Source organism: Primulina tabacum, chromosome 11 (assembly GCF_025594145.1).
Source record: "Primulina tabacum isolate GXHZ01 chromosome 11, ASM2559414v2, whole genome shotgun sequence".
In the NCBI taxonomy this organism is placed as follows: domain Eukaryota; kingdom Viridiplantae; phylum Streptophyta; class Magnoliopsida; order Lamiales; family Gesneriaceae; genus Primulina; species Primulina tabacum.
This window is the reverse complement of record NC_134560.1, coordinates 6,582,336-6,726,514: the sequence shown is the minus strand read 5'-3', so window position 1 is coordinate 6,726,514 and position 144,179 is coordinate 6,582,336. Positions and strand designations below refer to the sequence as shown.

The window sequence follows — 144,179 nt, the reverse complement described above, 5'->3', positions numbered from 1 at the left end:
TCAGTACGTAGAGTCTCCATGTTGTCCTGAATCAAAAGACTAATAATGTACAACCAAAATCACAAACTAATAAACTTGATAAGAAATACTCATTTAGAAATTCTAGGAGAGGGTTATTTAGTATAATCATCACATGATCACCCATCTGTATGATTGGACATCTCCATGTCCATATCAATGAAACATGACGTTAACAACATTGATGCTAGTCTCGAGTTCGAGCGATTTTATCCTTGATTTATTAGGTGGCTAAATCTAATAAGAATGAACATGTGACCTATGGACCTCATGATATTTATAATATATTCAGATGCTTTATCTATGCAGCTTGCATATGTATACAGATAAAATAAACGTCATAATTGGATAAAACAATAAAATATTATTAAAATAAATATTGTTTACGTGTAAGAGTAAATAAAACACAAGACACAAATTGACTTACTGGTCATTTACCATAACAAATTAATTAACCTTTTTTGAATAAAAAAAGGCATTAACAAGATAATAATTAAAATTAAACCTTGTTGTATTAACCTAATTACCCATAACTCTAGCAACTCTATTTGCCCATATGTATTTGAATAATGAATTTATTATAGGAACAGCATATGTATAAAATGAGCATATAATTATAAAGAATGGTCATTCAGTATTAGAATCCAATCATAAATAATATATGCAACATATTGACTATGCATGCAATGAAAAGTATTTGATTTGACGTTGAAATGAGATGGTGCATCTAATTCTCTAATACTTTTGGAAAGAGAGGGACATAGTTCCCTTCTTAATTCGGTATGTCCGATGCAATTTTTGTAAGTGGGAACAATGTGTCAAACCTTGAAAGCAAATTCGAAAAGTTTCGATAATGAACTGTGTTTATTTAGAACGTAAATAAAATTAATATTTCATAGAAAAGTATATATTTCGAAATACGAAATTAATTTAATTTGAATAATTACATCATCGTTAGCTAGCTCGAGTGGAACTTTACCGGTATGTATATATGTATATATATAAATATATAATAAATAGAATTTTAATATGAACGGCTTGATCAATCTGACCGGCCTTGATCTGGCTACAAGCTTGTTTAAATCGGCCCGGTAAAGCCCAATTCTAAACGAGCCCAACAGTGGCCCGTTTAAAATGTGAGCTCGGCGGAGTCATAAATATCAGGAGGCAAAACTAATGAGTTCAATATAATATAATACTAATTGTTCTAGTATACAGTCTTTTTTATTATTATTGATGGAATAAAGTGAAATTTGACAAATTATAGAGGGACTAAATTGATATTTGAATTGTTGAAATAAAAAAAATAAAAACAAAAGTGTGTGCTGAAATTTTAAAGAAGCAAAATAAAAAACAAAAGTGTAATATTAGTATCATACAAGTGTAAAATTGGAAGAAAAAGTTGGTGTCCTTCTTAGATGGTTACTGTCATGTTCTCAACTTTAATAAAATAAAATAGATAATTTGAGTGTCGACAATGAGACATTTGTCGGTTCACATGCTAAAATCCCCCTAACTTCAACTAAATTACAAACCAACAGCTCGTATATCTTCGAGTTGATAGAATAAATATATGTTTGAATCCTAATAATGAGTTCGATTTCTTCTTTCAATATTTTTTCAAAAATTATTATGACATAAAATTTTTTAATATGATTTTATATAATTTACAAGTTATTACGTCTATCAAACATATTAACACATAACTAAATCGAAGTAAACATTTTGGCATATAATACAACAACAAAAATAATAATAATTAATTGCACTTTATTTATTTATTTTTACTTATTTAAAAGTTATAATACCGAAGTACCTTGTCCTGTTGACATGGATAATAAAATAGTATATTCATTTAAAAAAAATTAATTGTTATTTAATTTCAAAGATAGTAAATAATAATACAATAATATCCAAACTTTGGAGTTTGGTTACAGAAGCGTTCATTTATAGTTCCACCCAACTTCTGTATGTTCATTTGACGGTAAATTCGAAACTTGTGGATGAAATCTTTATGTTTGATAACAACGCATGAGTAGATTCGACAGTTATAGCAGGTTCCTTCCGTGATGGTAATTATTTTTCAACTGCGAGGTTATGTAACTTTCGAGAGAGTGCGTGATACTTCCGTTTCTTTTGTGTTTTTAAGGGGAGTTTTGAAGATTTTAGGGATTGGGTTTTTGGGGAAGAAGAAGCAAACGTGAGAGTTCGATGGGTTTAATATCGGGAATGTTTATGGGGATCCTGTCCGGGATCGTGTTGATGGCGGGTTGGCAGTACATGATGCGCTACCGTAGCGACAAGCGTATTGCGAAGGTTCTTTGCATTTCTTGTTTTTAATTTTTTTTTTAAGTGATTTCTTTGTGAAATTTACATGCTTTTTAGTGTTTAATGGTGATGATTTTATTCATCTATGATCTCTGTGGCATTCTTTTTATGCCTTTATTTCCGAATTTATGAGTTGAAGATGAATAGTTTCTGATTATTTGGATTTTACTTGTTAATTTTCCATTGAGTGCATTTGTTATAGGCTGTTGTCCATTCCTGTGATTTAAAGATTATATTGTTAGTTTTTCTGTGTATTTCTGGTTTGGTGATGTTTAAGCTTTTGATTGAATGTCTGATGGGGTTGACAATTGTTCGACTTTTTGTGTTGACAGGCAGTTGATATTAAATTGCTTAGCTCGCTTGACAGGGATGATCTGAAGAAAATTTGCGGTGACAACTTTCCAGAATGGATATCTTTCCCTGTTTTTGAGCAAGTTATAATCTTTCTTTCTTTTTACATATGGGTCATGAAACATGGAAGTAATGTGTTCCAGATTCAGAATGGGGTGGCGTGAGCAAGGCTTTGTTGCCTGGAGCATCTGTTAGATTGATAAAATGGATAGGACTGGAGAACTTGTATAGTGAAATGCATTGCTAATATATAAATGAATTTATTTGATGAAGCTAGAAATAAATTGCATTTCTGTTATCTGCTGCGCTTTCAAAGTGGGGTGATGGACTGTTGATTATTTACCATAGTTCTTTACTGTCCACGAATGCCATGTATGCTGTTCAAAAGTTTATATCATCAGTATTTTTTTGTCAATGAACGCATCCTTTATTGAGGAGACATGATCAATAAATGAATTTGTACCAAGCATGGTCGCTAATGATGCATTTGATACATTGGGAGTCTTTTAGAAATGACAATGGGAAATAGGATTTTTTTTGGATATTAAGGTCATACACTCTTCTATGCTTCGAGTCACTAACAGCTATGAATATTTGAAGTATGCTTAACATCTATATTTTTGCCATTCTAGTTTTAAATTTCACTTGATAATTAGTGTACATAAACATGCAACGTCTTTATCCACTTTTATATGGGGAATCTGTTATATTTTATCTTGCTCTGCTTACTGTGTTAGGTGAAATGGCTCAACAAACAACTGGGCAAACTGTGGCCATTTGTTGCTGATGTAAGCTCTCTCGTTTATTATATTATAAGTCTTACTTTTGTATGAATGATTACCGATATTAGCTTTCTGATACAGTGATGTGCATGCTAACTTTGATTTCCTGGTAGAGTATGTGTTATTTGTTGACTTTTTATGGGACACAGAGTTGGGGTTTATTGTTTACTCCAATTTCGGGACAATAGATTTCATGTATTTATGAGTACAAATACTACAGTTCTTCGAGTTTCATACGTGGAATCTTTTATGGTAATGTGGCATTTGCCTTCTCTTTTTCTTTGGCAGATTAGTTTTGTTTTTTCTTGTGTTAGATCATTATGAATTTGCATTACTGATTTTCACGAGTGACTACTTCCTCAGGCAGCAGAAGCTGTTATTAAAGAATCTGTTGAGCCATTGTTGGAACAATATCGACCAACGGGGATCACTTCTTTGAAATTCAATAAACTGTCTCTTGGAACTGTGGCACCAAAAATAGAAGGTAATAACAAGGATATTTCTCTAGCCTATGCCCTATGTTGTTGAATATCTCCAATGGTTTAAATCAGATGAATTGTTTCAAGTGTTTTTGATGATTGTCTTGTATCAAAGTTCCAGTCCTGCTTGAATCCCTTGATGTCGTGAATTGATCATCATGATTTCTTTTGAGTTAAAAAGAATTTTTTTTTGCTGCTGAGGGTTTCGACTGGTTTTATGTTATCATGACTGACAATCTTTCATTTTGTGCTGAAAGCTCTGCTGAAGGGGTTCCCAAATAATAATAGTTTGAAAAGTGCATAATTCTTAGAGATTAATTGTATAAGTTTCTTTGTGGATTGAGATTTGCACAATATGAGTGCATTCTTATTATGGAGCGGAAAATTAATGTATTTTTTTTTTGGTTATTGAATATTTCTGGGGTTTTCAGTATTATTTCCTTATGTAATGTGTTTGTCATTTATGTTTCTTACTTGTTTTTATGATGGATTATTTCATGTGCAAGTGCTTCTGCCTCTTTACCTGCATGATTACATGATTATCGCAGGGATTCGTGTTCAGAGCCTTAAGGAAGGTCAAATCACAATGGATATTGACCTTCGGTGGGGTGGTGATCCAAGCATTATTCTAGCTGTTGAAGCTGCTCTTGTTGCTTCCATTCCCATCCAGGTTGGTGCACAAACTGCCTATCCTGCCGAGCGTCATAGTTGTTATGAAATGCTGCTTTCGCGATTCTTTTTCTTCTATGACTTGCATTCATTTTTTCCTTGTCATATGCTGTTTTATTTTGGTATAACTTAGTACCTGAAATTTTCTATTCTATGTCAATTTCAGTTGAAGGATCTTCAAGTTTTTACCATAGTTCGTGCTATATTCCAACTTGCAGATGAAATTCCTTGCATCTCCGCAGTTGTCGTTGCTCTGCTTGCAGAGGTACACCTTCAGAATACCTATCATTAATGTACAATGATCGAGCAAAACTTGCACAGTGAATAATCCCAAAATTTATTTTATAAATGAAAGCTCGATTTAAATATCGCAAGTGCACGATAGTCAAGTTATAATAAACGTAAGTAAATACGAGTATCGTTCCACAAGGACTGCGTTACACTATTTTATTTTCAATTAAAATTTCTTTAGCAACGATAAATTGAGTTGATGATTAAACTAATGTAAAGTAAACAATTAAAATAATTAAAATGCAAAGAAAACGTGTTCAAGAACGCAATGATTAATTTGGATTAAATCAAATGAGAAATGAATTTGTTGGGAATTATCAGTTCATCTACCGCTCGTGTTAATTACACTCGACTTTTACTCGTGCGTTCGACGGAATTCCCTAGACTAATTAATATACTCTGTCGAGCTATATTAATACTAATAAAAAACATGCAGTACTCAAGTGTCCTCAAATATTTAACAGTTCAAGATTGCATTACATTCTATGGAATCCACTAGCTTTCATTCGGGTGAACTATCACTATCGACACGTACCCAATTCCGTATATCTACTAAAATTGTAAATCCGTCGTTTATACTATTTGATCGTATTGTTAACTATTCTATCGAACTCATCAACAACATGAAATAATCAAAGGAAGTTAGCTAGGCTTCGATTGAAACACGAAAGAACAATAGCATAAACAAATCACTAATAAAAACGTCGAGAAATAATGTTCAACACCGAGTACGGGGTAGGATCCCCTCAAATCCCAACAAATCTAGAGTTTAGCTACTGAAATTCATGATAAAAACCAACAATCAATGTAAGAAATAAAATACTGAATAATGAAAATACTAAAGATGACGATGGATGACGGCCACGACGCGTGGAAATCTCGAGGTCTTCGAAATCTCCTTTGCTCCTAGCCTCCTCTCCAAGAAAAATGATGAAAAGTCTGATAAAGATCAAAAAACGGTCGCTGCTCTCGTGTGTTAGGTTATAGTGTAGGATAGAGTCCCTAGAAATTTGGAAACAAATCTTTCTCAACCTCGCTTCTCGCTAGGGCGGTATATTTTGACCGCCCTAGCGAGAGGTCCTCGAATAAGCTTCCTCGAGCATGTCCCTGGTTTCGCTGGGGCGGTCACTTTTGACCGCCCTAGCGAGACACTTGCGCAAAATAATCCTCGGCCAGACCACAATGCTCGCTGGGGCGGTCACTTTTGCCCGCTCTAGCGAGACCTCTTCGATATTATGCCAAAGTTTCTCCCACTTTTTGGTTCAATTCCTACAAAATAACCACAGAATACACGAGATTAGTCAAATGCTCAATAATGCTAAAAAATTGCAAAATTCAACTAAAACAAACTAATATGATGCATGAACGCGACTCAAAACCAACACTAAAAACACGTAAAAACGAGTCCTATCATACAACTACCTTTTTAATAAACTTAAGGTTTTTGAGCGGAAGGGCTAGGGTATGGAAAATGTTACTAGATGGAAGTATATAATGCTCAAGCCAATTTCTTATTATCGAGTTCTCACACCTTCTGAACGATTCCCCCTTTATCTGTGAGACTCTCAAAGGTTATGAATCACTGAATTTTCAACATGAATAATTAAACACGAGATATAAAAGGTCATTCTAGGTGGACTGTGTTTGCTCTGTTAAGATGATGCTTTCAAGTTTATGATGTAAATATTTTTGGGTTTGGACTCATTTCTCGTGGACTTCAATTATGTAAGTTTGTTGTGAAATTTATTTTTTAAATATTCAGCGGAGTTACAGTTGAATGGCTACTTAATCATTTTTCCGTGCTTTGCTTTTGTACGTTGTTTGTGTGCGACATAATTTCTTGGTATCATTGTTCAAGGGTAAAAGTTTTGGGCAATATTACAGAGGTTGTTTGGTAAAATTTTTGTAATTGAATTAATGTGGTGATTTGTGCTTCTTCATGTTACTCAGCCAAAACCACGGATCGATTACACTTTGAAAGCTATTGGTGGAAGTTTAACAGCAATTCCTGGGCTTTCTGATATGATAGATGTAAGCGTGCATATTTTTCCTCGTATGTTATTCTTTTTATTTGGGCTGACCAACAATTCAATGTGTATTTATGTTAGGATACTGTTCATTCCATCGTAACAGATATGCTGCAGTGGCCCCACAGAATTGTTGTTCCTATTGGTGGCATTCCTGTAGATTTAAGGTTGCTTTCTTTGACCTGCATCACATGATTCCAACTCAAATTCATCGCTATGTTTTGTATTTACTCAATCTCATTCTTATGGCCAACTTCCAAAAAATTGTTTAATTTTTTTTATTATCTGACCAAAATACTCATATAAACTTTTTATTAAAAAGAATAAATTCATTTTCGTCTCTTACCTCCAAATGTTATTTATTACCTTATCTGAAAAACAAAAAAAACTTATTACAGAAAGTAAAATCCTGGCAAAATATTCATCCAAGTGTTTCCTAGTAATTAAATAATATATTGTTTTAGCATAGCAGAGAATGCATCATATTGTTAAGATGATTTCAGTATAAATATATTCTTGTTGTAATGTGCTGCTATATTTTTTCTTTATTTCCCATTATTTGAGTTAAGATTGTCTTGTGTGATTTTTAGAATTTTGTTGTTAATCCCTCTATATTATGAAGTTATTATTGTTAAATACATTTTTGTTGGTCACTCTGTATAAGTTAGTTATCGTTGAACAGTGAAATCTTAAAGGTTATTTGTGGTGAAATCTTATACTTCACATGTTCAATCATTATAGTAATTTTGTTTCACCAAATCCAACTTATTAACTATTTTATTAATAAATCGATTTTAACTACCCCTTTCATAAATATGAAATTAAAAAACTGTTGATAGCTAAAATATTTTACATTTTTTTTTACGAAAAGTGTATAATTTTTTGTCAATAACTCTTATATATTTTTTTTGGATGCTTCATTACATTAAAAGTATTTATATAATTTGTATTTTAGTTGCAAGTTAAATTTTTTTTTGAGAACTGTTGTATTACAATCAGTATTTAAAAGTTAAACTAATAATTTTTTGATGTCTTATTTTAGTTTTATTCATCATCTTAAGTTGAGCAAGTTTGATGGATGTTTTCAAGGGAAAAAAGGTGAAAAGATATATATATATCTTGTGTTCGTGTGTGCGCTAAAATTTACATTAATATCCTTCTTGTGCTTTATTATTTCAGTATTTTGTCAAAGACTTCGCTCCATTTTAGTTCATTCGAATGGAGTTCTTAGTTTTATTTATTTATTTTGGTGAACCAACATTCTTCTTCCTCTTCCTGCCGACACACATAGGCCAACTTAGTATCACTAAAATCTGGAATTAAGATATCCATAGGTGTTGCATATAGTTTTCCATATCCAATTTATGTATTTGGATTGACTAAATCTGAGCAAAATCATTGCAGTGAGTTGGAGCTTAAACCAGTGGGAAAGCTTACTGTAACTGTCATAAGGGCAAATGAACTGAAAAATAAGGAGTTGATTGGAAAATCTGATCCGTACGTTGTTGTGTACATCCGTCCATTGGTTAAAGTCAAAACGAAGGTTGTCGACAACAACTTGAATCCTGTGTGGAATCAGACATTTGAGTTAATCGTAGAAGACAAGGAGACTCAGTCTCTCATTCTTGAGGTTTTTTTGTTGCTTCCCTCTGAAATACCTCAATGACGTCTCCCACTTCCCTTAAAATGAGCATGCCTCCTCCATCAAGTTGTTTATCGTCTGGTTTTTGTTACGTCACATTTTTTCTTTTCCTTTTTTTAAGCACTTAATAATTTTAATATTTTATGTTTCCCGCTGATCGTGCTGAAGGAGCTCCTCACACTGTAGCCCCATAAGTACTAAAAAAGGAATAATGTTCAACAGTTATATGTGTAGGATTAGCAAGGAGAACTCCTCGGTCTTGTTGAAAGTTAAATCATAATGAATGATGGATGCAGTGGAACTTATCAAAGTGTCATGTAGTCTTTGGTTGCTTTCATCCTCATGGCTTTGTGTTGCATCAGCAACCCAAATCAATCTATGTGCCATACATGGACGCAAGAATTTGTAACGAAATGTGGCGTAATCAGATAATGGTGTTATATGAACCACATCTAAACCAAAAGTTATAAACTGCTATAGTTTTCTCCGACTTGAACTCAACAGTATTTCATTTATCTACTGTTGCATATCTATGAAAACGCATACCGAACTAAATGAGTTTATGTTATTCCAGAATATTCTGTCTGTTTTGTATATATGTGGAGTCATCTTTGGGCTCTCCCCTGTGAAACTATTGTACTTATGGATCCTTATTTCCGCGAAAGGTGTTTGATCAAGACATTGGGCAAGACAAGCGGCTGGGCGTTGCCAAGTTACCTCTGATCGAGCTGGTTGCCGACACAGCTAAAGAAATTGAATTGAGGTTGCTACCAGCACTTGATATGCTTAAAATTATAGATAAGAAGGACAGAGGAACCATTACAGTTCAGGTACACAGCTTATAATTATGATTTATCTCTGTTTCACCCTGAAAAGTTGGAAATTGCTTAGATTATGTGATAATTCTTAGTGGTGTGAAGTTGTAGCATTTTGTTATCCATATTCTTAGTGAGCTTTGACCTGATTATTCAGGTGTTATATCACGAATTTAACAAGGAAGAGCAGTTGGCTGCCCTTGAAGAAGAGAAGAGGATCATAGAAGAAAGAAAAAAACTTAAAGAAGCTGGAGTAATCGGGAGCACCATGGATGCCCTCGATGGTGCTGCCTCAATAGTCGGTTCTGGTGTCGGTTTACTAGGAACTGGTTTAGGTGCTGGTGCGGGCATCGTAGGGAGTGGCCTCGGAGCTGTGAGCAGCGGTCTGAGTAAAGCAGGAAAGTTCATGGGCAGGACAATTACAGGGCAATCTGGTGCATCTAGGAGGAGTGGATCTTCCACGCCCGTGAACTCTGTCCAAGAAAATGGCGGTGCTAAGCCTTTGTAGAGACCTTCTGTGAGTTAAGGTTTTTTATTTTTGTTATTAATATTTTATTGTGAAATCAATGTGTGTGATTAGGTGGCTTTTTATCTGTTCACGGTCTCTGGTCTAAAAATTTCACGATCCCTCAGCGTTATAGATGCATCTGCATTGTGAAACCTTGGATGGAGGGATGATATCGTGGGTCGTTGTTTGTTAAATCATAGCAATGTAAAGGTTCGTCAAATTGTTTAATTCTGATGAGAGTATTTTCTGAGTTGATATTCACCCGACCCGTGTTTCATCATTTATTTCAACTTCGTTTCTATATAAATAAAATAATTTATATGTCCTAATGTCAAAAGGAGGTGTCATTCATTTATGTTCCTTTGGCAATGGATTGTTATCAATTGTACTAGAGATGAATTTGAAACCTTTGCTTATGGTCTCTTGGAGTATTTGGGTATCTGGAAATCAATTCATCTTTGATGGAAAGGTGTTGTCGGCCAAGGATATCGTCTCTCGGACTGGCAGAGACGAGCAACCTGTGTATTTGCTTGGTCAAAAGATGAAGCTGCGGTTTGGATTTTCTTCCTCCCAAACCCACTCCCACATATGGAACAGTTGAGATTAATGTGGATGTTGCGGTTCATCAATATATCGGCGCGTGGAATTGTTGTGCGGGATAATCATGGGGTTCTGCTTACGGCCCGTGCCACTAGATTACATGGTGTTTTTTATGGTTCACATGGGGGATCGGAGTTGCTTGCAGTTCATGAGGGTCTTAAAGGCGCATCTCTTTTTGATGAGTGGCTTAATGTCATGGTGGAAACGGATGCTTCCAATGACATTCTGGGATGAAAATATTATGATCTTGAATATAAAAAGAAAAGGAAGTGACAAATGAAAAATAACAAGAGAGTCAAAAGTCACCAAAAAAAAAAAGTTTTTTCTTTTAAAAAATTCTCTTTTAGGAGCTCAATTCTTAGGACATCGTAATTTTGTGTTTTTTTTTTTTTGATTGATTAGACGTGCATTATTTTAAATATAAAAATAAGCAAGAGGTGAAACTGAGGAAATGAAACATGCCAATTTGATTATATTAAATAAATGATTTATTCTTAGGAGGTTTTGGTGATTAATTTACGAGGATGGTAATTAGTGGGTAAAGTTTGGTTGTATTAAATATCCATTTGTTTTATACAAAAAATAAGAGTAGGTTTTTTGTGAGATGGTTTCACGAATCTTTAGTTGTGAGACATGTTAATCCTATCGATATTCACAATAAATAAAAAGTGGAGTAGATCTATTGTGATACGGTCTCATGAATCTTTATCTATGAGACGGGTCAATCCTATCGATATAGAGACGGAATTCCCTAGACTAATTAATATACTCATGAATCTTTATACTATGAGACGGAATTCCCTAGACTAAATACGATCCGTGAGCCGCTCCAGGCGGGCCCCGCGTGTTTTGGTTTTAAAATTTGTTTTTAAGCGGGCCCCACACGTATTTTGAAATAATTTTTTTAAATTTTTAAAATTTTTTCATTAATTTTGGATTTTTATATCGTTGTAAATTTTTTTTAAAAAAATATTTAATTAAATTCGAATTTAATTATAAAAAATCCAAAAAGTTTGTAACGACTAGTTTCAATTCTCTTCTATAAATACCCACAAATGTGTACACATATTTTCATCCCTACTCACTACACTATCCAATTCTACTTTCTAATATTCTCCCATCTATTTTTTTTAAGTTCCAAAATTTTATTTTCTATCCAAAATGGATGAAAATAATAAAGCATTTTTTACAAATTTCTTGAATTCTGCAAACAACCCACAAGAATATCCATCTTCCTAAAATCCACAAATTCCACCAATATCAATACCCACGTCCATTTCCAAATATGACGTTTCCTCCCCAAAATCTTCAAAATTTCCAAGGTTTTGGAAATTCTATGAATCATCCGAATTATACCCCTCGAGGTCCATATCAACCGATTCCAGCCGAATATTGACAAAACATGAGTCATCTGTATTTCACGCCGCCGGTTGTTCATGAATATAGTACCCCGCATACAAATGTTATGTCTTTCACATCTCTAATGTCGAATGAACCTGCAACTCCGACTTATGTCCCAGAGACGCAACTTTCCGATCGTGAATCCCCAATTGAGGTGGTCAATTTAGAAAAAGTGGTTTCAAATGCTGAGGGTTCAAGAAAGCGTTCAATTTGGACAAAGATTGAAGACGAGGTCTTAGCGAGAAGTTTTTTCACTATCATCGATGATCCAATAATCGGCAATGATCAAAAGACGGATGCTTTTTGGGGACGTGTTGCAAGCTACTACAATGAGAATCGTCCCTCAGGTTCAAACACCAGAAGTGCAAATGTTATACGGTCACATTGGCACAATACAATCCAAAAGAAGGTATATCGATTCAACGCAAATTATAATAGTGTTTACAGTTCATATTGAAGTGGTCACAATGACGAAGATATATTGAGGTTTGCGTACGAAAAAATATCGATCTGAAAACAATGGTGTTGCATTCAATCTCGAGCATGTGTGGAGAATTGTCAAAGACCATGCGATGTTTACTCCACAGTCCGGTGATCACTATGTGGCAACAAATAAGACGAAGACTTTAGAGTCGTGAGCAAGCAACACCTTCTCTAACCAAGAGGTAAGCATAGACCTGGATGATGAAGATACTCGTCCAATGAGACAAAAACAACTCGAAGTAGAGGAGATTAAGGCAAAAGCTGCCTTGTCCATATCTGAATCTAAGAATCGACGCTTGAAATTGAAGGAGTACGTGAAACGTCTGCTTATTCGTTTTCTTAAAAAGTACTAAAATTTTTTTTTCCTCACATTTTCGGCCTATACATATACATAAAATACTTTTGCACCATTTTTAAAATAAAACATCCAACTAATACTTGAAAATCCAAAGGGAATAGTCAAACATGAAATCGTAAATCGTTTTACCAAACCTAAAAAGCAATAAATATTGAAAAGTGTAGCTCATACTAAACCTCTCAAAATCTCTCAAAAAGCATAACATAAAATGTCGTAAAAATCTTTAACTTAAAATCATAAATTTAAATGTGGAAATAGAAGCGCTGATCATCAGGTTATGTGCACCGACAGTCCAGCAAGTCACTCATCAAGACCTCCAATATCATAGTTATTAGTATCACCTGCATCATACACACCTAGTGAGTCTAAAGACTCAACACGTCCTATCCTTGATAACAAATTATACATAATACAGTTAACATATAACAGTGAAAAATACTTGTACTTAAAATATCATTTTCTTAATAATGCATAAACTTTAAACTTAAACATTTTCAAAAACATAAACATATCACATAAACATATTCATATTCATATCCATATCCGTGTCCATATTCATATTCATATTCATGTTCATGTTCGTGTTTGTTGAATTCAGATCGTGATTGTGACTCGTATTCTTGATCGTATTGGGTGATGAATCCATCTAATGAAAACCACAGTACTGGGCAGCGGGGACACCAGTGACACTCTCACCCGTCAACTGGGCCTTGGCCAACGTATTAACATATTCGTATTCGTATCACGTATTCGTATTCGTATCCGTATCCAAGGAAACACGATCGTCGGGCTCCCACTGGGACCATAACCCTCACGATATCTCCAACATGTAGTAGTCACAATCCTTCACATCCTTCAACATGTCGTATTTCCATCACTTAATAAAAACATGCATATAATATCATTTTATTTTGAAACCAAGCATGCAACATATCTTTTAAATGTCCAATTTAATCCTTAATAATTCATGAACATTTAAAAATCATATTTCCACATATAAAAATTCATAAACATGTTGCATAATCATATTAACATATAAAACAGCAAATAGGGCACTACCATGACGTTTACTAATTTTTCGGTGTAAAAAGATCGTTTTACCCCTAAACGTGACATTTTACATTTTTGACATTTTCTTGATTTTCTTGACTCTAACATGTCCCAAATAATTATTTAAGCTTACAAGAATTTTCTCATATTTTTATTTAGCATAAATCAAGGACTTTTAATTTAATTTTTAAATATAACGTATTAATGCCTTTTAATCACGAATTAAACCAAAACTTAATATAAAATTTTCAAATTAAAAACTTAGACTTTTAATAATTATTTGAGCTTAAATATAATTTTTCATAATTTTATTAAGTTTAAAACTAGGCTTTTTAGTTAATTCATTAATTAGCGTTTCGTGCGGCGATTAAATCCCGAATAAATCCAAAACTCGTTATTTTGATCCCAAATTTTAAACATAGCATTTTTATTATTTATTATACCCTTCCAAGTCGTGAGCCACATCCGTGGACCCATGGATTCAATTTTAGTTCTTTAATTTTCATTTTTGACACCTTATCGAACACACAGAGCCATTTCCTAATTTACTCGAGCCACGCCCGAGCCACGCCCGAGCCACCTTGAGCCAAAACCTAGCCAACCCACCTAGGGACCCTATTGGCCAAGCCCAAGCCCCTGAACCTAGCCTTGACCTTCTCAAACTCACCTGTAACTTGACCATGTACTGCACGTGTGTGTGTGTGGCTTTCATTGAACAAAAGGACTCCTAACTAGTATAGGACTTCTCCCAACCCTAAACCATCGAGCCACCCTAACCCTGGACCACGCCTAGACCATACCTAGACCAACCCAGACCCTATAACCCGCGCACAAGCCTTCTGGATCAGAAGCACAACCCTGCGCGTTCCCTTGCTGCTACAACTCTCTATTCCCACGTTTTTGCTTCTAGGGCCCCAACCACCGAGCCAACCTTGAACCAACCCCTCAAGCACCCTCCTAGGACCCTAACCACTTGACCTAGCCCAGCCCAAGCCCTCAGGCCGAGCCTCTTTCTTCCTGCACAACAGCAACTACATGTGCTGCCCCATAGAAGCTCTCGGGTGGTGTCCTTCTTGGCAAGGACTCCTCCCAGCCCACTTGTCTCGAGTCCTAGTATGGCTAGGACTCTTCCCTTGACTCACCCTTGGTCTTAGCTCGGTCCAGGCCCCAACCAAACCCAAGCCAAGCCATCCTCTCATGAAAGCCGAACCATAAGATCACCTGTGTTCCAGAATTGTTCCATTCGTTTCCAGCTTGTTTCTGTTATCGTGTGCAGCGTTTTTGGTTGAGTTTTATGACCCTAAAACTTGTGTAAATTCATTCTTGATCAAGTCCTAATCATGGCAGCCCTTTTACACACATAAAAACATGATTTTTGGAATTAAAAACACAAGTTTAAAGTATGTATGCACATAGTTACGAAAATAGAACTTGTGTGACTTATTTTCATGAAAATTCATAAACAATTACATAATATGGTGTGATGATGAATAAACAGAGAATATGGCGTGCCTTTGCGTTTTAAACGTACGAAAAACCGTTGACGATTGCGAAGAACAGAACAAGAACCTTGGCTTGAATTCCTTGAGCTTCTTTCGAATTTTCCTCTTCAAATTGTGTGTGTGTGCCATGTGTTTTGAGAGGATTTTGGGTGTGTCAAAATTCTGAAAGTGGCGTGAATAATGTGTGGGTTTAGGGTGAGTTTTGTACATTAAATACTAATTAAACACTAACAAGGCTTTAGGCCTATTAAGCCAACAAATTAGGCCCATTAGTCTTAATTAGGATTTAATTAAAATATTAAAATAATTTTGGTTAAAATAAGTTTGTGAATTTAATAGCCGGGTTGCCAAAAAGTTGGCATTTTTGTTGAAAAACCAACACCGATAAAATTTACGTTCCGGCGTATAAAATCACCTCAAAACCCCATGTTTTTCAAAAATAAGAAAAACCCACAATCATATTTTAAATAATTAAAAACAATTATTTAATAAAAATATTTTACGTTTTTCCGCCATCGGTCTCCGTTCTTCGATCGCAACTCGAATAACTTTTAAAAATACATTTTAATGCAACCATGTAGAAAAATATATTTTAAAAATGCAAATATGCACCACATAATTAATTTATGCAATTAAAACATTTAATTAAAATATACAAAGAATTTAATAATTGTATGCATGTGGTTCGCATGGACCTTTAAATTTTCGGGGCGTTACAATCTCCCCCCTCTTAAATTGAATTTCGTCCTCGAAATTCGCTTATCCTTAATAACCCAAAGTTTAGACTTAGTTGTAGTATCCCAAAAATTCACGTTTCCGCTGCGCTACTCTGATAAAACTTAAATTCTAGAATGTCCTTACGTCTCCTTTATCCCAATAAAATTTTCCTTCTAAATCCTTATTTTGCAATTCGCAACTTAAACAGACCCATAATGACTTAGTGATGTTACTATTATAACCTCGAATTTCAATTTTTCTTACAATTCCCAATATTAAAAGATGGATGACCATACTTATCGTATATTACTTTCCCTATATTATACCTAAAATATTCATCAACTTATCATATTTCAACCTTAAAATTCCAAACGCATCCGCTAACGCTTAAATTTTTCAAGCTTAGTGTTGATTCATCCTTAAAAACTCATGATCAACATTCCTTATAACACTATAACCAAGATATCCCAAGGTTCCAAATATTCTTAAAAGTCTAAATCCTCAAAATTCTTATCAATTAACCCATTCAATTCTCACTTATTGTTAGACTAGTTCCCAAATTCCGTAATAATTGCAAAATTAATTCTGAATTTCCTCAAAAATCATCCCATTTGATCCTTACTTTCAAAAATCCTATGATTAACCCATAAATTTTTGGCATTCTTAATTCTCTTCTACGAGTTTCCCATAACATAAATTTTGATAATTTAAACTTATTTACCCAAATATCAATTATCATAATCAATCTTACCTTTCATCAAAACTTAAAATCCCAATTTATACATTTTTTATACTCCCAAAGTCGTTGCAATCCTCGAAATTCCCAAAAATTAATTCAACTAGTAACCATGAATCATAAATATTTTCTTAGAAAATCTACGCATCCCAAAAACATTCATAATATTCACGATTAACTTATAGCCCAAAAAGTAGAACGTCAATACTAAAATTCAACATAGTCCAATTCCACCACGAAGCCAACTTGCGTTGAAATTAAATAATTTCTTATTTCATATCGTATTACGTATAAAAATTCTAAGGCATATAAATCATATATCACCATAGAGCTATTAAACATGAAACGTAAACATATAATTCATATAATTATGCAAGTAACATCATAAAATCATATAAGGCATGTAAACTTACAATTGAGGCTTGACGACTGATCTTTCCAGCGCTGATGGTGGCACAACCCTTTGCAGGACCTTTGCTTTGATACCAATTGAAACGTCTGCTTATTCATTTTCTTAAAAAGTACTAAAAAAATTTTTTCCTCACATTTTCGGCATATACATATACATATACATAAAATACTTTTGCGCCATTTTTAAAATAAAACATCCAACTAATACTTGAAAATCCAAAGGGAATAGTCAAACATGAAATCGTAAATCGTTTTATCAAACCTAAAAAGCAATAAATATTGAAAAGTGTAGCCCATATTAAACCTCTCAAAATCTCTCAAAAAACATAACATAAAATGTCGTAAAAATCTTTAACTTAAAATCATAAACTTAAATGCGGAAATAGAAGCGCTGGTCCTCGGGTTATGTGCACCGACAGTCCAGCAAGTCACTCATCAAGACCTCCAATATCATAGTTATTAGTATCATCTGCATCATACACACCTAGTGAGTCTAAAGACTCAACACGTCATATCCTTGATAACAAGTAATACGTAATACATTTAACATATAACAGTGAAAAATACTTGTACTTAAAATATCATTTTTGTTGTGAAAAAGTAAAAATTTATGGTAAAAAGTAAAAATCTCAAACTCTCAAAATTATCAAACTAAACACTTTATAATATTTTTCTTTCAACTCAATTGTCATCTTCTTCACAAATAAGAGATCTATTTATAGAAAATCTTTACAAATAATCCAAAAATAAATTCATCATTACCTACATCATCACACACTAATTTTCAATATTTACAACTCTTATTTTCAACATTCAAATATTCAACATTCAAATATTCAATACACACATTTTAAATATTATTTTTCAGCACTCCCCCTTGTGATGATGATCATAATGATTGTCTTCATTACGTGTTTTTATACTGCCTCGTTAAAAACCTTACTAGGAAAAACCCATTGGGATAAAAACCATAGTAAGGGAAAAAAGTGCAGTCACGTAAACTCCCCCTCATGTTGACACGAACAATTCTTCACAAATTTCGTAGATTGCGCATCCCAATATTATATATGTGCTTTCTGAATATTGTCGTAGGAAGTGCCTTTGTGAAGAGATCTGATGAGTTTTCACTTGATTGAATGCGACGAACATCAATATATTTATTCTTCTCAAGCTCCTTAATGAATGCGAAGAACTTAGGAGGAATATGTTTAGTTCTGTCGCTTTTTATGTATCATTCTTTTATTTGAGCAACACATGCAGCATTATCTTCATATAGTATCACATGCTTCTCGTCAAATGATAATCCGCATGAGATTTGGATATGTTGGGTCATTGATTTTAACCACACACATTCACGACTTGTTTCATGTAGTGCAATAATCTCGGCATGATTTGATGAAGTTGTTACGAGCGTTTGTTTCTGTGAACGCCAAGAAATTGCAGTGCCTCCACGAGTAAATATATATCCAGTTTGGGAACGTGCCTTGTGTGGATCAGATAAGTATCCAGCATCGGCATAACCAATTATACTTGGATTAGCATCTTTTGAATACAAAAGTCCCAAGTTTGTCGTTCCTCGTAGATAACGGAATATATGTTTAATTCCGTTCCAGTGTCTCTTTGTTGGATATGTGCTAAATCTTGCCAATAAATTTACTGCAAAAGATATATCGGGCCTTGTATAATTTTTAAGATACATAAGGGCACCGATAGCACTTAGATATGGTACTTCTGGACCAAGAATATCTTCATCATTTTCACATGGACGGAATGGATCTTTTTCTATAGTTAATGATCTAACAACCATTGGAGTACTTAAAGGATTTGATTTATTCATATTAAAACGTTTAAGGATCTTTTCTGTCTAATTTGTCTCGTGAACAAATATTTCACATTCTTTTTGTTCAATTTGTAAACCCAAACAATACTTGGTTTTTTCAAGATCCTTCATTTCAAATTCTTCCTTCAAGTATGACACAACTTCTTGAATTTCCTTATTCGTTCCAATGATGTTTAAATCATCATCATATACAGCAATAATTACGCATCCGGATGTTGTTTTCATAATGAAAACACAAGGGCATATTGAATTATTTACATATCCCTTTTTCATCAAGTGATCACTTAGCCGATTATACCACATTCGGCCGGATTGCTTTAACCCATATAATGATTTTTATAATTTCACAGAATAACATTCTCTGGGTTTTGAACTTTGTGCTTCAGGCATCTTAAATCCTTCAAGGATTTTCATATATATATTACTATCAAGTGATCCATATAAGTAAGCTGTAACAACATCCATAAGACGCATTTCTAAATTTTCAGATACCGCCAAGCTAATCAAATACCGAAACGTAATTGCATCCATCACGGGAGAATACGTTTCTTCATAATCAATTCCAGGCCTTTGAGAAAAACCTTGTGCAACAAGTCGAGCTTTATATCTTACTGTTTCATTTTTCTCATTTCGCTTTCGAATAAACACCCATTTGTATCCAACAGGTTTTACACCTTCAGATGTAAGGACTATAGGTCCAAAAACATTACGTTTATTTAGTGAATCCAATTCAACCTGGATGGCTTCTTTCCATTTTATCCAATCATGCAGATTTTTACATTCATCAAAAGATTTTGGTTCATGATCTTCATTATCATTTATGATGTCGATTGCCACATTATAAGAAAATATATCATCAATGTAATTGACAGATATTTCACGATTCTCGTCAGTTTGTGTTTCTGACAGAACATTTTCATCATCATGTGTTTCTTCAGGAACATCATTCTCTATTTTGTGATTATCATGTGTTTTTTCAGGAACATCATTTTCTCTTTTGCGATCATCGTGTTTCTCTATGAATTTTCTTTTTCGATGATTTTTATCCTTGGAACCGACTGGCCTTCCACGCTTCAGGCGTTTAATGACATCATGAGTATCTTCAATTTGTTTCTTCGGAATTTCAATTCGAGCAGGGGTCATGTATGCACATAGTTACGAAAATAGAACTTGTGTGACTTGTTTTCATGCAAATTCATAAACAATTACATAATATGGTGTGATGATGAGTAAAGGGAGAATATGGCGTGCCTTTGCGCTTTAAACGTACGAAAAACCGTTGACGATTGCGAAGAACGGAACAAGAACCTTGGCTTGAATTCCTTGAGCTTCTTTCGAATTTTCCTCTTCAAATTTTGTGTGTGTGCCGTGTGTTTTGAGAGGATTTTGGGTGTGTCAAAATTTTGAAAGTGGCGTGAATAATGTGTGGGTTTAGGGTGAGTTTTGTACATTAAATACTAATTAAACACTAACAAGGCTTTAGGCCTATTAAGCCAACAATTTAGGCTCATTAGTCTTAATTAGGATTTAATTAAAATATTAAAATAATCTTGGTTAAAATAAGTTTGTGAATTTAATAGCCGGGTTTCCAAAAAGTTTGCATTTTTGTTGAAAAACCAACACCGATAAAATTTACGTTCTGGCGTATAAAATCACCTCAAAACCCCATGTTTTTCAAAAATAAGAAAAACCCACAATCATATTTTAAATAATTAAAAACAATTATTTAGTAAAAACATTACGTTTTTCCGCCCTCGGTCTCCGTTCTTCGATCTCAACTCGAATAACTTTTAAAAATATATTTTAATGCAACCATGTAGAAAAATATATTTTAAAAATGAAAATATGCACCACATAATTAATTTATGCAATTAAAACATTTAATTAAAATACACAAAGAATTTAATAATTGTATGCATGTGGTTCGCATGGACCTTTAAATTTTCGGGGCGTTACAGTACGAAATCTTGAACAAAAACACCTCGCAGATGACAGAGGAACAGCTTATCATACATGAATATCTAATGGCCCTCTCAAGAGAGCTATTAGGCGAAATCTCACATCGCTAAACAACGGGAGACATGCTGGGCATTTAAATGAGCGTGTAGCAACCCATTGTGATGCGTTTTAAAGCCCTGAAGCCCACGGGCCAAAGCAGACAATATCACAAGTGGGATGGGCCGTGACATTTGGTATCAGAGCGACTCCGCGTGGGTTTGGGATGGTGGGGCAAACCTCAGCGAGGACGCTGAGTCACGAAAGGGGGGTGAGAGGGCCCTTAGACGAAATCCCACATCGCTAAACAACGAGAGAGATGCTGGGCATTTAAATGAGCGTGTAGCAACCCCTTGTGACGCGTTTTAAAGCCCTGAGGCCCTCGGACCAAAGCGGACAATATCACAAGTGGGCTGGGCCGTAACAATATGCCAAGTCAAAAAGTGTGATTGAGATATGAAACTCCATTTCACATTAATTGGGTTATTTACATTGAAACAAAAGATAATTGACAGCTTCAAAGACTTGATTTCTCAACAATTCGAAGTTACCATTAAGTTTGGTCTATGTTACATCGAGAATTACACTATCGGTGAGTATTGATGAGCTTCACTTTATTTATTTTGAATTCATATGTTCATATGAACTTCTTGTATAAAAACGCATCAGAAGTAACACTCTCGATGTAGTATAAATGATCTCATTATGTTAGGTTTCGTATATTCAATCATGAATTTACGTAAGGAACAAATGAATTTATATTTTTGATATTGTAAATTGCATATTTTTTTTAATTTTTAATCATGTTATCAGTCAATTCACAATCTTAGCATACTAAATTGTAATTTTTTTTCTAGATTTAGTTTGATTTCTTCAAGTGATGTCATAACACTGAATACGTTACTATGTTGACTGATAATAGGATCAAAACGTTTACACGTAGATAAAAAAAGTAACTTTTCCAAAAAAAATATTATAAAACTACGGTATAATTTTGGTAATCATAATTTTATATATACTAGTAAGAAATACGTGCTTCGCATCTGAGAATACTTTATTTGTGATCAATTAGGTATGCAATTGAATTAAAGATGATGTTTATGATGAAAATTTTGAAACACTTACTTACATACATGTTAAGGTATCCGATTGAATTAAAAATGATGTCCATGCTGAATATTTTTAAATATATATGTTGAAACAAATATAGCTAATTTTGCCAATAAATACATATTCCAATTTTTTTAAAAAAATATATTTTTATGAATTGTTAAAAATTTGTATCTTTCTTGTTGTTTATTAAGTATTTCAACCTTATTTGTCAAGAAATCTTTATTATTGTTATTTATTAAGTATTTCAACCTTATTTGTCAAGAAATCTTTAGTATTAATCTTCATCTTAAATAGATAATGATATAAGGGACAACTCCAAAGAAATTCCTAAAGTATATTTCAATTAGAAATCAGTCTTCATGTCAGAGAATTTTTAGTGTCAATCTCCATGTCAATTTTTTTAAGGTTAACTCATTGATATTAAAATATTAAAGAAAACCTGTTACTTTATCACATGCTTTAAACGTGAACTTTTTTTTCCACTTAATTTCATATAACTCTAATATCAATCCAATTATTAAATTTAATTTTTTTGCCACTCATTGAAGTATTATTGAACAATAATTTAGGTTAATGGAAAAAATTGGTATTCTAAAATTTAAATTAAATATTTATAAATAATTATATATTATTATGCAATAATTGAGTTCTCTTAATTAATGACTACACCAAACAATTGTTCTTTATATACCAATTACATCTTCTTAATATAGAATTTGATCTAATTATTGTCCATTATTGCTATTTTTCGTACATTGTACAAAATCCTATATGATTTTGTGAAAACAACAAATCTATTAGTCTAGTCAATCTCGCATCTGTATGTTTACTATGTTGTGCTTGTAAGGGAAAATTAGGATTTTGGTCATGTAAGTTGATATCTTTTAAATTTTAGTCATTTAATTTGTCAAAGTTTGTTTTTCATCCTATAACTTGATTTTTTTTTTTATTTTGGTATTTTTTTTGTCTGAAATCACTTTCAATCTTGGAAATTTTAATTACTTTTATTGACTTTTGTAGAGTTTAAAAATCTAGTATTGAACATAGACTTTTATAAACTCTATAAAAGTTTTGTGGTATCAAAATTAGATTTTTATAAAGTCTTAAAAAGTATAGTAGTATTCAAACTTGACTTTTTAAAAATCTATAAAAATCTATAGTTATCCAATATTTCCATATATTTACAATGATTCTAATATAATTCTCTATGTACAAATCTTAAAACTCTAGGTACAACTATAAAAACTAAAAAATTGTCTTCTACTCACCTTAGAGATTTTGGTAGACTTTTAATCAAATAAAATATCTTTCTCACTCATATATCCCTCTTCCTCGTTCAAATTGTCCTCGAGATTATCACTACACTTATAAATTATAACATAAGAAAACAATAACAAGATAAAAAAATTCTGCGAGGACAATCTAAAAAATCCAGCTCTAAAAATATCATAGAAAACAGGACGGGGCATCCATTGTTACTACTATCTCATTATTATTTATTATCTCATATCTCACCATTTTATAATATTAAATTTTATTGTTTTTATTAACAAAAAAATGATAAAAAATTTGAAGAAGTTAGGCACGGTATGAATATAATTTATTGATAACCTATAATAATAATCAATTGAATTGGAAAATATTATTATACTTAAATAATTATATTTAATTCAAATATAGTAACTTTTTAATGTCCATTATATATATAATTCATCAGTAGTGTATATGAAGGCTTCGGTCTATCAGTTTCTTAAAAAAATAATATGTTTCAATTTCTATATTTCATTCTATTGAATTTAAAAAATTATCAACAGTGGGTCATCATATATTATACCGAGATGAACAAATTGGAGATAATTTAACAAAATGTGTTAAAAAATGTATATGCTTGTTAGCTTCTTATGAAAGTTTTTCACTACAAGAAATTTTGCAATCAACAACACCTCTACGAAAACGGTTTTAACTAAAACTGTTGTAAAAAAACTTTTTAACAACGGTTTTAACTTCGTAGAGCGTTTTTTAAGCAAAATACAACGGTTCTATAAAACGGTTGTCTTTTAGCATTTATGACAACGGTTTTGTGAACTGTTGTCTATTAGCGTGTTTTTGTACAATCGAAAATGGTTTGTGTATGCTATTTCAAAATTGCGACAGTTTGACTTACAATATAGCGACGATTTTACTAAACCGTCGCTACATTTAGCGACGGGAAAAGCCAAACCGTCGAATGTTTTCAATTAGCAACGGTTTTAATAAAACCGTCGCTAATATTAGCGATGGTTATAGCTTTACCGTTGCTAAATATAGCGACGGCCGTAAGTCAAACCGTCGTAAATTTAAATTTAGAAAAAACCGCCATAATTAGCGACGGCGTTGTCATTAACTGTCGCTATTTGCGACGGTTTAAACAAATAAACGTCGCGAAATTTTCTATAAATACCGCATCTTTCAATCCATTTTCTTACACCCATCTCACAACACTTAAATCTCTCTTACACAATTTTACCACTTCACAACACTTAAAATTTTTCTCTTTTATACGATTTTAGTTTCGATTTAATGTAAATTTTTTTTCTTTAATTTTTGGTAGGAATTATGTTTTCATAGTGATATTGTAAGTTTTTTTAGATTTATTAAATTATTAAAAGTAATTTTTTTTTTATTTTATCGAAAATATTAGCGACGGAAATGTAATCGTCGCTAAGGTAGCGACGGAATACATGAACAAATCGTCGGTAATGTTAGCGACGGTTTCTTAATTCCGTTGCTAAATTTGTATGCGACGGTTACTTATAAACCGTCGCAAATTGTAGCTACAACGACGGAAAACGACCATTATCTTTGAGCGCACCCTTTAACAACATGGGCTTTAACAATTGTTTTAAAAGACCTACAACAACGGTTTTTTAGACCTTTTTTCTTGTAGTGTTTGTAGGAGTTTGATCCATATCACTATTCATTGATTTTATTTTGTATCTGAGACTTATTTGTTATTTGCTTCTTTTGGGGCTATTGATGACACTCATATTCCAACAGGGTATGAGCAAAATACTAACAAATATCTATCAAAATCTTGCAAAAAGTCTATCAAAATTTTGCAAAAATTCTACAAAAGTCATGGATTTCTGATTAAAAATCTATGAGATTCTACAAGAGTCAATAAAAATCTACCAAATCCACGAAAATCTATCATTTAAAAAAGTAATTGAAAGTCATTAAATCTCTATATTGAATACACCCCACTAAATCTAGCGAATACTTTGCTTATTTGACATTAATGTTCTACTATGTGGCTCATGTGATGATAATAAAACATAAATTACATATATTAAATTTTACATAATCAAAATGAAAAGGATTTTCGAAATATTGAGTAACATGCTAATTTATTTTTTCTCATTATTTTTGTTTAGATCAATTTTATTGTGTTGTAACATATACTTTATTTACATCATATGAGTCATCTTAAAAAAACATAAATATCAAATAATAAATATTCAATGGATTAGTGGCTTCATGCGAAAAAATAACAAAAAAAAAAAAATTCGAGTTATTGGATGAAATCGAAATTTTGACAAGTTCAATGACTACAATCCAAAACAAGCTAACTTACAAAACCAAAATCCTTGTTTTCCTTCTTGTAATGCTCGATTTCTCCAACATTAATGTTTATCATCCCCTTCAAATTCTATAGTTCATCATTTATTTTTATATCGACCAGTTACATTTAGTGCATGTACTCAATTATTATCTATTAAAGATGAATTATTAATTAATAACATTTAATTAATTATGTCGGATAGTATTTTATTCTTGTATAATATGTAGTACGTACCCAATGATAGTATTTAATTCTTGTATGATATATAGTACCCAATTATGGTCTAGGTTACCCAATTTCTCGTACCATACTTTCTATTTATAATTTATCGTACTCAATTAATGTCTAGTATATGTTATACTAATTATTATCTATTAATGTGCAATTATCGTTTAAAATACTCATTATCATCCACATTAATCACCAAAGAGATTAAATTTAACAATGCACGTGCATGATAATAAAGTAGATTGTTATGAAAATTATGTAGGGTATTTTGAGTATAGCATATTAAGTGGATTGAATTTGTTATATTGTTTTAATATTATCAATATTTATCTGATATCGATTAATCTCCATCTCCACAAAAAATTCTCTAAAATAACAAAATATAAAAAAAGATTTTAATTATATATCTTATGAGAATTATATCTTTGAATGTGCTTGAAATTCTTTTAAAACTCAATTGATATTTTGTCTTAAACGTAAAACTTTCAAGAAATAAGATAAAACAATAGAATTATTAGCGATGATTACACATGGATCTTGAGAGAATTTAGCTCGGTTTGAAAATCGAACTCGATATAATCTCTCGATGTTGGGTTCATTTTTGAACATTTCAATAACGTACTATTGTAGCTCTATAAATTTTAACAATATTTATTCATCATCTCTAAATATATTTTCGATCTTGAAAATTTTTAATCGTTGAAGCAACATGTATATTTCATTTATTATATTAAAATTTCATATTTTATCCCTATTTAATTCATTCAAAAATTAGCTGCATGTTGTAGGACTAAGCGCTTGCTGCTTTACCAAAAGTTATAGCTGGTGGTAATGGTGCAACTCAAATCTTTTAAACTGCATAACAATCAAAGAGTCATGGTTCAATCGCTCTACTCAACATGAACAATTATTGCACCTCAACAATCTCCCTCACAATAATTGCAGTCCTTACAATCAATGAAAATCGAACTCATGACATTTGTTCTGACACCAATTATAGGGCCGAGCGTCTGCCGCTTTACCAAAACTTATTGCTGGTGATAACGGCGTAACTCAAATATTTTAAACTGCATAGCACCCCAAGCGCATGGTTCGATCGTCCTACCTAACATAGATAATTTTTGCACCTCAACATATGTTTTTCAAGACGTAGTTAATATGGGTATATGTAGGACTGAGTGCTTACCGCTTTACCAAAATCTACAGCTGGTGATAATGGTGCAACTCAAATCTTTTAAATCGCACCACAGTTCGATCGCTCTACCAAGCAAGGACAATTATTGCATCCAACGATCTCCCTCCCAATAACTGCACTCCTTGCAATCAATGGGAATCGAACCCGTGACCTTGGCTCTGATACCAATTGTAGGACCGAGTGCTTACCGCTTTACCAAAAACTATAGGTAGTAGTAATGGTGCAACTCAAATCTTTTAAACCGCACAGCAGCTCAAGCACCACGGTTCGATCGTTCTACCAAGCAGGGACAATTATTGCACCCAACAATCTCCCTCCCAATAACTGCACTCCTTGCAATCAATGAGAATCGAACCCGTGACCTTGGCTCTGATACCAATTGTAGGACCGAGTGCTTACCGCTTTACCAAAAGTTATAGTTGGTGGTAATGGTGCAACTCAAATCTTTTAAACCACACAACAGCTCAAGCACCACGGTTCGATCGCTCTACCAAGCAATTAGGACAATTATTGCACACAACACAGTAAATACATGCATTCATTAAAAAAAATCGTCAATGAATGTGTTATCATCCAGTTCTAAAATTGTATATTTTTCTCACCTCAATAATCACATTGTCCACCAAATGGCGTGAATGATAAGAACGATTGTAACTATCGAAAGCAAACCATGTAGTTTCTGCATGTGAAATTTTGGAAATAAGAAAAAACACATAATCTCTCGAACTTGAATCAAACATAATTAATAAAAAAAAGTTTGAGAGCTCAAAACCAATGAACAAATAATAATACTCTCAAACAAATATTTAATTATGAATGAAAATCTTTATTCTTTATTATTTTTTTTATCACTTAAATTCTGATTATTTCTAATTTTTTTAATTGATACTTTCTGTTTTTCTCTTTTCAAATTTGATTTATTTACAAAAATATTTCCTTTCTTTGTAATGCAACTGTGTATATATTTTGTTGAAAATAATAAGCCTTTTTTAAATCAAAATAAAATATCAAGATAATATAATGATCAATAAAATAAATTAATAATATATATATAAATATAAATTATGAATAATATAAATTCAATAATTATATTTAGTGTTAGTAAATAGAACGAAATATTTAAGAGGATTTATAAATGGTGGAAATGATATATGTATTCATGCACAATTAATCGAGGGGAGGAAAAAATAATTATGAGAGTAGAATATTAGACAAAATCAATTTGCTTTTGGTTGAAAAATCGCACGTTACATTGTTCATGGATTTGAAAATGTTTATTTTTATTAGCTAATAAAAAGTGAGTAATATTAGTTTGGTAAGTTTGTTAGGATCGGGAAAGAGTTTAAAGAAGAGGGGGGTTGAATGAATTCTTTCAAAATTTGCTTTCTAAAACTGATTTTTCAACTGTTTTGATGCGGTTGAGAATTCTTCTAAAACTTGTTAGAAATATGAACCAATGCAGAGTGCGGAAGACTGTTCAAGATTTTTAATGATAACTTAAAACTTGTTGGCAAGCTTATCAATGAGATGTAGTGTGAAAGGTAAGTGCTTGCTGGAAGTAAAGACACACGGTTTTTTATGGATGTTCAGAGATAACTCTTACGTCACCCCTTCTTCATCTTCAGGAAGGATTCCACTAAAAGATTTTGGTTTTACAAAAACTCTTTGTAACATCCCACTATAATCAGGACTTATCACACTGCCTATTTTGGAACTCTTAGTGATCACTTTACAGTTCTGGATTTTAAGAACACTCGGTTCACCAGACACCACAACTTAATCTAAATAACCGAAAGGTTACTTGATACAAGTAAATGATTTTGGTAGCACGAAGATGATCCTAGAATGATGATTTTACTCCTGTGAATTTGATAATGTATTGCACACTGTTTCTTGCAAACTTCCTTCTCTGTTAACGTAGGCGATAGTTCCAATGGTCTAAAAGATTGAGTAACGTTAACTTGTAATAAAGAAATGGTGTGTCACCATCATCTGCAACCGCATTTAATGTTCTTCAGATAAGCATTAAATGTTCTCTTTGCTGGCATTTGCCTTGAGTCCCGTTCTGAAGAGTTTGCTACAGAGTTACCTTTTACGGTAACTGCTTTTATCCACAGTACCTTTTAAAGATAAATGATATTTCTTTTCTGGGATAGTGATATAAATGGATATCGTTCTCGGGACTGATGTAGGAATACGTTGATTTTGAAACGATGCAAGCTCTTGAATGTCGGACTCGATAGCCGGCGGGACGTACATGGGCCGTGTCTTCCGGTTGCCTAGGGTTTACATCAAAGGTGATTACGGGGACCCGTTAGTTGACAGGTCCATTCAGTTGGCGCAGTTCTTGATGTCATGCGGCGTTCCAGTAACGTCTCGTTTCAATCCTGGAGGATTCCATGGAATCGAGCTTAATAACAGTACAGCTGCTCAGGAACTATATGGTGATATGAAGATTTTCGTCAATTCGATCTCGGAAATTGAGCCTGCGGATTCTTATGCTTCATCCTGAAACTGGTCATTATTTTACAACAATATATCTGCTGACTGATGCTCAGCTACGTATTCACCATGTTTCTTATCATGGAGTACCCATGATCAGAAACAGCTCAGTACGTAGAAAAATATTCAAAAATAATTGCGAATGATTTTGATCGTGTTCCCTTTTTTCGTCTTCTTGTCTGAAATTAGTTGTATAACCTCCTTGTTGCCATCGAAATGAAATCGCATATGCTCCTTTTTTCGTCAGTTTTACTGAAAAATAAAACAACTCACTCAACTAATTCCCTCAGCTGCATGTATCAATATCGCATAATTGCAATTTCTTTTTCCTTTTTTCAATTTCAGTATCCTAATGTGATGCCGATGTGTAACGTCGCATTAGTACCCTCAATAATAAAATGCTAAAATTGTAATATATATATATATATATATATATATAAATGAGAATAAAATTTGATAATATAAATTGAGTGAGATGTGTATACTCGATGTTACTTTATTATACGGGAGTCACTGGGAGTGACTGATTGTAAACATTAGTTTAGTCATATGACAGATATTTTTATTTATGGGATGAATTAAATAATTAAAATCAATATATTTATTTATAAATGATATCAAACAATACACTTCTCAATTTTAAATTTGCGATACACAAATCTAATGCATAAATCGTAAATGGTAATCACAAGCATTATTGATTTAAAATGTATAAGAACTTTACATCTTATATATATTGAGAGTGGAACACAAAAACTCTAATGAGATCGTCTCACGAGTCAATTTTATTAGACAAATCTCATATCCAACCCGACCCATGGAAAATATTACTTTTTATTACAATAATTATTATTTTTCACTATAGATATAGATCGAATAGATTATTTTTCACTAATATAGATGCATAAAACATGGAGAGTAGCCAAAAAAATTTCCTAGTGGGCGAAATTTTGTTTGAAGCATATGTATAACCGTAGAAAAAATATATAGCATATTATATTGACATTAAGGGTGAAATGAAATCATATAAAATGTACTCTAATAAATTTATAACTTAAAAAATAAATAATAAATTTAAAAATAAATCATATCTTAAAAGCAAAATTGACTAATTTATTCCAAAATATACATATAAAACTTGAACAAACTAACACATGTAGAATAAATACACCTCACTACCTCATATTTTTCATAATAATAAAAATTAAAATAAAAAAGATAATAGAGTAAAAAATTCATGATATCAAAATCATCGAAGTTTTCGCACTAATTAATGGGGTGGGGATTGAGGGCCACTAAGGTTGCAATCGATAATAATAATAATAACAACAACAATAATAATATTAATAATAATAATAATAATAATAATAAATCAGGCTCTTTTCTCATGAGATGTGTAAAAGTTGGTATATATTTATAAAAAAGAATAAAATGAATCGTGATTGAACTAACTTGACCCAAAAATAAAAGTCATGGTAAGTGAAATACTTTTAATTACTTGGGCTCATAAAATAGTCGAGAGTGTTAAAAACAAAAATAAGTTCAAATACTAGAAAAAGTGTAATATTATGAGCATAATATTATATATAGGCTTGGGTACATTAAATGATATGAGGAAGAGTCTGTCGGGCAAGAGCCCCGTTCTTGCCCATATATTTTTTTGTTGGTCTCATGTGCCGTAATTTGAAATAATAAATATAAAAATAAAAAATAAACTGGACACCGAAATTTACGTAGAAAACCCTTAAAAATTATTAGGGTAAAAACCACAGAAAAAATTAAAAAATTACACTATAATATCTTACGGTGTACAACCACTCACTGTATTTTCAAAGAGAACACACAGTCTCTTAAAACAAGAGAACAAACATCTCACAAATATTATATAAATAAGCACTCAAATGCTATAGGATCAGAGAAAACGCGAAGAAGGGATACATGATTATGAAGGAATGCATCTATTTATAGACGCAATTTCTCGTCTAAACGCAGGAACCTTCCGCACAATTTTATTGCATGAACACATGGTTTGAAATTTAATTATTCCGTCTAAATGTGCAGCCGCCCTACTTGACTAAATATTTTACCGACATTTCTCCCACTTGGAGATTTGATTGAGAATCAAACACATCTCTACACATCTTTTCAATCTTGTCATTCCCTGCTTCTTATGTTTCTGCTTGGCCACTTGAGGATCCACACCACTCGAACTTTTCAATGTTAACTAGATTGGTCAAAAAATCATCTATGTTGTCTTTTGTATGGATCTTCTGCATATCCACGCTTCCTTCTTCTACTACTTCCCGCACAAAGTAAAATTGTACTTCAATCGTCCTAGAATGAAATGATGGATTTTTTGCAATGTGCAAGGCACTCTGACTGTCACAAAATAAAGGAACATTGTTTTGTTTGTGTCTGATCTCCTCCAATAACCTTTTAATCCATATTGTCTCATTGTAAGCTTGAGTAGCTGCCATATATTCTGATTCTGTAACGTCTACTCATTCTAAAGTGCGGAAAATTTTTTTTAAAGCTCACATTTTTGAAATAACATTTAAAATAATCGTAATTATTTGATAGTAAAAATAGTGCAGTTTAAGTTAACCGAAATCATCCAAGATCAAACATAAACATAAACGAGTAAAAATCATAAAATCGTATGAATCTGGTAGACTTTGAAGTAGAAGTTCCGCACGTTCATTTTCCTCTATTTTATGCTCCATGGAAGTGAGTTGGGCAAATAGAGTATTTAGTGTGTTGATATGGTCGGTCAATTGATGAGGATTCCACCATTCGAAGATTTTAAAGTCTTCTATTTAGGAAAATCATGTTGTGTAGCGACTTGATCTCGTATATATTTGTCAGAGTATCCAGATAACTTTTCCTGTTTTTATCTCGGAGATATTTGACAATACTTTGTCTGCTATAGCCAAGTGTAAATTGACAACAACATTATCATTCATCTCATTCTACTTTCCATCGTCCGTAATTTTCACTGGTATATCTCCAGTAGCCGCCAATCAATTCTCTTTTCATAAAATTATTTGTATCTTTATTTTCCACAGCATAAAATTGCTTCCATTGAACGTTTTTATCTCGTACCTACCCGCCATTATATTTACAACAATTTAGTAGACTGGACAAATAATATTGCCTTAATAAAAAAATCTAAAAAAACTTTTCTGATGTGGAAGACCAATCTAGGCTGCAACCACAGAGCAAACTCAGAATTTTAAGAAATTTTAAAACAAGGTTCTGATACTACTTGTTGGTCTCACCTGCGGTAATTTGAGATAATAAATATGAAAACAAAGAATAAACTGGACACAGAGATTTACGTGGAAAACCCCTAAAAATTATTAGGGTAAAACCGCGGGCAAGATGAAAAAAATTTCACTATAATATTTTATGGTGTACTACCACTGACTGTGTTTCCAAATAGAACACAAATCATCTTGATACATGAGAACAAACATCTCACAAATATTATATAACTAACCACTCAAATGCTATAAGATGAAAGAAAACTCGAAGAAGGGATACTTGAATTATGAAGGACGTCTGAACGCAAGAACCTTCCGTACAATTTCATTGTCTGAACACATCGTCTGAAATTCAATTATTCAATCTAAATGTGCAGCCGCCTACTTGACTAAATATTTCGTATTATCGTAAATCTTATGTTGATTATCGATAATTCATGAAATTGTTATGTTATTAAGTGTATAAAGTATATAATTGATAATGAAAGTTAGAAAATAGGTGGTGATAATGAAAGAATGTGTTAGAAATTGAATTGTGTTTGAAAAGTATGTTGAACTACAACAGAAAAGTGACATATGTTACGGTTTTCAGTATAATTATCTGAGTATTAGTCCAAATTAAATGAAATCAATTTGATTAGAAAGCTAATATATAGTACTAAAACTTTTATGTTTTGAGTTTTGTTCAAATCCATTTGGAAATAGGGGCAAAATTATCTCGAAGTGTAACGTCTGCAGTGCAGTTTCTGCACTGACACATTTTGGGAGAATGGGCATAACTCTCGCATCGGATATCCAAATTGAGTGAAATCTAAGACATAGAGCTACAATTTTCATGTTGACCACTTTTGCTAATTCGAAATCTAAAATAGAGTTTCAGACAGAACAAGTCGCGCTAGGGCGGGCGTGACCAAGCCAAATGGTGTCCGGCAGTAGTAGGCGTGCTAGGGCTCCCAAGTTTGACCGCCCTAGTGCCGATACAGCTGTTGCACACTGTTTTAAGGTTGATAAGAATGAATTGTGTCTTCATTTTTCATATCTCTTTGCTGAAGCTTCGAGAGAGAAAGAGGGAAATCGATTTCTTTTGTACGAAATTACCTCGAAACGTTATCTAAACTTGGAGCAAAATATATATTCGGAATCCTCGCGTCGAGAGCTTCCTTTTGAGATAAGTTTATTCTAGTTTCAGCACCTTTAATTATTGAAGTGCTGGAATATAATTTATTTGAGTCGAGATTCATATATGTGGTAGAATAACCGACAAGAAACTAAGTTTTTAATTCGGAATTGAATTATGTTCTGATTTTGATTTGATATGAATTTTCAAAGTTTCAAAAGATATTTGAAACTTATATTATTGATTTTAAATGATGTTATTGATTGAAATGAATATGTTATTAATGTAGATAGATTTTTATACTGATATCTTCAAGCTACATCGACTGGAACGAAAAATTGATGTATGTTGCGACCGAGTAACATACGACAAGTATCTGTATCATATGATATGTGTTTGATTGATTTGATTGAGAATTATGTATATATGTCTTATTTGTTGAGTTGATGTGGCATATATGACATACAAGTTGAGCTCTGATCTTTGGATACCTATTATGATTAGATTTGATTCTGACGTTTGTGAACACAATGCTATGTTTAGCATTATATGGCCCCTAAAACATAGTCATTAGTGGCCCCGCTGATTGATTGGGATTTGGGATTTGATAGTGCTTTGTCGACGTTATCATACGAGTATCCCTGATTAAGGCCAGTGTGCCAGCTCGAGCATTGATTTGATAGCGATTCGTTTGTTTTCGACATGTGCTCAGTGGATTGGCATTTGACCTGATACCTCCACGACATACATGCATTGCATATCATATATCATTGTTTAGATATACTTGAGGTATGTATTGTAGTTGTTTCAGACTGAGCTTTGCTCATCCCAGAGGGAGCTGTTGTTGTTATCTTTGTTTGTGCACAATGACATGTACTCCAGGATATCAGGAGGCCGGAGAGGGTGCTTCTGGAGAGAGTTACAGTTTGAGCTGATTTTTTATATTTTCCAAGTGTATATATGTATCTATATACCGGAGCATGTCCCGAGGATAATGAGTTGTTTGTATGTAGTTGGCTTTGATTATGTGTGGGCATATTTTATGATCTGAAATGAAATATTATTTTTAGCATTCAAATAAGATCTTTTGGACTCATTATAAAGAAAATTTTAACTCGTTTTTCGCTGTAATTAATTAATCCTAATCAAATTACATTGTAATCACAATTAGGAGTTAAGGACCCTACATTCTCCATCACTGCATATCTCATAAAAATATTATAAAATTTAATATTATCATCATTTTTTAAAATATTTTTTGGCTAACTTTTAGGCCCTTGGATTGGGAATTTCCCTTGGACCTTAGGCCCACACAAAGAAGTAAGAACTCAATACGAATTGGATGACCGACCCATTGAGATTATCTACTTTATAATCATGGACTGGACTGATCAATATAATTCAAATAATGATTTTAATTTTATGACCTCTCCAGATTCAATTCAATTAACCAAAAATCGGAGCGACAGGGGACGAGTTTGTCACAATTGGACCTCGGATCCAAGACTTCGTCCCAAACATGGATCCTTGGTTGTGCATGTTTTGTTTTTGTTTTTTTTTTGTTTTTCCGTTTTTTTTTTTTTTCTTGACAAATGTATATTTTGTGTTTTAAACAAGTATAGAGTTTATTTCTTAATCCTATATACAAAAGTTCACCTTTTTAACAATATAATTTCATGTTGAGGTGTAAAATGTTGCTGATTACACTATATAAGTTACAAGAATTAGAATATTAAATTTTTAATCATCGAACATAATTGAATACGCGAATTATTAGTCGAACGGGCCGTAGTTAAAGCGCACACAAAAATGTTAGAAAGAAAGACTAAAATTATCATATTGGAATTTGATAATATAGATGACAAAAAAAAAGATTATTAAGATAAAAAAATGTTGTTTGTGCCAAAAAAGAAATTAAATAAAAGTGATTAGACAATAATGTTTTGCGCATGGGAATTGCATTTACTGAAGAAACACTAATTAAAGCAACTCAAAGATGTCAAGAATACGGGGGGGGGTCCCTTCTCTTTTAGCACTAACCAGAATCGTCGAAAGTCGCACTTTTCACAGATCACGATTACAACTTAAATCTGATGCATTGGAACAGTAGATTCGATCAGTTTTTTTGTACGGAAGTCGCCAAAATTATACATGCTCGGTTAAAAAGGCCGTCAGTTGCAAGAAATACTTTCGGCTTTGCTTTCTTGGCTAAAAACTCTCACTCAGTATTTATATTAATAAGTGGACGTGTTCCATCCATTTTCTATCCCGCTTACTCTTTCATTCACGCCGAAAAAAGTAATTTTTTCTCCTATACCATATTACCCTCCTTCATCCATTATTGTTCCTTGCTTAATTTTTTTTCCCCTTATTTGATCATTCTAAGAATTTTTTTTTATAATCTTACTGGATCTCGATATCTCGTTGTGTTTACTTCTATATCACGGTAACTATTATTTTTAGATTATGTTATAATCTCATTATGTCTATTTCTATTTCAAGGTAACCGGTATTTTTAAATTTTGATATAATTATAATCGTGTGATTTCTTATTTATTTTTAGTATGTTCAAATCATAATTTTAGGTAATAATTATTTTCTCAATTTTTATTATATTATCATTATTTGTCATTGTGTTATATTTACGTGAACATACATTTTTCATATGTATTTTTTTAGTATATAACTTGTTAAATTTATAATGCAATGTAATTTTTTAGTATATACATTTTTCATATGGGACTCTATGGAATTATTCGTTGTGGATTTCTCAAATATGATAATTATTTGATCACTAGGTCTCTTGTGAGACGATCTCACGAATCTTTATCTGTGAGACGGGTCAACCCTACCGATATTCACAATAAAAATTGCCCCATATGGATGACCCAAATAAGAGATCCGCCTCACAAAATACGACCCGTGAGACCGTCTCACACAAGTCTTGCCTTATTTGATTACGGATCTCATTGAAAAACTTATTTCACGTAAATAGTTTGATTACATTCTCTTGCAAGGGAGGGGGAGTGGAATAGTTAAACCCCCACTCCCCCGCCTCATGCAAGGGCGGGGGAGGGGAAGTTTTCTTTTCCGACTCTTCCATTGGCGAGGTAGCAACTATCAATTTTTTTTAAAAAAATTTTCAGATTTAATTTACAATAATTTGATAAACAACTCAAAAAATATATTTTGTTAACATAAAAATAAAAGTAAAATACTTTGATAAAACAAACCCCTAGTTAACGTCTTTCTTTTGTAATATAAAATAGAGATAAGGATCCATTTTATCTTAGTAGTACAGAAAAAGATATAAATCTTGATTCTAATTTTCTCGGTTTGGTCCCCTCTAATAAAAAAAAAATCAGAAGGAAACAAAATTGAATTTTTTAATCCTTTATATAGAAGGTATTGACCACCACCACAGCCTAGCAATGCCCCACAATACACTATTCAATATTCACTAGGGCTTACCACCCTTTAACGTTTGTGACCCCATTATAGTACATTTATTTATTTATAAAATATTCATATATATATATATATAGTTACAATTTGCAACTTTTTGATGTCAAATACCTTTTGGTGACTGTTTACTAGACCTGCAATGGTTCGGGTTGGATCCATTCCCGGACCAGAACCGTCTCGTGGTCAACAGGCTAGTTAATCGAGCCGATGGTTTTGCCGGGGATCCATGATCGTAACCAACCATAGGTGAATGTTATGGTTTTTGCTTTTAAGAACCGTCAATCTACTAGGTCGGAAGGATCGAATCCGACGGGGATGTTGGCTGTTTTCTGAATTTTTTAAGGAAAAAATTGTACAGCCACGATCACGTGTACCAGTTGATCAAAGTTTTAGTATAAGAGGAAATACATTAGATGAGAGACGGTCTACCATAAAGACAAAAAATTTGGAAGATTGTTGCTTGTTCAATTATTGGTCAAAAGTCGCTATTCATATACAAGATATTAAAAGTGATGAAGATGATCAAGACGAAATTAAGAGAACATCCGAACAAACGATGGAATGAAATGTGAGTGATTGAGCAACGTTCTTCCTAAAAGTAACTATGTAAAAGTAAACGAACAACGTGGACTTGGATTCACCCACATCAAAAGATGATACATAAGCAATTTATATTATTCTACTATAATGTTATCTTAACTACATAAGTGCACGTCTTTTTTAAATTTATATATTTTTATTTCTTAAATTTAAATATTTATTAAAAATAACAATGTTTTTTATTTAAAAAAATACGGGTTGACCTGTAACCGAACCCGGAGTGCCGGGTTTACAACCCAGACCATAACCGTCTAACCCGGCATGTCTGACCTGGACCAGCCAATGGCCAGGTCTACTCTTTGCTATTTTCCTATTTGCATCTCTTCTTGATAAATTTTGTACGAAGCTTCTATAAAGAATTTCATTCGTCTTAATTATATCAGTATTAAGAATTTCGTAAAATTACTATAACGACGATATAATATACGATTGATATATGGTATATCCTTGGGTACCTATATTTAAAAAATACAAATTATACAATACTACACATATGCATATGTATACCTACATAACATGGCACGAGAGGGGGTTTAAGTATCATCCAAATTACTAAGTTAGTGATATATTCACCATTATTGTATGGAGCATGTGAATGTACTCAAAAATGTAGCCCAAATAAATTTGGCAAGACTCTAGTTATTGCATTTGGGACGTTGGACAGAATAAATGTGTGCAGGTGAAGTTGCATATGGTGTCATTTTTTCCTTTTTGTACCTTTATTGAAAAGTCTTCTATTCATATATATATGTGAGATACATGGTAAGTTTGGTAAAAAAAGGTTCCCTCAGTCATTGATTTCTGGTATTCTAACTCGTTTTCTACATTTTCTTTCCAGTTTTCATCACATTAATTTAGATGTTTCGTTCTTTAATATTCTCGTCAAGATAAGCTATTGTTTTGGGATTTTAGTACGAGACGACGTGCTACATGTTCAAATTTGAGTTTACAAGGGCTTGAATTTCCTTGTCAAAATCGAACTACTATCCTAAAAATTTATTAATAAATGAATGTTTTTCGTTGAAAACATGTTGTTATTGTTATATATATACATTCGCTATATTACAAGTGTACAGTTGACAAAAATAAATAAATAAATATTGATGCCAGATTGAACATGATATACTTTCTTACACCAACATGGCCCGGACACAGGTCGGGAACAATTCGTACAGGTATACGACATGCCAAATAAAATTATACAAAACCCATAAAATATTATTGGACCCTGCGCCTGACCCGATTGGTTAGCAAAAATTATAATAATATCTGAATTTCCCAAGTAAAAGATATACGTATAAATATATATATATATATATATATATTAGTTGATTTACGTGATTATATGAAAGGTTTGGTCGTTTCAAAGAAAAGAAAAAATGGAGGATGAATAGGAGCATTAAAGTGCTGGCCTAGGTGGAGGGAGATGTGACATATGTGCGTGGCCGATATTATCTCTTCTTTCTCAAATTTTCAAAGATATTTATGTGTTTTTATTTTATTTTAAAATATTAATATAGGTTTAAATTTCTGTTTTTCTTAGACACATTTTTTTCACGTCATCTTTGATTTTGTTATATATATATATATATATATATATATATATATGTATGTATGTATGTAATACGGTCGTTTAATATGATGAATTGTTTGTGAATGTTAGATATAAGGGTGATGCACAGTATCATACCGTACCATGCATGCCAAAAAATGTATATCTACATTGTATCGAAAATTACGGTATTAAAAATATTTATATTGATATCATACAGATATATCTAAATGACATCCGAATATGATTGCTCATATACTTGTTAGAACAGTCAATTTTTATGATAGTCTTTATATTTTTTATGACATTAATCCTGACTTTATTTCTGATGTTTAGATTTGATTTAATGAAGAAATGCGATGGTTTTGTTAGAAAAAGTATAGATATCTTTAGATAATCTCCGGGCAAAAATTGTGTTTAGAGGAATATTTTAATCAAAATATTACAATATTTGTGTATTGAACACAATTTAGTCAGCTCCAACTAATAATCTGCGTCAAACTTTAGTACTCTAAACTACTATTCTTCTACAACAAATATTTTGTTCCATGAATTAAATATCTATTGATAAATTTATAAATAAGTTTACATATTGAAATTTAATTTATTTAAACACTTAATTTTACTTTATATTATTTAAAGTATCATAGTAAACTTAATTCCATTTGTTGTTGATACAAAAATATTCCATTTATTGTTGATACAAAAATACGTGTCTGAAAACAAAACAATTTACACTTGCTTACAGCTTTTCAAGTTAATAAAAACGTTATATATCTTACTATTTTTTCCCAAACAAGACAAATTGACAAACATATCTGTTTAATTTAATTTTTTGTTACCCGGCAGTTTTTAGCTTGGATTTTTTTTTTTACTGTTGTGCATATTTATTACACAACCTCCATGAATTATCTTAGAGATTAAATTGCATTTCAGGAATATTACAAATTTTGCCCTTAATTGTCATATTTTTCCTTTAAGTTCTATAATTTGTCAATGTTAACTATCAATTCAATACGTTGATTTTTTTTTTTTCATTTTCACCGGAGTATTGATGTGCTGACGGCAGACATGTCAGCAATATTCAACCCATGTTATCAAAATATGACCACATCACCAATATACGTCGTAATGTCAGCACACATGTAAAAAATGATCAAGTGGGGAAAAAGACCAAATTATTATAACAAGACCAAACTTTTATGAGTTATAGGACCAAAAACAAAAGTAAACCAACTTGTAGGAGGAATCTTGTAAATTTTCCATTTTATTTGCTTGCAAAATTGGGAAGATATTAATTTGAAGTATAGAAAAGTTAAATAAGAGAAATTACAATTTTGGTTCTGTATATTGGCCTCTTTGCAATTTTGATACTTTCTATTTCGAATTTGGATCTTAGTCCGATATCTAATTTGTTTGTTTGTTTTTTGTTATAATTTTGATTTTTTTTCCGACATGACGTTGATGTAACTCAAATTCATCACTACTCCATATGAAAAATGACTATTTGTCAAAATTTAAAAAAATATGACCGAAACTGAAATTTAATTATATATATTATCAAAATCACAAATAAATAAACATGATGTAAAACCAAATTCGCAATTTCTCCAGTTAAATAAGGATGTTTTCGTGAATCAGTAACAACATGGACCGAATTGAGACGAGGACTTGTAGGAGGTACTTTAATAACAATTTCACCCATAATCAAGCTAAATGTTCGAAAAGAAACATCATGAACAATCCTTCCTGATTGAACTTCACTTTATTAAATCATATTATAAAAGATCTCTACTTTGGATGTATACATTAAAAATATATATATAAGTTTAATGAATGATTAATACAATTAACCAAACATACCAAAACTGCCAAGTATTTGTGAAGCTGAAATCATCAAACATTCTTGTTTTTTTATCCAAATGGACGTAAGCATTCACAATTTAAGCCCATTTTCACATGGGGCAGGCCAGTTCTCGTATAATTCTTAAACTTCCCCTTTCTTTTTCTAGTTTGACTCAGTCACATGTACTACGAATTCTGTTCTTCAATCACTGCTGCTAATTTACGACTCAGGAGTAAGGAAACGGCAGTCTTTGTCTTACTTTAAATCTTACTGGCCTTTGGACACCAAAATTTATCGAATGCATGCATCAGTCATTACCCAATAATGCAATAGCTCACACAATAATGTTGAAACTAAACTTTTAGTCCACTATCAATCCCTTTAATATAATGATACTTGTTGGTTTAAAAGGATGAAAGATAGATAACAAAGCTAAAATTGCTCTCCACTTAGTATGATAACCCACGGAATACATAAATATTACCCGAAAGGAATTGATCAGATATGGATACAAGGAATAAGAGATCGCCACTTTCGGATACACACCAAGGAGATATAGAGTTTAAAAGAGAATGATAGAATCTTTAAACAAAATACTGGAGTTCTACTACTCCTTCAAAGAATACATGTGTGCATTGAATTTTCCAAGAATTCTTTATACATTGACATCAAGACTCGATTAAACGAAATATATGGTGACAGTTACGATATAGTTAGATTTCTATTAAATTTGGCCTCAAATTTCTATACTCAGAAATCACAAGACTGATGAAAATTAAGACCTTAGTTCATTTCTCTTGGGATCAAGTGTTATGGTTCAAATTTCAACCCAATGAACATGATTTTTTTTTTTAATTATTTGTGAGGCTTAATTATTATCCTAACACATATTGGCCTTAATTAAGTAGTGCTTGTATAACATTTGCGGTATATTAATGTAATTCTTTTTGTAATTTGGGGTATAATTCTGTATTTAGAATTAGGGTTTTAATCTTAAAGCATAGTATTTCGAATAAAAGAATGACAACGGGTGCACAGAGGCGACTGATTTCTCGAAGCTTTGATCTTCCCATGCCCAAAAAGTACTGTCACACTCGAAAGAGCGAGTCTTTAATTTTATATTTTTGGAAGGATTTAGTTTTAGTTTTTTACAGAAGAAAGGAAAAGATAGTGTTGTGCAGAGGTAAGTTTTCAGCTTACATAATCAGCACATATTGCTAAAAGGAAAAAATAAAAAAAGGGATGAAGAAAGAGAAGAATTATTAGATTACCATTTTCTTGCAAGAGAAAAATCCAAGAACTAAGCGTTCTACATTCACAAAGAGAAGGAATTTCAGTACCCTTTACTTTATTATATACTCACCCCACCTCCATTAATTTCCCTCAAATTCCTTCCACCACGCACACATATATATGCACAGAAAGACGTTTACACTCACACTACACCTAGCACTGTTTGGGAAAAAATGGGGAGAGGGAGAGTGGAGCTGAAGAGGATAGAGAACAAGATCAACAGACAGGTTACATTTTCTAAGAGAAGAAATGGACTGTTGAAGAAAGCTTATGAACTCTCTGTGCTTTGTGATGCTGAGGTTTCCCTTATCATCTTCTCTAGCAGGGGAAAGCTCTATGAATTTAGCAGCACAAGGTCTACATACACATATACAAACAAAACATATATGAGCATACATCTATGAAAACAGACACATCTCACTTTAGTACTCATGATTCCATGTGTACATAAATATCCATTTTCATATTTTTATATCTGATGTATATGTGCTTGACCTTGGTTTTCTGGTAAACTTGTTTTGGGATTTTTTGTCATATGGTGTTTCTGAAACCTACCTAAAAACCAAAAGGTAGCAAAGGTTTTCGTAGAAACTCCTTAGAATTTATATGGACACGATGAAGAAGGATAAAGAAAATAGAATAAAAATTCGTGATTAGTTTTTTTCGATAGACCCCTTTGGTTTTGTGGCTCACAAGAACATCAAGATTCACATGACACTGGAATTCTGTTAAGCCTATGGTTTTAAGTTTCAGGATTGATTTAATTATTTTTTTATCCTGTGTTTGCATTAAAATATTTCTTCTGGTATATATATATATATTTATGGACTCAAGGTTGATGTTTTTTCTGGAAATCTCCCAATGAGGGATCGACACGTTTGTCTGCTTTACTGAGAGCAAAAGATCATAGTGACGAGGTTTGTTGTGAATTGTAAGGTGGTCGTTTAGTTTTACTGTTGATCAATTACATACTTCTTCTTGGACATCTGTGCAAGATCTAGGGTTTCTCTCTCCTTTCCGTGCTCTCTTTCTCTCTCTTTTCACTTTTTTTGCCTTCTCTTAAATTGAATGCTTCAGAATTTTAGTGGGAAAGAGTACCCGAGAAATATATGAAGTACTGTATAGTTTACACCCTTTGGAGAAAAAGCTTCAGATTTTGTCTTTTTCTTCTTTGCATCCTTATATTCAGTGGTTAATTTCTTCACTGGTTTCACCCCTTCAATCATGATATTTATATATATACACACACAAAAAGATTTTCTGGCAACATGAGAATCTTTATGATTCATGAAGAAAAATACTGTGCTTACAAAAGAGACGCATATTTCAAGAAAAGACTGAAATATGTGAGGCTTATGTGTTTTGGGGAAGGCCATGATGCATATTCTGGTGAAATTCTTTATTGTGGAAAAGAAGGTATTATTCTTTTGGGTTATATGGATTTTAGGATTTGAAGCATGAATTTGTGTTGACTATGCATTTTGGTGAAAAGAAAATTTTGGGGACTGTGAGAGGAAATTCTTCATTAACTGCTGTCCACCAAGATTATCTCCTTTTTTTCCTAGATTTCTTTCTGCGAATTTTGGTGAATTTTTTTATCATCTTTAAAGTTAGATTAATTCGACGAGAAAAATCTGCATGTAGTTTCCAAATTTTTTGTTTCTGATTTGTTTCTCAGCGATCTTGTAATAAAATATAAAATTAATTAAGCCTTTTAAAAGAAAAGGACACTTAAATTTTAGAAAATAATTCTTTTTATTTTTGCTAAATGAAATATTTCACTTGTTCTTTTCCTTCGTTCAAGATATAATCATTTTTACATAATCCAGAGTTCAAGAAAATATTTGTCAGATTTTAGATCCAAGAAAATAATGATTTATGTTACTGTCATTATGTCTCTGAAACCTGATTTCTTATTGAAAATGATGTACTTACCTCCTATTTTCATAGCTTTTATTACATATTTTCAACGGAAATTAACATTTTATGTTAGAGATTTTTGTATTCATACTTACCACTGTTGTCAAGTGTCACGGCCCAGCCCACTTGTGATATTGTCCGCTTTGGCCCGAGGGCCTCACGGCTTTAAAACGCGTTACAACGTGCGGCGCCCATACACACTGGCTCTGATACCATACTATGTGGGGCCCTTAGCTCCTAATCGTTATTACAATGCAATCTGATTAGGGTTAACTAATTACAGCGGAAAACGAGTTTAAAATTTCTTTACAATGAGCCCGAAATATTTCTTCTATAATTTAAATACTAAAAATAGTATTTAATCTCACATCATATAGACGTCATAATAAAACAGTTCATGCGTACCCATCGCTTCCTGAAAACTACCCCAGAATTTAGAAATAAACTCAACAATGTCCTTCTTCATACGTTTCCACCAGAATTGAGGTCACAATGTCAAATAACATGCTGTTACTCACCAACTCGCGGACTGAATTCCCAGACTGAGCAGTTTCGGTAAAATGAGCATAACTCCCTCAATTCTTAATGGAATTTAACGGGTCAATTATCGTTTCGAAGACAAGATATATCTCTACAACTTTCATTTAGATCACAAGTCCAGAATCCGAGTGAAAACAGGTCACAAACTCGAATTACAGAATGTCTTCTGCACGCATCAGTACAGAGTTCGGTTTTTGACACATTATGGTAGAAAAATCATAACAAATCCGTTTCTTATTGTAATTACGATTTTCCAGTGGCTGTAGAAAGCTAATGAAATGTGGGATTTTGAGTTAGGATTTCAGCCATATATGATAAGTGTAATTCGGTTAGGTTTTGATTGAGTTATGACCTTAAAATCGATCCTAGGTACAAGCTGGAATTTGTAAATTGTAATTGGATAAGAGTTGAGTATTTAATTGATGAAAATAAATTAATTGCCACAGGTTTTGATAACCAGGAAGCGCCGAGGTCTTCGTAATTATTGTGGTAATTTAATTTGAAGGTTAAGGTACGGATTGATCGATTTCTTACAGCGTCTATGTCGACGTGTAATTTAATTGATGTGAGTTAATTGATTTTATGTGAATTATGTGATTATGTGCTCTTTGTGGAATTTGGATGCAAATTTAAGATTATTCCTCGTTTTCTTAAAATAAAACATGATTTTCAAATATATTGGAATAATCTATGGATTGATATACATTGTTGAGCACACATTCATATTGAGCCCTTCAGTTGATTAGATAACCCGTAGAGTGAATGATATGGAATTGGTGGTATCGAGATTTCAGAATCTGAATCTTCCTATCTTTGATGGCTCCGAAGGTAATGAAAAAGCTGAAAGTTGGTTAAGGGCCATGAATAATTTGTTTGATTTGGTGGAATATGATTCCAACCGAAGAGTAAAATTAGTAGTTCTTCAGCTGAGGGACAATGCTGAACGTTGGTGGGAGGCTACTGCCAGGGCTTTGCGTGATGCTGTCACGGTTATTACTTGGGATGTTTTCAGTACTCAGTTCAGACAAGAGTATTCTCCGTCTTCTTATTATGCTGCCAAATCATCTGCATTTCATAAATTGGTTCAGGGTAATTTACCAGTTGCGGAATATGCTCCGACAATTATCATCTTTATTGACTTACGTGCCGCATATCGCCGGTAATGATGGGGCAAAAAATGGAGAAATTTCTGGAAGGATTGGGTTCTCATTTATATTCCTTGGTTCTGGCTAGTAATCCGGTTAGCTATGCCGATGCAGTCAACAAGGCAATAAGATTAGAAGCAGGATTTCAAAGAAATAATCAGCAGCAGACTTTACAAATACCCAGTGGAGGAATGCAATTAACAATGGGTACATCATCTTATGTACCTCAGCAGCCTTTCCAGTAGCAGCAGTTCTTCCAACACCAAAAACCTCAAAGGTTTAAGCCCAGAGGAAAGAACTTCAAGAAGAAAGGTCAGTCGAGTTCATCTAGCTCAAGTGGATCTAAAAGTGTATCGGGGACGCCAATATCACGGCCCAGCCCACTTGTGATATTGTCCGCTTTGGCCCGAGGGCCTCACGGCTTTAAAACGCGTCACAACGTGCGGCGCCCATACACACTGGCTCTGATACCAAATGTCACGGCCCAGCCCACTTGTGATATTGTCTGCTTTGGCCCGAGGGCCTCACGGCTTTAAAACGCGTCACAAGGGGTTGCTACACGCTCATTTAAATTGTCAAGGTATCCATACCAATGATACAATCAAAGTCATACATCGGTAACACAATCAAATTAGAAATCATAATACTGTCACCGAAATGAAATACACAGTTCAACACAATCTGCCCTGATAAAATCACTTTACCGGCTGGAGTGGACACAGATGCAAACTCATGCAATGATGTAGTCACAAAGTCATATTCATCAACAAAATTGGATGTGAGGAAAGAGTGAGATGCTCCTGTATCAAATAAAACTCGTGCAGTGTAACCATTAATTAAACAAGTACCTGCGATTACACCACCTGGAGCCTCTCTGGCTTGATCCTCTGTCAAAGCATACACTCTAGCCTGTTGTGGACCTGGGAATGATTGAGGTGCATTACCCCGAACCTGTGGATAATTGGACTGTTGAAAAGACTGCGCAGGAGTAAAGGGTCTCTGAGACGAACCACCCGAAAAACCACCTCTGTTCTGAGGAAACGGTTGTGGTCTCATCTGCCCTTGAGTACGGTTTGGACAAGATCTAGCAAAGTGTCCTTTCTGACCGCAATTATGACATGTCCCACGTACACCACCACACTGAGATGTATGATGTCTACCTCCACAACGCTCAAAATGCTAGACTGTGACCCGGTCCAATTTATTTCAACTCCCGTGTGCTATTTAATTCCGACATGTATTTTAATATCGTTTATACTTCCGATATTTTCTAATACACATTTTTAACACACGATTAAATTTATTTAGCTTAATTATTTTAATTTCGCACTTTAAAATAATTAATATCAATTCTTGCCAAATAATTGAGTAATTAATATCAGGTCATCACATTCTCCCCCGCTAACAAATATTTCGCCCTCGAAATCAGAACATTCAATACAAATATGATATATGTTGGATTGGTTTGATTGATTGAAATGAGAATACATGTCTATATGCCTTATTTGTTGATTGATGTGGCATACATGACATTGTGATTGGAATATCGATGTATAAAATAAATGTTTTGTTAACACACATCGTTTGATGCATACATCGATACATGACATGCACGTTGAGCTATGATCCTTGGATACCCTGATATGATTTGATTGGATTCTGGGGTTTGTGAACACAATGCTATGTTTGGTGTTATATGACCCTTAAAAACATAGACATTTGTGGCCCCGATGATTGGATATGAGATTTGGGATTTGATGGCGCTTTGTCGACGCTGTCATACGAGTATCACTTATTGAGGCCGGTGTGCCAGCTCGAGCATTGATTTGATAGCGATTCGTTTGATTCTGACATTTGGTATCAGAGCCAGTGTGTATGGGCGCCGCACGTTGTGACGCGTTTTAAAGCCGTGAGGCCCTCGGGCCAAAGCGGACAATATCACAAGTGGACTGGGCCGTGACATCAAGTGTACAAATCATGGTACATTAATCGCTGAAAAATTAACAATTTGGGTCATTAAGTATTTTTGCGACTTAACCTCATCCCTAAAAATCCATTTCGACTAAAACTCTCTTTCTCCTAGAAGTCTAATTTGAAATTAGCATTATAAGTTCCAAACAAATCAAGAAAATAAATTCATTGACTTTTAACATTCTTAAGTCTATTATCATATATAGTTAATTAATTTCTTAAATATGTCGGTCGTTTTATATTATTATTATTTGATTCTAATACAATGTATCACCACTAGTTAAGATATGATTTAAATAACTATCTTCTTTAAAAATATGCAAACCATCTTACACAACCTTGATATAATCTTCATATGTCTTATTTCGATATGTTCTTGTGCAGCACTCATTGACCTTAATCTTATTACATCAACTTTGTCATTTCTGTTTTACCTAATTTCTCCTTCTTATTCACTTCTTGATCTGTATATTTTTTTTGGGCAGTATGACTACGACCATCGATCGCTACCAGCGTTGCTGCTTTAATCCTCATGATAACAGTGTTGATCAAAATGAAGCACAGGTTAATTTGATTTAGAACAACTTTGTGATGTGAACTAATTTTAATTTTATAAGTCCGGTTTGATATATGTTGTAACTTAATCCATAAAGTTGAAACTTCTTATCTACTTATTTTTGGTGTCTACTCAGAGCTGGTATCAAGAAGTCGCAAAATTAAAGGCCAAGTATGAATCTCTTCAACGGACTCAAAGGTCATTGCCAATATTCTCCAAATTATAATGAGTTTCACCATGGTTTCAAAAGATAGAGATTCAAAGATAGCGATAACCTTAATTTGCTCTTTCTATGTGTAGTCAATAAAAAAATTTTGACACTTGTGTGTAGTCAATTAAAGTTGAAGTTAATTATCCCAGATGGAAATAATTTGGACTGGTGATTCATGAATGTTTAAATTTCGATATAAATATTTACAGGCATTTGCTTGGAGAAGATCTTGGACCTCTGAATCTGAAAGAATTGCAGAATCTTGAAAAGCAACTTGAAGGGGCTCTTTCTCAAGCCAGGCAAAGGAAGGTACTACATTTGCCATGTTTATCTCATATTACTGGAGATATCTTTCATCTTATATTAACACGATCTTTCTTTGATATTGTAATGAGAAACTTTGGTTGCATAATGCATTCACATCACTTCTAAATGCATCTTTGTTATGTTGTTCTCAATAAGACAATGGGCCAAATTTATGATGGATCTCTTTCTCCTGTTTTCGTGACCATTACAGACACAGATTATGATGGAGCAAATGGAAGAGCTTCGCAGAAAGGTATATCCTCTTTCTTCCCTAAGATCTTTCTTAGTGCATGGTTAGTTAATGTTGCCAAAATTGGATGAAACATTAAATGGACTATCATGAATCGGACTCTCGTGTTGGTTCATGCCTCATACTATAACATTATAACCTAAATTTATTGGAAAAAAATCTCTTTTTTCTTGTTTAAAAGACTTTCAAGATCCATATATAAATAAGTAGTGAATGATCGTCTGCTTTTCGAAAGGCTTTTAAATATGTATTCCACTTATTCAAGTGTTACATAAAACAGAAAATATAAAATACAGCTAGTTTGAAGTAAAGATAACTGCAAAAACATCATTCTATTTTTGCCAGGAACGGCAGCTCGGAGACATGAACAAACAACTAAAGATCAAGGTTTCATTAGAAATGTCATCGGTATTTTTGTTTCTACAAGACTCAGATTTGTGTAAATATCCACAACTAGCCAATCCAGAGATGCTTACCTTTGCAATTTGCAGTATGAAGCAGAAGGACAAAGTAGCCTAAGAACCCTTCCTTTCCCTTGGAATGCTGGTGCATTGGCTGGAACCAATAACTATCTTGTCCAACAGGCTTCCCAACCGATGGACATGAAACGAGAACCCGTGCTGGAAATAGGGTACGTTTCAATATTACTACATTAGCTCAAGTTTCTTAGTTTTTTTTCCTAATCTATTAATTGAAGAGGAACCTCGTTCTATCAGTTTTTAAATGCCACATATGTCACCGTTACCTATCAGACAATTGGAATGTTTTCATAGGTATCATCACTACAATCTTGGAGAAGGATCATCTGTTCCAAGAAGCATGGGCGTTGAAAGTAATTTTATCCAAGGGTGGACACTTTAATCTTCGTTTGTTTGTATCTATCGACCCCATTTGACTATTTAAAACTTGTATTTTGGTGATATTTGAATCTCTATGTGCTTTTTAAATGTAAGGACGATTGCATGCATATGTTATATGATGATGTATTGTGAATGGTTTTGAGATCACTTTGTGAGTAAAGCGTATATGAATAATAAAATTTTCGAGAAAAGCGAGTTTAAGGCTGCTTATTTAGAAGCATCGACTTCAATAAAGACCCGGGGCTATAGTGTTGTTAATACAAATGGCTCCGCAGTGTGTTAACGAATTGGTCCGCAGCGAAAACAAGACATCATATATAGGACTGAAAATAGGGAATCCCTAATTTATCCAACCTACATAGGCCGTGAGTATACCTATCAAAATATATTTTCAGTGAGAACCTCGTATTATCTTCTCGATCTCAAAGGGATGCATTCACTCGGGTTTGAAAAACCATGGGGAAGGATTTTGCCACTTCATGATTGAGATGATATGGGATCTAAAAGATTTTGTTTTTGAAAAAAAAGTTTAAAAAGAAAAACTTGAGTTAAATTATGACCAGAAGTTGCATTTTTTGGTTATAAAATAATTATTTTCTAAAAGCAATTTCATATGATTCGAAGTTAAAAGTATGACCATCCTAATGACATGTCACCTCTGAATGAATTATTTAATACAAGAGTACTAATGGATGAAGATGATGTGAATCAAATTTAGGTGTTGTGTCTAGTGTTGTGTCTAGTATTGTAACACGCTAATACAACATGCAGCGGAATAATATAATTTATCACACAATTAATTTATTAATAAAATAAAACATAATTAATCATGCACAAATACACGCTTGTATGTTGTCTCAGGGCTTAGAAAAACTTGTCATTTTACAAAACCAATCACTACAAAAAAAGAAGCTATCGGATCGGTTTATTTGACCTGTAGGCACGGTTTGCCACCGCTCCTACAAATATTGCAACGTCTTAACAAGCGCACTTGTTGCCACCGTTGCTAGGACCAATTAAAGCGGAAGAACAAACCGGTGGTAAATGTTGTCATCACCGCTCTAATAAGTTAGTTGTTGCCCCGGTTCGACACCGCAGTAACATACGTTCTTTTGGCGCGGAGTCTGTTGGGGCATTCATTATCATAATGTCCGAAGTTGAACACTTTCTGAATTGAACCGAGTCTAGTCTTTTGACATCTGAATGAATCTTTCCATCATTCCTTGCCGAAATAGTCCTTGAGTAGGTGCAATCCTTTGAATTTTCTCTGGAGCAATTATGCTAGGAATTTTAAGCTGTTGGCCCGATTTTTTCTTGTCTCTAATCTTCTTTATGTAATCTCCAAATTTCTTTGTAATCAGTGAGATAGAGTCTTCACACAGACCAGACTTGTTGACTTCTCGAGACAGTTGAAATAGTTCATTGTAAGAATCATTTGAGACTTGGAATGCAGTGGTCTTTCTTTTGTCTTTCTTCTGTAAATCCAAATTTAACCCAAAGGTTCTGAGAGAACTTTTCAGATCATCTATACCAAGCTTGGTGGTGTCTTTGGCTTCGTCGATTGCACATATCTTGATGTTAAAAATCGAATTACCAAGACTAAAAGCTTCATTTACAATATCACGCAGTCGAAGATCATGAGCAATAATAAACTATGTTTCTTCCATTTTCAAATTTTCAAATTTGGTTGTTAGAATTCTCCATTTGGCTCTTTGCACACTTCAGATCTTTCACATTGTTTTTGAAGGATTTCTTATGCATCTTTGACAGAGACATAATTAGTGATTAGACTAAAAATATTTATGTCAACAGACGTGAATATAACATCGAGTGCCTTTGAGTTTAAGTTCGAAAGATGAACTTCACCGATTGTCCATGCACTTTCTAGTTTAATCAAACTGTCACCATATTTATCAACAGTCTTTCGTGGATTCCAACCATTTAAACACATTGTCATTCTCTTTCTTCAATAAATTTTATGTAGACCTTCATTTTGACTTTACAAAAGGAGTAGTTTGATCCATCTAAAACTGTTGGTCGAAGTACGGCGATGTTAACAACTGACATGTCCATAGTACTTTTTATGTTCAAACAAAATTAACCAGAATCTCACTTAGTAAACGTCAATTCTCGCTCTTGATACCAATTGAAAGAGTTGTTTGACATAAAAATATTAAATAGATGAAAATTGCGTAAATCATATATAGGTGTTGTGTCCAGTGTTTTAATATTTTAACACAACATGCATCGAAATAATATTATTTATCACACAAGTAATCTTTGATGAATAAAATAAAACATAATTGATCATGCTCAAGTGTACACACTTGTGTGTTGCCTCGGGGCAAACGATTCACTAAAAAAACTTGTCATTTTACAAAATCAATACTAGTTAATAAAGAAAAGCCAACTTCCTTAACAAATTTAGAGAGAAAAGTGCATCCAAAACACTTATCAAACCAAATAATCAAAACTACAGATGCAGTGTTTGTGAAGCTAAAATCCTCTTTGATTAACACTACTCTTATCAATAGTGATTAGATGTTATACATAAATGTCTTCAACGCTCCATGACAATACTTCAATGTGTCTTGGCTGATCTATATTAAATTACCGATATACGTGCTTGATCTCCTGTGGCATCTTAAAATCTCTGCTTCATCGATTGATCTCAACATCTATATTTGATGAGTAGGTATCTTGTGAAACGATCTCACGAATCTTTATCTGTGAGACGGGTCAACCCTACCAATATTCACAATAAAAAATAATACTTTTAGCATAAAAAGTAATATTTTTTCATGGATGACCCAAATAAGATATTCGTCTCACAAAATACGACCCATGAGATCGTCTCATACAAGTTTTTATCATATTTGATTGTTTATAAGTTTTCTTTTTCATAGAGTTTATTCTTTAGTAGAATCTTACAAAATATGAAAATAAGAGTTTCATTATGAAATAAGCTATTTTAAATAAATTTACCATATCTAGAGTTTATCAAATATCTCAAAGGTCTAGAAAGACAAAACTCTATAATTTTATATGCATAACATTATCAAAAATGAAAATGTAATTAAGAAATAAATTATATTCCTTTCAAGCTCTAACAAATAAAACGACTAAAAGTCCAAAATACGAAAAAATATTGCAACAAAACTTGAGTAGATCTCATGTGAGAAAATCTCACAAATTTATATTCGGGAGATCTATTGACCGATCCATACCTAAAATGAAATGTAATAATTTTGATTTAAAAAATAATATTTTTCATTAATCGAATCAGATAAGAGCTCTGACTAACCAAATTAATTCATGAGACGATTTCACATGAGTTTTTTTCGTTAAATCTTATTTTTGCATTGATGAGATGGTCATAGTCCAATTTATACAAATCAATTCAAGTGAGAGAATATATAGAAGAGTGTACATCAACTCGTCAAGATCGTGTAGTGTTGCTTGAAAACACTATGCTTTTGGACGTCGGTTGGTCTCTTCGCTTTAAGCAACACTCCATCATGTATTGCAGATGAGTAAGTATTACTCCATATCGTATGTTACATGAATCATCGACATTTCCCTTATCAAACACATCTGGCAAACATTGGATTTTCCCCCAAAAAAAATTCTTTTAGCTAATCATATGATCCAAACTCAGATATGATTGTTTTCTTATATCTCATATTTGAGATAAATAGAACAAAAAATTGTGTATTTTTAATAATCCACTCTCAAAAGACATAATATATATTTCACTAGATAATCACAGTAGATTTTACTGTGATCAATTTTTTATATATATATATATATATATATATATATATAATTAAATTATTTATTATTTTGTTATTACTAGTCCTCCTGATTTTTTGGGTTGTGGGGCCTTATCTCGGTTTTCATGCAAGATTAATATCTCTCATTAAATGCTCATCCAGACGACTACTCGCCTTCTCACTAATGTCCTCTTGATTTTTTGAGTTGTGGGGCTTATATCTCGGTTTTCATGCATGATTAATACCTCTCATGTAATGTTCATTCGATGACTGCTTGTCTTCTCATGTCAAACTCAAAAGCAGGAAAACAATGATTTGTTTTTTCATTCACTTTTATTCAATTGAAATGAGTCTTGTTTTATTTGGAGCTTCGTTTTAGAAGTGTTGATGCGAAATATACTTGTTTCTTGAATCCACTGGACTTCGGATGTCCGAGCTCTATGCATGCGTGGTTTTAGGAATTGCTGATGATTTCCTTTGTTTCTTTTTCATATTCTAGAGTCAAATTCGATTCTCTTTCTTGAACCGCGGTGGGGAACAGGATGGATTCAGAGCTGTAGATTAATGGAGATGGAACAAAAGCAAGGGAAGCGCATCGGTAGAGGATGAGTGGATCAATCCATGAATCGTGTAAGGTATAAATGCTTTATAGATGTGAGCTTATATAACAACAGTATCGTAAGATTATAAATTTGTGTTTTATCATAATTAATTATTGTGCTAAATGTTACAACATTTAAGATAACATGCAACGGAATATTAACGTTTGTAACACAAATTGACTTTAAATAAATATATGGACAAGACGCGGTGCCTCAGGAAAAAAATTAATCACTAGAAAACCAAAACGTTTATAAAAACCAATCACTACTGATTATGACTAAAATCAATTTCCTCAACACGTTGAGAAAATAAATAGCTTTCTAAAACCGACTAATAACACGAAAACATAAATAAGAAAGCAAGAATGTGATGCCAAAAGCTTGGAGCAACGAAACAATCTTCTGTCAACACTTGCACGCGTGTTGTCTGAAATGTCTCCAACAATTACGACAGCACGAGCAACAACACTCTTCAAAACAGCACGTCCTTTGAAGAAATATTTCTCTGAAATCCACAACGTGCACAAGTGCGTGTATTATTGATCGAAAGGGAGAGCCTTTAATAATGTCCTTGTTTCTCTTATATATAGACTTTCTCACCCTTCGAGTTTATCTCTACAAGGAAACCTATTGAACAAAGAAAATAAAAGTTTTATTAGGAACAAAACTCCTATTGAAGATTAATATCATATCATGATAATATTTGCATAATTATTTCATTATCTAGAAAAACAAAATATATTATACTCAATCAAATCAACAAGGAAAAGATAATATCAGGAAAATCATCAAATCGTTTAACCATATTTACAGTATTCGAATTTACCCCGTCCCCCTTGCCGATTGAGTTGCAGCATTTAATTAAAGTCACTCGTGAATGTAATTTTTTTTTTAACATGGAAAAGATGCATCAATGTGGTTTAACTAATATGTTGTTTATGAGTAAATTGTTGTTATAAAAAGTTTTCAGTAGTAAACTATACGACCCAAATTATTAATAATTTGAAAGTAAAATGATAAAAATGTTTGTATAAAATATCAATCGAAACAAAAAAAAAATCATCGAGAATATCAAAACAATGAGGAAATTCATTTTGATGTCGTGATTGATAAATTTCTTTTAAAATTCTTTTAAGTCAAAATAATTAACAAAGGGTTACGTTGGTTAAAATTTACATAATTTTAATTCAAAAAACGTGCACGCACTTGCATTACGCTGTCATGATAATACGACGTTTCTTCAAAAATTCGGGATAAAAAAGTTGCTTGATACTACAAAAACTATAGATGTGCAGTCATTGTTGAGGTTCTTAGCCAATGTGGTCGACGTGCTATCAGATTGTTGGCTGCAAAAAAATAGAGGAAAACAAAACAAGCTATTTTCTTAAGATATTGGAGTTCAATTTTCTTACTAATAATTGTTATTTACGATTTTTTTACTTTAATATATAAATACTTTATTGCATTAAAATAATAATTTACTTGAATTCATTAACAACTCAAAATTTTAAAAATAATAATAGTTCAGATTTAAATGATACATAGTTTGAATTTATAACTTTAACTTAAATAAATATTAGTAGATATGGGTAATTTATTGCATTCTATATAATTATGAGGTAATTGTTGGTTAAGTGTGCTTAAATGAAAAAAGTATCTGGATGAGCGACCTTTTTGGAAGCTCTCGTGCATCAAGCTGTTGATGTTTCTGTATGATTTGGTTGGTTGGGTGAGACATAAAAGAAGAATGTCAAACCTTAATAGGTAAGATCGATCTCTAGTAGAGACACCGCCAAATGTGAGACACGCACTTCTTCGGACTCATAAGACCAACAACACTACCGATTGGTACCCAAGTAGGTGTGAGCCCTCATATTCTTCTGTCACTTAGTATGAGATTCTACGCAGAGACAAATATAAGAAAATAGAGTTGTGTATTTGCTAATAGTTATAGTTTTTGTCTAATGATAAACATTATATCCTAATAGTAACTATGATTTGAAGACATTTGGTTTTTTTAGTCAAATGAGTTAATTAACGTACTTTGACATAAAAAAATTACAATTAACAAAATCATATTAATGTTAATCTAATAGGTATTAATTTACTGGTCTATCTAACTAATGTGTGTTATCTGATGTTATATTAATTAGTGATTTTATAATATATTGGATTGTTATATTATCTTCTTATATTATAATTTGGTGTTATTATGCGCGAAAATGTAATTGCACGTCAAAATTGAATATGTCACAAATAATTTTTTTTAAAAGAAAAAGTTAATAATGTTTACTACGTTTATAAATAAATAAATATTTTAATTACTAATATTGAGAATCACCATTATCAACCAGAACAAATTTTCATCTAGAAATTTTAATTAAAGCCTATTTTTTTGAAAGATTTGCATTCATTTGTGTAACTCAGGGACTTGACTTTCACTATTTGAATAATTTAGTATTGATTTTTGAAGAAATAGAAAGTGAGCGAAAAACTCAAGTCGCAGTATTGTCAAACTAAATAAAGAATACATAGAATTATGTTTATATAGCTAGGGTAAACAAAAAAAGAATAAAATAACTAATCTACGCTTGAGAGCTAACAATAATATATTATAACAATTTTTTCTTGGCTCGTCAGTCTGTATACTTGGAGAGAAGGTAATTTTCCATACATGCAATATTGATATGAGATCACTTCAGGTGTAAAATAATAGTCGACTCAACTTTCTTTATTTCCAACATTAACAGTAAAATAATATGATCGCAGCAACAATTTGCAGAAAACATATGAACGTTAACTCAACCTGATATCGCAGCACATCAAGTCGGGGCTAAAAAACGCAAAAAATAATTGGCAGAAAATGTATCTTAAATCGAGTATAATTAAACATTGGCTTAATGGAAGCGACAACCGATAGGTCAGGCCCGCGAAATGGACATGCACAGGGAAGTGCATATCAGCCATAAATGTTGTAATTACTCGCATGATCACGAATCACTGTTGGAGGAAGAGCGTATAATTTAGAATCTGAGGCAGGCCGATAGAAAAGGCAGTCTCCACAATAGAAACCGTTGCATTATCCTCATTGGATATTTGATGCGGATCGAGTCTAAGCTGTAACAATATTTATAGATTCACTACCTAGTATTATTACCACGACCGGCAAGCAACGGCCAAGGAAAATATTGTTAGCAATAATTGCATGAAACTTGCAAGGTGGCAATGAATGATATTTTTAGCATAGTATATGAGTTTAACTAATTTTGTGACGTATTTCATTTCCATGCATTTTTATTTTTTTGTGAGAGCCCATTTCCCTAAGCCCAAACAAAAACCCCAAGCCCGACCGAAATTTAGTAATTAAGTTAAAAAAAAAAGAAAAGAAATGATAATTATCAATTTTTCCACTCTCTCCCGTAACTTTCTGCAGCAAGTTTCATTTTTTTTGCTTCAACAAATTCTCGTTACTTTGATCGGCCGTATCTTTGCCGTCGGTGCTCATTTTTCGAAAGTAAGCATAGTTTCGGAATCCTCTTGACAAGGGCTATCTAGTGATACCCTTTTTGCTAGGAAAAATCGCGACTCCTGGAAACCCGTCGGAGACCGCCGCCTGTTTTCGCCGGAAAATCAAGAGGAAACCTTGATTTAGGTTGTTTGAAGCTTGAATTCGAAGCTTAGAACAAGATTCGAAACTTTCAGATGTATAATTCAGATTTTAGGGTTTCGAATTTTGGGTATTTTAATTCATTTGAGTTCCAACAATTAATATATATTGTATTATTGATTGTAGGTGCTATATCGGAGTTAATTAGAGGTATCTATCAAATTTTCGTAATTTATTTGGATTAAATTCGAAAATTCAGATTTATGTAATTGGGTTTTCGAATTTTAGTGTTCAATAATTAGATGTTTAGATGCTATAGAATTGATATATATTAATTTTAGAAATTGTAAACCCTAAATTATGGATTTTTGGAATTTTAGGCTAAATTATCAAATATTGGAAAAATAAATGGAACTTGTTATGAAATGTATTATTTGCCACATGATTGGATTATTCGAGAAATCCTTAAAAAATTTCAATGGTAAATTAAGTATTCAGTTGAGGTACGCATGAACTATTTTATTATAACGTCTATAGCGATGTTGAATGACGTTAAGTATTTTGTAATGAGTTGTGGCGTGCTTTATGTGCTTCTGTGAATACGTAATTATATTCATGCATTTATTTGAGTTGATATTATTGGTGCATAGCATTTCGAGCCTTGACTCCTTTGATTGCTATCATTGCTGATCTGTTGAGCTGTTACGTCATCTATGGAGCGAGTGATATGATAGATCACTCCTGACATCTTATCGATGGAACGAGTGATAGGATTAGCACACTCCTGATGACTGCTCGAGGACTGACCGGGTCGCTACCGGACCCTCGATGCTACGTGCATGGACGAGCGGCGGCATAATATTACGTTGCTGCATTCCTGGCACGGGTGGCCACTATTCCTGTTGCTGATGCTTTTCATTTGGACTCTGTTTTGGTATCCGTTATTTCGTTGTTACCGACACGCATTGCATTACATTTCATTGCATTTTACTTGATTTTATTTCACGTCAGTTATAATTGTCATAATTTTACTGGTTCATCGTACTGGGGCCTGACCCTCTTTTCTGTTTATGTTGTGGTTGTTTTGATGACATAGCAGATTATTCAGGAGGATTTGACGCGTCTGGTGAAGTATCAGGTGGCGGTGCCCAGTAGTTGGATTGTGATTGAGAGTCCCAGATATTATATTACGGAGTCATACTTTTGCCAGGGAATGCCCTGTGTAGTTGTACTGTTATTTTTACGATGTTTTGGATTGTTGTTGTTTGAGCGAGCCTTGTCGGCTCTGTATATGTTAGTCCTGGCCAGTGCGGCTATAGGTTTGTGAATTGATGTTATGACTTTATTTCGAGTATATAAATGTTGTTTGTGTTGTTTGGAAATTTTTGGGATGTCCTACTTACGGGAAGGTCATGCCAAAATTTCTATTGGCCCAAAAGAAAAATTTTTAATCGCTTTCGCTGTTTACATTAACGAATCCTGTTTGTTTGGTCATTAAACGTTAATCAGGAGCACGGGCCCCCACAGTTGGTATAAGAGCCTAACTGGGATATGCTCGAATTCGAGTCTAGGGCACTTGAGTCTAGACACAAATAACACGATTGTGAATGTGTTTGACTATTTGCTCTTATTTGAATTATTTGGTGTGATTTGCTTGAATTTACCTGCTTTAGAACGACTAGCTGATTAGGCATGGTATGTAGTCTAGAAATTTCCTATAACTTTCTTTTACCTGTTATCTACCTGTGGATTTAATCCTCGTGTTTTGTAGAATGACACCTGAAGGAAGAGGTAGAAAAAGAAAAGAAATAGCGCAAGAATCTGAGGCGCAAAATGTTCGAGGACTTGCAGATGTCATTAGAGGTAGACGTGGTCGACCTCGAGGACAAGTCACTCAGAATGCTGAAGAAGAAGTGAACCAAGAACCTCCTCGACCTGAAAGACCTGGAGCTAGACAGGTAGCGATTGAGCAAGAAGTGGAACAGCTGACACAGAAAGTTGGAGGAATGCAGTTAATAATTTCTCAGTTCCAAGAATTACGTCCTCCAAAATTATTTGGCAACGAGAGCGGAGAAAAAAGCAGCAGGCTGGCTGAAAAGTATAAATCATCTATTTAATTTGTTGGAGTATTCCCAAGATATTAGATTGAAGCTTGCCATCTACCAAATTAAAGACCGAGCACAACTCTGGTGGGAAGCCACAGAGGAAGCAATGAAGGACTCTGGTGAAATTATTACTTGAGATGCTTTTCGTGCTCACTTTACCCAAGAATATGCACCACCATCATATTATGCTGCTAAAGAAGAAGAGTTCAATCAGTTGGTGCAGGGCAATAAATCACTGGTGGAATATGCTTCACAGTTTTCTGCTCTTTTGCCCTATGTTCCACATGTTGCAAGGAATGATCAGGCTAAACTATCACGTTTTCTACACGGGTTGCAGTGGACTGTTCATACTTTGGTAATGACTGGATCGCATAATACGTATATTCAAGCAGTGGAAAAGGCGAAGAAAATTGAAGCAAGTTTGCTCCGAGGAGACCCACAGCCAGGTCGATCATCTGTTTCTCAGGGATCTTGGAGTAATATGTCAATGCCAGTGGATTTACCTCCATATCAGCCTGTACAATCATACCAACAACCCAAACAGCAGAGGTACAAGGCAAAAAGAAAGCAATTCAAGAAGAAGTCTCAATCCAGCTCCTCCAGTTCAGGCAGTGCACGAGGGGGAGGTTCTGTTGGGTCGTCTAGCACTGTGCATTGTGACCGATGTGGTGGTCAACATTTTAGTTCCCAATGTGTAGGAGTTCAGGGGACTTGTCATATTTGTGATCAGATTGGACATTACGCCAGAGTATGTCCTAATGCAGGGAGACAGCAGTTCCAGCCACAACAGTTTGGTCAAGTTCCCCGTGGACCAGTCTTTAGACCATATGCTCCTACCCAATCATTTCAGCAGTCTAGTTACCCACCTCCCAGAGGTCCTATTCAGCAGCCATTTCCCGGGCCACAGCAAGCCCAAGTCCATGCTTTGACTCAGGACCAGGCTCAGGATGCACTAGGAGGAGTGATTGCATGTATTTGTTATGTTTTTTACTATCCTGCACGCATATTGATAGACACAGGAGCATCTCATTCATTTTTATCTGCTGCATTTGTTGATGAGCATGAGATTGCTAGTATTCCTTTGTTGGATACTGTGTCAGTTGCTACTCCTGCCGGTGTATATTTGATGTCCCGTGAGATAGTTTTGAACTGTGTGATTAGATTTGAGGGTAATATGATGATAACAAATCTAATCAAATTAGCCATGACTGATTTTGACTGTATTCTGGGTATGGATGTGTTGACGAATTATCGAGCCACTGTGGATTGTTTCCATGGAGTTGTCAGATTTAGACCGTATGATGGCAACAAAAGGAATTTTTATGGTTATGATTCACAGTCTCGAATTCCATTAGTATCTGCAATGGAAATGTTCAGGTTGTTGTCAATCGGCAATGAAGGATTTTTTATCTATGCTCTTGATGCAACACGGGAAGAACGATTGAAAGTTTCAGACATTCCCGTTGTCAAGGATTTTTCAGATGTATTTTCTGATGAGATTCCAGGTTTTCCACCTCAAAGGGAAATAGATCTTAGCATTGAATTGATGTCAGGGACGAATCCTATTTCTAGAGCACCATATCGTTTAGCTCCAACGGAGTTGAAAGAACTCAGGAAACATCTACAGGATTTACTGGATAAAGAATATATCAGAACCAGTATGTCGCCTTGGGGAGCTCCAGTATTGTTTTTAAAGAAGAAAGACGAAACTATGAGAATGTGCGTCGATTATCGGCAGTTGAACCGTGCTACTGTGAAAAATAAGTATCCTCTGCCGCGTATTGATGACTTATTTGATCAGTTGCAGGGTACTCCTGTGTATTCCAAGATTGATCTTCGTTCCGGATACCATCAGCTTAGAGTCCGAGAGGAAGATGTTCCTAAGACAGCATTTCGGACACGTTATGGACATTATGAATTCCTAGTCGTGCCGTTTGGTTTGACTAATGCTCCAGCGGTTTTTATGGTTTTAATGAATCGTGTATTCCGGAAATTCATAGATAAATTCGTTATCGTTTTCATTGATGACATCTTGATTTATTCCAAGTCAAAGAAAGAGCACGAAGAACATTTGAAATTAGTTCTCCAAACACTCAGAGAAGCGCAATTGTATGCCAAATTTTCTAAGTGTGAGTTCTAGTTGGATATAGTTTTATTTTTAGGCCATGTTATATCTGCACAAGGAGTATCTGTTGATCCTAGTAAAGTTGAAGCTGTTATTAATTGGCCTAAATCAACAAATGTGTCTGAAATTCGAAGCTTTTTGGGATTAGCTGGGTATTATAGGCGTTTCATTGAGGGATTTTCTAGAATAGCTAGGCCTATGACCCTAGTTGACACAGAAAGATCGACGTTTGTATGGACTGCGGAATGTGAGTCTAGTTTCCGGACTTTAAAAGAAAAGTTGACTACAGCTCCAGTGCTAGCCTTGCCTTCAGGCTCAGGTGGATTTGTTGTTTGTACAGATGCTTCTCTAAATGGACTGGGTTGTGTTTTGATGCAAAATGGACGAGTGATTGCGTATGCATCTCGTCAGTTTAAGCCACATGAGACTCGATATCCAGTTCATAATTTAGAGTTAGCTGCCATTGTATTTGCATTAAAGATATGGCGTCATTATCTGTACGGAGAACAATTTGTGATTTATTCTGATCACAAGAGTCTGGAGTATCTTTTCACACAGTCCGACTTGAATATAAGACAGCGTCGATGGTTGGAATTGCTTAAGGACTTTGATTGTGAGATTCAGTACCAACCAGGACGAATGAATCAAGTTGCAGATGCTCTGAGCAGAAAGGTTCAGCCTAAAATGTTGGCATCTTTGACTATTTCAAAAGTTCATGAGCATTTGAGAACTTCGGGATGGACTTAACAGTCCAGGGGCGACTACTTTATAGTTTCATCTATTCATGTTGAACCACATATTGTTTCTAAAATCAAAACAGCACAAAGAACTGATCCGCATATTCATAGATTGAAAGAATTGACTCAGACAGGTCAATCAGACAAGTTCAATGTTGCTTCATATGGATGTCTGCGCTATAATGGTAGACTTGTGGTTCCGAATTTGATAGACTTAAAAGAAGCTATACTTCGAGAAGCTCATTGTAATCGACACAGTGTTCATCCTGGAATCAGAAAGATGTATCATATCTTGAAATCTCATTGCTGGTGGGAAGGTATTAAGAAAGAGATTTCTGACTTTGTGGCTAGATGTTTGACGTGCCAACAAGTTAAAGCTGAGAGAATGAGACCTGGTGGTATGTTACATAGTCTTGAAGTGCCACAGTTGAATTGGGAGCACATTGCTATGGATTTTGTGACACACCTACCTCGTTCTAATCGTGGCTATGATGCGATTTGGGTGATTGTGGATAGATTGTCTAAATCAGCCCATTTTATTCCTTATGATCGTACTTGTACTTATAAGAAAATGGCGAAAATGTACATTGATCATGTAATGAGATTGCATGGTGTGCCTGTAACCATAGTGTCAGATCATGATCCCAGGTTTGCTTCGAAGTTTTGGGGCAGTTTGCAATCAGCATTTGGTTCAAAGTTGGCAATGAGCACTGCATATCACCCACAGACAGATGGTCAGTCAGAAAGGACCATTCAGACACTCGAGGCAACGCTACGAGCAGTTGTGATGGATTTTAGTGGTGGTTGGCATGAATCTTTGTCACTTGTTGAATTCCATTACAATAACAGCTTCCAAGTAAACATCGGGATGGCACCATTTGAAGCTCTGTACGGCAGAAAATGTAGATCTCTGATATGCTGGGAAGATGTAGGAGAACGACAGGTGTCAATGCCAGAATTTATTCAAGAAATGAAAGAAAAAGGTTGAAATGATCAGGAAAAGAATGAAAGTAGCGCAAGATCGTCAAGCCAGCTATGCTAGTAAAAGACGTAGACCTTTATAATTTTAGGTTGGCGATCAGGTTTTCTTAAAAATATCACCGTTTCGTGGTACTATGAGATTGGGGCGCAAAGGTAATCTAGCTCCGCGTTATATTGGTCCATATGCGATTGTTGAGAGGATTGGTACTTTGGCTTATCGTTTGGACTTGCCGCAGAGTTCGTCTGCGATACATGATGTGTTTCATGTATCTATGTTACGAAAGTACGAGCCAGATCCTTCTCATGTCTTGAGGACTGATGAGGTGGAGTTGGATAGTTCCCTTAGCTATGTTAAACATCCAGTGCAAATCCTTGATCGTAAAGAAAATCAACTGAGGAATAAGACGATTCCACTGGTTATGGTGCAATGGAGTAGACATGGGAGAGAAGAAGCTACATGGGAATTAGAGGCTAATATGCCTCAGGAATGGCCTCATTTGTTTGAAAATGTAATAAATTATTCCATGTATCTGATTTCCCTATGTACTATCAGTAGTAAAAGTTTATAAACCACTTTTGTATAAATGTAGTGCATGGTAGAATTCGAGAACGAAATTTTTTATTAGTAGGGGAGAATGTGAGAGCCCATTTCCCCAAGCCCAAACAAAAACCCCAAGCCCAGCCCAAATTTAGTAATTAAGTTAAAAAAAAAAAAAGAAATGATAATTATCAATTTTTCCACTCTCTCTCCCGTAACTTTCTGCAGCAAGTTTCATTTTTTTTATTCAACAAATTCTCGTTACTTTGATCGGCCGTATCTTTGCCGTCGGTGCTAATTTTTCGAAAGTAAGCATAGTTTCGGAATCCTCTTGACAAGGGCTATCTAGTGATACCCTTTTTGCTAGGAAAAATCGCGACTCCTGGAAACCCGTCGGAGACCGCCGCCTGTTTTCGCCGGAAAATCAAGAGGAAACCTTGATTTAGGTTGTTTGAAGCTTGAATTCGAAGCTTAGAATAAGATTCGAAACTTTCAGAGGTATAATTCAGATTTTAGAGTTTCGAATTTTGGGTATTTTAATTCATTTGCGTTCCAACAATTAATATATATTGTATTATTGATTGTATGTGCTATATCGGAGCTAATTAGAGGTATCTATCATATTTTCGTAATTTATTTGGATTAAATTCGAAAATTCAGATTTATGTAATTGGTTTTCGAATTTTATTGTTCAATAATTAGATGTTTAGATGCTATATAATTGACATATATTAATTTTAGAAATTGTAAAGCCTAAATTATGGATTTTTGGAATTTTAGGCTAAATTATCAAATATTGGAAAAATAAATGGAACTTGATAGAAATGTATTATTTGCCACATGATTGGATTATTCGAGAAATCCTTAAGAAATTTCAGTGGTAAATTAAGTATTCAGTTGAGGTACGCATGAACTATTTTATTATGACGTCTATAGCGATGTTGAATGACGTTAAGTATTTTGTAATGAGTTGTGGCGTGCTTTATGTGCTTCTGTGAATACATGATTGCATTCTTGCATTTATTTGAGTTGATACTATTGGTGCATAGAATTTCGAGCTTTGATTCCGTTGATTGCTATCATTGCTGATCTGTTGAGCTGTTGCGTCATCTATAGAGCGAGTGATAGGATAGATCACTCCTGACATCTTATCGATGGAACGAGTGATAGGATTAGCACACTCCTGATGACTGCTCGAGGACTGAGATGCTACGTGCATGGATGAGCGGCGGCATGATATTACGTTGCTGCATTCCTGGCACGGGTGGCCACTATTCCTGTTGCTGATGCTTTTCATTTGGACTCTGTTTTGGTATCTGTTATTTCGTTGTTACCGACACGCATTGCATTGCATTTCATTGCATTTTACTTGATTTTATTTCACGTCAGTTATAATTGTCAAAATTTTACTGGTTCGTCGTACTGGGGCCTGACCCTTTTTTCTGTTTTTGCATTGGTTGTTTTTGATGCCATAGCAGATTATCCAGGAGGATTTGACGCGTCTGGTGGAGCGTCAGGTAGCGGTGCCCAGTAGTTGGATTGTGATTGAGAGTTCCCAGATATTATATTATAGAGTCATACTTTTGCCAGGGAATACCCTGTGTAGCTGTACTGTTATTTTTACGATGTTTTGGATTGTTGTTGTGTGAGCGAGCCTTGTCGGCTCTGTATATGTTAGTCCTGGCCAGTGCGGCTATAGGTTTGTGAATTGATGTTATGACTTTATTTCGAGTATATAAATATTGTTTGTGTTGTTTGAAAATTTTTGGGATGTCCTACTTACGGGAAGGTCATGCCGAAATTTCTATTGGCCCAAAAGGAAAATTTTTAATCGCTTTCGCTGTTTACATTAACGAATCCTGTTTGTTTGGTCATTAAACATTAATCAGAAGCACGGGCCCCCACATTTTTCCTGTCCTAAAAAATTCAATCTCTTTTATTGAACCTTCATATCAAGTACTTATTACTAGACAAAAAGTTATAGTTGTTAACCAAAACGTAATTTTATTTTCCTATACTTATGACAGTGTATAGCCCCATACTAAGCGACGAGTGGATATGAGGGGTTGCACCTACTTGGATGCCGAATGGGTCGGGTTGTTAAGCCATGAATTCGGGAAAGTGCGTACCTTATTGCTAGTATTGTCTAATATATCTTTGAAATCATTCTTATCAGCTGAGGTGCATTAATTTGTCCTTGCTGCGAGAGCAATCGATACATGGCGCTTTGGATGTTGTACGGTTTGAAAAGATTGGGTTGCACTATTACTACCACTTATAGCTTTTGATAAAACGGTACGTGTTCGGTCTTACAATTGATATCAGAATCAATGTCATGGATTCAATTCTCAGTAATTGCAATGAGTGCAATGTTTACGATTTAAAAAAATTTGAGTTGTACAGTTGTACTATCAGCTATAGTTTTTGGTAAAGCGTCAAATATTTGGTTTTACACTACTACCCTTTCCCTACTGTCGATCTTATTCTCAACAATTTACCAGTTAAGATATGGTGTCCCTCTTTTACGCTCCACCTAGCTAACCAGATCAAACGGCGTAATGTCAACAGCATGATATACGAGAGCTTATGTCACTCATCCAAGTACTACTCTCACTCATGCACGCTTAACCCAACACATGTATACATTTAAAAAAAAAACATAGTTACATTTATCACTTTTACCGTGCTATAAATTTATATCTTTATAGTAATTACCAACCAAACCATAATCTGATATTATATATCGAATTGTTTTGATTACCTTCTCACGCAGCACGGCGTTTTCAGCAACCAGAATTCTCTCCTGGAAATTAAATGCCAATATGGAAAAATAATATAAGAAGCTTGATGGCATTAATCATAATGGAACATGAAACATAATTTATCTACTTCTACTAAGTGCTTAATTAATTACCTTTTCTTTCAGTTGCTCAATCAGGTTCCTGTATAAGCTCGTCTGAATATATACATGGAAACATTAAATCAAGCGATTATCGCATGAATGAATCTTCATCGATGCAATATTAATTGCACAGGAGCCGGCAAGATAATAATACAAGTTTTGACTCCTCGTGAAATACGATATAAGTTGCCATCTAAACTTTTGCGTTGGTATATTAGCTGGTTATAACATACCTTTCGAGCTCGGATGATACTGATGCTACGATCCAACTGTCTCTCTAATTTTTGCAATCCTCGAATGCTGCATTTCCCCAAATCTTCCCCAAGGAGTTTCCTGAAATGTGCTTTTGTGTGTGTAATTAAAATTTAATTCAAAAATGTTATTGAGAAATAAGAAAATATATATATATGGAAGGATATAAGAAATTGATAAGAAAAGGTTTTGGATCAGTGTTTGTCAAACCTTTTTGAAGTTTCAAGTTGCTCTATCTTCTTCGACATTCTTTGCGCCTCATGTTTTAATGGCTGCAACTTTTTATTTAATTTAAATAATTACAATATCGGTTGCTGTTAAAATTGAGACTTATACCTAATGAACCTTAAAAGATAGCTCAAGAGACAAGATTATCCAAGTTCATATATACAACCCGCAAGGACTTAATTCAGCCTATGTGGGACATTTAACACACATCTCTCACGCCTAAGAATGAACAACTGGAACGTGAAGTTTAAAAGATATTATCGGATAATCCATAGAGAAGTTTAACACATAACGATGTGACTGATATCTGATAGTATGTAAAGATTTTGATCTTGACCCAACTCAACCTCGAATCCTTACTCAAGTAGAGGATTGTTCAAGTTCATATATACAAATCTCAAATACTTAATCCAGCCGACGTGGGACATTTAACCGTTGTCGGAAAGACTCGAATGTATATCTATCCAGACATGGATAAGAAATATTCAAGAATCAGCATATATAGAATTGAATGAAATGATTTCAACCTGTGCGTTCTGGTCCACAAATGGGCTCGTGGAATCCTGAGTGTTCTTAACTTGCCTTTTGTAGCGTTCTATGGTCTCTTCCATGCTAAAATATTCGTATGTCAATAAAAAAAGATGGAACATAAAAAAAAAATTCGAGTTCTACGTGACATGATCATCGTTATCATACAAACCCATTTTTTTATTTTTCTTCTTAAGCGTGTCCGAAAGATAATTATAATATCGTTTTCTTTTTTTTTTTTGTTGAATTCCACTAGCCATATATATAAATAATTCTTTAAGCACGGTTTGATTCGATTGATACGATGATCAATGAGCATCTATTGAATGAAAAATCATTTGATTTTATATTGTAAAATATAAAATTAAATAAGTAATTAGTGAATCAAATGCAGGATAAAAATCATTTAAGGATTCTTAGCAATCAATTTCTAAGAATGATACATACAAAGAGGCAAGTCGAGAGCATAGCATAAGATTGCATTTAGATTGAGTTATTTGAAATATCAGATTCTTAATTTATTTTTCGTTGTTAAATATTTAAAAGAAAATAAACTCAAATCAATTTCTTATTTATTAATTTTCACTATAATTATGACAATAAGTTTTAAATGAAACCAATATACTAAGTAGGGGACTGGATTATTTTAGTTATTAACCAATAAAAACACTCAATCCCAATGCAATCAAGATAAATAAATTATATTATATGGATCCTTGAGTTTGATTAAAAAGACTGAAATCACTGTGAGAAGTAAAACTTATTATTTTTCCGACAATATTTTTGCTGTACGTTCTGCAAATTAACCAATGCATGAAATTACCATAAGAAAATGACCATATATATTTCTTATCATATTTTGCATGATATTTTTGACTTTGAGAAATCTACTTTTCATAATGGGAAAAAAGTCAGCCGTACCATGAAAAAAGAGGCCGCAGAGTCACTGCAACTACCAAAAAAATAAATACAGAGAAGCTGTTTCGTATGTTTTTTTTTTGAATATATATATATATATATATATACACGTATATAAATTTGATCAGATGCTTCACATAATTCACCTTGATTTAAGCAAATTAATTTATAAAATGGCAGACCTTGAACTTGCATATTGATTGAGCTTGCCTCTGGGAGAGAAGATGATGACAGCAACATCAGCATCACAGAGAACCGACAGTTCAGAAGCCTTTTTGAGCAGCCCTTTTCTTCTCTTAGAGAAGGTGGCTTGCCGGCTCGTCGTGTTCTCTATTCGTTTGAGTTGGGTCTTGCCTCTCACCATTTTAATTCACCTACACCTTCAAAATCCAAGAACAAACTTAAAGATTTAGTTTCCGTATTTATGGTTAAGCAGACATTTATGTTGTTTCTGGCAAGTCTACTGAAATTTTCGTTGGGTTTCTTGATTTTGTACGTACCTTTTTTGCAAGTTTTGAATGAAAAAAAAGGCAAGATCGATGAGAATGGTAAAAAGGGTCGGCGACAAATTTGGAAAAAAAAAAAGAGAATATAGGACTAGATATGGAAGAAGCGAATCAGGTGTGTCTGGAAGAGTACGGTGTTGAGCGTAAAAAGGGGCAAAACCGAGAGAGAAATAGGAAAGAGAATTGAAAATTACAAATGGTCCCACACGAGTTTTGGTTAGCAAGTAGTATCTCACCTGTACCAATTAATGATTAAAATTAATAAAATATGAACATGTGAATAATTACTTAAAATTACTGATGTTATGTAATGTGTTAGGTCAGGAGCCAAAGATGGTGGGGGATGATAGTTGGCGACTCCTGACAGGTTTTCAAGCAAAGATTGAAGGAGATGGATTCCAAAAATTGTTCAGGTATGAGACTGTTAAGGTGATGAGTGTTTAAAAGATTTGATATGTGCTACTCATATCAAGAATGTGCATTTTTTTCGGAAGCTCATCACATAAGAACTCCAAAGTTAAGCGTGTTTGACTTGGATCAATTTTGGAATAGGTGACCACATGTGAAGTTTCTTAGAGTATGTGTGAGGGATGACATAAACACGCTGAAAAGACTTATCTTAGTATATTGAAGACAGTCGTCGAATCTGAGATATTACATAACGAGTATATTTAAATATTAAATATTACTACAAAAAATGTTTATATCATTTCTGATACTATTCAAATAAAGATATTGATCTTCTGTCGTCAAATTGATTTTTTTAATTGATTTTTTTATTATTACATTTAATATATTGATTGAGTAGAACTGTTATTAATTTAAAAAATATATTTAAAAAATTATATATTATTTATTTAATTATTTTTTAAAAAAATAATTAAATAATGAAATCATTTTACTTAAAATGAAGGGGAAGTTGGTGAAAAATCTCCAATCAAAATATTTCTTTGGGTTCACTCCCTACCCACAAAATTGTGGTACTATGTCATACAAAATGTGGTACACTTCATGTGGAAATGTGGTACACTTCATGTGGAAATGTGATACTAAAAAAGTACCCAGAGACTAAAGACAAAAAAAATCGACGGCTGAAGACTAAAGTTCAATTTCTCGTAGAATGAACACTCCAATCCCCCAATTGCAGATCTTCGATTCTTTTACATTATTTTCTGCCAAAAAGAGTATAAGGTTACAAATAACGGTCAGCATCCCATATAAAAGGTAGCCAATGAGATATCGAAAACGCATCGGGCGTCATAATCCTTGATAATGTTGATGCGACTTAGACAGCGCTCATTTCACCTTCACCGTGGCCCTGCTAAGTACTAGTTGCATGTATTTGCCGGTAGAATAGAGTTTAGTTATGTATATTAATTTTTTTGACAATTTTTTATTAAATTTTAACAAGTTCTTACCTGATACTAGACATAATAAGAAAAAAAATTGAGAAAAGAACGAAGATAAAAGACTAATGTTGAATTCCGATAATATAAATTATTAAAATCGCAAATAGACAAACATAAAAGACTACATTTACGATTTTCAAATTGAATATTGATTCATCCAATCGTATAAATGAGATTTGTTAGATAAAAGAATAAAAATATTAAGATCGAAACTTGAACTTAACTCAACCTCAAAAATTATCTCAATGAGGGATGATTGTCTAACTCCATATATGCAATTCTCAGGGATTTTATCCAACTCATGTGGGACAATTAACGCACTCCCCTCACACCTCGGAATGAATATTTGGAACGTGAAGTTTACAAATGACTCAACTATGGGCAGAACGGGTGGTCGAACTATGGAGATCCAACACATAACGGTGGAACCTGAGCTCTGATACCATGTTAATAATGGGATATGGATATAACTCAACCACAAAAGCTAACTCAATGGAGGAGGATTATCCAAATCCATATATGCAATCTCGAATATTTTATCCAAGCGATGTGAAACAACTAAAAAAATCTCCATAACTATCATATATTTTTATGATAATATTTTGATGAATTAGATATTAAGGAACATTTCATCCAATTATTTAAAGTTATCAAAGAAAATGCGTCGTGTGGTTGACAGCAAACAAGTTTCAAGCCGTTTCTTTTAAGTCGATTTTTTCGAGCCATTTTAATAAAAGAAAAAATGAAAAACAAATATCAATTTTGGAGCAATTTCAGTCAATGAAATAGGTGAAAATTTTAATTAATTCAAAGCGAATCAACTTCAGTAAAGTTGAATATTGATTTAAACAATTATGAAATCGATAAACTTAGTTATTAAAGTAGATAGGCTAATTTATATTGTCATAAGCCTCAAACGTGTGCATTTTATTTATTTTCATTTTATTTTAGTGTGTATATCTCATGGGAAAATTTTCAAATTTATAAAATTTAATTTTAAAATGAGTTTGTAATACATTGGAGAGTGATTCTCTTTTATCAATTTTGAACAAAATAACTCGTCAAAGTTAAAACTTTATGGTGCTTGAAATCTAGACTTAATTAATAAGTTATTCTTTGTGTATGTGTAGCGTGGCATCTTCATCATTAACATCACATACAGGCCTGATTGGGTACGGCATATCAAGTTTTTCAAATAATATTGTTGCAAGTTTTTGTTAGCTGCAAATATACGGTGTCAAGATTTAATACTCGATGAAGCACATATATCGTTGTCACAAGGAGTGTGATTTAACAATATATTAACTACTGTAATTAGAATATTCTAACTTTATTTAGAAAGTTAAATTGTATGTTGATGATTAATTATGAACTTAAATTAATTCTAGCACACAAACGAATTAAAATTAATGAGAATAGAATCTAGATATGTGATTTCACTTGGTCTTCACTATATTAAATTATCATTGACATATATTCATAAATTTAACACATTTACTACCCAAGACTTCTCAAATATTCATACTTCATTTACCAAGTGAAATGTATGAATTAATTATCTAATATCGATTTCAATATCCTCGTAAATAAATTCAATAGCACTATTATTCTTTTAATGAGTTCGATAGAATTATAGGCATGCCGAACTCTATAAACACTAACAATATATATTCGAATCTCAACTCCCGATTGATAGATCTCAAATAAATATAATAGTCTAATTATTGATCAAATAATAGAATGCAATAAAATCCCGAAAAAAAAAATTAATCAAGAAGAAATTCACGCATATAAATCAACAATTCATAAATATAAATTCGACCAAACTACATCATCATCTAGATTAAATAGGTTAGTTCATGACAACAAAACGGCAAAACGATTTATGTTTTTCGACATCGCTAACACTAAGAGACTGTGAAGAGAAAAGAAAGGAACACTCGAATCCAAATATGTGACTCCGTCCCCGGATGACACGGTCTTCGTCTTCGAGTTTCTCTTCATGTCCCTTGCTTCACGCCTCCTATTCTCTCCACTTTTCGTATGGGTCCTTTTTTCTTTTGTTTTTCCCTTCTCGATTACCTAGGGTTTCGTTCATTTTGTAAGTGCGACGTATGTTGCAATTAGGTTTCTGCACGCCTCGCCACGCGGAATGTGGCGCAGGTGTGCGGTGCGGTTCTGTCTCGAGAGCTCTCATCTCTCTTGGCATGCAGCTGAGCGTGCTTCTTGAGCTGGGGCGCTGTTGTTGCTACCTTGTACATCATTCTTTCTTCTTCTATGGCCAAATTTCATTCTGCTTGGTCTCGATGTACGTATAAAGCCGAGGTTCCTGTAAGGAATGTCAAAACAACAAAAAAAACGCATAATTTTGTTTGACAGTAGCATAATTTAGTGTAAATAAATATATATATATATATGAGTGTGTGTGTGTGTGTGTGTGTGTGTGTGTGTGAGTGTGTGTGTAAGTATACCTTGGATCTGGATTCATATAAACGTCTCCGAAGAGTCCATGGCTTCCAAAGCTCTTAGATATGAAGTGTCTGGAAACAAAAGTCACACCATGATTAATCCCCTCCGCAGTTATATCAGAAATAAGAAAAATGGAATATTCACTGGCAGTTTGGATGAGGCATGACTACGAAGTACGTCCATTAAAATCGCGAGAACCAATTCCTAGATTAAGAATAAATTATCTTATTTTCAAGCATCATATAAGCAAATTTAGCACAATAAGCCTCACGAAGTCAGAAGACAAATTATGGCTAGCATCACACGTGAACAGCCAAACATATTTGTCGAGGTGAACTAAAATATAGATAAAAAGGACAGATTAATCTACTTAGAATTGAATTGCCCGCCATACTAGAATGAAGCAAGACTAACTTACTGGTTCCACCCACTCCATTTCTACCATATACAGAGATGGATTTTCCTGGCAAAAGGAAATGCTTGCATTAACATCTATATTTAAAAAACCAAGAGAAAAACAGGCTAGCAAATGGTCATGCATAGTACCTTGAACAAACCTACCATTTATTTGGTTATTTCATAAGGCACACATTATTGTAGTGAGTTGAGTGATTCAACCGGGCTATACAAGCAACCAACAAAAGTAACTAAAACCTGCTTCAACTCATCTGCCTTCGAAAAAAGCATCAATCAAGTTACCATACGAGTGTGACGTCTGTAATACATTGAGAGCTCTCGTGATGTCATGACCAGTCTGCATTTAACCTCATATATTTTGTAAGCCTGGCAAAAAAGTAATTGAGTAGAATAGTAAAGTTGAAATAGAAGTATGAATTTGCCATATTTGTACAGGTCAATGATTGAAACTGGAGAGAATGGTCAATTTTAAAATTACAAAGGACTCACCCTCTGAGCAAAATGCATAGCATTTTCCTTCCGATTTTCAAGAGGTGACACTAGTGGAAGATACTCAACCTATGATAATAATTTCAAAAAATGATGAAACTGCATTAGAATGACACGCGGCATTGCATCAGTTCAACAAGCCCTATAAGTGTCGATGGATCAGTCAAATCTAAAAGCTCTCTCTTGTGACCCCAATCAAATATTAGTTTCTTCTCCACTTTGTTATCGGACAAATAGTTCCAGAGATGTTCAGGGCAAATTAGAAACATAAACACTTGGAATACAAAACTAAGAAAAACGGGGAAAAAAACAAAAAAGAACTTTCTGAATGTTTTACAGAGAAGCGGAAGCAGACAACTAAAAGCTGCATTTTTTTGTTTTCCACTCTTGCATTTTTTATGCCTTTCTGAGAAGTAAACCGAATTTTGTTTCAGAGAGTCTCAACACTGGAAATTTGCGACGAAACTCAGCGTGTAAGTGAACAAAAAACCCATAATAGCCCCCCTCATATATAGCATATCTCGGATTGTATAAGAAATTTGAATAAATGGAGAGGGTACAGAGGGACACTCTTCAAGCATACATCCGTGAAATTGTGAAACTGCGTAAACATCCTGAACATTAATTTTGCAATAGTAATATTTCTCCTGAGCACAAATGAAACATCATGTTCAAGTATGGATCGTGAGAAACAAGACACATCCAGAGAACGATAGTGCAAAAGGAAAAGGAATAGTAAAACCAGGACTGATCAAAGTGTACATGAGGATAACGAACTGCGACTGGTTGTTGTTCCATTGGTTGTTGTTCCCTCTGGATGAGAGCTCTTTCATTGGTTGTTGTTCCCTCTGGATATGCTGATCATGTATTGAACTTCTATAGCATGGAATTTGTGCTGTTTTTTTCTGATCACATTTCCTGTCATCTATCTCTTCAAGAATGAACTACTAAACAAAAAGCACCCACGAAGATGGCTGGCTTATCATCAAACCACCAATGTCAACAATTTTACTACTAAAATTTCACTTTTTTATCGGTAATTTGGCTTCTATTTACTTAAGACTACCTACAAGCAGGACATAATGTATTAAAGATTATCATGTTTATCATTGTACAGTTAAAACAAGTAAAACCAGTCATTTAAGCCATAAAATTGCTTCCTAATCAAATTGTTGTTTCAAATACATAAATACATAGATAAACCAGAAAGTAGTCATTCATTGCATAGGCAAGCAACAAGAGTCCCATTGATATTTACATAAATACTAAATTATACCAAAGCAAGAGATTTCCACACGAAGGCAAGAAAGTTGACAAAGCCAAACTATATATCGTTGTGACATATGTCATCCTTGCTCGATTTATAATTGTGTATATTGGTTTCTTTTCCTTTAGTCATTTGAAACTCAAATAGTAAGGTCCACTAAATTGGAGGAAAAAAATTAGAAAGGGGTTGGTTTTAAACAGAAAATTAAGACTTCAAAAGTGGATTTACGAGGAGGTCATTCCTCAAATTTCTGCCGGGTATGTTGCAAAACCACAAATTGATGATACATGCTCCAACAAACTCTTTTGATTAAGATCAAATCTACCAAGACCAAACATTTCAGCTTTTGCCACAAAAAAGATAAGAAAAGAAGAAAACACAATAAAATGACAAAAATCTCATCAAAATTTTGCTATTAAATTTCTCAAACATACAGTTACCACAAGCATAAAATACAGTGTCCTTAAAATAAATCTGTCTCATCCGGTACTCAGATTCCTCCGATACACCTGACTTGTGTACTAATTCATTCTAATTTTTATACATTAACCATTTTTTTGCATGAGTTCATTATTACAACAAGTGATATTTTATGAGATTAAAACATTTCAGAAGATCAATAAATAATAAATAATACATTTTAAATAGAATATATATGCCCAAGTTTCCATAAAACTATCAGAGGCGATAAAAACACAAAAATTATAGATCAAGATATTATTTTCATCTAATATCATAGCCTTTGTTGTGTACCACTGCAAGCGGGCCATTTTCTTCACGGGCATAGTAAGCAGCGGGGTCCGACCAAGGGTGGTATTTCCATTTTTTTTTCCCAAGTAATTCAAACTTTATAATTATTTGTATGCAAAAAACTTTTGAATGGAAGGATTTGGATTTATAAGAGGATTTCAAATGATTATGTTGATGAGTGAATTTGAATTTGAAGTATAAAAAAATATATTTAGTTGAGATAAATGGATATCAAATCTTTCATTATAATTTTGAACCAAATATATACAGAGGATTTGAGATGTGGATTCTCAAATACTTCAATCTAAACGCAACCTAACTTTTTAATTATTTTATCGACTCTTCGCCCTATTCCGGGTCGGCATATCCCTACAAACGCATCTGTACTTGTTTCTCACACACACCTTTTGAAACAGTAAATTTGGAGTCCCAAGACTTCGTTAAACCCGGTATAGATAGCCTACTCTGTGTGTGGGTATATATATATATATATATACACACAAATTTGAAGAGAGATGCCTGATTGGGCTGTGAGGTAAATGAGCATTTTTAAGTTCGTACCCCTGTCATTGGTAGTTTGCTGTGTAGCCCACTTTTAATATGGTTCAAATGTGGACCACTCTCCACTCAGTAATGGGCCAATAGTCCATACCATCACGGGCCACATTCTACACTATAAACAAGACCCACATATTAATTTTTATGCGAGAGGCGGCTTCCTTGGGTTGAAGACAAAATTAAGGTTTTATGTTTGAAATATCCGTCGCTTTCAGGCATCGATTCTTTGAGAATTCTACAATATATGTTAGTATAGAAAATTAAATAAATATCAAGGAGGAAAATTATTATATATGATAGTATGTATCTTGTGAGAAGGTCTCGCGGATCTATTTCCGCTATATTGGTCAATCCGATTTTCGGTATACCGAAAATTTCGGTACATAGAACTAACATACCGATTATACCGAAATTGTATGGTATACCGAAATTTCGGTACGTTATCGGTATATATCATTTTATACCGAAAAAAACCTTATATTTTAAATTTTTTATAAATTTATTGTTTTAAAATATTATATATTTTAAAATTTTGTATCTTTTTTCGATATTTTGGTATTCTGATATATACAAAAATTTTCAAAATACATACCGTTATCGTACCGAAAAATTCAGTATTGTTACCATACCGTACCGAAATTTTCGGTATACCGAAAATTCGGTAAATTCGACATTTTTTCGGTACGGTAATCTCGGTATACCGAAAATTTGATATTTTTCTCACCCCTACTTTTACCAAGAAAGGAACCATCTTTCTTCGGATCACAATTCCTAAAAATTACTACGACACACCTAACATATCAATCATTTTCCGATTGAATTATGACTAATAGTCATCTGTTATTATTTCAATATATACATACATTTTGATTCGAGCGATTGTTTTTATGTTAGAGGGAAGGTGGTTGAATCTATATAAGATCAGTTTTCTAGATGGCCAAATTGATGGACAAACTATATGTGTAGAAAATTTGAAAGGTTGCTAAAATATTGGATTTCGAAAAAGAAAAATATGAAATTTATCAGATTTGCTAAACTTCATAGATCAAATATGTTATAGATCAAAGGAAGTGGGTAACATTATAAATTTCATAGATCAGAGGACAAAGAAAGCGATTTTTGCTACCAACTTTTCACTTCAGGCCCAAGAAATCGATCCTGAGCGCTCTGCCGAACGAGTGGGACAAAAGTGAACTCCTTTTTCTCTCGAATTTCCCAAGAAAAATCCCTCAGCATCCGTGTCCTGATCGATCCAGAGCCATGACTCGAACTCGGCAAACTCTGTTTCTCCACCGGGGCTCCCATTCTACTGCTGCTGCTAATTGGAGCGCTGAGATCCTGAAGATAATTAACACCTTCGGCAGTAACGACAACTGGTTGTGTGGCGGCGATGGACGCGAAAACAGGCCTGGCAGCGGCCGAAATATTCACAAGATTGAGTGCAGCAGAGGACTGAAATGCTACAACTTGTGGGCTTTGATTTGGTGGAAGTACGAAGAAAGTTGGAGATGAATTCGCGTTGTTTGTGATGACTGTTGGTATAGCCCACATGCTGGGGATTTGTACTATTGACATTAACGGAGCTGAAATCGAAGCGTTATTGCTTGAAATGATTGCAGAACTGTTAGCATTCGTAGAGGAAAAATGGTTACTAGTTGTGGTCGTTATTACGTCGATGTTCTTTCTTTTGCGGTTCGTCATGTCTTTGGTGGAGGAGGCGGAGGCGACTGGAGCGGTGGTTGGGATTTTTAAGGTGCCGTTGACTGACATGGCTATGGCGGGGACAGTACCAGTGCCGGTTGCATTGATGATGGCCGGCTCGGCTTGTTCTAAGAGCCAACGTATGGTTTCTCCGTCGGACTTATGGCCAAGTTCCCGGGTTAGCTGGAAAACCCTGGCGGCACACGTGGCCGGCATTCGGATCCTCCTGCCACGGCCTTCCACTTTTGTGTGTCGGTCCTTTCTCGAAGATTTTATCCCCGGGGGTGGAACTGGTTTCTCCTCAGGTTCCTCTTCTTTAAGAGATAAATGAATCGTGGGCGGCGGCGGGGGGCTGGAATTGGTGGATCCAATGTTGGGATTCACTTGTTCTCCTCCCAATTCTTGATTCTTTGTCGAAGCCATGATTTTGGTTTGAAGAGAAGAAAAAGTGTGCTGTGGTATTATGTGATTATCCATAGGATTTTTCAAAACGTATTTCAATGGAACACTGTTATAATAACCTTCGATGCAGATTATTTTTTGATTCGTTTTAGAATGATAAATATCGATTATCTTAATATTTTATCCAAATAGGGACCAATAAGAGAGAGTTACAGGCAGCTCCATAGATTTTACCCTACTCATCAATGTTGTGCATGGCCCACACCAAATGGCTCACTTAGCCCACTTTCTTTAAAAAGTAGCCCCACATGGTTTGGCTACGATGGCGACTCTTCATATGTCATTTCACTCTAATTATGGGTTAACTGAGATCCTATCTATGTGAGCACTATCCTCATTTCATTTCAACGGGTACGATCTTGTCACACATAGAATTTCAAAAAAAAAAGTGGGTCCTATATATGCATGGGCAAATCTTGGTCATCCATCTTATCATGGGGACAATGCCCACATGGGTAGGATGAAATAAACCATAATTATGCAATTTGTTCCGAGTATACCAAAGTATTTGTAAATTCAATATCTTACACATTGATCGACATGACGTACGGACCACCACTCACACTTGTAGCGAGTCCACCATTAATTGATGACTTATTACTGGTAAATAAAAGAGAGGGCATGCATGTTGGAATCTAAGATGTACACGAACCAAATCAAGTCAAATAGTATCAGGTTTAAGTTTGGTTTGTTTAAGATAGACGATTCGAGTTTTTATCATCGGGCTCAAGCTCGATTTGTTTTGAAATTACTACGCTCGCGAAAAGTTCGAACTCGGCTCGTTAAAAGTTCATTTATCGTGATAATCAAGTCGGGCTCAATCATAGTTCATTAATAGCTTGTTTATCGTGTTTAACAAGTTTGGCTTGAGTTTGATTAATTTTCGAGCTCGTGAAGCTTACAATTGAGCTCGAGTTGAGCTTGATTCGAGTTTGTTAAAAATTAAATATATTTATGTTCAATTCATTAATACTAATATTTTTATTTGTCAACTCAACAAATAAGACAAGCTCGAGCTTACGAGCCATCTAAGCAAGCCGAGCTCGAGCTCGCGAGCCAATTAAAGAACATGTTTGCAAGCTCAAGAGCCGAATATCCTTAGGCTTGAGCTTTGTTTTATTAAATTGTCGAGATCGTGTTTGGTTTGATATGATTAACAAACGAACTCAAACGAACTTTTTATCGAATCAAGCTCTGAATAATTCATTAATAGTTTTATTCATTTACATCCTTAGTTGGAATGTCTATCTTAATTTTTTACTATTAAGAGTTGTGGCTAAGGACTTGCACTTAGAACTATAGCTTTGGGCCAACTCTCATATTTGTGTAAAATTAATCAAAACAACCCATTTCCCACAAATGAATGGTTAACAAAATGAATCATTCATCTAATGAAAATAAAAACAAATAAATTAAAATGGATTGAATACAAGGTTTCCAAGGTAGGGAGGGTGGCTCATTAAGCGAAGCCTTCAAATTATGGTTTCATTAAGTCTGATGAGCATAAGTTATACGGACTTAGATTAAAGTTAGGCATTTCATCAGAAAATAGCTGAATACTAGCTCATTTCTTTAATACAAAATCAACCCAAATCTAGGATTTGAGCTTCAAGTTCAATGTATTCTTCAGCTATATTTATTTTTTCATTTAAAAATTACGACACTTGTAATGATCTAAAGTTGGCAAATGGAACATCCAATTTTTCACGGATGGGAGAGGTGGTGAATAATTGAAGTCAAATATCTCTATAACGATATGATATTTTTCATTTTGGACATAAACTCTCATGGATTTGTTTTTTAAATTTACCCAAAATGCCTCATAAATGATATGTTGAATAATTAATTGTTTTAAATAATGCAGAAAATAGGTGTTAAAGGTACATAAAACTATAATGTCCTAATCGTCTATGCCATAACATTACTTGATCATTGACTGAAGTGGAACTAAAGGTACCTAATGCATGACAGCATGAGCCTTATTTTTCCTGCAAGCAGTTTCATCGAAGTAGTACAGCCCATTCATTTATCTTGCAATTCCAATCATCTTCCCGAGTTCTGGTCCTAAAAAACACAAATGGATGAAAGAAAGAGATTTGATGAATTTAGTTGTATTATTAATAAACTTTTAATGAATTTAATTGAATTTGAACAATTATTTTTATATCTGTTAGTTTATTTAAATTATATCTGATGTATATCGGTAATTGAGTGAATATTATTGTTGTGTCGATAATCTGATATATGCTTATATAAATAAATAAAATAAAACTTTCTTGTATCTTGAATACTGATAATAGAAAGAAACATATTTTACATAGGTTGGCATCGATTTCGACGGCTCCTTGTATTTGGAATTTTTTTGGGGTGGTCGGGGTTTAAATTTTAACGAAGATTCATATTTGTGCATCTCCTCTATTAATAATCTATACTTCTATATTATTATATTATTAAGTGTGAGGACATGATAATAACTACTTAAAAGACACAAACTTTTTTTTCCAATTTTACCCTTATATGATACTAATATTACACTTTTGTTTTTTGTTTTTTTTTTTTAATTTCAACACTTTTTTTTTTCAACCATTCAAATATCAATTTAGTCCCTCCATAATTTGTCAAATTTCACTTTAGTCCATCGATAATGATAAAAAAAATTGTACACACACGTATCGCGTATGCAGAGTAACTAGTAATATATAGTATTGGAGGGTAGATGAATATATATCACACGTAACTGAGAATCCTCAAATAAAAATTTGGATTGAGTTCTTCTTAGTCTTCATAAAATGGGGATGAGGACGAATAATTTGAAGACGTCGATAAAGAAGGTATCTCCTTCCTCGTCCTATCTCATTGTCATTCATACTTCACATCTCTCACAAAATTATGATAGATATCTCATATCTGTAATCACAGATATTTAAATTTGTCTTAAAAATCTCGAATTTTGTTATTCTCACTTTAATGTTATATACATGACTTGTGTAAAACCATCGTATTTATTATCCCACATATATACATTAAATCATTTTTGTTACTCCAACTATCTCAATTATAGAAGTTTTTATTTAATTTCTTTTTCAGTTATTTCAAAGTATACAATTCATTTTCTTACAGTTGGAAATAGTTTTTATCGTTTTTTATTAATATAATTATGTTAGCTAAATTTTAGAAAACGTGAAACTATTTTTTGAATGAATCAAATAAATATAAAATAGGAAGTTTTTTTATAACTTGATTGTACCTCAATTCAAATTCAACATTTTCCATTTTTATAGAATATAAACCACAATTTTCATTCGCATCGAATCAAATTTTCCAACACGTTTGTCCGACATTGTTCTCGTCAGAGTACTTGCCTAATATGAAAACTTCTATTTGATTCGTGTGAGTGCATTAAACTTGATAGAATATATTACAAGGTAAGGATGCATGGATTCTTGCTCACAGTTACCCTAGTGTGACTCTGGGAGAGGCATGGACATGGAGCCCTCCATCGATGTGAAGATTGATCATTGTTCTGTATTTTACTTCCTTTCTCTCGTCACTTAATCTGAAGACGAAAAATTTTACCAGAACCTACCGCGAAAATTTTCATCTGTCGATAGGCAAATTCCTTCCCCAAACAAACTCTTGGTCCACCCTGATTGATACAAGTACACATTCAATTCAATTATATCAGGGATAATTTATGAAAGATTAAAGAAATCACTCAAAATAGTTGCTGTTAAATTTAAGATGTTCTGGATCGGTAATATTGCTTAGTTCAGGAACCTATGAGAAAGTAGGATTTGATACCAATTATAAACTCAAAAACTGATGGGAGAGACTAAGATTAACTTAAACCAGTGGCGCCTGGAGAGGCGTGCCAACAGAGGGCGACTCCTCCTTCGGTAATACAGCAAAACAATATTTTGTCTCCCCCGTGTTCATTTTATGGCTCCGCCACTAATTTAAACAGACCAAAATTAAGAAGAGATTCGTGTCAAACCAAACACTGATACTCCACATACCCACAATGAATGTGAAAGAAAGTTTGACTACTCTTAGGCTGTTGAATCCAAGTGCATAGTAGCATAGGGTTAAAATAGCAAAACTCAGGATTTACGTGACAGGTCATGAGCCAACAAAATGGATAGTCATTAGGAGCATGATGATGGCATATAAAACGTAATTCACCAGGAGAAGCAATATTGGGTGCACAAACAGAATATGAATAATTAACCTGGAATGCAGTGAATTTGAAGGGGCTCTCCTGTTTGAAGCAGCCGTTCTCATCGAGCCATCTTTCGGGTTTAAATTCGTTAGCATCATCACCCCATATAAATTTCATCCTTCCCATTGCATAAGGTTGATAAGCCACCATATCCCCCTTCTTCACACTATAACCATCCGGCATAGTATCATATGAGGAGCATTGTTTTGCATCCTATTCATAAAAAAATCTCAATTGTGGCTGTATATGCCTTGGATGAAAAATGAAACCTGCTACTCGGCATCTTAGCTAAAAGCTTGGAAACTAATAGATTAATTTCAATAATACTCGAGAAAGATAGGGATTTTGAGAGGAAAATTTTAACAGCTTCAGGACTTACCACCGGAACTGAAGGATACAGTCGGAGAGTTTCGGTTAACACTGCATGCAGATAATGCATCTTCTCCAGAGCTGCTTCATCCAACATATCTGTATATTCCGAAAAATTTGTCACTTTGTTTGATCCAACTGCATCGGTTATTTCTTGAGCGACTTTTTCCTGCACGGGAGGATGCTTGCAAAGCATGTAAACAAACCAAGACAGAGATGTTGCTGTCGTGTCCTTCCCAGCAATTATAAAGTTCAGTATTATATCTCGCAGGTATTTAGAATTGGTATTGGGCAGCAGCAAGAACCTCGACAAAATGTCTTCTTTTTTCAACTGCATCTGTCAAACAAATTATAATAGCTAAGAAATTGACAACATTTAACCAGGGGCAGACCTAACGAGAGGTGAGCAAGGCAGTTGCCTATGACTTTTATAGAAATGTCAAGTTTTATCCTCAAATACCGTAAGGTTGTGTTTGGATTGAAAGATTTGAATCCACACCTCAAATCCATTGTATCCAATTGGTATAAAATCCCTTATTTTAGCTAACTACCTTTTTGCTTCAATTTAAAATCCACCTCCAAACCTAGTCATTTCAAATCCATGGATTTTAAATGCTTTATTTTAAAATCTCCACACAAATCCAAATTCATCAATACAAATGCAACCTAAGTTACCGCCCCTCGTAAAATTCATGGGTCCGTTTCTATGTTTAACTGTAATAACTACAGATTTATTCACGTACATATGTCTCATCCGGGGACTTATCCATTTGCTCGATCTTGCTAGAGATCAATTTATGAACAAATTCATCAATCACTTTAAGACTTTTCTTCAATTTTGCTTCCGAACCAACATTGAGAAATCTCTTAATCTTCCAGAGAACATCCACGTATCTCCAAAGAGTCCTTGCACTCGCATCATCGAAGGCATTGCTAAATTTGGTGCCTTCTTCATTTGAACCACACATACTGTCTAGATCAACTCCAAACGCAACTCTGAAGATGGAATCTAAAGTGGATTTCATAAAAAGTTCCTGCATATGTCATGAAACTCAGTGCATTTTCTTTCTGAAATTCATTGGTTCGGTTGAAAATCTTGGAGCAAACTCACTTGGATATCCATTTCTTGATTGGAATTTGCAGCATAAGACACAATTTTGGCGAGCTTTACAACATTTTTCCTGAAAACGACACTACTGAAATCTCTTAGAACCCTTGTGGAGAACTCGTGGCTCGATACTTTTCTCTGCTCTCGCCACTGCTCACCGTCAACAGCAAAAATTCCTTCACCTAATAGATCCTTTAAAATGCTACAGTTATACTCTCCCTGCAAAGATTTAAAAAATAATAATAACCATGAAGTGCCTGCAATTGTTTTAATTATAAAGGAGTATACTAATATGGAGAGAAAACAAAGGCATTGAGAGTATATCTTGGCAACTCATAAAATGAAAGAATCTGGATTTGACCCTTGTGCAAATCAAGGGTCTACTTTGGACCATACCAACAGTTCCAACCCAACATAGTAGTTACTCACTACATTATTCATCCGAATATAAAACACCTGACTTTAAACATTGCGGGGATCTAAACTCGAGTAACACAAAGTGTAAACAAGGTTACATCTACTTCAGAATCATCTATGACCAAATACTCCTTCTAAATGTTATTTTTCCTCATATATTATAACTTTAGTTCAGAATTCCGGGCAAAGATGATTTCCATGCATCTAACGTAGCTGATATGCTACTGTCATCCTAATCAGCGGACAATGCAAGTGGCAAGTTCAGCAATCGCCCAAAAAACAAAAAGAAAAATAAAAACAAATTCCACGCATAATCTTTAGTACATTGAATCCAAAACACAGTAAGTCGGACCAGAACTAAATTCCCCTGTATTAGCTAATGCTAACTGTATGAAAACTCAATTGCCTAAACAAAAAACATTCAAGTCCTATCTGGAGCATCCGTTTTAGGGTCACAGGCCCTGACTTGTAGTTTGTTTCTGTTTATCGTTTCTACCTGCTAAAATAATTTTTTGCCTTTCACATTTTACCATTTTCACATATGTTATTTATTTGTAAATTGTTCTTCCTTTTATTATTTCAAATAATATATTGATCTATTAGTTTAACTATTTATATTCTTCAAAATTATTTTTACTTAATGAGTCGTGAGTTTGAAACCTTCTTATCAATGGTTGTTTGTATATATAATTTATTCTAATTTTTTCCTTAATACATTTTTAAAGTTTTTAAATTTTGTATATAGCAACACGATCTTAAAAAGATATTAATAATTATTAAAAGTCTTATTAATTACTCTGATTTATCTTTATCTTTATAATTTAAAAACGTAACATAAGTAGAAGACAATATACTAAATGCTATCATCCTAATAATTTTACTAATCAAAATTATTTTTAATTATTACTGGATCATACATATACCTGGTTTAATTTACGTAAAAAAACCATCTTGAACTAGCAAAATCAAATCCAAAAAATAGAATCAAGAAACAGAAAATCAGTTCACAACCTTTACAGCTCAATTCCATTGATCCCAGCAAAAATGTAAATTAATAATAATGCTGCAAAAGGAACCCATAGCACCAAAAAACTAGTACAGAGTATAAACAATGTCCATTTTTACCAAAAATACTTCCAAATTTTTTCAAGATTTCGACTCTCCTAATCAGAAGGATGATTCTCAGCACCCACGAAATCAAATTTGAAAATCACCACAAGTAACTGTGTGTACCTTGCCATAATTTTCGAAGTTGGTTTTGAGTATATACTCGACATTCACCGGGTCGGAAGTGTAAACCTCGCTTCGGAAAATCCCAATTAACCTGTAGGTCCTGTACTTTGTGGCAAGATCAGTCATGTAATCGTGCAGTCGATTGAAGTTCATCAGCTGGTTGAGAACCGTACCCCCGATCGGATGTGATTTTTTTTTCCCCTGCTTTTCGTGCAGCTTTTTGGCGAACAATCGAATGGTGAGAATAGAAAACAATATAGAAATCAAGGTTGCCGCCGCCATGGGAATTGGCATGAAGAGTAGCAAATCCATGCCTGCACAGTGACGACAGAAATCCAAATGGATCGCTGTATATAGTGGAATACCCACCAAATGACGGACAGAGAATCTGATATCCCCAAATGGAGCGTACGGAATATTTTTTTATCCGAACGAGTACGTACGTAGGTAGATCTTTGGGTGTAGAAATAGAGACTCATGTCTCATTCGGAATTGACCTATATCTAAATTAATATTTAATTAAATTAATATATTTATATAATTATGTTTTAAAAGATAATGATTTTAAGATAAATTGATTATAATATTTTGTTATTTCGTCAGCTTTAATTTGATAATTTTATATTTAATTATTATTATTATTATCACCAATTCATGACTTATTAGAAATAATTCAAATTTTAAAAAATATAATTATAAGTGGTAATAAGATTCGATGGGTATGAGGATGACTGACGAGGGTGAAATTAAATACTCGAGGGAGACAGAGACGAAGACGGAGAACATAAAATTCTACTAAAACCCGACCCACATTTTTTTAAAGCAAATTCAAGGGACATAATCAAAAAACTTAATGTGAAAAACAATTACAGTCTTTAATATTTTTTAGAATTGAGACCGAATGAGAAATATGAGATGAGTGGCAGGATGGGTGCGAGGGCAATTGGTCTGGGAAACCCATGATTTGGGCAAATTGACTGTTACATAAATTCTTTCGCCTTCCACCGACTCTACTCGATACATAAATCACTTCACTCCACCGCCGCTGCCTCATAGTTCCAAATATGGCCGCATTCCGCCATTTCCTCCTCGCCCTCTCCCTCGTCGCTATCACAGTTCTCACCGCTGCCACCAACATTACCGAAATCCTCGAGGCTTACCCTGAATACAGTGAATTCAACGATCTGTTAAGCCAAACAAAAGTGGCCGACGAAATCAACAGCCGCGAACCCGTCACCGTCTGTGTCCTGCCTAACGGCGGACTCTCTTCCTACACCGGAAAATACCCACTCAGTGTCATTAACAGAATCCTGTCCCTGCACGTCTTACTCGACTACTTTGACGGGCCAAAGCTCCACAAAATCTCGGAAGGTTCGATACTCTCAACAACACTGTATCAAACTACCGGAAACGCCGATGGAAAACTTGGATTTGTCAACATTACTGTTTTGAGAGGTGGAAAAGTCGGGTTCGGATCCGGAATTCCTGGGTCCCCTCTGAACTCTACTTTCACTAAGTCAGTCAAACAAGTACCGTACAACGTGTCGGTGATAGAGGTCAGCCAGGCGATTGCTCCGGCCGAGATTCTGACGGCTGCTCCACCCGCAGCCGACGTTAACATCACGGCTTTACTCGTGAAAGCCGGGTGCAAAAGCTTTGCTTCGTTGATTCTTTCTACTGGGGTTTTGAAAGTCTACGATTCAGCCGTGGACAACGGTCTGACCATTTTCGCGCCGAACGATGAGGCGTTCAAGGCGGAGGATGCGCCAGATCTGAGCACACTCACCAATGCTGAGTTGGTCTCGATCTTGCAGTATCACGCCCTTGCGACTTACTCTCCCATCGGAACTTTGAAAGAAACCAAGGATAAAATAACTACTCTCGCAACTAACGCCGCCGGGAAATATGCCCTTGGAGTCATGACACAGGGCGACTCAGTAAGTCTAGACACTGGCGTGGACACTTCGAGAATCGCTTCCACCGTGCTCGACTCAACCCCGCTCTGCATTTTCACCGTCGACAGTATTCTTCTTCCCGTGGAGCTCTTCGGTAAGCCCCCTTCTCCGGCGCCGGTTCCTGCACCCGAGACTTCTCCATCGCCTTCTCCTGCGGCTGACGCTCCAGCTCCAGAATCCACCGCGGCTCCCACCTCAGTATTATCTCCTCCAGCCCCGCCGACTAGTTCACCCAGCGAAGCTCCATCGGAAGGTCCTAACGTCGACTCTCAGAACAACACCTCCGACAACGCCGCCAGCGTTCTAGAAGCTCCGGTGTTGATGAAAACGGTGCTGACAGTTGCATTTTCGGTTCTTGCGTGGGTTTTGTTGTCCTAAAATCGTCATTTCCCAAGTTTGCTTAAATTTAATTAATTTTTCTTTTTTATTCTTTGATTGATTGGTTATAAATTATAATTAAAGCGCGAATAACATGACCATATTTAGATTTGGCAATTTATAATCCATTTATGATTTTCAAATATCTGCCTCCTAACAGAGACAATGACCAACTGCAATTCAATTACCATAAATTAAATTTATTACTCCAAATTTATATTTTATTATAAAATGTAAGTTATATAAATTAGGAGGAGAATTGTTTATAGGACCAGATCAATTGAGAATCGGTATAAATCCAGTTCAACCCGCAACGAGTTTAAGTGTTCGAATTGAACTGAAAAATTGGATTTAAATGCTTAAAAAAAATTCCGAATTATTTTAATAAGATCCCAATATTTTGAATGAAATAATTAAGGTAAAAATTTATGTGAGACGGTCTCACATGTCGTATTTTTTGAGAAGATCTTTTATTTGGGGTCATCCATGCAAAAAAAATTACTTTTTATGCTAATAGTATTACTTTTTATAGTGAATTTCGGTAGAGTTGACCCGTTCAACAATTAAATAATCATTTTCAAATAATCGCAATATCATAAACAAGCTTTTCATAAGCTTACATGATCATTTATTAGCAGTCGAAATGTAAAATCAAATCAATAAATTTATGGAATCTAATTAATTGGGACACATGAATATAGAAGAATTCTAAAATTAAAATGTAAGGCCCAAAACAGACATATTCTCTGGGCCATCAACATTAAAGTGCAGCTGGGCCCAGCCCACCAGAAAGACATGCCAAAATTCTCTCGCACTTCTTTTAAGGCAGTTCAAAGTTCCATCGTGGTAATAGTGGAAGCCCGTTTTCGTCAATTTAAATTCACTACCCCTAACAGAATGGCCTTTTGGTCCTTTCGGCTCAAGGGTCTGTTTGAGATATTATTATTTTTCCCCTAAAATCTTTTGGGGATGGCTACGAGTAATACAGCCTGTAGGTCAGCGTGATATTCTAGCAACCAAACAATCCCTTGTTCTGGACTGTCAGTGTCGCATGATGTAACAACGACTTTCCGACCCCACTCTGCGTAGCAATTTTCCCTGTTTCTTCCAGTTTGAATTTTATTTAAAAAAGCATTGAAGTCAAAGTACCAAAAGCTCCCCGTCTTCTTACTAAATGCCCATCGTCACCCTTCCTGCCTTTATCTTCAATATATTTCTTTTTTATTCTATCAATTTTAACAGAGAGAAGAAGCAAACAATACGCGCACATGGCTACAGGCGGAGGTCACAGAAATGGTGCACACAAAGCGCCAAATCTTCGTAACTCGTCTTCTTTCAAATCGAAGCTTCCGCCGTCAAATGTACGCCGCAGCAGCCCTGCGACTCTCGGTGGCGGCGCCCCTTCCGGTGAGTTGCGTGGAGTTGGTTCATTTAAGCATGTCTGGAGATTGCTCGATCTGATGGTTTTGGTAGAAGGTGTAATAATTCCGGTGTTTGATTTATTGTACGAGCAATGTGGGTCAAAATGTAGTTTGACTTCATATTTTTTTTAATGTTCTGTGAATTAGTCAGCCAACTTAGAGCTCGTGTTGAAGTGTGTCTTGTGCTATTAAAGTTGTTGTGAATTTTACTCTTAAATGCTGCTGTTAAAATAGGATTCTCGGGTTGATGGAGTGCTTGCTAGCGGATGAATATGTTTTGTACGAGTAGACACGCTTATGCCTCTATGCGTACTCGCTTATGTACGGGTTTGGGATGTCTAAAATCCGTCGGTTTGTTTTTGAAGTGGATTCAGGAGAAGCCGAATTACATTTTTGGAATGCATAATGGATGTTTGATTTATTTATGGCGTGAGAATGACTAATATGTAATCAATAATAAAACATTTTAGCCTAATTGGTATCCCGAGATTCATAATTTGAATTGTGCTGTATTGTGGAAATTAACAACTCAAATATGGCTTGAACTACAGTGATCAATTTGTGTTTTCTTCGAGAAATCTAAAAGATTCCATGCCACATTTCGTTGTTTGACTATGGTACATGTCAGTTGTTGATATGTATAACGAAAACTGATCGACGAGGTTGGTCTGGAGCAAGAACAATAAACTATGACCATATTTCTTGTTTGGTTACATATTTTGTGAGGCTTTCCTTGGAAAAAACACTCAGGGTTTCAGCTCAGTTGGTTAAGTCTTTCATTGATGTCAAATGAATCATATTGGTTAAGCTCTAATAACAGTAGAACTGGCTGCATCAAGTCATTCAAATTCAAATCTTTCTTACCCCTGTTAGAGGAAAGAGTCTATTTGATGCAATTTATTGAAAAATTTCAGGAAGAGTGCGGGTAGCCGTAAGATTGAGGCCTAAAAATGCTGAGGAATTGGAAGCTGATGCAGATTTTGCTGATTGCATAGAGTTGCAACCTGAGGTTCTCAAATTAATTAAATCTATTTGTTTAGATCTTTTACCTTGAGGGATAATATAACCTCATCTGTAAATATTTCCGTGTGATGCTATTTGTTTGCTTTTCGCCACAGCTTAAAAGATTGAAACTTAGGAAAAACAATTGGGATTCAGATACTTTTGAATTTGATGAGGTTTTCACTGAATTCGCATCACAGAAACGAGTCTACGAAGTTGTTGCTAAACCTGTTGTCGAGGTGAGTGGTATAAAGTCATTTTACTTTCTAAATTTGGACATTTATTCTCTGAAAATGTGTAGTATCGCTAGATTTTGTGGCTGCAAAATTATGTTAATTTATGTGTTTAGTAATTAAATCAGAAACTTTAGCTGTTATGATTAAATAAAAAACTTATACATGAATACGATTAAATTTATACTTTAGATTTTATGATTTAATTAATCATAACAATCTTTATTCTGTCAGTTAAATAAATGATATTTATTCCTTCAAAGTTCAAATGGAAAAACACACAAATTTAAGTTTATTACTTATGTTTTACCTCAAAATAAATTTATGTGCAAGTGGAGCCACATGCAGAAGTAACAAGTAGTATAATATTATAAAGCTCACACTTGATTATCTGTTTTGCTTATTTATTCCCCTGTTTTCCAGAGCGTTTTGGATGGTTACAATGGGACTGTGATGGCTTATGGTCAGACTGGCACCGGTAAAACTTATACACTTGGACGACTGGGTGACGAAGATACCTCAGCTCGTGGTATAATGGTTCGATCTATGGAGGATTTATTGGCAAATATCTCTCCGGAGACTGATTCTATCTCAGTCTCATACTTGCAGGTTGCAAGCCATGCAGGATTAAGTGATAATATTGTGAAAGAAATTACATTTGTGTAGTATTTTACTAGAAAATATCTGGAATTTTAATGAATGATATTTAATAATTTCTGTTGTTTGTAGATTTATATGGAGACCATTCAGGATCTACTAAATCCAGCAAATGATAATATTTCTATTGTTGAGGACCAAAAAAGTGGGGATGTTTCTTTGCCTGGAGCAACTGTCATGGTGATCAGGGACCAGCTAAATTTTATGGAACTATTACGCTTGGGTGAAGACCATAGGTTTGCTGCCAATACTAAACTGAACACTGAATCTTCTCGTAGTCATGCCCTTCTCATGGTAAAAATGGAGATAATATAAAGTGCTTGTTGTTTTCTATTTGCTTTAACTAGTTTCTGTGTCCTGACACGCACGTAAAAATTCCTTTTTATGCTATTCTTATGAAACTGTTTATTAGTATCTGGTTCTACAACTAATGTTGCTTGGGACAGGTCCATGTGAAGAGATCTATATCGGACGGGGACAATGATTTTTCTCCGGAAAATCGCTCCAATTTGATTGGTAATTTGAGGCCACCAATGCTACGAAAAAGCAAACTAATTGTTGTGGATCTTGCTGGTTCTGAACGTATTCACAAATCAGGTCCTTTTGAAACTCCAGACCTACGTATTGAAGAAGAAATTTTCATTTTTATAAAGTGATGGCTTTGTGCAAACTGTATAAGTTGTTTTTATTCAATTGCCTTTTTATTGTGCAGGAATAGAAGTAAATAAATAACTCAGTAGTTTCTTTTAAATCTCTTGCCATAAATAAAAATAAAAGTAAAATAAAAGTGTGCTTTTGTGATCGATATGATCCTTGATTTCAATCCCTCAACTCTTGGTGCTCCTTAGAGACTCCTTACTTTTATTTGAACAAAAATAATTTGTGCTCTGAGATGCTTTATATCAATTCTCTGTAATTTGTCCTGAACCATTTAGCTGTGCGTCTATGTTCACATTTACTATTTTCTGTTAAGACTTTAGTTGCCAGTTTTTCTTTGATTGTTTTCCATTTTTCATTAATGAGAGGAGCAGAGACTGTTGGTGGGTGAACTGGAAACAGAAAAGGAGTTGGACATATTTGAAATTCAATTACGGATGCTTATTTGTGAGAGCTGTATCCCATGCATTTATCTTTCAGTATCTAAGACCTGGATTCTTTAGTGCTTAAAAGTGAGAAATTAGCTGCGGGATGAATCTTTAATTTTGTTTTAATTCTAAGGAGAATAAATTATGTTGTTGAATTAGTTAATCAATTCTTCTTATTCACTCAAGTTCATTGAGATGCTGTGTTCAGTTAATAGGAAAATACCTTTTTAGTTTCTAACCTACTCGGTTGATCTATGTCTAGATTGTAGCCATTACTAAAACAGACTCCAAAGTTGCTTTTTTATTTACGATCAAACACTGATAAACTTATTTGATTTATGATTCAAAGTGGGCTGTTTAGAGCCTCACTATACCCTCGATTAGAGTTTTACTGGAGCATTCTTATTTTGACAGTTTAGATTAATTAATCTTGTTTGCTTTAAGTGGCTTACAATTTGTATTATCTCAGAGAATTTTAAATTTTTCTGAAGGAAGCGAGGGACATATGTTGGAAGAAGCGAAATCTATAAATCTTTCACTCAGTGCTTTAGGGAAATGTATAAATGCCCTGGCAGAAAATAGTTCTCATGTCCCAGTTCGGGATTCAAAACTTACGAGGCTGCTTAAAGATTCATTTGGAGGTGAGATTTTCTTTCTGTGTTAATTTTCTAGCTTCTGTCTGATGCTTTATTTCAAAAAAATTCTGTCTAACCTATAATTTAATTAGTTTGTTAATTCTAAAACTTTTACCCAGGTTTCCTTTAGTCAGCACAGTTTTCAAGAATTGATGCTTGATACTTTTATGTTACAAATAAGGGTTTTATTGGTTTATTATAGAATACAAAGATCACATTTGTTGGTTTATGATGTCGAAGCCATGTGCAACTTAATTGCATTTCTGTTATGCTGCAGGCACATCAAGAACTTCATTAATTGTCACAGTCGGCCCATCTCCACGTCATCGAGGAGAAACTTCAAGCACCATATTATTTGGACAAAGGGTGAGTTGTAAATATCAGAATTTTATATTTGAGGCCCTAAGAACTGAGTACAGAGTCAATTCTCGCTTCTAATTTGTTATTTAGGACGAAATTGTTTCTTTGCTGTATAAGTTTGGGTCCATATTGTTTGTTAAATTTGATTTTATTTGCAGGCAATGAAGGTGGAAAATATGCTGAAAATCAAGGAAGAATTCGACTACAAGAGTTTGTCCAAAAGACTAGAGATGGAAATTGATAAACTCATTGCTGAAAATGAAAGACAACAAAAAGTTTATGAAAATGAAACCGAGAGAATCAGGTTAGAAGCACAGAAACGTGTTGCGGAGGTGGAAAGGAATTATGCGGAAGTTCTAGAGGTATTTGTGCGTGCAAATTCCTCTCAGCATCTGTAATGGAGTATATTGTCTTCTTAATTGCAAAACCATGGGTCAACTTTTCAGTAAGAGTTGCTAGAAAAAAAATTTGAAACTGTTGCTGTCATATCACTGTTATAACCTTATAAGTTTATAGCACAATCTTAGAAAATCGAAGATACATTAGGTATAATTTGGTACTATAAACCTTTGTACATGGTTAAATAAGAGATTGTTTCCTTTGCTTCACAATTTGGCAATTACTAAGTTGTTCCACCGTTGGTCTAATATCTCATGATACTGTTGTCTGGCCAACACTACGTGGCAACAATATTTGGAGACAAATGAGGTGCTAGAAAATCTGTGCACAAAGTCGATTAAAATGTGGGGGATAAGATGAGGTTTGAAATTTGAATAAAAATGTTACATGCTTGTAAATGTTTGATTCAAATTGTATTCACTTTATTGTTTCCTATCCAAAAAAATAAATTATATTCGCTTTTATTTCCCAGTTCCTGATTGATCCTTTTTTGCTGGCATATTAGGAGGAGAAAATGAAATGCCAGATGCATTATATGGAGTCAATTAAAATGCTTGAGGAAAAGTGGGCTGTCAATCAACAAAAGCAAAGCATCAATGGAGAGGTAGTAGCTTTCTCGTTCTCTTCAATTATAAACAGCTAGATAAATTTGTATGGAGGAGTTTTCTTATTCAAAAGATGGGTAAAAGGAAAGGGGAAGTCACAGGGAGAAGACAATCGCCTTTGCATTTGTGCCTTGTCTGTGCAATGAAAAATGTCTATCTTCAGCATCTTTTATGTGAAATGGGAACACAATGAAATGAAAAAAAGAGATTCAAGTTGGAAGTTAATGCCATAATGCTCCAGGGTTGAGATCTTTTAGGTAGTTGAAAGTGTTTTTTAATTAAGATTTTTGGTCAGATAGTAAATTTAATCAGCTCTTATGGAATGTAATGAAAAATTCTTTAAAAATAGATCAATTTTGCAGCCAGGTGCAAAGCATGTAGACAAAGTATTAACCCATTTTTGGTAGATGAATTAAAACTATAAGAGGCTCAATATCAATTGCTTTTGAGAGGTGGTCCGGGGTTGTGGACTGGGCACAAGAAATAAAAGGGTTATCTTGAGTTGGAAGTAGTTAATGGAATAGTATTTTTTCCTGTATCAATTCTACATGTAGGTGCACCTGAAATTCAGTGTAGATCCTTTTCAATTCATTTTTTGTCACTTGAAACCGTCGAATTATTAGAAGAAAAATGTGAAAACGAGCTACTCTTTGAAACTTTTCGCCTCGTATTGCTAAGGAAATTGAAAATTGCTTTTTGCAGAATCACACAGGTGCTAGTAACGAAGAAGTTGCTGAGCTAAAATCCTTGCTGCAAAATGCAAATCGGCTCCTTAAGACAGCTGAAGAGGAAATTCAGAATTTAAAAAATCAACTACTGAAATTTTCTAAGGTGGAGGTAATGGTCTGAGCTAAAAATTGACTTTTAGGGACTCTGGTACAAGTTTTTCATTGGATCATGGATTAAAGCTTCAAATTCAAAGTAGGTTTTGAGTAATGAGAGAATATTAAGTTCTCCAAAAGCGCTTTGAAAATGTCCCTGATATCTTGAAACCTTGGTTATAATCTTGCAAATTTTAATAAAGAAGTGAAAAGTGCGAAAGCAAGGAAACAAGTTAGACTGCACTTTTCTCTTAGTGAAAACCGTGGAAACAGAGTTGATTTTTTTTTCGGGAACGTTTAAAAATTAACTGCACTTAAATTTCATTTCCATTTGCTCAAAATACGAGAACTACAGCTATTGAGATGGATATTTTCTGAAATTTTAATTCTGGACTCAGATCTATATTTGAATTGTACGTATGACACATTTATATTTGCAGTTGATGGGAAACACAGATGCTTCGAGTTTTCAGCAAGTACTGGAAGGGGAGTACCGTAAGAAAAAGAAATTGGAAGAAGAAGTGAGACTTTTACGAAGTCAATCGGCACAGATGACCATCGAGGCTAATCAGGTATGTTTTTTGTTGCCTATATTCTTTTCATTTGAATGGTAGTTATATAAATTTTTTAAAATCACATTTGTCCTCTTTTTGCTATGTATCTCGAGTTATTTTGGCTTCTCAAATTTGATATTGCTATGATTGAGTATCCTACCTTGTTTTCTCTAATGAAACGAATGATAGGCACTTGACCAGATCAATCTACGGATGAATTTAATTGGCTGAACATATTATGTTTCACTAGAATGTAATCATTTGTAGAGTTTTCTCAGATGTTCCCAAGTTTAACACAGACGTTTCTATGATTTGATTTGTATTTGTTTGTGGTATATTTGTAGCCTAGAGGCTCTCTCAACAGAGGAAACTCTGCAAACCCTCTTCTTGGTTTAAATTCTCTTTCTCCACTTAATCATCTGCGTTCTAGAGATGGTAGTGATGGAGAAAGAGCATCAATTACAAACCTTCATGAACAAGGTACTTTCTTTGTGTTTTATTTTATTTTATTTCATTTCATTTCAATTTCTTTGAGACTTTACATTCCAAAATTTTAATCTGACAGTTGGATTGCAAAAGATATTGTCATTGCTTGAGTCGGACGATGCAAGTGTCCGGATTCATGCTGTCAAAGTAGTGGCCAATTTAGCTGCCGAAGGTGCTTCACTTTCCTCGCATTTCTTTGTATGACGTAACACATCAGTTGAACCACATATATTTTGCATTTCCCTATCCCTGTTAGATTTTGACATGCTTGGATAATTATGTGGTTGGTGTTCTGTGAACCTGATGTTTCACATGTTAGTGTGAGACACTTAAGCTTGTCATACGTGTAATTTACAGAAGCAAACCAAGAAAAGATAGTTGAAGCTGGTGGTCTCACTTCATTGTTGATGCTCCTTAGAAGCTATGAGGATGAAACTGTTCGTAGAATTGCTGCTGGTGCTATTGCTAACCTGGCTATGAATGGTAACTTCTTTCAGTTTGCTGTCTTTATATATCTAATTTGTTATTTTGTGAACAACATATATTTTTTAAATAGTAGATTGTCCTTCATGGTATCCTATTAATTAATCAGTGCCATGTTCTATTCTTCTCCAACCAATTGACATTCCCTTATGCTTGTTTGCTGTCTCAGAGGCTAATCAGGAACTCATAATGGCCCAAGCTGGAATCTCTTTGTTAGCTATGACAGCCACCGATGCTGAAGATTCACAGACCCTGAGAATGGTTGCTGGAGCCATAGCTAATTTATGCGGCAATGGTATATGATTATTTGCTTTTGCACTTGGCTCTCCTCCCTTGTGTCCCATCGATATGGATACCAGGCAACTGTTTTAACTTTAAAAAAAACAAGGGTATCCAGTTGTAGATAGCGCAAGAGATGTCCTTTAATTATCAGAAAAGCATTACCGACATTCTGCGAGTTGCCATTTAGAACCTCTCTTGGACGGGCTCTAGTTTCAAGTAGTTATGGGTTTAGTCCCGATCAAAATATTCGTTCTATTTTTTTAATTTAAAAAACTCTATTGGTAAGAAGTTTGCGTATCCCTGACTTTGCAGATAAACTACAAACGAAGCTGAGGTCCGAAGGTGGGATAAAGGCTCTATTAGCAATGGTCAGATGTGGGCATCCGGATGTACTCTCTCAAGTTGCCCGTGGTATTGCTAATTTTGCAAAATGTGAATCGAGAGCTTCTACACAGGGTAAGTACATGTTTATTGTTAAAACTACTTTTAAAATTTTTTATAAAATTTTTGTAAAAACACTTTTATAAATACGTTTGATAAGTATTTGTCACGAAATCATAGCCTCTAGAAAATAGGGTTATAACAATATGACATCTAGATCTTAAATGCGTGGACGTAAGAAAATATGCTGGCTCTGCCCGAGGAAGATTTTTTCAATAAGCATCAAGCACATGTCACACCACCATTACGTAGTTCAGGCCTTCTAGGACAAACAGAAACAACTCGTCCGGCACCATTTGAACATGGGTTTGGTTCTCCGCCTTGTTCTAAATCTACAGAGCTGGACAACTTAAGCGATAAAAATAAGAAAATAAATAAATAAAACTGGTGAGGAGGATGGTTGTTGATCCCACTGACCTGCGGTGACATGGCTTTTGTGTTAACATAAATTATGAATCTGTTGTATGATGGTGAACAATTATATGCAATTGTTTGAGATACACAACACCGATGTCAGGAACAAGAACCGGACGTTCTTTACTAATAGAGGATGGAGCATTGCCTTGGATTGTACAGAATGCAAACAATGAAGTGTCACTGATAAGACGCCACGTTGAACTGGCGCTGTGCCACTTGGCACAACACGGTAATAGTCTAACCAATGAGAAACCCAATTTTATGATCGCTCATTTTGATGGAAATACTGATTTTTTTTTACTACCCACCAGAGGTTAATGCAAAAGACATGATCAGTGGAGGAGCCCTTTGGGAGCTTGTTCGAATTTCACGCGACTGTTCTCGGGAGGACATTCGGGCTCTGGCTCGTCGAACTTTGGCATCAAGTTCCACGTTCCAATCTGAAATGCGCCGCTTACGAATCGAGGTGTAAATTCTAACTTCGTTTATTCACCGGCTTTTGCTTTTTCTAATTAGCTTCACCTGTATATTGATTCATCATTTTGGGACAACACTCAACTGACCATGTTTCTGTTGCTTCAGTATCAATTTTGTATTTAGTTTCATTGTAAATAACAAGAGTATGGTTAACGATAGCAATTCTTGTTATGTTATAATATGGTAACAGAATTTAATGTAGTCACCTTGAAGTTGTAGCTGAGGCGATTCAATATATTTGGAAGACAACTTATGCTTTATAAATCTGAAAAATTTTCATTTCAGTAGAGATACTCATTACTGTTCCCCAAATTTGATCATTCGAGACTTCTCGATTAAAAATCGACTTTAAATTCAAAGCGACATATGCAACCCAACGCGAATAAATTTGATAGACGACAAAAAAATATCGCGGTATAAGAATTTAAAATATTGACATACAAAAACTACCTGCAGGTTTGCCCTTTATTTGGTGGCCCTAGTATCATATTTTTCCTTCATTTCCTACACAAACAACCATATTCGGTGGCTTGGGATGATTTTGCAACTATTTAATCCATACCCTGAAAATTAATTTTGAACTAGATGAAAAAGTATTGCGTATTGCTTGAATCGTGAGATGAGATAACGAAGAATGTGGTAATAAATTGAAAGATAAAATAACATAATTACTGTTTTAGCTTCAATTATTGTAAAATTTGATTTAAATACGAGATGTTAAAAAGATATTGAATCTCATATTTCACACGCGAGATTATTGCAACAAAAAAAGAGAGAAGAAACAATAGAATATAGTTGTAAGTACTGATTATAATCTATCAAAAATTGTACGATCGACAACAAATAACACGGGAACACCTACAATTAAAGAACTGACTTGCTGGTTTGTGCCGCTACCCATACTCAATAAATTGGAAAAAATAGTTGAACTTTTATGCACTCGAATCTTTACAGCAATCTCATTAAGAACTTCGATTTTCATGCTACGATGTTATACACAGAAAAATGAGACTTGCTTGTTCAAATATTTTCCAAAATTTAAGGACACCATACGACTTAATTAGTAAATTGGAAATGAAATCACAGCACAATTGAATCAGAAGATTTAATTATGCGAATTGATGGTGTAATTTTCTCCTGAGTATCACGTGGATATGAAGAGTACTCTTTATTATCAAATTAAATGCTAAATAATTTGCATATTATGAAGCTTTTAAAGAAAGTCAAAAACTGAATAATGATACATAATTTAAATCGTCGAGGTCTCAAAAACTGGAATAATTAATACTCAATCTGTCTCATATATTTAGGCTTGTATGTGTTTTTACACAAATCAATAAAGTTATTTGAAAAGTAATTTTTTCAAAAAAATTTCTCACTTTACTCATTATTTAATTGTTGTTTTAGTGATTAAATGAACAAATTAGTAATTAAAAAAAGAAAATTAAATAGAGGTAGATTGATAAAAGAGTAGAGAAACGACACTATTCGATATGAAAACTGGACTATATATATTTGAGACGGACGAAAAAAAAGTTCAACTTAAATATATGAGATGGAGGGAGGAGACCAGTTGGGCTTAGAAGAGAGAAGGCTATATATATAATAGGAATGAAAACTACAATCTTGAAATAATTTCACATCAAAATTTCTCATTAATATAGATAACTATCCCTACTTGTATTAATTTGTTGAATCCAACTCTTGAGCTAGCTGATGCATCATAATGCATGTGAAAGGGAAAAATAAAGGCAAGACATGCAGTGCTAGATTAGACACAATATAGTCTTAATGCAGTGAACCATGCACATTCCTGAATCTAGACACCCTACCCATAGCTTGTAGGCCCTTCTAATTAAACACACACATAAATATACATACATACAAATCTGTATGTATTTTATAGGCAGAAAGTGACAGTGGGAATAACTTTTAATGTTACTCGAGATGTTTTTATATATTACGCATGCATATATAATGTATTACATGTAGAGGATTTAATCAACTTTTTTGTTGGGCTTTTCGATTCTGGCACATGTATACAAGCGTTTTGGATATACAGTAAAGAGAGATTTTGTGATGTGAGCCACGAAGAATTATTGGAACCAAACTCAACTTTGATGCTTTAGTTAGGAGAACTTCTTTTTAGTACTCTTATTGTTTGGGGTGAACGTAGAGAAAACAACAATCTGAAATATAGAATGGAAAAGGAAATGGTGCATGAAAACACTTGGGTTTCAGGCGTATTGAAAATATTTTTCTTTTAAGGTTTTATTTGTTCTCACTACTCAAAGTTTGCTAATGAGTTTTATAAGCAAATTACTCTTAAGATAAAACAAACTCTTCCAGACAATAATGTAACAATCATATAGAGTTGCAGAATATATATTTATAGATTTTGTAAAATTGCAATGGAGAGCCGTGTTTTTCATAAATTAATGTGTCCTAAATGAAATAATGCATCTATTCATAAGATATTTTTCGGTAAATAGTTATGGTTGAAAAAATTCAACCAAGAGACAATGATTCAAGAAGGTTCAAAACGCTGGTTTGGTTACTGCCTAAAAACTTCAGCAGAAGCGTAGCGTTGAGGCACCCAAAACAGGTGTCCCAGCACTACTGTTTCTGTTCTCCAGCCCATGCTTCAGTGCTTCAGCTCGTATTAAAATCCTCCACTAGATTTTAATACTTTTCCGTATCAATTATAATATACTCACACATACAAGAAAGTATATTTCGATTTTAACCTTCAATTAGTGAAAAATTTCAAAGTATTTGCAAGATGATAGTAACATTTTGCTTTGAAATTCGTCACTTGAGCAAATACCAGAAATACACCAAATATGAACTATCCCAAATTTTTAATATGTTCAACACTTTGCACTATTATGGCTTGTGCTCGATCTTTGGATTCATGAACATTTACAAGACTAAATCTCGGTCTTGTTAGAAACGACACCATTTTTTTATTCAGTAGGTGAAGTTTCAAATTATGTCTCTAGCTATTGGAGACTTGAAGTTCTTAAGGTATAATTTAGTGCATGGGATAAGAGAGGAATTGATAAATAATCCTCCTTATCCATCGTTTGATACCTTTTTAGAAATCCCATGATAATATCATGAGCCCGTGATAAATAATTTTATATAGGGATAAAATATCTCTTTTATGAGATGTGATAATTTTAATCTAATGAAAAAAACACCACAAATGACTTAATTGCCCTCAATATATAAAAATCCTAAACTCTATTGTTCTCTCATTTCACTTGTAGGTAGAAATTAAAATCAAATAAATATTTTTATTTATTTTTATATATTATATAATATGATAATTATATAAATGATTTGTATAAATCTCAATAAAATTATTAGTATCACTCGATTAATCTTAAAAATTTATATTTGACTTGACTCACAAAATTAAGGGCTCAATTATCATATTATATAATATATAAAATTATGTAAAAAAAAATCATGCAAGCACTATCGGTGCATGAACAGATAAGAAATATGAACTCAAGCAACAACTTTGAAATTATAAATTTATCATGATAAGGTTAATTTTGTCATTACAATCTAATATATAAATTTAATCACTCTTATTAAAATCATACCAAACATTAAATACAATATCCTACATCTTATTTATCATTAACTTATCATTATATTATATATCACATGTTTATCTTATCATGTGTACCAAACTATGCCTAAAAGTACTATATAATCAACCTCAACCATATAGCCATTTACACCAAGCATCCTAGAAGGGATAATAACTATCTGGATGTCAAATTGATCATATAACAGTGACTTGTTTTTACTCATTTAACTATAGAATAACAGTATAACTATTACATAGTTGGGTTACCATCACCGGTTATTCTTTCAAAATGTTTCCGTCTCACTCAACTAGATGTTTCCTTGACTATGTCTCTTCAAAGACGTTTTCTCAAGGGATCTGCTATATTCTTATTGGCCCTAACATAAACCACATTGATAACACCGTCTGTTATCAATTTTTTCACATATTCATGTCTCAAACTAGTGCTATAAACTTATTTTTCATAGTTGAGTTAGTTATACATGTTTGTTTCTTGGAATCCAAAGACACGTCACTTCCTCCAATTGTAAAATCCAACTTGTTATGGATTTATTTTCTCCGACATTGGTTCTCAACTGGCATCCGAGTATCCTTCTAGTACTACATGATAATTATTAAAAGACAAAATCATATTCATGGTTCTTTTAAGATAGCCAAGTATTCTCTAAATTGCATTCCAATGTTCACACTTGAGTTACTCTTGAATCTTGATATTTTGCACACTGTAAATGCTACGTCTGTGTAATGCCCGAGACTTAATTACTGGAATCAGACGTTGATTAATTGACAGAATTGAGATTAGAGAAATGTAATGCCCGAGATTTTGATTCTGTTAATATGAGATTATTGATTAAGAATTGAGGTGATTATAGCCGGGCCATTTCGAGACCAGATTGGGCAAAGCATATGAATGGTACAAGTTTTGGACAGAACTAGTGGCGCCCGAGCGGTAGAAAGTAACCGCCTGAGCGCCAATGTTCAACAAAGTGTGCTTCGGACAGAAGATGTGGCGCCCAGGCGGTAGTTTTTGACCGCCCGAGCGCCAATGGGTATTGTGGAGGACAGAACCTCCTGCGCCCGGGCGGTAAGTTTTAACCGCCCGAGCGCCGAGCAAGTGCCCGAGCGCGAGACGCGTTGCGTGAAGAATGTGCCATTTGCCTTCTTGCATGTTAGTGTATGTATATATATATATATATGTATATATATATATATATTATATATATATAAATCCTTACGCCTTTTGTGAGAAATCCGTCCGTCCGATTTTGAATCCGACTTCGGTATTGAGTTCCTATCGACGTAGGCTACAACTGGACGTAAGTTTTGCTACGTTTTAATATGTTCTGAATTATGGTATTGTCAGAATCTGATATGATTCATATATGATGTTCTTGACATGTTAGACATCGTATAATCGAAACCGGACTGAAGAATAGATACCATATGGAATTGTTATGATTTTCAGAGTTGAGTTGATTGAGATTGGATATCATAATTGAATTGTTATCGATTATGAGGTGTTAGAATTGATATCTGACTGATATGGTAGTGCTGGATATATTGAAATGATGACATCATATTGTTGAAACAGAATTTGATTGAATTCTTATTATATCCAGTATTGATTGAGTGGTGTATTGATACCGTACCCTCAATATTGTTATTGTCAGATTGAGTATTGACATGCTTTGAGTTCGAGACTTCGACAGAGTCAGAGTATCAGAAAGAAAGGTATAGATTAATGTTGAGTTGGGATTGCACAACTCGAGTGAGGTTTGACTCGAGTCTCACTAAATCACATACTTAGTTTATTGCATTGATATTTGTAATTGATGAGATCGATATTTGTAGTCTATTGATTTATAGTCACTGCATGTATTGACTACTGATTGTTTAGTCATTGGCTGATTCGCCTAGTCACCGGCTGATTCGTCTGGTTATTGGCTGATTCGTCTAGTTATCGACTGATTCGTCTAAACTTTGGCTGATTCGCTTAATTACTGGCTGATTCGTCTAGTTATTGGCTGATTCGCTTAATTCTTGACTGATTCGTCAATTCTGCGGCTTGTTTCGTCCAGACACTGGATATATGAATTATATCGATGCCGTTTAGGGTTGATTCATTCCTATCGACTGAGATTCGATATAATTATCAATATCCAGACATTGGGATCCCTAGGTTAGAGTTGAGTCGAGTCTGAGACGACGCGTTGTTTGAGTGATTCTGTGATGACATGTTGATTTACAATGTTTATATCATTCATGTTGGTTGAGTTGCTACATGTTAATGATATCTTATTTATGTGTTTATATATGTTTTTATATGATTGCATGTTTACATTGTTTATACTGGGATTTATTCTCACCGGAGTTATCCGGCTGTTGTCTTGTTTTGTATGTGTGCATGACAACAGGTGGGACAGGTTCAGGGTTGAGAAGATGAAGAGAGATCGTGATTAGACTGGAGGCTCCGGACTTGGATTAGAGATAGGGTTAGACACTTGATATTAGCTGTTAAACCTTAGTTGAATAAATGTATGTGGTACAGGATTCGTACTTTTATACTGAAATGTATATATGTTTTATGTCACTACGTTCCGCATTTTAAAAAAATTTTAGACCCTGTATTACTAATTGATTAATTAGTCCCAATGATGATTAAGAACTTGATTAGCGTCCGGGTCCCCACAGTCTGTGTAAGACCCGGCGAAATATATTAGTTATAACGACCATGAGCTATCCCGATCTTGAGCTCCCTATGACGTCTTGTCTCATCTTGGGTTTCCTCTGGGGCCTTTTCCCTCACGGGCTTTCCCATGCGTCATTACTCATAGAACTTCTCCAGCCTAGACACTGGAGCTTTTATCTTCCCAGGATTCTTAAATGTCACGTCCCGCGACAGGGGTTAGTCGACATCGGCGTTGTTCATCAATCACACAATCGAAAAACAACCAGCCTTGTAGTACAGTATAAACCGAAACCAGTTTATTTCATAAATCTCAAAAATTACCAATGTCTTTACAACTGAAATAAATAATTCGGAAACGTCTGCAAGAAACAGAAACTACGAAAAATTCGAAATAATAAAACATGGCTACTAATAAATCTCGTGAATCACCATCCCCAAAATTGTTCGGGCTCCTCATCCTCAACCTGTTCTTCGGATAATTCTGGGGAGGGGAGAGTAAGGGGTGAGTATCTTGGGAAATAATCAGCAAGTGGGGGCGTATCGAGCACAACATAAAAAAATATTTACTCCATTTTCGAAAAAAAAAACAATACATAAATACATCATACTTTTCGTAACATAACATCATATTCATAACATAACAGTACTGCGATTTTTCCACCTTCTACAGTTTACTGATATCAGTCTCTAAGTTTTAATCCTCTAAAGGGGCGAGGCTGTAAAACGGTTCTATCCCACCGTGAAGGGCCATATGTTGGAATTTCATCCATTTTCAAGGAATCATCACAGTGTCAACACATAAACGTACCAAAATTTAAAAACGTAGAGACAGAACGGCGGTGCTCGATCGAATTTTAAAAAAACGAACACATGCATAAACCGAAAATTTAACCACTTAAAACAGCTCACTTACCTTAGATCTTGCTAAAAAAACGTGAAAGAAAGGGGGTTTCTTGCACTGGAATTTTTGAAATTCCTACTTCGGTGGCTGGACTGCAACAGCGCTTCGCTACTCGGCACACTAAGAGAGCAAGCTCTCGAAAATCCTAGGGAGACTAGGGAGAAAGAAACTCGAAAATATGCTGAGTTTTGAGGTGTGATTTTCGAGTTCCAAGGCCCTCCTATTTATAGGGGTTGGCTGCTATCTCGATCGTGTATTATCCGCGCGTTTGAACTTGAATCAAATCTTCATCTAGAATCGTGATCTATCTGTGATCTCTGTGATCTTGGGTGATATCCGAAATCTAAATCTTAATCTAAAGAATATTTCGAAAATTATACACTAAAATATCAATAAATTCGAAATTTAGGGGATCACATTATCCTTTGGTTGATTTTTATCCCGGTATCTCAATATTATCTCAAATCTTAGATCTTTATCTGCTCACAAGTTCGAGAATATATACACGATAAAATTATCCACTCAACTTTTAGAAAAATCTTGCAAATCTTACATCTTAAAATGAGATAGATATCCGACGATTGCGAAAATCCTAGTACCCTTAAGTTACAAAAATATTATCATGATAAAACCAAAATCTTGGATTTTACATTACTAGTTTAACTAATTTATTGAGAATATTAGACATAATTAAGGAAAATTAGAGAATATGAAAAATAATGGATTTTATTTAGAAATACATTGAATTATAAGTTAAAAAAAATTAAAGAAAAATGAAAGAAATTACATTGAATAAGTATGTGTACGTGTATTAAAGGGGAGATGACTTGTCTTCCTTTTCAATTTCCTAGCCCAACACGTAATCTCCCAAGAAAAATTGAAGTAAAAAACAAAGAAAATTAATAAGTAAATAAAAAATTCCTTCACCTTTGAGAAAGAAAGGACCGAACACTTCGAGAAAATAATTGAGAATGGTAATCGAATGGTGTTGTTGCTGTTGTTCTTTATATTGTATTATTATCCTTTCAGTTGTTTCATTTTCCCTCAGCCGTAAATAACCATGTGAGATGGAGTTATTTATTGTTCGGTTTTATTATTAATTATTTTTAAAGTTTTGGTTGATCATATGTTGATTGAGGTTTAGCAAATCGAATTGACTTTAAATACACATATGTATATATATATAACATATCACATATGAAGTGTAAATATTGAACCTATTATTTCTCTATTACTCTTTCAATTGGGAGGAAGTAATTGAGTTGTTTTAATTAAATTGATAAATTTAGAATACTTCATAAGAAATCTGTGAAATATGAAATTGCATGGGAATGGAGATTTGAATAGGGTTTTGGGTTCCATTTTTAATATGGGGCTGCTGCTATTTCCCTTATCATGACTATAATAGTTTTGTATGTTTTGCGTAACATTTCTGCTGAATTCATTGAGATTTTTAAGTGGTTTTTGTAATAATAAAGTGAATGAAATCGATCGGAGATCGTTTCTCTAAATTTTTCATATTGAGGTTGCTTTGTAATAAAGTGAATGAATGATTGAAACCTAATATATTCATGATTCAATCACATAGCAAAAGCCATTCTTGGGTCCATTTTATGAGATTTTTTCATAAGTTTTTTAATTTTGTTTGTGTTTTTATATGATCTTTAAATGGAGAAAAAAATATATAGATGAACTGATTAATTGGAAAATGTGTTAATTATGTGAGACAACAGTAGCTATATTTTGTGAATTTTAATTCATTAGTTACATTCAATTTCGATCCAAATATAGAAAATCACTCACGTGTAAACATGTTTATTGAAAGCCGTGAAATGAAGGAATTGATGATGCTATGGGTTGTGTATTGTTCCAGAGTTCGATTATATTGTGATTGGAAATAAATGAGTGGTGTATTTGTTAAAGCTAGTTAGTGATTGTATTGTCAGCCAGTGATGGATGTATTTGGTTTCACTTGTTATTGATAGACTAGCCAGTGGATGATATATCTGAATGGTTGTCGATGTTGGCCAGTGTATGATGTATCCGACCTTCGATTTGTGAATGTGATTAATAATGAGATGAATGATGTATCTGGTCCAGATTTATTGATGTTTACACAGTTGACTACGACTAATTATTTGTAATGATTGATCGAATAAAATGTGAAATATTGTAAATGATTTTATTTTAATAAGTCACTTGGTTTTCAATGAGTTTAGATAAAAATGATTGGATATTCTCAATATTAATAAAAGGAGCAGTGTAGAGTCATTTTATAACTGTTGGGTATGTATCTTTAGACAATGATATAATGGTATACTGTTATGTGAATTGTTTGGTTGATAATATATATGGCTGAATACTGAGTGTTGTCATTTTAGTTCCAAGAAATACAACATATTTATTTTTGCAATAGTGGGTCAGGATATGTTATAAGGTTTGTTGATATTTTAATGTCAAAATTTAGTTGAGATATAGCTCAATTTGTGTTTGAATTTTAAAAAAAAATTATGGCAACATTCAAGAAAATTTGAAATATGGTAATTGTCATTTGAATGTGAGATTAAATTTTCCGGACCTAATGCTCGACCTGAATTTTCTAGTAATTTGAATATAGTATCATATGAGGTATTAGCTTTTTAAAATTTTAAGTTATTACATTCAAGATGCATCTTCTCAACGTAATGAAATTGATACGAGTAACCCCCACTATTTTTTATAACTTTTACACATAAGATCGTATCTACGTACCTCACCAAGATTTTTCATCTTGAAATGTGAGATTAGGTACCTCTTAATATCTTTTACCCTTTGAATATTTGTTCCTAAGATAAGCAAGTCATTAACATATGAACATAAAATGACACTAGAATCACTTGTAAATTTTGAATATACGCATTTATCAACATTATTTTGTTTAAAATCATGAGATAAAATAAAATCAAAATTCTCATGCCACTCTTTTGGAGCTTGTTTTAATGACTAACTTACAAACCTTCTTTTCATTTTATATAAATTCAACATCTCTTGATTCCACAATTATATTAGACTCAAGGTTTAACAATCTATATGCTTTTGAAATTTCAACATATCCAACAAATACACTTTTAGTTGCCCTTGAACCTAACTTTGATGATTTAGTATCATATACTTTATAGAAGGCTAAACAACCCCATACATGTAAATATATCAAGTTTGATTTTCTTCTTTTCCATAATTCATGAAGAGAAACATGTTTTTTCATAGAAGTAATTCTATTTTGAATATGACATGCAGTAAGTAAAGCTTTTCCCCATAAATAAAGCTTTTTCTCATAAATTATTTGGTAATTTAGCATTAAGAAGTATGAAATTATAATTCTATTTTTTCTTTCAGCCAAATTATTTTGTTGAGAAGTACATGATACTATCTTTTGGTGAATATATAATACCACGCTCTTCACGAAAGACATCAAACCAATTTGAAAAATATTCACATCTACCACTTCAAACCATTTTAATCTTTTTATCCTATTTATTTTCAAATTAACATTGAAAGTTTAAACTTATCAAATTCTTCATATTTTGTTTTAATCAAATATACCTATGTATATCTAGAACCATCATCAATGAAATGATAAATATATATTTTTTTTCTCTGATCAAAATACCATTATACTCACAAATATCAGTATGAATGATAATATTTGTGTGTTTCGTTCGGCTTTTGGAAATGATTTCTTAGTCATTTTTACTTGTATGCAAATTCCACACTTATCCTATTTTGTATATTTGCAATTAATCAAACCATATTTAGATTTATATTTAAAAGATATAAAATTTAAATGTGCTAAACGAGAATTTCAAACATCAAAAGAGTCAACGATACAAACAAAATTCATAGCTTTATTATCATAAATACTTAACTTATACATCAAATCGCATATATAACACTTTCTTACAAAAGACTTATTCTTATATACAATACATGTACTATCTTCAAGTACAATCTTAAGTCCATGCTTACACATAAGACTAGCAGATACAAGATTTTTTCCGATGTCAGGAACATGGTAGACATTGTTTAAAGTCATTTTCTTTCAAGATGAAAAAGTCAATATGCACAATTATTTTTCCAGCAACTACTGAAGTATTATAGTTCCCCATTAGAACCGTTTGCTCTTGCTTTTCAATTTGATATTATGTGAATAATTTCTTGTCGTTGCAAACATGAATGGTAGCACCAGAATCAATTCACCAATAATGGGACTTTGTCGCAATCATGTTGGTTTCGGTAATCATGCGAATTTCCATTTCCGAAATCATAACACTAATCTCCTCATGTTGGTTTTCAACAACATTGGGGTTATTGACAATTATTTCCTTTTTGTACTTGTAGTTATTTTGTCGATGATCTTTCTTCCCACATTTGAAATTTTTTTGAAGAACTTATTTTTTCAATTTCCGAAATTCTTGAACTTCCTATCATTATTTACCTTGAAGTTCTTTTTGAACTTACTTGTTTAAGCAATATTAACTTTAGAAGATTCATGGACATTTCCCTTAGGATCACAAGATTGAGTCTTCTCTTCAATCCTCAAATATTTTTGTAATTCCTCCAGATCCCTTAGGAGAAATTTTTATTTCTTTATGAAGTTACAAGAAAATTATTTTTTTACTTTTATTGAAAAAATAGTGGAGGCAAACATTGACATGTTGAGACCTTACGACACGAACAATGTAATTTATGCAATTTGGGAATTGTCTATTAAAGAATAAAAAATACTACATATATAAATAAATAATGTACAGATATATTTATGTTAGAGCGATCCTTCAGCCCAGTATTCGAGTTAATGTTTTTTGTAAAGAAAATTTATTCTTTGTTGATGTTAGGGTAGGTTTCCAACAAGCCAACTTGAGGCTTGAGTTTTATTGACTCTTATATAAAGACAATCTTTATTTTAATAATATTTTATGATTTTATCCAATTATGACAATTACTTTATATGTATAGTACTCATGCAAGCTGCATAGATAAAGCCCTTGAATATACAATAGGTACCATGAGGTCTGCCTCGCAAACTAATATCATGAAACTCATTAGAAAAAGTAACGTATATTCTAAACAGTTTCCTAGTCGAATTAACCAACTAGAATGAGGATAAAGGTCGCTTGAGTTTGAGACTAGCAAATGTAATGTAGACCCCATATTTCATTGGTAAGGGCATGAAGATGTCTATTCATACATATAAGTGATGATGTACTGAACAACCTTCCATCGGACTATCCGAATGGTTATTACTTATTAAGTGGAAAAATCCGCGTTTATAGTTGTACACCATCAGTTCTTTAACCTAGGACAACTGATGCTCTGGAACTAGCATGCACTTTGATCTGTTTACGAGTCCGTTGAGGGTCAACATGTGGCGAGGTTGGGTGTAATTTCGAAATATGTAGTAGCCAATACATTGTAGTCAAGGATTCATCGTTTGCCTACAAGTCAAGATATATCATATATGATCCAATGAGTTGATAGTGCAAGAATCTCTAGCCATAGTAAGAGAGGTGCTTTAGGGAAGGTGGTTCTCTAGTTGCACATCCAATATCACTATTATTACTTAAAGATATATCACATCGTTATCAAATTCATTCACAACTCTCGATATACCAATGGTTGCAGATTTGATAAGGATATATGAGTTGAAAGGACCGTACTATACGCTAACACTATCTTAAGCTTATTGCAGACACTATCAGTGATACCTAAGGGATTATGAGGCAATGCTATTAGACACTCTTATCATGATCGGATGGGTTTGATCGGACTTGAATTATGACATTCTTAATCAAGGTATTAATGAAAAGAATGAGGCTAATTAGCATAAACCCGGATAAAAATAAATGTTATTTTGAATCACAATGAAGTTGTGAACCACGACTACCTGTTTTCTTGAATCATTGAGGATTACACAAGTATTGGATTCTGTTTTCTCGTTGAGGTAGTCAAATTCAAGAAGTTGAATTTGACGACTATATTTTGATGGAAATTAAACAGATTTCTTATAAATGAGTTTTTAAGTGGATTCCATGTAACGGAAAGTTGTGAAAGTTAGATAATTAATTGCAAATTAAGTGTGGAGAATTGAGCTGCCTGTTTTAGTGAAGGAATTCAGAAAACTGACAGTTGCAAAAAATAGATCAGTGAAAAATTTGTCGTTCTCAAATAAACGAGCTTTTAACGAGCCGAACTCGAGCTTTTCACGAGAATAGTAATTTCAAGACAATTGAGCTCGAGCCTGATGATAAAAGATCGAATCGAGCTCGAGCCAACCTCGAGCCTCTATCAATCTTAAACGAACCAAGCTCACGTCTAATACAGTTTGGCTTGGAATTTGGATTGTTTACATCTCTATATATATGGAGATATAAATATATATCATGTTAATATCAAGAGTTGACTTTGTATGATATATACTACATGAGAATTTTAATGAATGACAATAAAGGAATTCTAATGGGATTAGGATTATGAATCTTAGTGGCATTGAGTTAGTGTATTTTTTTATTAATGTGTTATTAAATATTGATAACATGTAATATAACCATACAAGAAAAATACACAAAAATTCTCTCCTCCATTACAAGCAAATTTTCAGCCACCACATAATTTTAGAAAAAAATTCAGCCACCTTCCCTTCACGTGTGTCGCCGCCGCTCACCAAATTTCTGAAATTCCGGTATATATCCAGTCTCGACCATAAATCATTTAGATCTCAAGTGCGATCTAAACGAGGAACCAAGTCTCCGATGTGGACTTGATTAGACGATCAAAAGAGGAAAATCTATTCGTAGGGATTTACAACAAGGACCGACTCCGCTAATCCCGGACATGTGTAGTTTCCAGCGTTAAATACGTAAAGGTAAACAAATCTAAACACTTTGTGAATGTTTTAATCATATGCCTAATGATCATTTTGATGGGATTAAATTATTTTTCATATATCATAAACACTCATAAATAAAAATATTTAGTTATCTATGTCTTGTAAATTGAAGTTATTTTAGATAGGGTTGAGATTGTACGAGTTTGGATACTGTATGCTAAAACGGGAAACATGAAAGAGGAAAAAAAAAATCAAACCACCAACAAAAAGTACTGACTAAAAAGCTCTATTTTCTTCTGCATAAAGTGATGAAATGATTGTCAGACAAGTTACAAGAAGCAAGAGTAGGCAACAACAAATTGCAGGAGTTAAGGTTAGAACACGGGGAGAATTTTCTCATAAAATGATCAAACCCACAAAGAATTCATGAATTTGTACATCCCTCTTCCATCAAAGTCAAGAAAACTATCAAAGTACGAAGTGGTTTTTGGGGGAAAAAAAGAAAAAGAAGAAGAATAATTAAAGCTAAATAATTTGCAAGAACTAGAAGTGAAATCAGGTCATAATTTTATGATTCTGTATTATAATTATAAATATTAAAATGGAGGACGACATGTTCCCCAGTAAGCTTCAGCTGGTAATTGGCATGGATTCATGAGATTATTTTGGGGCATTCCTTGAAACATATTCGCATTTGGATCACTCATCATTTGCTGTCCCGCAATCCCCGGCGGCGGCGATCCCTGCTGCCCTCCTCCCGCCACCGCCTCCTCATCATCTTCCAAAGGCAGCCTCTCATAAGCTGCATTACCAAAAGATGCAGCCATTATCATCACCGGCCCGGAAGCCAGAAGAGGCCCAACTACCGTTCCCCCAACCACTTGTCCTTGACCACCGGCCAAATATATAGTAAGCGCAGACGCCGCTGGCGGAGCCGGAGGAGGAAGAAACGATCCCGAAAGAGAGAGAATCTCAAACCTTCCATGTAAAGTCACAACCGCGCCAGGCGTGGAAGGCTGACGGAGAGTTACATTCGTCACGGTGCCGCTTCCGCTCAAAATGCAAACGCCCCTCTGCCGCCTGGTGGCGAACATCGTTATGCTTTCTTGAATATCACAGCCATTCGCAACTTCCATAACATGAGATCTGAAGCGCATTAGCGCTATCTCGAGTGATTATAATAGGAGTCTTAGGCTTATTCTTTGAGCCGGCGGGGCGGCCCCGTGGTCTTCTTGTTACCTCGTTTTGATCACTCCCCAGTAGCCCCATCTCTTTTTCTTGATCGGCTGTGTTGGTGGAGGCGAGACCATAATTCTCATCTGGATCTCCCTTTAATGGGTTACCGTTTCCGCTTTGTTCGTCTTCGAGACTCCGGCGTTGCTGCTGATGCTGCAGGAATTGGTGGTGGTGGAGCTGAAGATCTCCACCGTGGAAAGGTGGCGGTAAATGGCGGGGACGACCGTGAGTTAGCCGATCCATCACTTCTTTCGAACCTTGCAATTATATTCAACTTCCTTCTTAAAAATCAATGCAAATCTTTGCTGAAATAGATGAAATCCAGAGAGGATATATGAAGCTCAAGAATCAGAAGACACAACAGATAAAATCTTATTCAACGAACATAAAATAGGTGGAGACTGCCAAGATTTGAGCTAAATTATCTCTCTCTTTTGGTTTCCAACTGATATATATTATTTTTTACTTGTTTTCTAAAGTATTTTGTAGTTGGTGTTGGGGGAAACATGATGCAAGAGAGAGGATGATGTTGGGGAATAAAAGTTTATGTTCTTAAGTTTAGGATGATAATGTTCGGGTTAATTAGGGTTTGGTCAATAGATTTAAAGAGGATTGGATAGATAAGTGGGGTTTTGGCCTTTGGGATAAGGTGGAGGTTAAATTTGGTAATTCAAGATGATGACTAGTTCTCACACACTGGATACAAATGTATTGACAAACCTCGATCATGCTCCTTTTAAATAATCATATTAAATTACTACTAAACTCTTCAGCCGGAGGCGGTGCCATAAATAGATCCATAGGACGGGTAACCCAAACCCATTGGCTGCGCAACCTACCTATCGAGCTATGAACACTCAAAAAAAAGAGTCAACGAAATCTCTCAAATTACACAAATTCGAGGCTTGCTTATTTGAGAATTTATTAATTAATTCAATTCAAGAAGTGAATCATGCATCAATTTTGCAATAAAATAATTTTTTCAACTACAAAACAATTGCATGGGTTAGTCAGTCTATCTTAACCTAATTAATTAGACGCAAACGAATAAATCACCATGCACCCTTCACAAACTCGGGTCTCACAGCACTTCATTTGCAAAACACCAACAAATTTCATTATTTATATATATATTAACTCCATATCTTTCAATATCTACTTAGTTACATATTCAGCGGTTGTGTCTATCTTATGGTGACGTCTTAAATCATCTAATCTCGACTATTTAATTTTATCATGTAGTACCATTTTGGCAAAGGTTCAAAATCATTTGAAAACTTGGCATCTTCGTGTGTTGTTTGTGTGTTGCATGCACTATAAAAATCATCCAAATCAATTCAATATTTTCATTACATTTTAAGATCAGATTTTGGGTCTTCGACAGTAAGTATGGCGATCGATAATGAGAATTTTTAGTAGCCATGTTTTGTTATTATTTGATGAGAAATGCAGCAGAATGCTTGCTGCGAGAAGCTCACGAAATCACACCGAGATTCACAAATTTGTTCACAAACTCGTTGAAGAATCAAAGATCATGGTTGAAATTCAAGAAACAAAGATGCCAAGTCTATATATATATAAACTGTTGTTTGGAATGGTGTCCTTCTCGAAAATTCTGAAACAACAACGATTCTTTCAGTCGAGGCAAGGATGAATCCTTTATCCGCAAGACGATATTGCCCGTATACAAGTGATTTACGTTCACGGCAATCGTCTCTAAGACTCCTATCTAGAGTAGTAGCACAACAAACTCTAGATTTCGACGAACAAAGAAATGCAAGATCTTTCAAGTGAGTCTGAAGGAAAATCTGCAGCAAGATAGAGAAGGAATTCGATGCAACAAAAGTGCCAAATGAATGCAGGTAAGGGATATTTATAGAGCATCAAAGATTACCTCGAATGGGCAGAACCTTTCGTACAAAGGTGCAATCTTTGGTGAATAGACGTGTTGTTTCGGTGAAAGAACGCCTTGTTCTTCTTCCGCACAGCAAGGCGCGCGGGACCCGCGCGCCTTGTTATGTCTGCGCACACTGAAAACCTGTGTGGCGCGCGCGGCTGCGCGACATCATGCGCGGCCGCGCGCTGCCTTCCTGCAAGGGCGCACCAGCCTCTGTTTGGACACCAACAAAATTTATTCCTTCAAATAATTTTGGTCCAAAAAGATTAATATTGGTCAAAGACCACACCATACCGAGCCAGGCCGACGGGCGCGCGTGTGTTTAATTCATCGAGACCTAGCCTAGTAGCGTCTCCCCTTTCTAAAAGCTTTGGGCCCTTCAAATTGTTTGAATTAGGTGAAGTTGCAGTCCAACATTAAACTAAAAACAGATCAAAATCAATTAATGGTGGGGAAGAGATTTTGAATCAAAAGTCAATAGGAGACAAGAGATGATAACTACTCACACCTTTAACCAAACCCCAATTCCAAACATAGACTGAATAATGCAGCAAACTACTGTTGATATTCCTTCCCTTTATTTTATGTGGCACCATAATAAAGAAGACATGTCGTTTTGTTGACCCAAAGAGACAAGAAGAAAAGAAAGATGGAAGAAAAATATTTCTAATTCCAATTTTATTATTTTAAATTATCTTTAATAAATATTATTTAAATTTAATAATCTTTATTATATATATATATATATATATATAATATTTCTTGATATACAACTAGAAATAAGGGATTTAATTTTTTTTTTCGGAGAACAAAGAATAAGGGATTTTTCGGCAAATGGGGTCGCACAAAACAATGGAAGCAGTGGGGTGCATCCCGTGTCTGAAGGGCGATCTATTAAAATCTCTAGCTACTTCCCCGGCACCACTCACCACTAATTATTGCTATCTATTTTGTCTTTTCTGCTAATAGTTTTTTTATTTTTTTCCCACTGTTGACCATAATAAATAGGGGAAACTAATTAAAATATGAAATATTTAATTTTATCCTATGATTTAGACATGATTTATAACTGGAATGATATCAAGACTAAATTTAAAATAAGGTTTTGAGACCAGAACCAATTTTTTTTTTGAATAATCTTATATTTATAATTATAATTATTTGTAAAATAATAGATGATCGATCCATATTTTATATTATATAATCAATTAATTCTCTTACTAATAAAAGTTATATTTCTATAACAGTGACCAGCATTAGCATTACATTATTATTTATATATACGATACTCCTACCGAATTCAAATTAAAAAATCTAATTAATTAGTAATTAATTTGAATAAGCACTAACACGTGTATTTGTTTGATGTCGACAGAAATTGAATATACATCTGTATCACTTGGACTATTCGCTAAAATATTTTTTCCTTCGAATTTGAGTTCTTAATATCCAAATAATAATAATAATAATAATAATAATAATAATAATAATAATAGTGATTAAATAATTATGAAAATTGAGAAATAATTTACACATCTAATTATTACAAAATTAATTCGGGTTTTCAAGTTAATATGATTTACACACCTTGTGCACCAAAACTTGCTCTATATATAGTTGTCAAAGTAATCGACAAATCACATCAATTGGTCAAAATTTTGAATAACGTGGCACAAAAAGATATTATTCGTTACGTGGCGATCTTATAATTTTTATTTTTTTTTTAAGAATGGATAATTTGATGGTTCTGAAATCGATTATTAGTCAACACTGATTTCGTCCGACGAGCCATTACAAATATTGATCGTCACGCCATTTTACTCATAATTGTTAGGATAAAGGTGACAAAGAGCAAAATCAATTGATTGTTTTTTTTTTACGTAGATTGTACATGAAACATAATTAATTTTTTAAAAATATCGGATAATCTTGCTCAAAGATTTATAGAAATAATGTCAATTAAGAATAAATTATATATAATTTTGATATGATTTGTAAATTTTTTATTAGACATTTTATTGGCTTTGTAAGAAAAGATATTTATATGAATCTCTTGTGAAATGACATATCGGCCATCTCTCAAACATTTTTTTAGATATCGAGAAATTTACTGCATTAAATGTTTCCAAGATGTTAATGTGTACATATTTTCGAATGCAAAAAAAATTATCTTAGGCTACTGAAAGAGTTTCACATAAAAGTACTAAATAGTTGGACATTGCGTGATTCATATGTGAAACTAAATAGATAGACATTGCTTGATTTATATAAGAGTGTTATGTGCAATATTGTAACATTTTAATACAATAATGCAACATAATAATATAATTTATCATGCAATTAAATTTTGATGAATAAAATAATATAGAATTAATCATACAAAGGTGTACAAAACTATGGATGCAACGTCTGTGAAGTCGAAATTATGTTTGATGAACAACACTAATCAACACTTGATTACGTGTTGTGTCTGCTTATCTTCAACGCTCCACGACAACACAACAATATATATTGACTTGAGCACTTGATCTCTTTGAAATAAATCACCAAGTCCCGTGTTTGCTCTCCTGTGACTTCTTTTTCATCATGTTATCCAATCATCTATCTTTGATTAATTATAAATTTCATTTGTCTTAGAGTTTATTCCTTGAATATAATCATACAAATTAATATGAAAACAAGATTTTCATTAGAAAATAAACTATTTTAAATAAGTCTATCATATCTAGAATTCATCAAAAATCTCAATACTCTTGAAGGACAAAACTTTATAATTCAACATGTACAATATTGCTGAAAATGAACTATAAATAATAAATAATTCTTTTGAGCTACCATCTCACCCGCCACATTAGCAACGCCCATGGTTGCCCACCTAATGGTAAACTTACTCTATATATTATGTAACAAAACATACGACACAATAGGAAGCACACAATTTCATTCTCCTTTCACATATATACTTATATATATATGAATAACGTGGGTCATTAAAGAACGGGTCCTACTCGCTTACGCCGATTTGAAATCCATGGCTATACGCCGATTTGAAATCCATGCCTTGATGGAATGGAACATTGTATGGCCACTTGACATGGAATAAAAAAAATTTGTAGGAAAAGAACATTACAATTATTTAAGTATAGAAATTTGGAACTTGTGCGACAAGCGTAATTGTAATGCTTATCTGTAAATCACCTCTATCCCTCCCTAATAAAAACAATTTTTTAAGCTAATCAATGGTGGACCACTAAAAACAACACTATGAATTAATTAGTGTTGCGAATTATTGATCAAGATTCACTCTAAACTCTCCAAGTTCAATCACTTCATACAGAATTCTTTGAACATGCACATTCACAGCACAAGATTCTTCTCTCTTCTTTCGAATGAATGCGGAAATTGTACACACAGTGTAAGCCAGCAATTGAATGAAATTGAAAGGTGACGCAGTATTTACGGGTTCGATTCACTTGGAATCTACATCCACGCCAGCCAACCAAAGGAATATTTCCACTGTGAAATCTGGAGAATCAAGTTGCATTTTCATATTGCTTTCAAGTATTTATATAATTATCAGTTAGATGCTACTACCAGCACTAACTAACTTCCAAGTTTATAGCCACCTGAAGTCTTTATCCTTCGGTTCAGTCAATACTCAAACTTCTCGAGTGCCCATTTTATTCCAAAGGTAATGCCTACTTTAACATTAGTACTCGGAATCTGTCGCAAATTCACTAGAAATTATACCCACAAGGTTGTGGCACAAATGTGTTTCTATGTTCCACTTGGGAGCCCTTGATTTGGAAACTCCAATATTTGATTTAATTTATGAGTCGAAATAAGTAGTCGCTAGCTAGTCTAAATTCGATGTGTACGTGTGTGTGTATATTAAATTGTTGTGTTAAATGAGTTTTTCATTTATGTGAATGAAAATTTGGGGAATGGAGGATTTGTCCCACGCGAAATTAAAAGTGGTATAGATGAGTTTATATTGTGTTACACTTTATGGAAGTGTAAAAATGATTAGTCAAAAGGCTCTCTCTCGCTTGACGACAGAACGGGTGCAAATCAGTGGCTCGATTTGAACTTGAAAAAGCTAGACTTTATGCAAACGTACGAGCACGACCTGAGTGCGTCAAATATCGGATCGATCAAGGCAAAAATCGCTTAGCTAGGCTATGCTACATTTTCCTTTTTTTCTTTGCGAGAGACCTTCCACATGCCTGGCTGTTAGTACTGCTTCATCTCGCTGGTTGATGCTTCGTATGACTGTCTATTGATGACAACCTTTGGCCTTTCGTATTGATGCAATCAACTTGTATAAATAGAGAATGTGTCAAGCTCGAAAACACACCAAAAACATTTGCACTCTCCCTCGTTCCTGCTTCCTTACTCCTGTTCACACCCTTGGCAAGCTGTTTGTGGTTCTGCGTGATCTGTCGATACGTTCGCTGCTTTTTACTCGTGATCTTCTTATTATCTCTTTTACCATTTTGGCTAACACATAAATCGGTTGAAATCTAAAACTTAAATAATCTTATTGTATTATACTTGTTATGAAATTTGATCGTGTTCAAGATGACTCGGTTTTCCCGATATTATCCTTGCATGTGTAAAATCCAAGAATTTTAAGTTTTATCACGATAGTATATTTTGGATACCAGGATTTATCTCATTTTAGGATGTGAGATTTGTAAGGTTTTACCAAGATTGAGTGAATAATAATATCGTGTATATTATTTGAAATTGAGCAGATAAAAATCCAAGAACTGAGTTGATATTGAGATACCGGGATAAAAATCAAGTAAGAGATAATAAAATCCCTAGAAGTCGAAATTAAACAGTGTATATATATAATGCAAATTTCGAAAAATTAGGGGATGGAAGGTTTAAGATTTCGAACAATATCACGATTATATCATGATTCTGGATTAAGATTTGATTCAGAGTTCAAACGCACTATAACTCTTGATCACGATAGCAGTCAACCCCTATATATAGGAGGGCCCTGTAGACTCGAAAATACACCTCATATCACACAAAATTTCGAAATTTGTGCCCTAGTCTCCCTAGGATTTTCGAGCACAGCGAAGCGCTGTCGCCGTCCAGCCGCCGAAGAGGAATTTTCGAAAATTCCTGTGCAAGCAATCCTAGTTTTTCACGGTTATTTTTATCAAGAATTCAAGGTAAGTGGGCAAATTTTAAAATTCTTAAATTTTCGGTTATGTGTTTTCTTTTTAAAGAAAAATTCGGTCGAACACCGTCTACGTTTTTTTTTTTAATCTTGGTACGTTTATACGTTGGCACTGTGAGAATTCCCTGAAAATGGGTGGAATTCCAACATATGGCCCATAACAGTGGGATAGAACTGTTTTATGGCCTCGTCCCCTTAGAGGATTAAAAATTAGAGACTGATATCAGTAAACCATGAAAGGTGAAAAATCGCAGTGTTACAATGATATGAATACGATGTTACGATTATGAAAAGCATGTTGTAAATATGTGTCATTTTCGAAAATATTGAAAAAATTTATGTTGTGTTCGATATCCCTTACTTGCTGAGTATTCCCAAAATACTCAACCCTTACACCCTTCCCCAGATAAATCCGAAGAACATGTTGAAGAAGAAGAATCTGAACAATTTTGGGGATGGTGAATTTGGTGATTTAGTTTAGTCATGTTATTGCTTTTTTTTTTGAATTTTAGTACTTTCAATTTCATGTTAGACGTTTTCCGCAAATTTATTTTATTCAGTTGTAAAGACTTTGGTTTTTGAGATTATGATTAATAAACTGTTATTTCGGTTTATACTATGCTATGAGGCTGGTTGTTTTCAATTGTGTGATTGTTAAACGACACCGGTGTCAAATCCCGAGTTTCGGGGTGTGACAGCATGACTGATAGAGCTTTGACAGAAATCGAAGAATGCAAACTGGAAAGTAAGGAGCACACAAGCAATTACGTGGTTTGGTCGGATTGTTCTATTATACGTTCCACGGGAGAGTAACCAAATAAAGCTTTTACAGAAATTAAGAAAAGTACAACTCGAGTTTTGTACTCTCGAAAGATTTCGACTCTCCTATCCTCTTGTGTTTATTTCCAAGTCTTCCCACATTTGTACCCTTCAGCCTGTTCAACCAGTTCTTGAGCAGTTGGCCACGGGAAAATACCTTCTGTTAATCTTTATCAACAGATTTTTCTAAGGTGCCAACTTGAGAGACACTATTCACGAATATCCATCTTGTGTCTAAGTTTGGCTCCTCTCCATTTCCGTTTCATGTTTACCCTCTCCCACATAAGGCACCACTTGTTGTGTAATAAAATCTACGTATCTTGTCCACTTTGGGCATAAACCATCGTCATGAATGCGCTTTTGGATTTTACCCCAAAGACCTCTTATCAATAGATATATTTTTTCATCTTATTAACTCATGATTTTTCTCATATATTTCACACTGAATTCCTACAATATTTTTCTTAGACTTACACTACAAGAAAAAAGGGTTGTTAAAACCACTGTTGTTAAAGGGTGCGCTCAAAAACAACGGTTTTTTTCCGTTGGTCTTTTAAAACTGTTGTTAAAACCACTGTTGTTAAAGGGTGCGCTCAAAAACAACGGGTTTTTTCCGTTGCAGCTACCAATTGCGAGCCTACAAAATTAGCGACGGATTTACGCCAACCCGTCGCTATTTGGCGACGGATTTAAAAACCGTCGCCGATAATATAGCGACGGAATTAAAAAACCGTCGAGAAAATTAGCGACAACTTGTTAATACCTTCTTTATAACTTAGTAAATCTAAACAAACTTATAATGTTACTGTGATAACATAATTACTGATCTTAATTAACACTTAAAAATTTATCAAAAATTAAAGAGATAAAATTTAAATTAAATCGAAACAAAAATTGTGTAAGAAAGAAAAATTTTAAGTGTTGTAAATTGATAAAATTGTGTAAGAGAGAAAAATTTTAAGTGTTGTGAGGGAGGGGTAAGAAAATGAATGCAAAGAGGTGATATTTATAGAAAATTGTGCGACGGTTATTGGTTAAACCGTCGCTAATAGCGTCGGTTATTAACAAAAACGTCGCTAATAATGGCGGATTTTTTCAAATTTTAAATTTGCAACTGTTTGTCCTTTGACCATTGCTATATTTAGCGACGGTAAAGCAATAACTGTCGCTAATATTAGCGACGAGTTTAGTAAAACTGTCGCTAAATGAAAACATGCGACGGTTTAACTTAACCTGTCGCTAAATGTAGCGACAGTTTATTAAAACTGTCGCGAATTATAGCGACGGTTGTAAATCAAACCGTCGTAAATGTGAAAAAGTGACGAGAAATTTAACAATTGTAACATATTTCGCAGAACCGTTGTCATAAATGCTCAAAACAACCGTTGTCTTTGACCCCCAACTTTCAACAATTTTATAAAACCGTTGTCTTTTGCTTAAAAAAACGCTCTACGACAACGGTTTTAACTTTTTAACAACGATTTTAGTTAAAACCGTTGTCGTAGAGGTGGTGTTGATTTAAAAATTTCTTTTAGTGTTATAAGATCAACTCAAATATTCAAGATTAAATATCTTAGGAGTAGATTTTTCTCAGTCTAGATACATCAACTCAAATACTAAAGATAAAAGGATCAGATTTTGACTTTTTGGGCTTGAACCCGATCACGTCAACCGTTAACTCGAAAACCTCGAATCGCCGAGCTAACTTCGACCGACCAATATGTGATCGCTCATAATTAATTCAAAAATAAAATAAAATCGAGAAAAGAGATTAAAAATAGATGCTTTGCGAATGTCCGGTGTATGTAACAACAATGTTTATAATTATAAGTAGAGTAGTTGGTTGAATAATAGTAGGCCACGCACGTCGCGACTTTCTTGGAAGTCTCATGCATTTGGTTCGAAGTGGCTTGAAATTTGTTGCTTCCCACGTACTTATCCCTTTGGTTGAAGACCAATCCCTAAGGGTTACAACTTGGGATTAATTAAATACAGTTTTCATGTGTAATGGCAAAACAAGGGCAGACCAGAATATAGGTCAACACGTGATGGATAGTGATGGATTTGGAATCATTTTAGTCATCTCTCCACCTGCTTCGTTATGATTTAATTAAGGAAAAATTTGTACGAGACGATCTCATGAGTCGTATTTTGTGAGACAAATCTTTTATTTGGGTCATACATTAAAAAGTATTATTTTTTATGTTAAGAATATTACTTTTTATTGTGAATATCGGTGGGGTTGACTCGTCTCACAGATAAAGATTCATGAGACCGTCTCACAAGATACCTACTCTTTAATTAAATAGATACAAAAAAAATTGACAAAAACTTGTGTGAGACTGGTATCACATGTCGTATTTTGTGAGACAGATCTCTTATTTGGGTCAATCCATGAAAAATTATTACTTTTATGCTAAAAATATTACTTTTTATTGTGAATATCGGTAAGATTGACCTGCCTCACAGATAAAGATTCATGAGATCGTTTCAGAAGAGACATACTCAAAAAAATTTGACGCCTATATATAATTTTAAATTACATATATAGAGCAAACTTAATTATAAAAAATTACGAAAAGTAGGTTCTTATTGTGGAGTGTTCTCTTTTCATTCGTTTGTGATTAGGCCTTTGGCTCTTCATCTCCCCAGAAGGTAATGGTGAAATATGTCAACGCTTTCTCTCTCAATGGATTAATGACATTATCTAGCTGTTTTGCACACATCCTTGAGTAAAAGATGCTTAATCGTTAATGTAGGATCAATGATCCTTACACTATCAAAATTTATAATCGATGGTAATATAATGATTCTGCAATTCAAATATCTAAAATCCGTTCAAAGGATCCGTCCTATTTGTACAATTCGGAAACTTCTGCAGGATCAAGAATTTATTTTTTCACAATAATGTCACTTTGAAAAGTGAATAATGCTTTTAAATTCCAAATCTTTTTCCAACATTAATGTTGTGATAGACCAGATCCAGTCATTTATACTACATTTGTACTGACAAAATTATAGTCGATCAAACAATAATTTATTTTGACTTTACCCAACCCGAAACAACATGTAATTATTTGTGTAAAGATGTTGAAAATCAAAGTGAATACATATAAATTTCAAATTATAATTGAAAAATGAAACTAAATAATTTCAAGAGAATGTGAATCCAAGCAGGGATTGAATTCGAATCCGAGCCTCAGTGAACATCTTACACAGATTTATGGACTCAAATCCAGTCCAGTTCATCAAAAAAAGAAAAAAAAAACCCAGTCCAGTTATGTTTACAGACCTATATTTTAAAAGTATAGATGGTTCATAGCGCTTGGCTCAGATTCCACATGAATTGTAAATGGCCCGTTTACTTTGAAATAATAATATAGTAATTAATATAAGATCATGCAAACTTAATAAACAACTAGCATCGATGTACACGTTGCGTTCTTATTTAGTCGTTCTTATAGTATTTACTGTTAGTTATTAGTTCGTGGAGTTTTATAATTTGTTATGACATGATATTATCAACATTACATATTATAGAATACTAGAATTTGACCAACGTGATAATTATAAAAATTGACGAGAAATTTAACAATTGTAACATTAGAATTATCATAAATTAGCCACTCCAAGAACCATATTCTTTATATATAGTATAAGATAACTTTAAATAATATATTGAAATTTTAAATGGAACTGTAATTGAAACACGAGCTCAATAATCACTTTAATCGACCAGCAGACTTTGTAAATATATGTATGTACAATTTAAAATTTGTTACACCTTCATTTTCAATATAATATTTTTGAACGATTTAATAATGTATGGTGCCCACATTATATTTAATTTTTAAAAATTATAGTTTCATGCATAGTTCTACTTTTAATTAAGACAGGGAAAATCAAAGAATGAGGTTACATAAAATCTCATTAGACATGCAAAAGAGTTCAATAAACAAGAAAAAATATACATATATACTAGTACTAGCAGAAATTGAGGTCCATAAATCGATCAACGAAATTTTTTGCCCAGCATGCAGAAAGAGACACAAAAAGAAGTAATTCTCTCGAAGATTAAGGTCTGCTAATACGTTAATAATCTGTTATTGGAGTCAGTTTTTTTTTTTTTTTTTTTTTTAAGAATTTTATCTGGGCTGTGGTGGCATAGTTGAAGCATGGTTTCTGCAAGTAACTGTCTGATTTGCATGTCTATTAAGGAGCTCCCGAGCTAGTTCTTGAAGATCCCCGTCTCCTGCGGCGGAGTCAGATGATGGTATCTCCGGAGACGATCCAGCGGCGGCGGATGAAAACTGTCGTGGGTTGTTGATCTGCTGCCGCTGCTGTACTTGGAGGGAGTTCCACGGGTTCAGTATCGTTGGATCGAAAAGTGAGGATAAGTCGTACGTTACAGGGGATATTGAAGATGTGGGTAAGTCCGATATAGAGAAGGCGGAAGGCATGAGAAGCGGTGGCGGCTGCTGCGGCGCTGGTGGTGGAGGTGGGAGCTCGAGGGTGGCTAGGTGCGCTTGCAGGTAGGAGAGTTCCGCTTGTAAGTTCACCACCTGTAAATGTTAGAAATAATCAAAATTTATTTCAATATGAGAAAAAAATTCCGATAATTATATATCATGGGACTGCTCGGATAACATGCATAAAATATAGTCAAAATTTTAGACAATTGCTTGTGAAAACAAGCAAATTAAAGTGACGAGACCATTTCTACGGAGACATGCGTGGCTTCTGTTTAAAGCAACCGAACAGCTACCGTACGTGAAGATGATTTTAAACAATGTTCCAGTGATAAATTAATATACGTACTCGAATAATGTAAAACCCGATTTGAAAAAAAAAATAGTCAATTCTAAACTATAACAAGCAGGGTAGTCGTCTCATCCAAATTAGAAATTTTGAAAACATTAAATTTATTTAATAAAAAAGTATAATTTCACTTCCCAAAGACAAGTTTACACCAGATCAGTCATCAAAAGAAGAGTAAATTAAATCAGTAGTTTTTTTTAAAAAAAAAATATATTTAGGATTGGAGGATCTCGAACATGAGATCTCTGTCACTACTTGAAATACAACTTCGACCAAATGCGAGTGACATGTATTGGATTAAGAAAGATTTTCTACTTAAGTTTTGTTAATCTGTGTTCATGTAATTAATATTATGTTGATTTTCACGCATGAATCTCTTTTGATCAAGACGATTAAAAAAATTATGAATTTTCACACTTTAGTAAATGACAGCATTACCCAAAAAGCTGCAATATTTGGACAAAGGACCCCAGCTCTGCCCTAAGCGTTACACAAAAACGCCCGACCAATTCCTTAATAACAGCAAATATAATATTCTTGATATAATTATATACGTACACACACACAAAGAGTTACAGACGCCTTCCACATTATAAGTTCATCAACCAGAATCAGGTGTATTGATTTCAGCAAAGCACACAACTGTTCCCTCCATGCACCACATCATGGTCCACAATACCACAAATCCTATATATATATTCTAACATCTTCAAAAGCAAAATGTGCGTACGTACAAAGAAAAACTGTGTGGTACAAATTTTATGTTAATTTGAATTTAAAGTTTGTGAAAAAAAAAATTGCACCCCATAATTTTTCTTTGTTTCATGAATTATTATACGTAACAATTTTGAAATATATATCTACAGAATTATAAGAGGATATTAATATTGTAAGTGAAATATGAGAATAATTAGAATAGATTTAAAACGGCATATTTAAATTTGAAAAATACTCTAGGTGGTATAAGAAATTTGAAGATGCAGCAAACTCAAAACTTAGTACTTACTCAATGACAACTCAATAATCAAACTCAAATCCCAATTTCTGAGTTTCCAATGTTGTTTGAAAGCAAGAAAATCGAGACTAGATTCGGTGATTAACGAAGTTAACAATTCATTTAAGAATCAATACTCTTTTATCCAAGAAACCATGTATATATTACCCTCAAAATTTTTTATCACAATATCATATATTGTTGGTCCAGATGCAGATTCAGAAAACTTTACTCACTGTGTTCATAACCTGTCAAATAGTAGCACAAGATTCGGATTGCAAAAGTCCCGAATCAAATTTTTTGAGTAAATACGATTTTTAAGGGTAATGAAATAGAACTTTAGAAGACATGAAACAGAAGAAGAGAACACTCAAGGGTTGTCATTAGTTCACCAACTCCGATGAGACAGATCTTTAAGAATAAACCAACCACGACCAATGCTATTAATTATTGATGATACTCACCAAACCCATCATCAATCTTCTTAGTACTATCAAAAAATTTGAGTGTCATTTTAACCAAGCTACAAGCGAGGTTGATTATGCAGATGTTTGGAGATCAAGAGTTCAATTTTTTCGAGCACAATCACTAGCTGATGCATGAAGATGAATCTTTTGATGATTTAATCGATCTATAGTGAATTACCTGTTGCTGAAGAGCAAAGATATGAGCAACACAGCCATAAACAGGGTCCCGGAGCCGGGATTGAGCCTCGTAACAAATGGTAACAACCGAGTCGAGCCGCTTGTGTACCGGGATGTGAAGCAGTAGCTTAGACACATTACTGGCGCCAAACACCTTGTGAACCGCCGCGAAATGAGCTGCTCCTTGCTCCGAGTCGAAATATGGCGCAAATATGCACCCTGCCACGCACTTCCTCCTCAAGAACTTGCATGCTCCACAAGGCCCTCCGCCGCCCCCGCCTCCGCCTCCTCCTCCTCCTCCTCCACCGCTTCCTCCACCCCCTGCTTCTGTGCTACTGCCAGGAACATTCGCTGTACTCATCTTGCAAGATTGTTTGATCCCAAGCACCAACTCAATGAATGAAGTTGCAGCAATTTAATTTAATAATAACATGTTTAGGGTTTTCTTGAAAAGGGCACTTGATTTTTTAAGAAGAACAGATCAAGAAAGAGATAGGATTAATATTTTGGGAGTGTATATAAATTGAATTTTGTTGGATTTAATTAGGGTTTGGTGGTATATGCTGTATTTGGGAAGAGGGGATTTTAAACACTAAGTGAAGACTTAGAAGCCACGCGATGAAGCAAACCCCATTAGGTGCTTGCGTGAAGCAAACATGCGATAAAGCCACCTGCCTTTCTATTCATCTCCTTTCCAATCGTGAATTTTGCTTAACAAAACACATGTTTTAGTTCGTCTCCGAAACATATAGACTGTGCATTGTATACACCATCATGTTCGTAACACGTCATTATTATTCCACTATATACAGGTACTTGTAAAGATGACCGCATACCCACATGATAATGTCAGCATCCTACTCTCTCGTAAGAGATGATCGAGTTGATAGAATATTTAGACAATGATTATATGTTCGATTCTTGATCGTATCAAAATTTTTTTGAAACACAAGATTTGCTCAATAAACATAATTTATCTAACTAAAATGATTTGCGGGCTAATACGTTAGCCCCTGTACTTACCCAACGCAGCACGCATGATGATAGCGGTAATAGGTTTTAACACGTGGCATCCTATATTTCTCAAATATGAATATTTTATTCATATATTTATAGTTTTGAATTGAATTTGAATTAAAGTTTATTTTAAGAAATGAATTATATAAATTAACTAAGCAGTGGCGTCTTCACCATATCGTAGTCAATTTTTTAAAATTACCGTAATCTATACTCATGTCTTCGTATCCATGTGTATTTTGTAATATGAGTAGGCCTCTTGTGTGATCTCACTAATCTTTTTAGATCGATCAATCCTACTGATATTCACAATAAAATGTAATACTTTTAGCATAAAAAAGTAATATTTTTTTATGAATGACCCAAATAAGAGATCCATCTTACAAAATACAACTCGTGAGACTGTTTCACACAAGTCAATATAATTTATGACTTTCCACAATTAAAGCTAAATTTTATATAATATTTATAATATAAAATATATTATAAATTTATGTAGAATAACATATATTACGCACATGCATGTTTTAAGGTGCATAGAGGGCAAAAAAACGCCAAAGTTAAGTTTCCCTTTCTTTTTTATGCTGAAAATTAGGACCTTCTTTAACTCGTTATTTACTTGTTTATAGAAAAGGCCAAGTGGAAGAGGTCTGACTATATTGGTAAAATAATCTACTAAACGACACTATTGCCCCTAAAATGATTACCGCATAAATAAAATTTTTAAAAAACATTTTTCTTAAGAAATCATGTTTTATTATCATTATTAATATATGCGCAATTGATTAATCGATTAATTAGTTTCTCAAGTTTATTAACGTCGTCTATATATGAAAATCTTGCACGTTCATAATTTTGAATGTATTGTAATATGGCCATTCAACGAACATTTGAAGATATTTATAATATTTTAGTTAAAATAAAGTCAAAGGTAAGATGTAAATAAGATTTAAGAATTTAAAAGTCAAGGTGTTGGGTGCAATAATTGTCCCTGTTTGGTAGAGTGATCGAACCGTGGTGTTTGAGCTGTTGTGCGGTTTAAAAGATTTGAGTTGTACCATTAGATTTAAGAATTTAAAAGTCAAGGTGTTGGGTGCAATAATTGTCCCTGTTTGGTAGAGTGATCGAACCGTGGTGTTTGAGCTGTTGTGCGGTTTAAAATATTTGAGTTGTACCATTACAACAAGTTATCGCTTTTGGTAAAGTGGTAAGCACTCGATCCTACAATTGGTATCAGAGCCAAGATCACGGGTTCGATTCTCATTGATTGCAAGGAGTACAATTATTGGGAGAGAGATTGTTGGGTGCAATAATTGTCCCTGCTTGGTAGAACAATCGAACCGTGATACTTGAGCTGCTGTGCGATTTAAAAGATTTGAGTTGCACCATTATCACAAGCTATAGCTTTTGATAAAATAACAAGCACTTGGTCCTACATAAGACTTCTCTTGGACAAGTACTTTAAAAACGTTTATATTTTATAATTGAACAAAAAAACTTAAAGTATGTATTTGCATAAGATTTTGGTAAAACGTTTTTGAGAAATACATTTAATAAATATTTCTCCAAGTAAATTTTTTATTGCCTCAATTGATAGGTTTTTTATGGGTTTAGAAATGAAAGTAATAATAAAAATCAAAACATATTACTTTTTAATTATAAAAATATTTTTATAAAATAATTGTCCAAGCGCATATTAAAACAACTTTTATATATATATATATATATATTTGTGTGTGTATGTGTGTGTTTATGTTTGGACATGTACAATCTACTTTATAGGGTTGCAATAAATAATCAACATTAGATAACTATGGTTGTCACGATCGTACCGTAAACACTTTATGTTAATTGTAATTAATAAAACACGGATGATTCATCAGTTTGTGTTAATTATTAATATAATGGCCTGGAAATTGGCAATAGGAGTACTATTTGTTCTTTAAATTTCACTTTTAATCTCCCAATTAAAGAGTACAAGTATTTAACCCATACTATGCACGGAATGATATTATTAAATATTAGTGAAAATGAATATATATTTAAATTGAAAAAAATTATATAATTATAAAAAATAAAAATAAAATAAAAACTATTTTTCGCTAATTTTAAAAATTTTTTTAAATACAATGCATGTCGATTAATTTTTTTGGCTAATAATCACTATCATATCTCAAAATTTTAGATTGTGTTAGCCTAAGTCAATGACATTGTGGGGAACCGGACGCTAATCATGTTCTTAATCCTTATTAGGACAATTTAATCAATGAAAATAAACATGGTCTAAATTTTTTTTTTTTTAGAATACAAAGAGGAAACGTTATGTAAATCAATCTGAAGTACATATTAAATGCAAACATACAAATCCTGTATTGTCTACAATAATTCACTAGGTTCAACTACATATCAGTACTGACTCCTAATTTACTTATGAGCCCGGATCTCCACGCTATCTAGTCCAGCCTCGTTCTCTTCTTGACCCCGATCATGTCCCACCTGTTGTCATGCACACATACAAACAAGACAACAGCCGGATAACTCCGGTGAGAATTACATTCCCAGTATAAATCATGTATACATGCCTTTCATATAAACAATATAAAAGCATGAAATAAACATTCATAACATGTATCAAAATCCGAACATGAATCAAATATTCATCACATGTATTATAATCCTAAACATGAATCAATATCAAGAATAAATTATATTCTACACATATATCATCATCAGGAACATAATTCCATATCAAGCAATGAATCACTCTCCGTGATTCTTAGACTCAGACTCGACTCAGCCCTAATCTAGGGATCCCGATCGGAATAAGAACATACACCCACCTACACTCCCGATCGGGGTGGTGGTATGTTCTTATTCACGGACTTTGGCTCTTTCCATATCGAACACCAGTAATAAAAGAAACTCCAATTCTATCCACTCCGATATAGCCAACGTCCGGTGTCTTGACCTAACCGTCACAGACTTTGGCATTTTCACCAATATCCTATCTTGTGACATCGTGCAATGTGCCCGTGGCGATCCCACCACTATTAGGCACTTCTGTCACAAGATCACTCGTGTACGACTAGACGTATCCGCCTGTGACTCCGTACATCAATCAATAAATCAAAGATATCAATATCATTCAATTGCAAATAACAATGCAATAAAATAAAGTATGTGATTTCGGGAGACTCAAGTCAAACCTTACTCGAGTTGTGCAATCCCAACTCAACATTAATTTATACCTTTATCTTCTCGGTCTGACGAAGTCGAAGTCTCAAAGTCAAATCTGTCCATATCAATCTGAAATACAATATCGAATCAAGATACAATCTAATCCATATCGACGATATCACGATATAATCGAAATCACTACCGAATCTGATCAATATCAATTTACTGATTTTCGACGGTATAACAATACAATCTCGATAACCCCGTCAATCTCAACATCACCGATATAATACCCGAATTCATAATCAATATCGGTACAACTTATAATCAATAACAACACAGTTCTGATATCGAATCTCAATCAAATCAACTCCGAAAATCATAACAAATACATACACAGTCTGTTCTTCAATCTGACTTTAATTATACGATGTTTATTATATCAGAAACACCATATAGGATTCATATTCAATTCTGACAATACCATAATTTCAAATCATATCTAAACGTAACAAAACTTACGTCCAGTTATAGCCTGCGTCGATAGAAACTCAGTACTGAAGTCAAATTCAAAATCTGACGGACAGATTTCTCGTAAATCTCAATTTCCCACGCCGAAGCAACTTGAAGCCTTTTTCCCCGTAAGCTCTCAGCTGCTGAATGAAGATTTGCATGTGTGTGTGTGTGTGTGTGTATATATATATATATATATATATATATATATATTTATATATACACATCTCGTGCATGTAAGGCAAGTGGCTAATCCTTCAACCTGCACGTCTCGCGCATATGCGCGACATCACTCGGCGCATATGCGCGAGACAATATGTCTCGGCGCGTTTGACTCACGGCAGCTCGCGCATATGCGCACCCCATCGTCGGGTATATGCGGGAGACCTACTGTCTCGTGCAATGCAACTCGCGCATATGCGCGCCTCCATCCGGCGCATATGCGCCAACTTCTCTGGACATTTCATGCATGTGCGCGGCTCACGTCGCGCATGTGCGCGCAACTCTCTGCCTACCTCGCGCATGTGCGCGGCTCACGTCGCGCATGTGCGCGCAATGTTCTGTTCCAGCTCCTTGGCTACTGGACGCCTCGCGCATATACGCGCCCTCACGCCGTGCGTATGCGCGGGGTCTTCTGCCAAACCCGCGCATGTGTGCGCATCAGATCGCGCATGTGCGCGGATGGCATCTCCCTCGCACATATTTCGCTTCTTTTCTCGTCTTTCCCGGTCTGATTCATTCCGTCTATAATCACATCAATTAATCACTAAATCATTTCAGATTAACAGGATAAATTTCTCGGGCCTTACATTTCTCCCCCCCTAAGATTCAATTTCGTCCTCGAATCATAGGCAATCAGATCATATCACGGGTAATCATATCAACACGAAAGAAATGTATACCGGAAGTTAATCAGAAAACTCATTTTAACGAACTACTTCCAGAATCTTTATCTCATTTCAGATTCCATTCAGCAAATAGTTTCTTCAATATCATAACGATTCTATTGAACTTTCACAAACGGAATAGTCTTTGTTCGGAATCATTTTTCTTTTATTGATTCTCATTTCCAATATGGAATAATGCTTCAAGAAGTATAATCTCATAATACCACTCGAAATAACTGATAATAGAATCAATTTCACAATACTGGCAATACCACATCCGTATATACCAATTAACAGCTCATAATAAATCAACATTAACATCTCCTATCAACTCTGATAATTCCAATCAAGGTTATATTCAATTTTCAACCTCAAATATCAACCGTCATCATCTGACGTTGATATATTCAGTCTATTTATTCTGAGTTGTCTTTATTCTCTTCTGAATCAGTTTCAATTTCTTTTTCATATCTGTGATTCTATCCGATCCAATCTCAGGTATTTCGGAGATATAATTCCCATACGAATAAAATCTGCAGTTCTCACTGTACAATGCATCGAATGAGTCTATCTCGATACTCATCTGATAGCTATCGTTATACGATAATTTACAAGTGACAATAAATCATGTCAACTAGTGCTAAAATCCAGCACTACAGTTCCTGGATATCCTCCAGTATCAGGATAGTTGCTCCAATTATCTGTCGATCTTTAGACAATAAGTGAAATAGTTTATTGTATATTCTGCCAAAAGTACAAAATCAAACGAAAATCACATTCTGATATAATCAACTTTGGCATTCATTACCATCTGATCCCTTTTTCTGACATAAATCTCAGTCGTCTGGTCGTATCCGTACGACATCCTGTACAACATCATATAAGCAGATTCAAGCAATCTGTTAATCATAATTATATCATAGCACAATCTTATCCAGATTTCAGTAGTGTCGTCATAAAATCCATAGAAATGTACTCTCATTTCTATTCAAGAATCGATAGTCTATATAACCAACCTCCTGGTTTCTATTTTTCTGTCTTCATCTATCGACGATGCATATATTTCAGTACAAGCTCTGCTACAACAGATCTCCTCTGTTTATATCAAAACTGTCTTTTTGAATAATCATACATTTTCTGTCACCAGAATAAATACTGAATCGACTATCGTGAGCTTCTGACTATATCTGTCATTTCAGATTCGAAATATTCGGCACAAACAAGTTGATTATTCACATATAATACAATATTACCTACCTGATATTCTGATCGACACCCTGTTCTGATTATCGAAACCGAGTTCTGAACATTCTGGTTAAACTTCTGGACTGCTTTAATTTCCAAAATCAGCTCTGCTTCGGCTGGAACTGTATATACTCTCAACGGTTCCCAATAATCGGTATCACATCCTCGACGTTGTTTAGATCAACTGCTATATCATCTTCGGATGTAATGTCCCCCAAACAATATAATCTGTCTTTAATACTGTTTTAGAACAATAACAATTCTCAAGCAATTTCAAAAACAACAGTCACATATCATAATCTGCTCAACTCATGAAGAAAAAATAATAATAATAATAATAAATTTCTGACATTTCTGACTTGGTGTCATTCTCAGCCACTGATCACTGCCTCAGCTGTGCTAATATCAATCGGTATACCATATTTGGATATCACATACTCGGAATATAATCTGTTTCAATCAAGATTCATATCTGAATAATTTCTGTATACAACAATTTCAGTTCTCAGATCCTTCAATACAAGATATTCGATTTAGTCAGTCATATGCCACGATTATATCACAAAATATCATAGATAAACGGCATAAAATCATCAGAATACCTCTGAATACCGGATTCATCAACCCATAATCAGAACTGAAGTATTTTACAGAGAAACACACAATCAGATGTAACTTTCGGTCAGTAAATCCTCTAACTGATATTTCAATTCTTTCAAATCAATCAGTATCATTCTGTATGGACTTATAAAATAAAACCAGTACCTGGTATCAAATCAAGGAGGAAATCACTCTCCCTGATATAAGGCAAATCAAGAATTTCATCTAGAAAGACTTTAGCATTTCTCCTGCTACTGACAAATCAGCTCATGGTATATTCATTTTCAGTAATCAGCTGAATGCATACGGAATTACTCCATTCCTTTCGATAATCCTCGAGTCATAAATAATACAGATATCAAAGGAATTTTAAATCGAAAATCCTTACCGTATATTATTCATTCTTCGGCCATTTCAGGTCCGAATCTTACCATTTCCTGGCAACAATCTACAATAGCTCTGTACTTGTTAATATATTCATATCAATAATGCTGCCAGAATCAGACAATACAAGTACAACATAATCTAACTCAATCTCATTCTCACTTTACTGCAGTATACGATATTTACAGAATTCACCGGTATTAATATTTCCCCCAAAAGATAAAGAAATCAATACTACAGTATCTACAGACCCAATAGAATAAAGCATATGTCAATGCAATTCATACAGAATCATGTATAAGATGTACGAGAATCTCCCAATACATATGGGACAAAATCATAAAAGAACAGATACCTGTCACTACATCATCAAGTGCATCCTGGATCTGTTCCTCGGTCACTACCACCAGATGCCTCTGCTCCCTGGAATCTTCGGGAACCTCTCTGTGGACATACTCTCGCAAAATATCCTGACTGTCGACAGATACGGCAACTACCAAATACTCCTTGGCATTGCTCAGTGGGATGTCTTCCTCCACAGGCTCTACAATACACTCCAGTATAACTCGGACTAGAATCACTGGAGCTAGATGAACCGCTCGGTCCGCTCCCTAATTTCTTAAATTGTTTCTTTCGAGCTTTCAACAAATCTGGCTTCCCACTTGTACTGCCACTATCAAATCTGAGGGGGATTGCTGTGTCTGGGGTCGGATCACATCCAACCTTCCGCGTTGTCGACTCAAACTTGCATCAGCTCTCTTTGCTTTATTCAAAGCATCACCAAAATGCTGGGGTCGCTCTACCTTTACCAAGGAATATATCTTAGCATTCAATCCGTTGATGAGCTGATCCGCTACAGCTTCATCATTCCCAGCTATAAGAGGAGCAAAACGTAATAAAGTAGAGAATTTAGCAACATATTCTTCATTATTCAGTTGGGCCCTGTTTCAAATTCTCAAACTCTGCTTTCTTGTCCTCTCGGTACGAAACTGAGAAAAATCTTCGATAGAATTCAGTTCTAAAGATTTCCCACGTAATTAACCGTACCACGTTGTTCTAATACTCTTTTGGTTGTAATCCACCAACTCCTTGCGACGTCGTGTAACTGGTTGGGCACTAGTTTAATTCTCCATTCGTCTGAATACTCAAGTGAATCAAACAATATCTCTATATCATCTAACCAATTCTCACAATCATCATATGTCTCAGTACCTCTCAGAATCGACGGTTGAAATGACTGAAACTGTTTCAACTGTATTTCCATCGGAGTTTCTGACACATCTATCTGATCAATCGAATTACTACATCTTTCCAGAATTATTCGAGGAGGTATATCTGATAATCACCAGAGTTAGCAATCACAGGAGATAAATCAATCTCAGTCCCTTTCTGATCGGCTTACCTCTGATCAAGAATTGATTCTGATTCATTTTCAAATCAGACATATTACCAAATCAACTCAGATATTTAGGTAACATGTATTTAAAAACAATAACACATAATATCATGCTAGCACACACAATGTAATTCAACATTATATAAATCACATGCTAGCAATCACATGCAAGGAAAGAAAATTCATTCTACCCCATTCACTAGCCTCTATCTTAGTCTAAGGTAACCTACAGTTCTGGAGCCTACTGCTCTGATACCACCTGTTGTGGGGACTCGGACGCTAATCATGTTCTTAATCCTTATTAGGACAATTTAATCAATGAAAATAAACAGGATCTAATTTTTTTTTTTAGAATACAAAGCGGAAACGTTATGTAAATCAATCTGAAGTACATATTAAATGCAAACATACAAATCCTGTATTGTCTACAATAATTCACTAGGTTCAACTACATATCAGTACTGACTCCTAATTTACTTCTGAGCCCGGATCTCCACGCTATCTAGTCCAGCCTCGTTTTCTTCTTGACCCCGATCATGTCCCACCTGTTGTCATGCACACATACAAACAAGACAACAGCCGGATAACTCCGGTGAGAATTACATTCCCAGTATAAATCATGTATACATGCCTTTCATATAAACAATATAAAAGCATGAAATAAACATTCATAACATGTATCAAAATCCGAACATGAATCAAATATTCATCACATGTATTATAATCCTAAACATGAATCAATATCAAGAATAAATTATATTCTACACATATATCATCATCAGGAACATAATTCCATATCAAACAATGAATCACTCTCCGTGATTCTTAGACTCAGACTCGACTCAGCCCTAATCTAGGGATCCCGATCGGAATAAGAACATACACCCACCTACACTCCCGATCGGGGTGGTGGTATGTTCTTATTCACGGACTTTGGCTCTTTCCATATCGAACACCAGTAATAGAAGAAACTCCAATTCTATCCACTCCGATATAGCCAAACGTCCGGTGTCTTGACCTAACCGTCACAGACTTTGGCATTTTCACCAATATCCTATCTTGTGACATCGTGCAATGTGCCCGTGGCGATCCCACCACTATCAGGCACTTCTGTCACAAGATCACTCGTGTACGACTAGACGTATCCGCATGTGACTCCGTACATCAATCAATAAATCAAAGATATCAATATCATTCAATTGCAAATAACAATGCAATAAAATAAAGTATGTGATTTCGGGAGACTCAAGTCAAACCTTACTCGAGTTGTGCAATCCCAACTCAACATTAATTTATACCTTTATCTTCTCGATCTGACGAAGTCGAAGTCTCAAAGTCAAATCTGTCCATATCAATCTGAAATACAATATCGAATCAAGATACAATCTAATCCATATCGACGATATCACGATATAATCGAAATCACTACCGAATCTGATCAATATCAATTTACTGATTTTCGACGGTATAACAATACAATCTCGATAACCCCGTCAATCTCAACATCACCGATATAATACCCGAATTCATAATCAATATCGGTACAACTTATAATCAATAACAACACAGTTCTGATATCGAATCTCAATCAAATCAACTCCGAAAATCATAACAAATACATACACAGTCTGTTCTTCAATCTGACTTTAATTATACGATGTTTATTATATCAGAAACACCATATAGGATTCATATTCAATTCTGACAATACCATAATTTCAAATCATATCTAAACGTAACAAAACTTACGTCCAGTTATAGCCTGCGTCGATAGAAACTCAGTACTGAAGTCAAATTCAAAATCTGACGGACAGATTTCTCGTAAATCTCAATTTCCCACGCCGAAGCAACTTGAAGCCTTTTTCTCCGTAAGCTCTCGGCTGCTGAATGAAGATTTGCATGTGTGTGTATATATATATATATATATATATTTATATATATATCTCGTGCATGTAAGGCAAGTGGCTAATCCTTCAACCTGCACGTCTCGCGCATATGCGCGACATCACTCGGCGCATATGCGCGAGAGAATATGTCTCGGCGCGTTTGACTCATGGCAGCTCGCGCATATGCGCGCCCCATCGTCGCGCATATGCGCGAGACCTACTGTCTCGTGCAATGCAACTCGCGCATATGCACGGCTCCATCCGGCACATATGCGCCAACTTCTCTGGACATTTCGCGCATGTGCGCGGCTCACGTCGCACAAGTGAGCGCAACTCTCTGCCTATCTCGCGCATGTACGCGGCTCACGTCGCGCATGTGCGCACAATGTTCTATTCCAGCCCCTTGGCTACTGGACGCCTCACGCATATGCGCGCCCTCACGCCGCGCATATGCGCGGGGTCTTCTGCCAAACCAGCGCATGTGTGCGCACCAGATCGCGCATGTGCGCGGATGGCATCTCCCTCGCACATATTTCGCTTATTTTCTCGTCTTTCCCGTTCTGATTCATTCCGTCTATAATCACATCAATTAATCACTAAATCATTTCAAATTAACAGGATAAATTTCTCGGGCCTTACAGACATGATGTTTATCGTGTTTAGTGTATTGATGTCGGTCACCAACCTTAATACATATTTAATTTTTTAATTTTCGAGAAGGTATATATTATTACTTTTTAACATGTGATAAAAAAATATTTTTAAATCACATTTAATAAAATCAATGAGAAATACTTTTTTAAAAATTTAGTAATTTCGTCTAAATCCACATTCACAAACAATTTTGTGACATGACACGTGTTTTACACATTTGAATGATAACAATAATTGTTTCATAAATATTTTTATCCAAATGGGTTGTGATTTTATTTACAAAATCTCTTCATAATATACACAACAGCCTATTATTTCGAAAGAAAAATGAAACATGTGATCATAAGTAAATTATGTATAAATCAAAAAAGTTATTTAATTAACATTTATTATGTGTATTCCAAAACAATGTCAATAAATTTTATAAAGTGTCTTCTAATAATATGCATACTTTCTTTAGAATTGGTTTAATCATTTCTATTACGGGAAATTTTATATTATCATGTATCCGTGAACTTTGTAATATAGATGAAAATTATCACATAAGTAATACGTAATAATTAAAATTTTGTACAAATAGATGAATAATATTTTTTAATTCTCGATCATGAAGACATGTTTCAAAGTGTCTTGTTGTTCTCATTGTTCCATATGTAGGTAGTTCATAACAACGAACAAATAAATTTAAACGAACATTACATCTTGGAAGGATTCAACTCATATATGGTGCTGAAAAGATGAGTCATTTCAGAATTCAATTTTGAAGTAGATAAATTAAGTAAGATAAATAGAATAAAATTGGTTTCTAATATAATATTCAATATCGCATTATTTATAATTTTAAATTCAAAGACATCCCAATGGACAAAAATTATACATTGCATGCTTTTGACATAATTATATCATACATTAACTCTTTCAAATTATGAAAATCTCGAATTGCATGCATTGGGTGTCAAATATTTCTGATTATTGAGGATAATATAAATGTTTATTGAGAGTAATTTAATGTTTATTTGAAACACTTTTGAATCTATCTCTTTTAATTTTTTTGTGCTCTCTTATTTGAATTTTTAAAAAGAAAATTCAATATATACAATATACATATGGTTTTGGAAGAAACCTACAATGCATTAATTCTTTCAAATTAAGGTAATTTTGAAATAATATGTATTTGAGATAAAAAAAAAATTATGATTATTAAATGGTAATTAATGTTCATTGGAAAACCTTGTTGTAGTGATAACTTTTAACACTCAACCAATTTTATCTTTAGAAAAATTAAATAAACTAATTACAGTCATTTGTATGATTTACCTCATTAGTGATATTGAAAAATTTTACCTCATTAGTAAATTACTACAAATAGAAAATTTTATTTTTGAATGATTTACCTCATTAGTGATATTGAACATTGCAATCATTTGTATTTTAGATTTATTTATACAGTTTTTAATTGAACTGATTGATATAATCAATGCAAAATTTTTAATATAGTTTATGATTTCAATAGAGTTTAGTTTTAATTCGAGTAAAAAAATAAAAAAATATATAATACATAAATTACATTTCAATTAATATAAAAATTAATTAAATTCAAAATTGAATTAAATGAATTGATTTAATCAATGCAAACAATGATTGAAGTGATCATTTATTGCAGTACACATATATCAATATTCATGATAAATCTTTCCTTTTTTAGAAATGAAATTTTGGCGGAAAATTACTATTTTTAGCAAAAACTCTGCTTTTATATATATAGATGTTAACTTATTTTAATTAATAAATTTGGTTATTAATACTACAATTTGAAGTTAATTTATCGGTAAAATGCTTACACCCTAATAATGACCGTCGGAATCGAAACTACTTTCTATCCATTTGAGGTTACAACTTGCAATTTCTGCTTTACCAAATTAATAATATCGAATATTTGAAGATAGAAAATGAATAGCGATCATTCAACAATCTTTGTTAATCATCGTAAGCAAGATTTACAAATTCGATCATTAATTTAGATTTTAAATTGTGGTATTAAAATTAATTTGAGTGATAAAAAAATTTAATTCTTGCTAGTTACAACTAGATGTAATTTTCAGGCCTTGTAAATTTTAAGCCAAATAAATTTACAGTCATGATTTAATTTTAAGTAAGTTGATGATAATTTATGCATTTGCAAAAGGATTTAAAAATATCCCACAATAATAGACATTTTAATCTAGGCCAGGTCCTACAATAAAAATTGAGCACTCTAAAAAATCATTCAAAAATTATGTATATATCTTGAAATTTTGGTCTGTATTGGGTGTTAGCCGGGGTGGTCTCTGAAGATTTCAAGAAGGAAGAACACAATTTTGAAGACCTAATTAACGGTGGGATTCGTCCAAAAAAATTACCTTGTTTCATCTAATCTACGTAGCACGGATACCTTAAATTTTTTTTTTTTTAAAGTATCGGATACGGATACGACACGCAGATACGCGTGTCGGATGTCTCAAAATCCGTATCGTTGACTTTGTTTAGGGTTGACCAGCCGGATACATTTTGGACACGGCGAGGACACGCCATGGATACGTTTTTCGGATACATTTGGGCAAAATTGCAAATATTTAAAAGTTTTAGGGGTTAATTAAAAAAAATTAAAATTTCTAGGGACTAAAATAAAAATAATTTAAAATAAATTTGGCTGGGCTTTTAAATCCCTAAATACATTTGTCCGTCTCTTTCATTCCATTTCTATAATTTTTACTTTTCAATACTAAATTTATATAAATATAAATATATATAATATTTATATATATTTTAATGATTGTCGTATCCTAGCCGTATCGTGTCTAATATTTTCAAAATTTGAC

The 144,179-nt window shown here is 34.0% G+C and overlaps 7 protein-coding genes, 1 long non-coding RNA gene and 2 pseudogenes across 13 annotated transcripts; 5 read left to right on the top strand and 5 right to left on the bottom strand.

Moving 5' to 3' along the window:
• The first annotated feature begins 1,935 nt into the window (after nucleotides 1-1,935).
• LOC142517939 (calcium-dependent lipid-binding protein-like) lies at nucleotides 1,936-10,171 on the top strand. 3 transcript variants are annotated; one of them, XM_075620468.1, is made up of 12 exons: nucleotides 1,936-2,075; nucleotides 2,168-2,334; nucleotides 2,679-2,780; nucleotides 3,435-3,485; nucleotides 3,843-3,963; nucleotides 4,507-4,628; nucleotides 4,794-4,892; nucleotides 6,869-6,949; nucleotides 7,027-7,112; nucleotides 8,350-8,575; nucleotides 9,253-9,417; nucleotides 9,560-10,171. In XM_075620468.1, the coding sequence occupies exons 2-12, from the start codon at nucleotides 2,230-2,232 to the stop codon at nucleotides 9,908-9,910; spliced, it is 1,509 nt and encodes a 502-aa protein (XP_075476583.1). In that variant the 5' UTR covers nucleotides 1,936-2,075; nucleotides 2,168-2,229; the 3' UTR covers nucleotides 9,911-10,171. The 3 variants fall into 3 exon arrangements, with proteins under 3 accessions (XP_075476583.1, XP_075476584.1, XP_075476582.1); XM_075620469.1 differs by having other exon boundaries at nucleotides 1,947-2,090; XM_075620467.1 differs by having other exon boundaries at nucleotides 1,947-2,334.
• A 32,377-nt stretch (nucleotides 10,172-42,548) lies between these two features.
• Nucleotides 42,549-50,715, top strand: LOC142519318 (agamous-like MADS-box protein MADS3). 2 transcript variants are annotated; one of them, XM_075622295.1, is made up of 8 exons: nucleotides 42,549-43,133; nucleotides 48,840-48,918; nucleotides 49,047-49,108; nucleotides 49,331-49,430; nucleotides 49,639-49,680; nucleotides 50,023-50,064; nucleotides 50,169-50,308; nucleotides 50,451-50,715. In XM_075622295.1, exons 1-8 carry the CDS (start codon nucleotides 42,952-42,954, stop codon nucleotides 50,536-50,538), a joined length of 735 nt encoding a protein of 244 aa, XP_075478410.1. In that variant the 5' UTR covers nucleotides 42,549-42,951; the 3' UTR covers nucleotides 50,539-50,715. The 2 variants fall into 2 exon arrangements, with proteins under 2 accessions (XP_075478410.1, XP_075478409.1); XM_075622294.1 differs by having other exon boundaries at nucleotides 42,563-43,133; nucleotides 50,023-50,085; nucleotides 50,451-50,711.
• A 6,896-nt stretch (nucleotides 50,716-57,611) lies between these two features.
• LOC142519087 (MADS-box protein SOC1-like) lies at nucleotides 57,612-70,506 on the bottom strand. Of its 3 annotated transcripts, none has more exons than XM_075621991.1 (8): nucleotides 70,330-70,506; nucleotides 70,016-70,213; nucleotides 68,915-68,999; nucleotides 68,370-68,437; nucleotides 68,141-68,240; nucleotides 67,920-67,961; nucleotides 67,767-67,808; nucleotides 57,612-58,029 (listed from the first exon to the last, which is right to left on the bottom strand). In XM_075621991.1, exons 2-8 carry the CDS (start codon nucleotides 70,195-70,197, stop codon nucleotides 57,910-57,912), a joined length of 639 nt encoding a protein of 212 aa, XP_075478106.1. In that variant the 5' UTR covers nucleotides 70,198-70,213; nucleotides 70,330-70,506; the 3' UTR covers nucleotides 57,612-57,909. The 3 variants fall into 3 exon arrangements, with proteins under 3 accessions (XP_075478106.1, XP_075478105.1, XP_075478107.1); XM_075621990.1 differs by having other exon boundaries at nucleotides 70,334-70,503; XM_075621992.1 differs by having other exon boundaries at nucleotides 68,370-68,431; nucleotides 70,334-70,501.
• On the top strand, nucleotides 65,168-66,767 carry LOC142519088 (uncharacterized). The gene is made up of 2 exons (XR_012813703.1): nucleotides 65,168-66,317; nucleotides 66,484-66,767. It is a non-coding gene; the product is annotated as an uncharacterized LOC142519088 (long non-coding RNA).
• An 8,155-nt stretch (nucleotides 70,507-78,661) lies between the features above and the next one.
• LOC142518245 (transcription factor TCP9-like) lies at nucleotides 78,662-79,935 on the bottom strand. Its single transcript, XM_075620992.1, has one exon. The coding sequence runs from the start codon at nucleotides 79,874-79,876 to the stop codon at nucleotides 78,821-78,823; it is 1,056 nt and encodes a 351-aa protein (XP_075477107.1). The 5' UTR covers nucleotides 79,877-79,935; the 3' UTR covers nucleotides 78,662-78,820.
• Nucleotides 79,936-83,146: 3,211 nt separating this feature from the next.
• On the bottom strand, nucleotides 83,147-87,665 carry LOC142518748 (cytochrome P450 704C1-like; annotated as a pseudogene).
• A 427-nt stretch (nucleotides 87,666-88,092) lies between these two features.
• Nucleotides 88,093-89,628, top strand: LOC142517982 (fasciclin-like arabinogalactan protein 8). Its single transcript, XM_075620539.1, has one exon. It carries the CDS (start codon nucleotides 88,272-88,274, stop codon nucleotides 89,538-89,540), a length of 1,269 nt encoding a protein of 422 aa, XP_075476654.1. The 5' UTR covers nucleotides 88,093-88,271; the 3' UTR covers nucleotides 89,541-89,628.
• A 1,134-nt stretch (nucleotides 89,629-90,762) lies between these two features.
• LOC142517981 (kinesin-like protein KIN-UB) lies at nucleotides 90,763-100,056 on the top strand. The gene is made up of 19 exons (XM_075620538.1): nucleotides 90,763-90,947; nucleotides 91,876-91,970; nucleotides 92,080-92,202; nucleotides 92,620-92,805; nucleotides 92,926-93,147; nucleotides 93,300-93,450; nucleotides 94,430-94,579; nucleotides 94,851-94,939; nucleotides 95,092-95,295; nucleotides 95,838-95,936; nucleotides 96,640-96,774; nucleotides 97,199-97,330; nucleotides 97,657-97,792; nucleotides 97,878-97,970; nucleotides 98,156-98,281; nucleotides 98,451-98,576; nucleotides 98,876-99,019; nucleotides 99,522-99,650; nucleotides 99,733-100,056. Exons 1-19 carry the CDS (start codon nucleotides 90,809-90,811, stop codon nucleotides 99,891-99,893), a joined length of 2,640 nt encoding a protein of 879 aa, XP_075476653.1. The 5' UTR covers nucleotides 90,763-90,808; the 3' UTR covers nucleotides 99,894-100,056.
• A 14,403-nt stretch (nucleotides 100,057-114,459) lies between these two features.
• LOC142519487 (AT-hook motif nuclear-localized protein 18-like) lies at nucleotides 114,460-115,765 on the bottom strand (annotated as a pseudogene).
• An 11,263-nt stretch (nucleotides 115,766-127,028) lies between these two features.
• On the bottom strand, nucleotides 127,029-130,217 carry LOC142518669 (LOB domain-containing protein 30-like). The gene is made up of 2 exons (XM_075621465.1): nucleotides 129,564-130,217; nucleotides 127,029-127,668 (listed from the first exon to the last, which is right to left on the bottom strand). The coding sequence occupies exons 1-2, from the start codon at nucleotides 129,921-129,923 to the stop codon at nucleotides 127,252-127,254; spliced, it is 777 nt and encodes a 258-aa protein (XP_075477580.1). The 5' UTR covers nucleotides 129,924-130,217; the 3' UTR covers nucleotides 127,029-127,251.
• Between the last annotated feature and the right edge of the window lie 13,962 nt (nucleotides 130,218-144,179).

Bases quoted from the DNA above. Each gene is read 5' to 3' on its own strand.
- LOC142517939 (XM_075620468.1), top strand. From the start codon at position 2,230: ATGGGTTTAATATCGGGAATGTTTATGGGGATCCTGTCCGGGATCGTG. The intron at 3,486-3,842 runs GTAAGCTCTCTC...CTACTTCCTCAG, and splicing joins TGTGGCCATTTGTTGCTGAT to GCAGCAGAAGCTGTTATTAA. The intron at 8,576-9,252 runs GTTTTTTTGTTG...TTTCCGCGAAAG, and splicing joins CTCAGTCTCTCATTCTTGAG to GTGTTTGATCAAGACATTGG.
- LOC142519318 (XM_075622294.1), top strand. From the start codon at position 42,952: ATGGGGAGAGGGAGAGTGGAGCTGAAGAGGATAGAGAACAAGATCAAC. The intron at 49,681-50,022 runs GTATATCCTCTT...TATTTTTGCCAG, and splicing joins TGGAAGAGCTTCGCAGAAAG to GAACGGCAGCTCGGAGACAT. The intron at 50,086-50,168 runs GTATTTTTGTTT...TGCAATTTGCAG, and splicing joins TTTCATTAGAAATGTCATCG to TATGAAGCAGAAGGACAAAG.
- LOC142519087 (XM_075621991.1), bottom strand. From the start codon at position 70,197: ATGGTGAGAGGCAAGACCCAACTCAAACGAATAGAGAACACGACGAGC. The intron at 68,241-68,369 runs GTTTGACAAACA...AGCACATTTCAG, and splicing joins CAACTTGAAACTTCAAAAAG to GAAACTCCTTGGGGAAGATT. The intron at 67,962-68,140 runs GTATGTTATAAC...GTATATATTCAG, and splicing joins GTATCATCCGAGCTCGAAAG to ACGAGCTTATACAGGAACCT.
- LOC142518245 (XM_075620992.1), bottom strand. From the start codon at position 79,876: ATGGATAATCACATAATACCACAGCACACTTTTTCTTCTCTTCAAACC.
- LOC142517982 (XM_075620539.1), top strand. From the start codon at position 88,272: ATGGCCGCATTCCGCCATTTCCTCCTCGCCCTCTCCCTCGTCGCTATC.
- LOC142517981 (XM_075620538.1), top strand. From the start codon at position 90,809: ATGGCTACAGGCGGAGGTCACAGAAATGGTGCACACAAAGCGCCAAAT. The intron at 92,806-92,925 runs GTTGCAAGCCAT...TGTTGTTTGTAG, and splicing joins TCTCAGTCTCATACTTGCAG to ATTTATATGGAGACCATTCA. The intron at 98,282-98,450 runs GTAACTTCTTTC...TTGCTGTCTCAG, and splicing joins TGCTAACCTGGCTATGAATG to AGGCTAATCAGGAACTCATA.
- LOC142518669 (XM_075621465.1), bottom strand. From the start codon at position 129,923: ATGAGTACAGCGAATGTTCCTGGCAGTAGCACAGAAGCAGGGGGTGGA. The intron at 127,669-129,563 runs GTAATTCACTAT...TAACATTTACAG, and splicing joins TCTTTGCTCTTCAGCAACAG to GTGGTGAACTTACAAGCGGA.